The 144,179-nt window shown below is 39.7% G+C and overlaps 2 protein-coding genes, 1 non-coding gene and 1 pseudogene across 7 annotated transcripts in view; 1 reads left to right on the top strand and 3 right to left on the bottom strand.

Moving 5' to 3' along the window:
• Positions 1-36,222, top strand: part of TSHR (thyroid stimulating hormone receptor) — a 172,256-nt gene extending 136,034 nt beyond the window's left edge. Inside the window, exons 8-10 of one of the 3 annotated variants that reach the window (XM_030802754.1) lie at positions 4,706-4,783; positions 29,579-29,767; positions 32,849-36,222. In XM_030802754.1, coding sequence (XP_030658614.1) covers positions 4,706-4,783; positions 29,579-29,767; positions 32,849-34,262 — 1,681 coding nt within the window. In that variant the 3' untranslated portion in view covers positions 34,263-36,222. Of the gene's footprint in view, positions 1-4,705; positions 4,784-4,875; positions 5,275-29,578; positions 29,768-32,848 lie in introns of those variants that run through there. The other 2 variants (XM_003260831.3, XM_030802755.1) reach the window with 2 other exon arrangements.
• Positions 36,223-79,256: 43,034 nt separating this feature from the next.
• On the bottom strand, positions 79,257-125,092 carry GTF2A1 (general transcription factor IIA subunit 1). 2 transcript variants are annotated; one of them, XM_003260835.3, is made up of 9 exons: positions 124,619-125,092; positions 120,383-120,484; positions 107,484-107,688; positions 105,159-105,223; positions 100,975-101,050; positions 99,675-99,808; positions 96,088-96,408; positions 88,993-89,082; positions 79,330-83,494 (listed from the first exon to the last, which is right to left on the bottom strand). In XM_003260835.3, exons 1-9 carry the CDS (start codon positions 124,646-124,648, stop codon positions 83,387-83,389), a joined length of 1,131 nt encoding a protein of 376 aa, XP_003260883.2. In that variant the 5' UTR covers positions 124,649-125,092; the 3' UTR covers positions 79,330-83,386. The 2 variants fall into 2 exon arrangements, with proteins under 2 accessions (XP_030660039.1, XP_003260883.2); XM_030804179.1 differs by lacking the exons at positions 120,383-120,484; positions 124,619-125,092 and adding an exon at positions 113,358-113,505 and having other exon boundaries at positions 79,257-83,494.
• On the bottom strand, positions 106,263-106,406 carry LOC115832687. The gene has a single exon (XR_004028202.1). It is a non-coding gene; the product is annotated as a small nucleolar RNA SNORA79 (small nucleolar RNA).
• Positions 125,093-142,230: 17,138 nt separating the features above from the next.
• Positions 142,231-143,624, bottom strand: LOC115832528 (annotated as a pseudogene). Its single transcript, XR_004028053.1, has one exon. The product of XR_004028053.1 is annotated as a dynein light chain 1, cytoplasmic-like (transcript).
• Positions 143,625-144,179: the final 555 nt, after the last annotated feature.

The raw sequence follows: 144,179 nt of genomic DNA, 5'->3' as shown, positions 1-144,179 counted from the left end.
AACAGATAACTTTTAATATAAATATTTTTTAAATTGCATGGGGAATATTTTTACCAAAAAATTATTCATTGTTTATCTGAAACTCAAATTTAACTGGCATCTTGTATTTTTATTTGCTAAATCTGACAACCTTATCCAAAGAAAAGATCTGAATCTCTGACAGTCCTCAGCATCACTCGCCACCCTCACCATCTTCATTCCATTCCTAATTTAAGCCTAGTCTTCAAAGTTAAATTGGGATATTAATTAATACTAACAAACAAAATTTGGTATTACAGAGGATTGGCATTAAAGAGAATTAAAAAATACAGTTGCCACTGGCCTGAAAAATAGGGAATTAAAGCAATTTTTAAGAAATTTAAGTATGCAAACTAGATCATAAACATGCTCATTTTCAAAAACTTCTGCCGTAATTAATGTGTAAAACTTTATACAGTTGAAACCTAGAATGTTTTAAGTGCTTAAGCCAGAAGAAGATAAAGTATCTTCTAAATTCTTGAAATCAGTCAATACTATGGTCACATTTTATTCTGATATCTGTACTAATTTGGTATGATTTCTTAAAATCACCTAATTCATTATGTACCCAATAGTCATTCAGCAGCAGGTTGTTCAGTTTCCATGTAGTTGAGCGGTTTTGAGTGAGTATTTTAATCCTGAGTTCTAGTTTGATTGCACTGTGGTCTGAGAGACAGTTTGTTATAATTTCTGTTCTTTTACATTTGCTGAGGAGAGCTTTACTTCCAACTATGTGGTCAATTTTGGAATAGGTGTGGTGTGGTGCTGAAAAAAATGTATATTCTGTTGATTTGGGGTGCAGAGTTCTGTAGATGTCTATTAGGTCCACTTTGTTTAGAGCTGAGTTCAATTCCTGGATATCCTTGTTAACTTTCTGTCTCGTTGATCTGTCTAATGTTGACAGTGGGGTGTTAAAATCTCCCATTATTATTGTGTGGGAGTTTAAGTCCCTTTGTAGGTCACTCAGGACTTGCTTTATGAATCTGGGTGCTCCTGTGTTGGCTGCATATATATTTAGGATAGTTAGCTCTTCTTGTTGAATTGATCCCTTTACCATTATGTAATGGCCTTCTTTGTCTCTTTTGATCTTTGTTGGTTTAAAGTCTATTTTATCAGAGACTAGGATTGCAACCCCTGCCTTTTTTTGTTTTCCATTTGCTTGATAGATCTTCCTCCATCCCTTTATTTTGAGTCTATGTGTGTCTCTGCACGTGAGATGGGTTTCCTGAATACAGCACACTGATGGGTCCTGACTCCTTATCCAGTTTGCCAGTCTGTGTCTTTTAATTGGAGCATTTAGCCCATTTACATTTAACGTTAATATTGTTATGTGTGAATCTGATCCTGTCATTATGATGTTAGTTGGTTATTTTGCTCATTAGTTGATGCAGTTTCCTCCTAGCAGAAATAAAGATGTTCTTTGAAACCAACGAGAACAAAGACACAACATACCAGAATCTCTGGGACACATTCAAAGCAGTGTGTAGAGGGAAATTTATAGCACTAAATGCCCACAAGAGAAAGCAGGAAAGATCCAAAATTGACACCCTAACATCACAATTAAAAGAACTGGAAAAGCAAGAGCAAACACATTCAAAAGCTAGAAGAAGGCTAGAAATAACTAAAATCAGAGCAGAAGTGAAGGAAATAGAGACACAAAAAACCCTTCAAAAAATTAATGAATCCAGGAGCTGGTTTTTTGAGAAGATCAACAAAATTGATAGACCGCTAGCAAGACTAATAAAGAAGAAAAGAGAGAACAATCAAATAGATGCAATAAAAAATGAAAAAGGGGATATCACCACTGATCCCACAGAAATACAATCTACCATCAGAGAATACTACAAACACCTCTATGCAAATAAACTAGAAAATCTAGAAGAGATGGATAAATTCCTCGACAAATACAGCCTCCCAAGACTAAATCAGGAAGAAGTCGAATCCCTGAATAGACCAATAACAGGTTCTGAAATTGTGGCAATAATCAATAGCTTACCAACCAAAAAGAGTCCAGGACCTGATGGATTCACAGCTGAATTCTACCAGAGGTACAAGGAGGAACTGGTACCATTCCTTCTGAAACTATTCCAATCGATAGAAAAAGAGGGAATCCTCCCTAACACATTTTATGAAGCCAGCATCGTCCTGATACCAAAGCCAGGCAGAGACACAACCAAAAAAGAGAATTTTAGACCAATATCCTTGATGAACATTGATGCAAAAATCCTCAATAAAATACTGGCAAACCGAATCCAGCAGCACATCAAAAAGCTTATCCACCATGATCAAGTGGGCTTCATCCCTGGGATGCAAGGCTGGTTCAACATACGCAAATCAATAAATGTAATCCAGCATATAAACAGAACCAAAGACAAAAACCACATGATTATCTCAATAGATGCAGAAAAGGCCTTTGATAAAATTCAACAACGCTTCATGCTAAAAACTCTCAATAAATTAGGTATTGATGGGACGTATCTCAAAATAATAAGAGCTATCTACGACAAACCCACAGCCAATATCATACTGAATGGGCAAAAACTGGAAGCATTCCCTCTGAAAACTGGCACAAGACAGGGATGCCCTCTCTCACCGCTCCTATTCAACATAGTGCTGGAAGTTCTGGCCAGAGCAATCAGGCAGGAGAAGGAAATAAAGGGTATTCAATTAGGAAAAGAGGAAGTCAAACTGTCCCTGTTTGCAGATGACATGACTGTATATCTAGAAAATCCCATTGTCTCAGCCCAAAATCTCCTTAAGCTGATTAGCAACTTCAGCAAAGTCTCAGGATACAAAATCAATGTACAAAAATCACAAGCATTCTTGTACACCAATCACAGACAAACAGAGAGCCAAATCGTGAGTGAACTCCCATTCACAATTGCTTCAAAGAGAATAAAATACCTAGGAATCCAACTTACAAGGGATGTGAAGGACCTCTTCAAGGAGAACTACAAACCACTGCTTAATGAAATAAAAGAGGATACAAACAAATGGAAGAACATTCCATGCTCATGGGTTGGAAGAATCAATATTGTGAAAATGGCCATACTGCCCAAAGTAGTTTATAGATTCAATGCCATCCCCATCAAGCTACCAATGACTTTCTTCACAGAATTGGAAGAAACTACTTTAAAGTTCATATGGAACCAAAAAAGAGCCTGCATCGCCAAGTCAATCCTAAGCCAAAAGAACAAAGCTGGAGGCATCACGCTACCTGACTTCAAACTATACTACAAGGCTACAGTAACCAAAACAGCATGGTACTGGTACCACAACAGAGATATAGATCAATGGAACAGAACAGAGCCCTCAGAAATGATGCCGCATATCTACAACTATCTGATCTTTGACAAACCTGACAAAAACAAGAAATGGGGAAAGGATTCCCTATTTAATAAATGGTGCTGGGAAAACTGGCTAGCCATATGTAGAAAGCTGAAACTGGATCCCTTCCTTACACCTTATACAAAAATTAATTCAAAATGGATTAAAGACTTAAATGTTAGACCTAAAACCATTAAAATCCTACAAGAAAACCTAGGCAATACCATTCAGGACATAGGCGTGGGCAAGGACTTCATGTCTAAAACACCAAAAGCAATGGCAACAAAAGCCAAAATTGACAAATGGGATCTAATTAAACTAAAGAGCTTCTGCACAGCAAAAGAAACTACCATCAGAGTGAACAGGCAACCTACAGAATGGGAGAAAATTTTTGCAACCTACTCATCTGACAAAGGGCTAATATCCAGAATCTACAGTGAACTCAAACAAATTTACAAGAAAAAAACAAAAAACCCCATCAAAAAGTGGGCAAAGGACATGAACAGACACTTCTCAAAAGAAGACATTTATGCAGCCAAAAAACACATGAAGAAATGCTCATCATCACCGGCCATCAGAGAAATGCAAATCAAAACCACAGTGAGATACCATCTCACACCAGTTAGAATGGCCATCATTAAAAAAACAGGAAACAACAGGTGCTGGAGAGGATGTGGAGAAATAGGAACACTTTTACACTGTTGGTGGGACTGTAAACTAGTTCAACCATTGTGGAAGTCAGTGTGGCGATTCCTCGGGGATCTAGAGCTAGAAATACCATTTGACCCAGCCATCCCATTACTGGGTATATACCCAAAGGACTATAAATCATGCTGCTATAAAGACACATGCACACGTATGTTTATTGCGGCACTATTCACAATAGCAAAGAGTTGGAACCAACCCAAATGTCCAACAACAATAGACTGGATTAAGAAAATGTGGCACATATACACCATGGAATACTATGCAGCCATAAAAAATGATGAGTTCGTGTCCTTTGTAGGGACATGGATGAAACTGGAAAACATCATTCTCAGTAAACTATCGCAAGGACAAAAAACCAAACACCGCATGTTCTCACTCATAGGTGGGAATTGAACAATGAGAACTCATGGACACAGGAAGGGGAACATCACACTCCGGGGACTGTTGTGGGGTGGGGGGAGGGGGAGGGACAGCATTAGGAGATACACCTAATGCTAAATAACGAGTTAATGGGTGCAGGAAATCAACATGGCACATGGATACATATGTAACAAACCTGCACATTGTGCACATGTACCCTAAAACCTAAAGTATAATAAAAAATAAAAAAAATCACCTAATTCTTTCTCTCTCTCTCTCTCTCTCTCTCTAGTTACCTAAACAAGAATAAATACCTGACAGTTATTGACAAAGATGCATTTGGAGGAGTATACAGTGGACCAAGCTTGCTGTGAGTAAGACATACAAAAAAATATTTTAGTCTTTTTTTTTTAATTTTTTTGGAACAGATGGAGACATTAAGGGGAGAACCTTATATTCAAGGGTAGAAAATGTTGCTGTCTTGGGTAAAGGCTTCTGCAAGTCCCTCTTTTCCTGGCTGTATAGGCTACCTCTTGGAAGACAGTCCTTGTCCTTTGAGACTCAGAAGGCCCCAAGCTCCAGTATGCCATCCTGATGCCTGCTAAGGCAGCCACCTTGGTGTACATGATCACAGAGGCTCTGTTCATGGAGCAGCTGCTGTTTGAAAAATTTTGAAATGCAAGGTCCACAACTAGATGGAAGGCATTCTAGTCTTTGCAGAGAAAATGTACCTGAATGTACATTGCACAATGCCTGGCACAAAGATGGAAGAATATAAATGATAGCTTGACTCATCTCTGGAAGAACTTACAATCATGGGGAAAGATGGAATAAAAACATTTTTTAAACAGCATGAAAACACACCTATTTGTGCATTTCGTTTGATTTACACCCCCACATCCAATCAGTGATCAGGTTCTATTGATTCTGCTTCCCTGAAGCCTCTGTATCATCACCACCTTCCTCATTCCCTTGGTTTTGCCTCAGTTTAGAATCTCATCATTGAACATCCACTCTAGTCCTTGCCAAAGTGGATCACAGGCTGGGCACAGTGGCTCACGCCTGTAATCCCAGCACTTTGGGAGGCCAAGGCGGGCGGATCACGAGGTCAGGAGATCGAGACCATCCTGGCTAACACGGTGAAACTCTGTCCCCACTAAAAATACAAAAAATTCGCTGGGTGTAGTGGCAGCCGCCTGTAGGCCCATCTACTTGGGAGGCTGAGGCCGGAGAATGGCATGAACCCAGGAGGAGGAGCTTGCAGTGAGCCCAGATCGCGCCACTGCACTCCAGCCTGGGCGACAGAGCGAGACTCCGTCTCAAACAATAAATAAATAAATAAATAAAAACAAAACAAAATAAAAAAACAAAGTGGAACACAGCACCCTAGAGATACACAAGATAATCTGTTAGGGGCGAGAGGAAATATTAGAGGTTCTATTTATACTTATTTTTAAATAAGAACAAATTAAGTTTTATTAATCTTTTATTTATAGATAGCCACTGTCCCTCAGGTGTCAGGTAGGGGTGGATCCCCCCTACAGAAGGGTGAGTGATCCACAGTCCTGAGCACTGGATACCTTCACTCTTTCACCTTTGACAATTTTATTTCACTTTCAGATTGAATGCACCCAGTGCATTTAAGGTCCTGTTCTCTTAACACACAGGCTCCATCCATATAAGAGGTCAGAGTGATCTCGAAAATCTGCTGTGCCACGTGGGGGTTCGCTGTTAATTCATGGCAAAGTACTGAAAATTATTATGCATTCTTCTTTTTACAAGAAGACAAGTGGGGAAAAAATGTATTAACCTTTTCTGTGATAAAGTCCCTGTCAGTAATTTTTAACCTGGAAGATATTTTTCAATAACACTTTTATATCTGCTTCTTCGAGATTAAGGTACTGTTTCACCAAGTAATAAGAAAAGTCATTGCTTCTTGAAAGAAATGTATGCTTTAGAGAAAGGCTTTAGAAACAGGTATTTGGGAACATTCACATATGTGATTTTCCTGATTAAAAATTGTCAATGCCGTAAAAATTCTGTTTGGTTCAAATCAGAGATAGAATTTTAACCTGTTTTTAAATCTTTCAAATTAAGTTTGTTATGAACTAAATTGTATCTGTCTTCCTAAATTCAAATGCTGAAGCCTTAACCTCTAGCATCTTAGTATGTGACTGTATTTGAAGATAGGGTCTGTAAAGAGGTAATTAAATTAAAATGAGCCTGTTAGGTGAGCCTTAATCCAATCTGACAGGTGGCCTCATAAGACAAGGAGATTGGGATACACAGAGAGACACCAGGCATGGGTGCTCACAGAGGAAAGGCCACGTGAGGCCACAGCAAGAAGGTGGCCATCTGCAAGCCAGGGAGAGAGGCCTCAGGAGAAGCCAAACTTGCTGACACTTTGATCTTGGACTTGCAGCCTCCAGAACTATAAGAAAATACATTTCTGTTGTTTAAACCAGCCAGTCTGTGTTACTTTGTTACCATAGCTCTAGCAAAGTAATACAGAGTTGTAATAGGTTTAAAATTCATGTGTATAAAATGTGAAAATGAAACACCTCCAGATCACTTTGCAAAAACAACTGATTGACATCAGAAAATATAAAATTTCATTAAAAACATGTATTTAATTACTGAATTAGATTGAAAAATGAGAATCTTAGTTTAATAAACGCAGTTAAGCCTGCTCTATTCTTGGTGAAATACCCGTCTTTGGTAATTTTTTCAACTAGGACGGCCATTTAAACCAAAATCAAAATAAACTGAACCAAAAGCAAACTTTGAACAGCCATAGCCAAAAGGGTTAAAAATAATTTTCAAAACTAATTAAGCATATTTGATAACATTGCTTTTGCTTTTGTGAAACTTTAAAAAATATATATTACTTATCCTCATTGCATTATTTTAAAATGTATGTTTAGTGTGTTATGGTATATATTATATAGTATTATGAAAATACATGTATAGGGTTCATGACTATTCATATGTTAGTGGTACATACTCATATTTTTTACTTATTAATATGTGAGATTGAAAGAATTTGAAGACCAATAGTGTAGACCAGAACCACTCAAAGTGAGTTCATTACAAGGTAAGTTGCTGTCCAGGATGTACAGCAAAGCACAGCTTCTTTTTTGGAGAAAATCTTGTCATGAAAATGAAGTCAACCAAACTCAACCCCGTGTTTAGTTGAAGTAGCTGGCTTACGTACAGCATACGCTTCTTATCCTTGGATTGGTAAGAAGCTATTGGCCAATGGGCACCATACTTTGAGTAGCAGTAGTCTAGATGATTAGCATCTCCAAATCTGGCTCCTGCCTTTATTTGGTCTTGGTTCCTCTCAAATCCACCCTCCCCAAACCTCTTTGGGTTCACATGCAAATAGAATGTTAAACCCAATACTGGCCTCCCATTCCCCTCAGGATAGAGGTCTTGGTGTGGCATGCAAGGCATTGCCAAAATCTTCAGCTTTGTCTTTTACACTACTTTACGTCTCTGATCAGTGGTCCATCCATATCAAACCTCTTAGCTCCCTTAATTCTCCAACCTACTTATACTGTTATGCTAAACTCTTACTCTTCCTACTGTCTGGAAAACCCTGCTATAATCTTATCTTTCTGATGAGCACCTGCTGGCATTTTAATTCTGCCCTAGAGGGCAGAATTGTATTTCTACAATTCTGGTTCATATTATAATGCCTGAAACACAGTATGAGCTTAATAAATATTTGTGAAATTAATATGGTACCCAACAAATAATTAAAGCCCTCTTCTGTAAACACTGTAGCATTTAAACAGCAATCATATTTTAAAGATATTTTAGTCTGTTGTCCTCAAGGGAATGTGTCCATTTCTACTTCTTTGGAAGTGGTCAATTAAACTACCTGCTTGTACTGCCTAGATGTTGTTTTTTATATTTATGGCAAGATTTTCTACAAGACTCTCCCACCAAGTTAAGAGGATTTGTGCAACTGTCTGAAAATGCTTTCCCTGCCTCTTGGTGGCATTCCAGGTTGTAGAAAGTGACAAAGATGAGGAGTTATACCTGGAGTTGACTCCCAGCCCCATCACTTACTAACTGTAAGACCCAACTCTCAGTTTTCTCATCTGTCAAAACAGGGTAAAGTAAGATAATGGAGTTTAAATAAGATAATAAAGGAACTAAATATATCCTCAATAATGTTAGACATTATTATGATTATTTTCACTTCTTCCTGAACTTTGACACTTCATTATTCTGATCGGTTCTAACCTCTCTGATCACTCCTTCCCCATTTCTCTCCTTAGCTCACTGCATCATTTCTCAAAATGGGGTTCCATCCTGAGTCCTGGCTCTTTTTCCTCTATATCTTCTCCTTTGGTTAAATCATCTGCTCACAAGTATCATGAGAATTTGAATGATTTCTAAGTTTAGGGCCTCATACCTTAGCTCTTATTTGGCCATTCACCCAGCTGAAATTCTCTCCTTGCTCCTTCTCATTCCTATCCAATCCCATCAATCTCGTTAAACTCTCCCTAGCTAGCCTTTGAAAATGTACAATAAGCATTTTCTGATGAGGACTTGCTAAGCTTGGGATTCTTCACTGGGAGCTACCAATAGGGGAGGATCACTACATTAAAGAACAGTGAGTGAAAAGCCTCATCAAGAAGGTGGAAATTCAGAAAATATCCGAAAGAAACAAAGGGGCAAGCCTGGGGACAATCTGAAGAAAGAGCATTTTAGACAAGTGCAAAGACCCCCAGGTGAGAATATACCTGGTGCGTTTGAGGAATAGCAAGGAGGCCATTGCTGCTCAAACAGAGTGAAGTAAACGTGGGGGCGGGAGTAAAAGTTGTGATCAAAAAGATGATAGGGTTGAGGAGCAACTTGCAGATGGTCTTAGAGGCCATCATCAGGTCTTTAGATTTGCTCTTTAGATAGAGGGGAAGCCATAGGAGCATTTTGAGCATAGGTGTGTCACAATCTGACTCAAAGTTTCACAGGAACATGCTGGCTGTTGTGTTGAAAATAAACTGCCAAGTATGGAAGCAAGAAGACCACTTAGGAATATGTCAAAATAATATAGGCATGAGATGAAAGTAGTTTGCACTAAGACAGTAGCAGTGGAGATGATGAGAAATAATCTGATCCTGACTATATATTTTAAGGTAAAGCCAACGGGACATGCTGATGGCTCAGATATAGCAGATGAGAGAAAGGAAGGAATCAAGGAGAACTGTAATTATTTTTGACTGAGCAGTTAGGAGAATGAGATCACCATTTCCTGAGATAGGGAAAGTTAGTTTGAGGTCCCATGACGCATGCAAGCAGGCAGTGATATATGTGGGTTCAAAAGTCACAATAGGGGTCAGGGCTAGAGATATATTTGAGACTCTTTGGAATGTAGCTGGTGATGAGGGGATACGGGTATAGAAGAAATCTCAAAAAATGAATAGAATTGAGACTTCTGAACTCTCCCCACCAATGTGATTTCCCTGATTCTTTTTTAAACAACGTTAAAATGACAGTACTTCTGAGAAAATATAAATACATTAAAAAGCATGTATTTTTAATGACAAAGAGTAGGAAAGGTGATCATGTGAGTAAATGATGAGTGTCTTCAAAAACCAGGTGAGAGCTGCACACTAAGTACTTGCATGGGTGAAATCAATAAAATGCAAGCTAATTCAAATCACAAAATCTAGGAAATATTTTATCAATTAAATCTTAAGTGTTCTGCAAATGAGAATATAGGTGACACTGAAGCTGGTCGGTCTCATTCTGCACAGTCAAGCACTACTTCTTATTCATCCCAGAAAAAAAAACTAGAATTTGCTTTCTGTTAAAATGTCATCACCAAGACTCAATGAGAATAAGCACAGTTGGGGTTAGAAGGCAGGTACTGTTCTGAAAACAGGATTATATGAAAATTTACATTCTAAAATGTAAGAACAACAATCCTCTTATCCACTCACTCAACTCATAGAATATTGGCATCAAAATGTATACCCTCTAAGCAAGAGATGAGAGTACTGAGGAAGCTGACAGGCCCAAGGAAAAGAAAAAAAAAAACCTACAAAAAGAATCACTGATAGTCTCCCAAAGTCACCATAGTAATGCCCACCAGCCAATAAGCTTCCACACACAGAGCTTCCCATAGGCCTCCCTTACAAAAAGAACAGACATCCAAGAACCAGCACACCTTTGAGGAAATCCATTGACATGAAAAGCGTCGATGTCTTAGAGTTTCCAGTGTACAGATCTTTCACCTCCTTGGTTTAAATTTATTCCTATTTTTTGTTTTGTTTTGATGCCATTATAAATGGGATTGTTTTTCTTTTTCTGATACCTTATTGTTTGTTTATAGAAACACAACTGATTTTTGTAGGTTGACTTTGTATCCTGTAACTTTACTGAATTCATTTCTTAGTTCTAACAGTTTTTTGGTGGAGGCTTTTGGGTTTTCTGTATAAGATAATGTCATCTGCACTCAGAAACAGTTTCTCCTCTTTTTATTATTATTATTATTATACTTTAAGTTTTAGGGTACATGTGCACAATGTGCATGTTTGTTACCTATGTATCCATGTGCCATGTTGGTGTGCTGCACCCATTAACTCGTCATTTAGCATTAGGTATATCTCCTAATGCTGTCCCTCCCCCCTCCCCCCACCCCACAACAGTCCCCGGAGTGTGATGTTCCCCTTCCTGTGTCCATGTGTTCTCTTCTTTCTTTAGGATTTGGATGCCTTTTATTTGTATTGCCTAATTGTTCTAACTAGGACTTCCAGTACTATGTTGAATAGATGTGGTGACATGAAATACAAGGACTAGAATAAACAGAAAACGGAACTTGGAAGGAACAAAAACAATGCAAGAACCAGAAGAAAACTTTCATGAAACTTATAACAAATATCCTCAGAGAGACAATGTTTTACATGTGCAAAATAATTCCTTATACAGGAATATTCAGAAAACAATAAAAGAGTTTTGAAAATTAAAAACATGAAAGCCAAAACCAAAAAAGTAAGCAGAAGTTGTTAAAGATAAAGGGAAAAACAGCACTCAGTAGAGAGAGCAAAAAAATATGAAATAGAGGGAAGAAAAAACATGAAAATTAGAAATTCAAGCCACGAGGTCCACAACCCAACTAACAAAAGTTTTAGGAAGAGAAAACAAAAACTGAAAAAGAAAATAGTGTAGCAGATTTCCCATTAATAAGGAAAATGAATTTTCAGAATAAAAAGACCCACAGAGAACCCATATGGCAAAAAAAAAGTGGGGAGGCATGAAGGTACATCATAAAACATGAAATCAATGGGATAAAAATAATAAATTAAAGGCATCTAGACAGAGAAATCATGTGGCCTGTGCAGGCGGGAGAATCAGAATGCCATCAGCCTTCTCAATGGCAACATTGAAGAAGACCACAGATAGAATACACCTTTTGAATTCTGAAGGGAAAGTCATTTCCAAACTACCAATCAAGTGTGATTGATAAAATAAAGACATTTTCTCACATGCAAAGTCTCAAAACCTTGATTTCCTGTTCACCTTTTCTTGGAGAATAAACCAGGAAAGAGAAGAATGAGGACTTTGTTAAAACAGTGATCAACACAGGAAAGAAGCAAATAGAATTCCCAGGATGACCACAAAGGGAGGTCCGAGGAGTCTTGAGAACATGACGTCTACATCAGAGCTGAAGAATGAAGACTCCAAGAGGAAGGTCTTCTAGAAATAAAAGAGAGTTGGCTGGGCACAGTGGCTCATGCCTGTAATCCCAGCACTTTGGAAGACAGAGGCAGGCGGACCACTTGAGGTCGGAAGTTTGAGATTAGCCGAGCCAACATGGTGAAACTCCGTCTCTACTAAAAATACAAAAATTAGCCAGGCATCTTGGTGCATAATTGTAGTCCCAGCTACTCGGGAGGCTGAGGTAGGAGAATCGCTTGAACCCAGGAGGTGGAGGCTGCAAGTGAGCCGAGATCGCACCACGCACTCCAGCCTGGGAGACAGAGCAAGACTCTGTCTCAAAAAAATAAAAGGACTGATAGATTATTTGATGGAATCCATTGTGTGAAAAACTGGTTTGAGATGTGTTTTCTTTTCCTTTTTTTTTTTTTTTGAGATGAAGTCTTGCTCTGTCACCCAGGCTGGAGTGCAATGGTGCTATCTCAGCTCACTGCAACCTCCACCTCCCGGGTTCAAGCAATTCTCCTGCCTCAGCCTTCCAAGTAGCTGGGATTACAGGTGCCAACCACCACACCTGGCTAATTTTTGTATTTTTAGTAGAGATGGGGTTTCACCATGTTGGCCAGGCTGGTCTCGAGCTCCTAACCTCAGGCGATCCACCTGCCTAGGCCTCCCAAAGTTCTGGGATTATAGGTGTGAGCCACTGCTCCTGGCCTTGAGAGGTGTTTTAAAGAACATTGGAGCATGTAGAAAACTTAGCAAGAGGTTTGTTCAAACCAAGACACCCAAATAAAAAGAGAGAAACAGATGGACATCTTATGAAAGAAAATAAACAGTTACATGACAAAGGAAATGAAAGTGCAATATGCAAAGTTGCAATAACCAAAGTACTGAATATGGGTTTAACCAAATATGTTACAAAACTATTTCAGGAGAGTAGAGGAGTGTGTCAGGAGAGGAAATGTGTAAGGGTGAGGGATGATAAAAGAAAGCCAAATCCTCATCTTCTATAGTAGAGAGTCAGTGAATAAAATCTAAAAACAATAAATCAAGAAATACTTACACTTATGGAGGGAAATACCAGAAGTTAAAAGGGGTTGCTTCTGGGACATCAGACACCAGACTGCAGGGAAGGGCTGCCTCTTGTATTATCAAGCTTCCAGTATAATTTGCTTTTTAAAAATAGGTCCATGCATTATTTTAATAAAAATTAGGCTGGGCGTGGTGGCTCATGCCTGTAATCCCAGCACTTTGGGAGGCTGAGGGGGGGTGGATCACTTGAAGTCAGGAGTTCAAGACCAGCCTGGCCTACATGGTGAAACCCCGTCTCTACTGAAAAATACAAAAATTAGCTAGGCGCGGTGGCAGGCGCCTGTAATCCCAGCTACTCGGGAGGCTGAGGCACGAGAATCACTTGAACCCGGGAGGCAGAGGTTGCAGTGAGCTGAGATTGCACAGAGCAAGCCTCCGTCTAAGAAAAAAAAAAATTAACACTTAATTTAATAACAAAGCCACAAAGCATAGGAAGAGAAGACAATGGAGATGTCAGCATGTGAGAGGTCAATAGGAGAAAAGTAAGAAATGAACAAAGAAGAGTCCAGTCTCATTCCTGAGCTTCCAAGCATAGTTGTTGTCTGAAAATGAATTTGTTAACTAATCATACATGGACGTGTGACGTCTCTTTAATTCTTGTCTTGATCTTTTGTCAAAATCTCCATTATTTTTTCCCACATATCTTCTTTCCAAGATCCCAGAGGAAATAAGCGGTGTCTTATACTTTTTATAACCTTCCTGCCCCAAAACAGAAGACAGAAAGTGCTCAATAAATATTGGATGAATTGTAACTAAATATCAAATAGCCATGATTTCATTGTCATTTGTTGTCAAAGCCAAACATGGAAAATTGTAAACTCCATCTAAAGAAAAGAGAATCAGATGCCATATATATTTCTGCCTCATAAAGGTTTTTGAGGGAGAATACAGTCATGTCTAATAGTCAACAACAACAAAAAAAACTTACCCACTTAATCAGCATTTTTCAAGGTCACTTCTCAAAAGATAATCTAATTTAAAACAGGTGCAATATCTAGAGTCAGAAGATCTATTATCCAATATTTACTGCTTTTCAAAAAGACTTATAAATTTAGTTTGGAAGTATAATAACTTTTGTATTGATTGATTTTTAATCAAGATATGCAATCTCATTTTCCATTTTTATACTTTCCATTTTTGATTACCTTGTTTTCTTTTTATCTTATTTTGAAAGAGAAGTGCTTGGTGTTTTTAATCTCAGAGAAAAGAACACACTGAAATGCAATGCCTTTCATAATAATCAGAGTTCTCTAAATTCTAGATTATGTAACCAACTTTAACATAGCATTTAGCATATTGTTGAGTAACTACCTCCTAAGAAGAGGAAATCTCTGTAATCATATCCTTGAGTTTGCATTACAGGTATCAGCATAAATAAACTTCAAAAATACACTTTTCTTGTTTTTAGATGATCAAATTAATTCAAGGGTCATGGCACTGTCATATTTCTTCCGTTTTTTTTTTCTTTTTCTTTCTTTTTTTTTTAAAAACTCTTCATGATCTTTACAAGATAATACTATTAGGTGGCTGAAAATTTGTGGCAGAGTCCTTTCCAGCATGCCTGAAGAACACAGGTGAATACACGATTTTCTAGGATGATCCTAAGCAACATATTTTAAATATAATTTGCGTACAATAACATACACAATTTTTTAAGTGTACAGGTTGACGCGATTTGACAAAACTATATTACTCTAGCCTGATTAAGACTTGGAACATTTTCATCATCCAGAAAGTTCCCTCATGCCTCACCCTACCTCCCATAGTCAAGCTATTTTTCTAATATAAAAATTTAGTAGTAAAATTGACAGGTAATAGGATAGATGTATATCTCTATATATATGTCTTTATGTATACTTTATAGGAAATACTGCTACGCTGTTTTCCAAAAGGGTTGTCTCATTTTCTATTCTCACCAGCAAGGTCTGAGCATTTTATACTGGCCAATGCTTTTAATTGTCATTTTTTTTTTATTCTAGCCATTCTAGTGGGTCCCTCATTGCGGTTTTAATTCGTGTTTCCCTGATTATTAATGATGTTAAGCATCTTTTCATGCACTTGTCAGCTATTTGTATATTTTCTTTTACCCAGTTTCTGTTCAAATTTTTTGCCCATTTTTATTGGATTTTTGTGTTTTTATTATTCAATTGTGTTCCAGGATAAAATTTTTGACCTAAATAAAATTTTGGTCCTGGCCACCCGCTCTCTGCCAACCCTAGTGCAAATGGTCCATTTACTCACTTATTCCACAGGCATTTTACTAAGCACCTACTGAGCTCCAGTAGTTATAAAGATAAGACACAGACTCTGCTTTAAAAAGGTTACAATCAAATTTAGGAGAAATGTAAATAAGTAACTGTAACATAAGTTTAATGTAAAAAGCCATAGGAGATATTTAGAGACAGAACATGCCATTTCTAGTTAGGGTGATCAGCAAAAGCTTTATTAAAGGAGACAGTATTTGAGATGGGCTTCATGTGAGGGGCAGAATTGCAACAGACAGTGATAGAGTTATGAGAGAAAACAAAGGCACGTCTATAGGAAAACATGGGATGTGTTCAGAGGAAAAAAATGGCACAATTCAGGCAAAAGGATAGTGTTGGAATGTGTTGAAATCGTATTATGGACAACCTTATCTTACTCAGCAGGTAAGGATGGCCCCTGTGGAAGTAGTAGTAATAGTTGCATAACAGATTAAAGTTTGTGGCCCTCAACTCACCTCAGCCCTGACTATATTATTCCTGGATACCTCTGTCACAGCCACTGAGCTGGGACTGCTAATCTGCACCTCCTGGCAATTTGACAGGGACTGGATCTCCCTCTGAGAGGAGGGAAATTGAGCCCCAAATACGTCATCAGCCTGGAGCTCCTTGACTTTCTTTCTGTGCTTACCAAGTGAAGCTCTTGGTGCAGTTCCCTTGGAGAAGGGAACCTCCTGCAGATGCAAAACCAGGGGAGGCTTGCATGCTAGGCTGCCCTGCTCACCGACTGTGAAATGAGTTGCAAACACAAGACAAACTGACGTCTTGCACACCTAGCTTGGGCACCAAGCCAGACCCATGCCAAAGGAGCCGAGTTGTTGGGGAAGCAACTGAAGTAGGCCATCCCTCCTAAGTCACACGCCCACCTCTCCAGAGGCACAGCAAAGGGACTGTGAGGAAGGTCATGAAAGAATTTGAAGAGAGAGAGAGTAGGCAATGATCTTTCCAGAATGGTGTGCATGCTGACTTCTTGACAAGAACAAGGAATGGCCTGCTTCAGCCCTAGGAATTTTCAGAACAGAAGAGTCCCATTGACAACTCAGGATACTTGGTTTCCCCCAAAATCCTAATTTATTGATCAGTAGCATCTCCTACTACCATAGCCGCTATTATGAGAAAAAAGAATTAATACATTAAATCACAGCAATCTATATTGGCAAGGTTACTTTCATAACTATTGAGAAATTGTTTGCAGAGCAGTCCCCAACTAGTGGGCTGCCTGCTGGTGGGAGAGGGATAAAGCAGTTAGTGCAAAGATTCTCGAAATCATACAAACCTTTGTACTTCTTCAACTGACTAACAGTGCAACTACTATCATCCCCGAAAGACTTTTAGTTTAAATAAAAATTCTCCAAAACACCGGGAGCCACTGTCTAGAGCAATGGCCTCAAATGGTCATGCATTTTATATTAGGGGATTCAGTCTGAGTAAATGTTTCCTATCTATGCCAGGCCAAAAAGTAAACTAGAAGAGCTTTTCTTCTCTAAAAATAATTTGCAAGTTCATAAAATATTTCTTTAGCATGGTTTTGCTAAAGTTACTTATTTAAGTAAGGGCTTTTTACCTTGACAAAAACTGGTAGAACATAAAATAATTTTTGCTGAGAATGAATACTAGGAAAACAACACTGCCAAAATGTTCTAAACCTTATAAATTCTGAACCATTTTATTAACTAATTATCCCTCTTTAGCCAGGAGCTCGTTACAGTAAAGAATCTGAAGTTTGTTCTATGTTGAGCAAGTAGGACGATAATTACTTCTTCACTGTTCCTTCTTTGCAATTTTATGTATAAATAACTCTACCTTTTAGTGAGTGCCTGCTAGGCTCTGTGCTATTTTTACATAAATTTGATTTCAGCCTTCCAACCCCAAAAGATTCTGACTTCTCCACACCACTCTTCTCAATTTTGGGTGATTTTGCCCATTTCAAGTCTCAATTATCTGTATAATGAAAGAAGAGAAACAAGATTGCATAGGACCAAATAGTAAAGGCAAAAGCCATGTATACTATGTTCTGTAGCAGGTTTTACTTGTGATTTTACAATCAATTGGAAGATGCTGGCAACAGGCTAAATAATGAAAGGTATAAATCAATCTTGGATTAAATTTTTGAATAAATAACCTACAAACAGAAACACAAAAAGCAGTTTTTAGCATGTAGAATTAGGCACACAATTCTTCCCAAGTAAATGTGGATGGGTACTAAATGTTTTCACTCTTCTGTGAGTTTACTCCTGGATCAGGTGGGAGGAAATAATCAAGCATTGTCATCTGACACACTATCTCTGCCAGGACATGGAAATCCATTTTGTTAATTACATTCTGCCTCTGAGTCTAAAAGAAATAAACACTTAAAAAAAAGTGGACCTTTTATCTCCCACAAGTAGCACTGAGCCTGACCCTTTTGCCAGTACGATGATGATTATTTTTGTGTGTGTGTAGGAGTTGTGAGGTTGAGAAGGGAGGGGATTCAACATTGAGGAGGAGGCTATGCTTGTGTTTCAGCTTCTGACCATTGGCAGTTGATATGGTTTGGCTGTGTCCCCACCCAAATCTCATCTTGAATTGTTGCTCCCACAATTCCCACATGTTGTGGGAGGGACCCAGTGGGAGATAACTGAATCATGGAGGCGGTTCCCCTATACTGTTCTCGTGGATAAGTCTCACAAAATCTGACAGTTTTATAAGGGGTTCCCCCTTTCACTTGGCTCTCATTCCCTCTCTTGCCTGCTGCCATGTAAGACGTGCCTTTTGCCTTTTGTCGTCCGCCATGATTGTGAGGCGGGAGGCAGCGTGGAACTGTGAGTCCACACTGGGGAACTGTGTTCCCCAGCCACATGGAACTGTGAGTCCATTAAAGTTATTTTTCTTTATAAATTACCCAGTCTCTGGTATATCTTTATCAGCAGTGTGAAAATGGACTAAAAATTGCCCTGGTTTCCTTTTGTCACTGTGTGGTAGAATGCTGACTCACCAACTTACAGGATATGGCAATTTTCCATTGCAGAGTCCATTATGTTGCAATAGTAAACACTGAAAGATTTCATAGATCATGGAAAGTATAGGCTTATAAGAAACGATCATAGTGATATCTGAGTTATAAAGCAATTTTATTTGTACACATAGACTTTAAGAAAAGATTCATAATTTCTGATCAATTTTCTGAATAGTCAGACACGAATTTTCTTATTAATAATAAGTCATTTTTGAGCATTAGCTTTGTGCTGGGTTCTTTACAGATAGTCTATCACTTTGGGCCTAACTATTCAATAGAAAGTATTCTTATTCCTATTTAACAAATAAGGAAACAGGTGCAGAGATACCAAGTAAGTCCCCCGAGGTCACCTGGCCATAAGGGAAATACTAGGATAGAAATTCAGTATTAACTAACTCCAAAGCACAATCTCTTCCTGGTACATCAGGTCAACCCCTTTTATGTAAGATTATTCTTGCACCTGTTGTAATTCTGCAACTTTACTTGATCAATTTTCTTAAATTTCTGCTTAAAAGCCTCCAGTGGTGGTTCATCATCTTCATTTTTAAAGAGACAAAGTCCTCACAAATAGCCTTCAAAGACCTATGCTGTTTGTCTCCCACCCATGCCACGTAGTCTCTCATCCTACCTCCTATTTCTTTCCTCCTCATGGTTCTACCCGAGCCACACTGAATAGGACACATGGCATGTTCCCACCTTAGGGGTTGGGCACTAGTTGTTTTCTCTGCCAGAGAGCCCTCTCCCCAGACATCCATAGCTGGCTCCTTTGTCTGATACAAGTCTTTGCTTAAGGGTAAGTTTCTCATTGAGATCTTCCCTGAATGCCCTATTTAAGTTTGCAAGCTGCCCACCACTCTTCATCCCACTTTCCTGTTTTATTTTTCCCCATGATACTTATTACCATCTGACATTCTAGACATTTGCTTACAGTGGTACCCCCTTTACCCATGGAGGATATGCTCCAAGACCCGCAGGGGATGACTGAAACAGAGGATAGTCCCTAACCCTATATACACCATATTTTCCTCCAACACTGCTCCTGTCCTAACTTTAGTTATTTCAATATCCACATGGATTATTTTTCCTATACCTTGACCTCTGAGCTCCACTCCCCCAATAAGCCTGCCCTCCATTGTACTTCCAGACTTCACTAGACCTGTCATGACCAATGACTACAAAGCCTCCATAACCTGAATCTTAAACATCCTGCTCTCTTTCTATCTCTTTCCTTAGAATACATTAATTCTTCAATGTTTTGGTTCTGCCAGGATCTACAGTCTGTTACTAACATTTCACTGTCTCTCACCTCTCTCATATCCTCACTCTTTCCTTATGCAGCTTAAATGCCATGTTCTGTCATTATAAACACTGACTTGTATACGCAGCCAACTAACTACCTTGCCTCTCTGTCTCACCAGGCTCTTCTGGCCAAGCCCAACCCTGGTTAGGTCTAACCACCCACCTGCTACAGGCCTGGGCTTTTGCAGCTGAATATGGCAAGTGGTTTCGCCTTAAATCATTCACCCCAAGCAGGCTCTACCTGCTGCACAGCAATCACATCCCACTTCCCCATTCCCTCTCCCACTCTGTTGGATGACCATGTCCTACGGCCTCCCCTCTCTTCAGTTCTCTAGTCCTCTTCCTCATTCTCATGTCCACTTGATCACCTTGATTTCCATTTCACTGAGCATAAAATCAATCCAAAAAGAACCCCTCATGTCCCACTACCACATCTACCCATCTTCCTGTGTCTATGCCCATATTCTTTCTCCTCTCTTCTGTATTTTAAGTCACTTTTTAAAGCTGGCCCCTTCACCGGGGCCCTAGATCCCATCCCCTCTCAAAAACTCAAGGGCATCGCTTCAGCAATCCTCTCCCTTCTTCCCTAATCATCTGTATTTCCCTCCCTACTAAATTATCCCCCATCAGTGTGTAAACATGCTGTAGTTTCTTCCATCTTAAAACAATATTTCATGAATATGGATTAAAAGACACCTAAGAGACATCAACTGAATGCCATGTCTGGGTCTATTTGGATCTGACTTAAACAAGGTACGAACTACCTTGCCTTTCTTGGAAAACTGATTGAATATTACATGGCCTTAAAGAGTTACTGTTTTAGATGTTATTGATTTTTAAAAGATTCCTTAATTCTTAGAAAATATTGAAATATTTATAATTTTAAAATATCCCTTCCTTTGTATCTACTTCCACCTACTGCCCTATTTATCTGTGTCTTTTTGCAGCAACTATCCCAATTTCTGTTATGCTCACTCCAATCAGGTTTTCACTTCCCACCATGCCACTAAAACTCCCTTTACAAGGTCAACAGTGACTTCCACAGTTGCTAAATCAAATGGCCAATTAGTACTTCTTTGAGAGGCATTTGACTCAGTTGCTGACTACATCCTCCTTGGAATGTATTCTTCTTTTGGCTTCCAAGGCACTACTCTCTCTTGGTTTTTCTCCATACCTCTGATTGTTCCTTCCTACTCTGTTATTCTAGCTCTTCTTCTTCTTCCTGATCTCTTAATGTTGGAGTGCCCCAGGGATCCATCTTTGATATTCTTTTTATCTGTATCTTCATTCACTTCCTTGGTGATCTTATCCACTTGTATGGCTTTACCTAATGCCTATGATACCCAAATAGAAATCTCCAGTCCAGACAATTCTCCCAAATTCCACGCTCATAAAACACTGCTTGACTGCCGTCACCATCTGGATGTCCAATAGGCATCTCAAACTTCACATGCCCAAAAGTGAACTTCTGATCATTCCCTCCAAACCTGCCTCACCTGCAGCCTTCCCCATCTCAGGAAATGGCAACTTCATTCTCCCAGCTGCACACTAGAAATCTTGGAGTCATTCTCAACCCTTCTCTTTCTCACATACCCCATATCCAATCCATCAGAAAGTCCCAATGGCTCTACTTTTCAAATATCTACAAACTCCAACCATTTTCAGTATCTCCGCTGCTACCACCCTAGTCCAAACACCATCCTCTCTATTTTTGGTCTCCCTGTTTCCACCTCTTACTCACTTTGGTTACTTTCAAAGCAGCAGCCAGCATGATCCTTTTTAAATAAGTCAGATTATACCATTCCTCTGCAGCCTTTTGATCTCACTTCCATGAAAATGCAATATTCTTTCGACAGCCTACAAGGCCACACATGATCTGGCTCCCAATACCTCCGCTGACTTCTCCCACATGTTCTATGCCCTCACTGTCTCAGCACCAGCAACACTGGCCTCCTTGCTTCCTCAAACATACCAGGTGCACTCCTCACAGTCTTTACACTGCTGGTCCCTTGGCCTGCAATGCTTTTGCTCCAGATATCAGCTTGGCTGTCTCCCTCACCTCCTTCAGACATTTCCTCAACTATCTCCTCAATGAGGCCTTCCCTGACACTGTTCCCTCATCTCTCATTGTGACCCACTCCTGGTCTCTGCCTTTTCTCTTCCCTGTTCTCCTTTTCCCCATAGTACTTATCATTATCTCTTACATACTGTATGTCTTCACTTTTTTAAGAAAAAATTACCTTTTTCTCCACTAGAATGTAAGCATGAGGAGAGCAGGAATTTCTGCCTGTTTAGTTTACTACTATAGCCCTAGCTTCTAGAACTATACTTGAGACGTATACAGCAATCAATACAATACATTCTGTACTTGCTAAATAAATGCATATTGCATTTCTAGATTATTTAAACTTATTAATAGACAAGCTCACTGTCTTGAATTTATACCTTTTAAACCTTTAACTTATTTTTCAATTCAATATTAATAAATTAATTACATTGTATTTTAAACAGTAAATTAATCTTTCTGCTCTTAGATGCATTTCATCTACCAATTTACAGATGTAACTTTACATTTATAATGGAGCAGCTTCCACATATTGACCTTTGGGAAAACCTACTTTCATGACAAGCAAACAGAAAAGACACTTGCAATTGCTTTTGGAACATTGGCAAGCCAATTAGTGCTTCTTTAATCTGCAATTGAATTTATCATGTTAATCGTAAATAATAATCAATGACAAAATATCTCTCAAAAAATAAAAATAGTTCCAATGTTTGGGGATACTAGAAGGCATAATTGCTTCTGAGGTGCAATTTGCTCTTCCTATGACATTAAACGTAGTTAGCTCTTTTTTTTCCTGCCATCATTAAAATCTCATGATATTCTTCTCTGTATATAACGCTGCAGGACTCACTCTCTCCAAATTCAGGTCCTGTTACTTTCATTAGACACTTAACTCGAGATTATTCCCACGACCTAGGCAATTAGACTTCAAACCATCTGCCAGACTCAGCTCAGCTGCATTCTAATTTGTGAGAAAATACTTGCTAGAGACAAACTCTCATGGAGTTCAATGCCCATTGCTTGATGAGCTCTTTGAAGAGAGTGCCAGAGTCAACAAAGCAGAGGGAAGCCCTCCAGCTTGTAGCTTTCTATCCATATGGCTACATCCACAAGTGATTTCAGACCCCTTCATCACCCATAACAACTCTTTATATTCTTCTTACTCAGAAAAAAAAAAAATTACCACATGTTGACAGGTTTATTTTAGGAAAGAAGGTACACACTATTTAAAAATCCTGGATTTGAAGTAACCAAATAAAACTTTGGGTGAGTGGGAAAAAATACAGCCTCAAATAATTTAAAATGATTCCTGACTTGTTGAGTTTGAGGATCTCTTCAGACTGAGATTTATTCTCCAACAACTCCAGAATTGGGAGACTATCCATGGTCTGAAGAGCTACAGAATTCAGAATGAAGAAAAATAGAAAAGAAGGAAGGCAAAACTCACAGTACTCAGAGGGAGTGTAGTCACAGACTGCTGTCTTGCTCTGTAAAATCTCTGGGAGGAATGGAACTTAGAGGTGACAGGTATGGCATGTGGTAAGAGTAAGACATGGGACTGAAAACAGAAGGGCTAACTGAAAGTTTATATCTGGAAACATTAATCCTGTACTCTATTTATGCAAAATTCCAATAGCCAAGTACCTCCCCACTAAGCTGAAGAAGTTGAGAAATCCTAAAACAAAAAAGACATTCACATTCTGACACTTTAGGGTCTACCAACATAATGGCCAGCTCCCTACACAATTACCCTAAAGCAAAGTCTGCCAACAGAAAAGCACCCTCTTAAATATGAATGTGTGCAACCAGAGATGTCCAGTCAAAGAATGCTCCTAATATGGAAGATCAAAACCAAGATACACAAATGGGGGGGGGGAAATGAGCCTGGAGAAATCAAAGACATCACAGAAAAGAGAAAGGAACCTTTAACAAAGCAATAATAAAGGACTTGAGATAAATCTGGGAACACATTTCATCCCTATTACTATAACAGTCGTGATAATAATAATAAAAATAATAGCTAATATTTATTGAGAACACACTAAGAGCTACTGTTCAACAAACTCAAGATAAGGGAACTGCAGCACACAAAGTTTAAGTGACTGATAGTAAGTGCAGAAGCCAGGATTTAAGTCCAGATAGTGTGAATTTAAAACCCATGTTCCTAAACAAAGGGGCATGCTTCCTCAAATATGCTGGTTTTATTTTATTTTATTTTTATTCTTTTTTATTTATTTATTTTTAGAAGGAGTTTCGCTCTTGTTGCCCAAGCTGGAGTGCAATGGCACGATCTCGGCTCACCGCGACCTCCACCTCCCAGGTTCAAGCGATTTTCTCCTGTCTCAGCCTCCTGAGTAGCTGGGATTACAGGCATGTGCCACCATGCCTGGCTAATTTTGAATTTTTAGTAGATACCGGTTTCTCCATGTTGGTCAGGCTGGTCTCGAACTCCCAACCTCAGGTGACCCACCTGCCTTGGCCTCCCAAAGTGCTGGGATTACAGATGTGAGCCACCACACCCAACCAAATACGCTGTTTTTAAAAGGAACAGAACACAAGAAAGTGCTCTTAAAAAATCTATTCAGGTATTTGACAAGTATGTGTTTAGAGTCTTCTGTTGGCTAAACACCAGTCTAGGTACCAAAAATATGGCAATAAACAGAACAGGCAGTATTCCAGCTCTCATGAAGCTAAAATAAAAAATTTAATAGAAGAGATGGAAGATGCACTCAAGGAATTTCACCAGGCAATTTAATAAAAGTAATAGGAGAAAATTCTAAGAAAAAATGGAGATATGTCTGAGGGACCAGGAGGTGCCTTTTCCTCTTATTAAGAATTCCAGAGACAAAACAGATAAAATGAGAATAAGTTATTCCAGAAACAATACAAGAAAATTTCCTAGCGGTGAAGAACAAAGGTCTTCAGATTGAAGGGGCCTCTCTTCCCCCAGTGCCCATTATAATAAATGGAAAAAGATTCCTATCAAGGTACACCTTGATGAAATGTCACACCAGGGATAAAGAGAAGGTCTGAGAAGCTTCCAGAAGTAATAACAAGTCAATGACCAAAGAATAAGAATTTAAATGGTGTCATACTTACCAAAAGCATCACAGGGTGCTAGAATAGGATAAAGCATTTAAAATTCTGAAGAAAGGCGATTTGCAATCTTAAATTTTATAGCCAGCTAAAGTACCAATTGAATATAAGGGTAGAAAAAAATAAGGTCATTTTCAGACATGCAAAGACTCAGAAAATATCTCCTTCACACGGCCTAAGAAATTACTTGAAAATGTGCTCTAGGAGAGAAAATCAAGAAAAAAGATGACACAAGATTCAGAAAGAGACTCCCACTGGGGAGAGGGGAAATAGTCTCCTAAGAAGCTTGAACTTCATTCTGTAGATATTAGAGGAGGCATGGATTTCAAGCTGGAAAGAAATATGATAAGATCTGTGTTTTAGAAAGGACATTCTTTCCTAAGTCTTTCCTAATGTCCTTTAGAAAAAACATTCTTTCCTAAGTTCCTAAGATCGGAATAGTGGAAGATTTCTGAGACCAGTCATGCAGTTTTTGCAAAACTCAAGTGAAATGTAGTTCAGACTTAAACTAAGGCGGTAGCAATGAGAACCATGAAATTGTAGATGTGCAACAGCTGGGCTGACATCTGATCAGGGTGGGGGGTTCTTAGCACAATTTCATGTTGTTGTAAATATTCATGGCATGAATGTAGGGCAAGGGCAAGAGGGACTCCACAAGGACATTGAAGCTTCAAGCCCTGGAAAATGGTAGATGGAAAACAAGAAATAAAGAAATTCCAGTAGGCTTCGAGGCAAGAATCATTCTATTTGAGATATTTTGAGTGAAGAGGCAGTGCTAGATCCATAGAGAAGTATAGAGGAGCTCCTACCTTTCTGTCTGATAACAACCAGACTATATGATTAAAACTGCAGGTCATGCAAGGGTGGTTAAATCAAAAAAGAAAAAAGGCAGTTGTTCCCCCTGCTTGACCCTTTAAGTGCAGAGATAGTGTGGGTGGAGTGCACAGGAGCACTTAAGGTGCAGCATGCCTAATGGATACTTACAACGATGACAAGTGAGGATTAAGATGTCTTCAAGTATAATAGATTCTAATTTTGTCTGTAAGTGGCCTTAGAGCTCTGAGATGAGACTACAGAGGTAGTCCAGTGCTAGATCTGCAAGACCTTAAAGGGCATGGTAGGAAGCATCGATGTTATTCATGGTACGTTGAGAAGTCACTGTAGGTAGGCTTTTAGGCAGGAAAGTGACATTACTCAATTCATATGTTATGATTACTCTGGCTACTATGTGAGGAATGGATTGAAAAAGAATAAAAGTGGACAGGAAAGATATTGCAGTAAGAGATAATGTTAGCTTGGACTAGAAAGCTTACACTGGAGATGCAAATACATGGATTTGAGATTCCTTTGGAGTGCAGAATCATAGGTGTTTTGCAAGATTAAATGTGGATGGGACAATGGTCTTGAGGAAATCCAACATGTTGTAGTGATTCCAAAGTTACTAATTTGAGCAATCAAGTGAATGAGAGTGTCATTTACCATGTTGGGGGGAAATAGAGGAGGAGCAGGTTGAGCTAAGGGCAAGGGATGAAAAGCTAAGTTTTGAAAGCCCATATTAAGTTGGAGATGCCTGTGAGGCATCCAGCTGGAGATATCAAATAAGCAGTTGGATATACAAGTTGAAGTCTGGACTGGAGCTGTATTTGCCAACTTCATTGCTTTTGGCTTGAGCTCAGATAAACTTCAAATTGGGACAAAGAAGAAATTAACAATTATTGAGCACCTACCATATGCCAAGCACCCACATTTCCCAACATCTACTTTCTCCTTGCCTGCCCAAGCACCCTCCCAGTTCAGCCCAAGTGGGACCTAACTTGGAGGCCACCTGGGATACATCATTACACATACTTGGACAAACTGAAATCAAATCTCCCCTCCCAGATTCCTAATGAGTCTGTGGAGAGTTACTGCACCTGGATCTGTGTTCAAAGACTCCAAAGACCCGAAAGTGAACGCTAGCTCCTGGGACACTGAAGCTGAGAACTCCAGACCCAAATGATAGTCATGACTCCACCCTTGGTTCACTGTATCACTTTGGACACAACATCCTTTCTTTCTTTGTCTGAATTTTAGTATCTTCCTGCTTCATAAAAATGCTTTGAGAATTGAAACCAGCTTCTGAATCACCTGGAGAGCATCTTAAGTAATGCAGATTCCTAGGCTCCACAAACAGAGATTATAATTCATTTGGTCTGGGATTTGTCTCAATCTCTATTACAGGTGATTCTGATGCTGCTGCAGAGTGATCCCTGGACTAGAAATGTTGATTTGCAGAGTGATAAACTGCCAGTTTTTCCCCAAATTATCTGCCTCAATGCTGTCTCCATCACTTAGAACATTAGGGCAGTTTTAAAAGAAGGCACCGAATTCTTTAACACTCTTCCCATTAAGAGGTGGACTGTATGTCCTCTGCCCTTGAATTTGATAGTTCTCTTAGAATATGGCTGACGTAATGTGGGAAGGTCAAGCCACAGGGAGTAGCCACAGCAACAGTCTCAGCTGAGCTCAGTCTTTGAGTCACCTCAGCCCTGGCACCAGACATGCCAGTGAAGGAAACTGCAGATAATCCCAACCCCCAGGCATTGAGTCATCCCAGACTCCAGATCTTCCCAGCTGACGCCCCAGACATCACAGAACAGAGACAACCTATCCCCACCATTCCCTGTTCAAATTCATGATCCATAAAACCTATGCTCATAATAAAAAAATTGTTGATTTATGCCACTTAGTTTTGGGGTGTTTTGTCACGCAGTAACTGAAATAATTACTAACATGTTTTCTCAAGAAACATGTATTAAAATGCAAGCACATTACTTGGATCAACTCTTTCAGATGAACACACACAATCAGTGTATCTAGCAGACAACAAAGCAGGGAAATGAGCCATGAGATGCTCTCCCGTTTCACTGACGTGAAAGCCTCACTGGGAAGAGCAACTTAAGATGCTTCCAGAAAGCTGGAACTGAAAGATGGCCACACCTTGAAGACAGCATGGCTAAAAGAGAAAGACATGCCTCAAAAAGGACAGATGAGGCAGGAGAGCAAACCCAGATTCATTTTCTTCACAACTGTGCTGAAGTCTGGCTCAAAAGTCCCTCCACTCTCTCACTAACCACAAAGGTGTTTATTTATGCCAGTTTATAAATGTCTAATGTTAAAAATCACCTGGGAATAATACAGGAACAAGTGCCAAGGGTAATTTTTTTTTTTTTTGAGGCAGAGTCTCACTTTGTCACCCAGGCTGGAGTACAATGGCGTGGTCTCAGCTCACTGCAACATCCGCCTCCCGGGTTGAAGTGATTCTTCCGCCTCAGCCTCCTGAGTAGCTAGGACTACAGGCACGTGCCACCGTACCCGGCTAATTTTTGTATTTTTAGTAGAGATGGGGTTTCACTATGTTGGCCATGCTGGTCTTGAACTCCTGACCTCGTGATCCGCCCGCCTCGGCCTCCCAAAGTGCTGGGATTACAGGCGTGAGCTACCACACCCGGCAGTGCCAAGGGTAATTCTTACCACCAGGCAAGTTTGGGAAATGCTAGATTTATATTTTTTTAGTTAAATACAAAACAAAATAGCAACTGCACCAACCCTTTCCTCACAAGAGTCACAGTCCTGTGGTGAGAACGGGGTTAATACATGAGCTTCATGTTCTGACAGCCTTGAACCTTGAGTATGTAAATTCCAGCTAAGTCCAATTACAATGATGTGGGGTAAGAAATTGAAAATAATGGAATTCGCTCACTAATTGGATACTATTAATTATATTAAATATTTTAAATGGAATTATCTTCTATGAGGAATATTTTAATTGACAAAATATAAAATAAGAGGGATATTAGGTTAAATATTCGTGGCCTTATTCAAGCTATTAATGGTGCCAATAAAAATGATGGAGCAAGACATGGAACCTGGACTCTCTGGGATTCAGAAAAGAGCAGAGAATGCCACACTAATGCCATGAATTCATTCTACTTTAGTAACTAACACTGATGTCTACACTGTTCCCAGCCTGACCACCACCCCCCTCACCCCATTGTTCTTGGAAGTGATTTGAATCTGATTTCACATTGTTAATATCAACACTTGAGTTTTCTTTCCAAGAACTGATTTACAGTCTTCTAAAGACACTGGAGTGATGGGGGCGGGGGAAGGGGAATTGTTGTCAGTCATGAATTCCCAATGTAACTGGTTATGACTCCGAGCTCTGCATCATTATCAGATTTTCATGATACTGCTGTTGATTCATATCAGTGAGTTTATCAGTCCCCAAACTCTAGTCCCCACAGCGGCTGATAGCAAGGTAGGCCCCTTTGTCTCTGATCTACTTTAATTCTCTTGCATCATGAGACCCTTTCATAGTCACATGGTGGCATGTTGCAGAGTAAAATTGACATCTCTCTCTGATTCCAAGAGTTTGCGTGTATTGTGATGGATAGAATAAAATGACTGTGGAAATAGCATTTGTACTGCTGGATACTGGAATTCCAAGGAGTTCGCGTAACACAGACTTAGAAGCCTGATATCCATCCCTCCTTAGACCAGGAGCTCAGCTTATGTACTCAGTAGAAGAAAGGAGCATGTCATCTCCCAATTAACCTCAGGCCTGTTTGACTTTCTGGCCAAGGCTGAGAAGGCCCTGGCTGCTCACTGCCTCTCTGCATTTTTCTGTTCTCTGCCTCCCAGGGACGTGTCTCAAACCAGTGTCACTGCCCTTCCATCCAAAGGCCTGGAGCACCTGAAGGAACTCATAGCAAGAAACACCTGGACTCTTAAGAAACTTCCACTTTCCTTGAGTTTCCTTCACCTCACACGGGCTGACCTTTCTTACCCAAGCCACTGCTGTGCTTTTAAGAATCAGAAGAAAATCAGAGGGTAAGTGGCAGGGAGCCGGTATAAGTGACAAAAGACCTTGGTGGAAGTGGAATTCATTTCTTGGTTTTGGGGAAGATGCTTCCCGGTTTGAAAACCAGGTGGAGAGGAAATTGGAAGCATCCATATGAAACAGGAAATCCATGGGACACAGTGACCCTGCGGACCCAAAGTGGGTGCAGCTGAGAAACAAGGCAAATGTTGCTGGATAGCTGTAGAGCAGAGGAGGTGACAGATGGCACAGGAGAGAGAAACACAACCAGATGTCATAGAATCTTGTAGAGGTTATGTAGACATGATGTCCGGTTTCCAGGTACAATTCATAATTAGATACTGCAACACATATTAGACCCCAGACACCACAACCATGAGAACAGACTTATAAACAACACAAACAGTTGGGTTACCTGCTCGGTTTGGGCCTTGCAAATGTCATAGCTCCCTGGTTACATGCCTGCAGGCTTTGGAGTCAGCTGGGTTTATACCGCAGCTCTGCCATTTTTCAAGCTGTGTTATCCCAGCCTACTTACTTAACCACTCTGAGTCTTTGGGAATGGAGATCGTAATGCTATCATTCATAGCAGTTTTGAGAAGATTAAATGAGAAACTGAATGGAAAACACTGGAATGGAATGGCCTGGAATATTATAAGATCTTCATTAATATTAACTATGATATATAGTATGTGCACATCAGGCTGCTTATGAACCTGCGAAGGAGTAATTGCCTTCATTTTCTCTCCAGGCTTTCTCTGATTCTTTTACTTTTTCGCTTTTACTCTGCATTATTTCCCCCGTTGTGTCTTATACAATCTCATGTTCTCCTAATCCACCTTCAATGTCTCTATTCAGTCCTCCTCAGCTTCTATGTATTTACTGATTGACTTACTACACACGTAACTGCAGTCAGGAAAATATCAGATCTAGGTGTGAAGGCAGAAGCTAAAACAGCCACACAAAGAAGGCCAATATGGCGGCCTGGCACGGCGGCTTATGCCTGTAATCCCAGCACTTTGGGAGGCTGAGGCGGCCAGATCACCTTAGATCAGTTCGAGACCAGCATGGCCAACATGGTGAAACCCCGTCTCTACTAAAAATACAAAAAACAAAATTAGCTGGATGTGGTGGTGGGTGCCTGTAATCCCAACTACTGGGGAGGCTGAGGCAGAAGAATTGCTTGAACCCGGTAGGCAGAGGTTGCAGTGAGCCGAGATCGTGCCAGTGCACTCCAGCCTGGACGACAACGCAAGATTCTGAGATTCCGTCACACACACACATGCAGAATGCCAATATGGGCATCATAACTGCAAAAGCCAAGAGTGGGGTAGAGGATGGTGATAGTGGATTCTACACTGATGCCATGCAGTATTGAGGACTGGACAAAGGCTGGGTGGGAGGCTTAAGTGTACCTCAGGGGCAGGGTCTAGATTTCTCCTTAACCTCCAAACAGTTGAGAAGAGCAAGTCCATTGGACATTTTAACCAGAACCCAAGAGCTCAGTCAAAATCTGCTCAGCAGCTGAGTTGAGTTAAAGAATCCCTTTTGTCTGGTGAGCAAGGAAAAAACTAAATCTTATCTCCACAAGCATGCCTGTATGGTAGTGTCCATTCGTTCATTTGTTAAACAGATATCTACTGAGCACCTTCTATGTGCCTGGCTGTTGTGAATAGAACAGACAAGAATTCCCTTTTGTATTTTGCTTACTGTCTAGTGGAGGAAGTCAGAAAATAGGCTGGCCAGGGGCAGTGGCTCACTTCTGTAATCCCAGCACTTTGGGAGGCCAAGGTGGTCAGGAGTTTGAGCCCAACCTGGCCAACATGGTGAAACCCTGTATCTACTAAAAATACAAAAACTTTTTATTTTTAAAATATTCAGTTTGAAACTAAATAATGATGAGTAGAGGCAGCCATGGGTTTTTCAGGCAATGGGAACATAGGGTTTTGGAGCTTTGAATAGGAATAATAATAATAATAATAATAACAATAACCACCATATGGTACTCACAAAGCTACAGGGGCTATTGTAAGAGCCTTAAAAAGATAAATTCATTGAATCCTTTAATAACCCTATATGAAATAGTCACTCCCATTGTCCCATGTAACAAATAAGTTAACCAAACTTCATGGGCCTACCCAAGCTAGTCAATAATAGAGCCAGGTTCCCACCAAGGCGACTGGCTCCAGCATCCACATCTTTTTTTTTTTTTTTTTTTTTTTTTTTTTTTGACAGAGTTCTGCTCTGTCGCCACTCAGGCTGGAATGCAGTGGTGCAATCTTGACTCACTGCAACCTCCACCTCCCAGGTTTAAGCGATTCTCCTGCCTCAGCCTCCCAAGTAGCTGGGATTACAGGCACGTGCCACCACACCCGGCTAATTTTTGTATTTGCAGTAGAGATAGGGTTTGACCATGTTGGCCAGGCTGGTTTTGAGCTCCTGACCTCAATTTGATCTGCCTGTCTCGGCCTCCCAAAGTGCTGGGATTGAGTCACTGTGCCCGGCCAAGTACAGGCGTGAGCCAGCACACCTGGCCATTTTTTTTTTTCTTTAATCACTATTCTTGAAGTGGTTGCAGAAGAGAAATATGACCAATGCCACTGGACCACAGTAGGGGAGGGGAAGTCATAGAAACAATGTCACAGAAACAGGCCTGCCCAGATCCTGTAGAACCTTATAGAATTATGTACATCATAGTAAGTAGTTTGCATATTTTTGTAAATGTGGGAACCATTCTTGGGTTTTAAGCAAGCACCCTTTTTTTTTTTTTTTTTTTTGAGACGGGGTCTCACTCTGTCACCCAGGCTAGAGTATAGTGCCTCCTGATCTCGCCTCACTGCAGCTTTGATCTCCCCAGGCTCAGGTGATTTTCCCACCTCAGCCTCCCGAGTAGCTAGGACCATAGGCACAAACCATCATGCCCAGCCAATGTTTTCATTTATTATAGAGATGGGATTTCACCATGTTGCCCAGGCTGGTCTCAAACTCCTAGACTCAAGCAATCCGCCTGCCTTGGCCTCCCAAAGTGCTGGGATTACAGTCATGAGCCACTGCGCCCAGCCTGGCACTGACTCTTTTCTGTTGCCTTGCAGAATACTTGAGTCCTTGGTGTGTAATGAGAGCAGTATGCAGAGCTTGCGCCAGAGAAAATCTGTGAATGCCTTGAATAGCCCCCTCCACCAGGAATATGAAGAGAATCTGGGTGACAGCATTGTTGGATACAAGGAAAAGTCCAAGTTCCAGGATACTCATAACAACGCTCATTATTACGTCTTCTTTGAAGAACAAGAGGATGAGATCATCGGTTTTGGCCAGGAGCTCAAAAACCCCCAGGAAGAGACTCTACAAGCTTTTGACAGCCATTATGACTACACTGTGTGTGGGGACAATGAAGACATGGTGTGTACCCCCAAGGCCGATGAGTTCAACCCATGTGAAGACATAATGGGCTACAAGTTCCTGAGAATTGTGGTGTGGTTCGTTAGTCTGCTGGCTCTCCTGGGCAATGTCTTTGTCCTGCTTATTCTCCTCACCAGCCACTACAAACTGAACGTCCCCCGCTTTCTCATGTGCAACCTGGCCTTTGCGGATTTCTGCATGGGGATGTACCTGCTCCTCATCGCCTCTGTAGACCTCTACACTCACTCTGAGTACTACAACCATGCCATCGACTGGCAGACAGGCCCTGGGTGCAACACGGCTGGTTTCTTCACTGTCTTTGCGAGTGAGTTGTCGGTGTATACGCTGACAGTCATCACCCTGGAGCGCTGGTATGCCATCACCTTCGCCATGCGCCTGGACAGGAAGATCCGCCTCAGGCACGCATGTGCCATCATGGTTGGGGGCTGGGTTTGCTGCTTCCTTCTCGCCCTGCTCCCTTTGGTGGGAATAAGTAGCTATGCCAAAGTCAGCATCTGCCTGCCCATGGACACCGAGACCCCTCTTGCTCTGGCATATATTGTTTTTGTTCTGACGCTCAACATAGTTGCCTTCGTCATCGTCTGCTGCTGTTATGTGAAGATCTACATCACAGTCCGAAATCCGCAGTACAACCCAGGGGACAAAGATACCAAAATTGCCAAGAGGATGGCTGTGTTGATCTTCACCGACTTCATGTGCATGGCCCCAATCTCGTTCTATGCTCTGTCAGCAATTCTGAACAAGCCTCTCATCACTGTTAGCAACTCCAAAATCTTGCTGGTACTCTTCTATCCACTTAACTCCTGTGCCAATCCATTCCTCTATGCTATTTTCACCAAAGCCTTCCAGAGGGATGTGTTCATCCTACTCAGCAAGTTTGGCATCTGTAAACGCCAGGCTCAGGCATACCGGGGGCAGAGGGTTCCTCCAAAGAACAGCACTGATATTCAGGTTCAAAAGGTTACCCATGACATGAGGCAGGGTCTCCACAACATGCAAGATGTCTATGAACTGCTCGAAAACTCCCATCTAACCCCAAAGAAGCAGGGCCAAATCTCAGAAGAGTATGTGCAAACGGTTTTGTAAGTTAACACTACACTACTCACAATGGTGGGGAACTTACAAAATAATAGTTTCTTGAATATGCATTCTAATCCCATGACACCCCCAACACATAGCTGCCCTCACTCTTGTGCAGGCGATGTTTCGATGTTTCAATGTTTCATGGGGCAAGAGTTTATCTCTGGAGAGTGATTAGTATTAACCTAATCATTGCCCACAAGAAGGAAGTTAGGCTACCAGCATATTTGAATGCCAGGTGAAATCAAAATAATCTATACGGTCTAGGAGACTTTCTTGATGCCAAGTCCCGAGATGACATTGTGTAGGATGTTCAGTAAATATTAACTGAGCCATGTCAATATAGAGCTTCTCAGTTTTGTATAACATTTCATACTAAAGATTCAGCAAATGGAAAATGCTATTAATTTGGTTGGTGACCACAAGATAAAATTAGTCCCATGTTGGCTCAGTTCAACTAGATGTTCCCTGATACAAAGAGAACTTGATTCCCTTAAAATGGAAAAGCCAAACACAGCTAGCTGTCGTACAAGAAACAGCTACTATGAGACATGAAGGAGGGTAAGAATTAGCTTTAAGTTTTGTTTTGCTTTGTTTTGTTTTTTAACTCAACCTATTAATCATCTCTTCACAAGAATCCACCTGATGTGACCAAGCTATTATGTGTTGCCTGGAAAAACTGGCAAGATTTCAGCTTATGTGGCCTAGCAAACTAAGAATTGCTCTTCTTGGCCAGCCTCATAGCATAAAAGATATGAACTCTAGGAAGTCTTTCTGAGTAGCAATAAGTGGGAATTATGGGCAGAGCACACTCAATCTCCTGTTGATTAATAAAACAGGCTGGACACTAATTAACTATGGGACTTAAATCTGTAGAAATGAAGGAGTCCAATAGCTTCTTCCAATTTTAAAACTCTAGTACATCCCTTTCCCTCAAATATATATTTCTAAGAGAAAGAGAAAGAAGAGCACTAAGTAAGTAGATTCTGTTTTTCCTATTTTGTAGGGCTGCTGACTCCCAGTCCTTGAAGCCTAGACATATGACCCAGGAAATTTTTCCTTTGTTTCACTTTTGATTATGATGTCTGAACCAAAAATTCAATTAAGTAAACATATTCGCCTGGATCTGAATCATTCATTTAATTACTAGATCTACCCAGCTATAATTATCAGGCCAAAAACAGATTCGTGTTTATATAAAAGAGTAAACGATGGTTGCAAATTTTGGTTATTTAGAGCTGCTACTTCACTATGAAGAGTCACTTCAAAACACTTCGCTTGTCTTTAGGGATGATTTTTGCCATTTCCAACCCACGGTATGATACTAAAGCTGTCAAGAGAGGTTTCTTCTTTTCTGAAATTGCCAGCTCTTTCCAGCCCTGTTGATCACTGGACATAAAACTTCTTTTCCCCAATAATTCTTCTTTACTTAAAATAGTCAGGATCTTTATCTACAGATGTACTCTCCAGGTTATCTGTGATGATAGCCCCCTAATGTCCTGCTAGAAAAGTCTCCAAGCAGAGATGACATTACTTCTGAATGCTCATAAACCACACCATGAAATAAAAGCTCTTTGTTGTTTTAAGATTGTGGAGTGTGGTTAATAGGTCCCCACAGATGGTCCCTGCTGGACTCACCTGGAATCTCTCCACAGCCATACCCATTCATCACTATCATTGAGACCTGCACATCTTAATAGAAATATTATAAACATCTAAAATCATGACTTACCTAGAAGTTCACTTGTAACTAATGAAATTAAACAAATGTGTTGCCTTTTGTCATGTGTTTCTTTCCTGTCACATTTCAAAATATCACATCTTGATAAATAATGTGTTTCATCTTGAATAGCTGAACTAATGCTTTGGAAACAGAGTCCTAGAAAAGTGACTTCAACAGAATTGTTACTAAAATTTGCACTCACAACATGAAATAAATTTTCTTCCTATGGAATAATTGTGCCAAGTCCTAGAGTGTGGTTCTTTTTTGTTAATCTATGAGTTTCTTTGAGGGTTACTATTATATGTTTTAAAACTGAAGAAAAATAATTGGCACATTTGCTAATGGATCCATATTAATAAATAAATTGTTGACTGTCAATTAATAACTTAAGTATAACATTGTGTCTTGATCATAAGTGGTCTTTATGTGAAAAAACTTACTGCTGGTGAACTGAATTATGATTAATTGACAGGTCACTAAGAGAAAAAACAATAAAACCAAATATATCAAGCAAATGATTGGTATTGACACTAGAAATTTAAATAGTGCGCTAATGAAGACAATAAACCTCTAAGTCCTGTTCAGAGTTCATGTTATCTAGCACCTTTCAATTATCTGAAGATAAACCCAAATCAGTGAGGATAAATGGCCACAAACTAGTCGCAGTGGAGGTCACACAATTCATTCTCTAAAGCTCATGCATGTTTCTTGAAAGACTGTCTCTTAAAACACCCCCAAAGTTTATTGACTCTTGCTTTAAGGATAGTCTACTGCATCAAAGAAGCAGCCAATGAGGAGAGGGTCTTACAGGGCAGCACCATAAGAGTGGCAATAAAGTAAAAGTCAGGGCAAAAAGAAGAAAACTATAACCACAATACTTTTTTTAAAACAATAAAAGTTTGGCCGGGCACGGTGGCTCACGCTTGTAATCCCAGCACTTTGGGAGGCCAAGGCGGGTGGATCACGAAGTCAGGAGATCCAGACCACGGTGAAACCCCGTCTCTACTAAAAATACAAAAAATTAGCCAGGCGTGGTGGCGAGCGCCTGTAGTCCCAGCTACTCGGAGAGGCTGAGGCAGGAGAATGGCGTGAACCCGGGAGGCGGAGCTTGCAGTGAGCCGAGATCGCGCCACTGCACTCCAGCCTGGGTGACAGAGCGAGACTCCGTCTCAAAAAAAAAAAAAAAAAAAAGACAATAAAAGTTTGAGAACAAATGCTCCTACTTTAGGAGAAAACTGTTTCATAACGTAATTGAGTGATTCTCATTCATTCTGAGTACCTTAAGTGTGCCATAGAAACTTGTTGGCATCAATGCATCCTGTTTTAAAAGCTGTAAAAGTTCCAGCTCCAAGTGGTAGACTGACTTTCTTTCAAATCCCACTGACATGACAGGAAAGAAATTTAAAATGAGACCAAGCCAAAACTGCATGGTGAACAGGAGAAAGAGAACCACCAGCAAAGCAAACATGTTGATAGCTTTCTGAAAGATGGACAGTCTACGGCCTTGAGTTTATGGTAACTAACTGTACAGGAGGTTACAGCCTAGAACACACTGACAGGATAAGGCTGCAGCTGCAGAGTCCCAGTGAGCCTCCCAAGCCTGAAGGTTACAGGACTGAGGGTTAATTAGGGCAATTAATTGAAAGTCTGTGTCACTTGGACCCTCCCATCTGCCATCACTCCATTCAGTTAGAATAACTGACATATGCAGTGTTTGCTGCAATTAATATCTCAAAGAAAGTGCATGATTCCTGTAAACAAGGAACTCCTCCCACTGGCCCACTTTCTGCCCTCACACATAAGTGAAGCCTGATCATTGAGGTGTTACCATCAGCATCCCCCACTACCCCCACCTGAAGTCAGGAAGAAACATCTTGGGGAAAATGATCTATACAATCTGCTGACATTAGCTGCTCTCATTCTTCACTCAAAAATATAAATGAGACACAAGAATTGCCAAATATTTGAGAGAAATAAACTGCACATCAATAGCACACAGACATAGACACACACACACACACACACACACACACACAAGGCCAGAATGAACAAAAGAACATTTCTCCAGAGAAAATAGATCATTCATAAACAGAATATTGTTGTTTAATTTCACTTAATAATTTCAGAGAAATTGGAGAGAATATCAGACCCAAAAACAATCAAAATTACTATCAAAATAATAGTAATCAAAAATTAGAAAGAGTTTTGGAAAATTTTAAATGAGATTGCCAAAGCAAGAGCTTTACCAGAAGGAGTGGAAGTTAAAGTGAGGAAATTTCTTGGGATGTTGAACAAGTAAACAAAGGTGTGAAATATAAGACAAAAGTTAAAAGATGCAGAGGATCCGTCTCCAAGCCAAACATCTGTCCAAGAGGAGTCCTAAGGAAAACGTAGAAGGCATAATCTTCAAGGAAACAGAAGGAGAAAATTTTCCAAAGCTGGTAAATATTGAGAGTGTCCACTTAGTGCAAAAGGCGATGAATGGAAAGGCACATGGGCAGAACAGCACTTATAAAATGTCAGAACACCGAAAGTAAAGGGCAAACCTTAAATGCTTGAGGGAGAGTCAAGAAAGAAAAGTAGACATTGGAAAAGATGTTAATAACAGTATAAACTAGAAGGCAACAGAGCAACATCATCAATGCCTCCAGAATAAAAAAAAAGAAAACAACTGGAGTTGAAGATCTGAATATAACCTTTCATCCCCCAGAAACTTAGCCAGTAATAGCCTTCTGATCACTAGAAGCCTTACCAATAACGTAAACAGTTGATTAACACATATTTTGTATATGTATAACATACTATGTTCTTACAATAAAGTGAGTTAGAGAAACGAAAATGTTATTGAGAAAATCATAAGGACAGAAAATATACTTAGTATTAATTAAGTGGAAGTGGATCACCATAAAGGTCTTCATCATCTTCACACTGAGCAGGTTGAGGAGGAGGAGGAAGAGGAGGGGCTGGTCTTGCTGTCTCAGGGGTAGCAGAGGTAGAAAAAAATCTGCCTGTAAGTAGACCCATACAGTTCAAACCCGTATTGTTCAAAGGTCAGTTGTAATTTCCTAATCTTCATTATATGCAGCCAAAAGATATGTCTAAATATTTATCATTCAGAAAACAAGTACATAAGTATATAATAGAATTACAGTGACTAAAATCAGAAAATAGCTCAAAGTGGTTTTCTCTGGAATTTGGACTTGGGGATTGAGTGATATCAGGACTGAGTTATGTCTCCCCTAAATTTATATGCTGAAGCCCTAACTCCCAATGTGATTATATTTAGAGGTAGGGCCTTTAGGGAAGCGATTAAGGTTAAATGGTATCACAAGGGTGGGACTTTAAACCAGTAGAGCTATCGTCCTTAAGAGGATGAATACCGCAATTACTCTGATGTGATTGCTACACATTGCATGCCTGTATGAAAACATCGCATGTACCCCATAAATATATATATATCTGTTATGTACCCATAATAATTGAAAATAAAAATTTTTTTAAAAAGCTGTCCCTCCTCCCCACTCCCATGCACACAGCAAGAAGGCAGATGTCTACAAGTCAAGAAGAGAAGTCTCCCCAGAAATCAACCCTCACAGGACATTGATCTTGAACTTCTAACTTCCAGAACTGTAAGAAAATAAATTTCTGTTGTTTAAGTCACCCAATCTGTGGTATTTTGTTATGGCAGCCCAAGCAGACTAATATAAGTAGAAACTTTTCAACTGGTACTCTTCTGTACTGCTGATTTTTAAATATGTACATACTTTTTAAAAATATTGGATTGGAAATTATCATAATATTATGTTTTAAATAATTAACAATAAAAGATGTGGCATTTAAAGAAATTCGCAGAATGGCTAATTGAGTTATTGTGTATTTACAGCTATATTAGGGGAGTCAGATATCACAGTGATGTGACGTGAACAATAATTTAGCTATTATGAAATTTAGATTTTTTTAGGATGTGATAAATCTAAGCCAGTGAGTTGGGGTTTTTTCCCCATAAGTTATTGGAGTATGGTGGTATCTGGTTACATGAATAAGTTCTTTGGTGGTGATTTGTGAGATTTTGGTGCAGCCACCACCCAAGCAGTATACACTGCACCATATCTGTAGTCTTTTTTCTCTCGCCCCCCTCCTACTCTTCTCCTCCAAGTCCCCAAAGTCCATTGTATCACTCTTATGCCTCTGCGTCGTCACAGCTCGGCTCCCACATATCAGTGAGAACATATGATGTTTGATTTTCCATTCCTGAGTCACATCATTTAGAATAATAGTCTCCAGTTTCATCCAGGTTACTGCAAGTGCTGTTAATTCATTCCTTTTTATGGCTGTGTAGTATTCCATCATATACATGTGCCACAGTTTCTTTATCCACTCGTTGATTGATGGGCTTTTGGTTTGGTTCCACAATTTTGCAATTTTGAATTGTGCTTAAGCCAGTGAGTTTTAAAGTGCTTATCTTGTAGCAACATCTGGTAAGCTGAACACTAAGAAGGTGAAACCCCTGTATAATTTATTCCATTGGGCAGCATACTCATATTTTGTCAGAATATTTGTTTCCCATAAACGCATAGCTATAAGTTGCATAAGGAAAATTAAGCAACTAATTGTTGTTCTTCATATGAATTTAGTAAGTAAAAAGCTTTCAACAGAATAGAGAAACAGTTCTTTGTATAAGCAACTTCAAATCTGTCACCCTCAATCAGTTAGTATAATTTTGAAATTTCTCCTGGGAATTTAGAAATATTTTGGAGTATTCTGTTTCATTTGTTGAAGTATTTTAGATGGAGAGGGCTTAAGAAGGTAATAGCCATCATTATTTAACAACACACAATTAAAAGTCTATATATATATCAGTCCTATGCCTGTTAGTCTTAAAAAACAATAACATGGTTCTTTGTAACCAATTTTGGGGGGATTCAAGTCATGAAACACTGTAGAAACAGCTCCATGGTATGGAAACCATGTAATGATGTATTAGTAATTCACCATAGTGGGATTTTTATTCTCTATTTTATTTATTTATTTTTTGAGACAGACTCTCACTCTGTGGCGCAGGTTGGAGTACAGTGGTGCCATCTCTGCTCACTGCAGCCTCGACTTTCCTGGCTCAAGTGATCCTCTCACCTCAGCCTCCCAAGTATCTGGGAATACAGGTGCACACCACCACTCCTGGCTAATTTTTGTAGAGACAGGGTTTCACCATGTTGCCCTGGGTTCAAGTGATCTGCCTGCCTCAGCCTACCAAAATGCTGGATTACAGGCATGAGCCACCCCGCCCAGCCTGTAATGGGATTTTTAAAATTTTATATTATTTTAACTGGAAAAATCATATTAGATTTACACAGTGCAATGTGATGTTTTGATGTATGTATACATGGGAAGTGGTTAAATCAAGCTAATTAACATATTCATCACTTCACTTGACATTTTTTGTGTTGATACATTTGAAATTTACTCTCTTACTTATTTTGAAATATACAATGCTTTATCATTGACTATAGTTACCCTGCTGTGCAAGAGATAGCAAAACTTATTTCTCCTGCCTAGCTGAAACTTTGTACCCTTTGACTAGTAACTCCCCATTCCCGCTCCCTCCGCCCCTTTCCCCCTAGCCTCTGGTAACCATCATTCTAGTCTCTACCTGTATCAATTCAACTTTTTTCAGATTCCACATATAAGTGAGATCATGTACTATTTGTCTTTCTGTTCCTGGCTTATTTCACTTAGCATAATGTCTTCTAGATTTATCCATGTTGTCTCAAATGACAGAACTTTGCTCTTTTTTAAGCCTGAACAGTATTTCATTGTGTAAAGATTAAAGATAGCAAGTGTTGGCGAGGATACAGAGAAAAAGGAATCCTAGTACACTGTTGGTAGGAATGTAAATCAGTACAATCATTATGGAAAATAGTATGGAGGTTCCTCAAAAAACTAAAAACAAAACTACCATATGATCCAGTAATCCCATTTCTGGAATATATTGGAAGGACTTGATATCAGCATGTCAAAGGGGTATCTGACCTCCTATGTTAATTGCAGCATTATTTACAATAATGAGGTTTAAACACAGAATTCTAGTCATTAGGAAATTTGCTGTCAAGGCTGGGTGCAGTGGCTCATGCCTGTAATCCCAGCACTTTGGGAGGCTGGGGCAGGCAGATCACTTGAGGTCAGGAGTTTGAGACCAGCCTGGCCAACATGGTGAAACCCCCCGTCTCTACTAAAAATACAAAAAATTAGCCGAGCATGGTAGCACATGCCTATAATTCCACCTACACAGGAGGCTGAGGCACAAAAATAGCTTGAACCTGGGAGGCAGAGGTTCCAGTGAGCCGAGATCATGCCACTGCACTCTAGCCTGGGTGACAGAGTGAGACTCCATCTGAATAAAAATAAAAATAATAAAAAATAAAAAGAAATTTGCTGTCAAGAGCAGCACTATCTATCTGCCTTTTGGAAGGGAAATATTTTGACAAAAATCTCTTCATAACTTACTCCTTTCTGTGACTCAATTTTCTCTTTCACCATAGACACTGCAGTTAAAAGATTGACCTCAAGGGCAGCTGCAAAAAGTCCAAGCCTCAATTCTGTAGGAGAATTTTCAAGTTGCTCAGCAAGAGCTATATTAAAGAAATGAGGTAAAAGTTTCAGAAAAACAAGATTAATACCACCTCTGTTTCTTTTTAGCAAATCCCAGGTTTAAATTTTATTACATTCCATTTCAGTTCCCCTGACATCATATGAAAAAGACTTCTGGAATGATAGAGGACAAATAGAGACACTTACAAACTAGATATTGACACATGATTTGTAGATCTGTGGGAATATGGGACTCCTATGATTTGTTATTAATAACAAAGAGAACCATTTCACACTATTTGCTCTCAAATATTTTTCTGATTTCTCAAAGTGTTCTTCAAGCACTCTGACAGGAAAGAAACTAGGGGAAGTATTAATAGCTTCAGCAAATGTTGGAGAAATGAGATTCCCTGAGCAATCAATGCCATGGTCCAGATGAAAGAAGAGATGCCTGACCTCATACCTGTTTTCATCATCTGCAGGCCAACTCTGGTGAAAGGGAAAGAGTGAGCACACACCTTTGGCACTCAGAGGTCTTCCCAGACATCCAAGTTGCTACTTGATTTCATTTTAATTAGTACAGCTGAGCCACTCATGGGAGCAATACTCGTAGAAAGTTAAAGTATTTTCTTCTGCTTTTTTAACTATTTGCCCATCCAGCCTCTTTGGTACCCATAAATTCTCTTCAAACCCACTCACCCTGCAGCCACGCCCTGTGTTACATCTGGAAGACCCTCAACCTACACCAACCCCTCCATCTTATCCTAATCCCAATATACTTTGTCCAACCTATTTCATTCTGTCCCTCTCCAACTCCTAAAAAGTACAGTTTCTATGCCCCCATTGCCACCATCAAAAGGGCGAAAAGGGCCAGTGGCGGTTGATGCTGCATCTAGGATATTTTGAGAAGCTTTTCAAGAATCATCATCACAGCTAGGATATGAAACAGAGAATAGGTGCAGAGTATAGTGGTAGGAAAGTTTGAGTGATTCAGGATTAGAGATGGTAATTACACAGAATGAGAAAGAAGCCTGCAGCTGGTGCTGCTTTTCATCTGTCCCAGTCAGCTGAAAAGGAAACGTAGGGGCTAAGAATTTCATACTTACATAGCTAACTCTTAGAGCAATTGCTTGGTATTATCCACAAGTTCTAGAAAAAGGTTCTATAACTTTTTGGTAAGTTAACAACAACCACAACAAAATCAGTGGTTGAAAGAACTGTCCAGAAACATCTAATTCACTAATTTTCTTAAGTTTTTATTGAACAAACCTTCTCAAATATGCCTAAGGCAATCTTCACCTTTGTCTTATACAAAGTACTTTTACGTACATCTCTTAAGATGTCTTAAATTAAATAACAATTAATTGAAAAACAAAAATCAATTCATTCATTTATTCAAAATGAGCACAGAGAGACACCAGCAGGCTGGAAAATCAGTGATTGTCTAATGTTGGTCTTAATTCCACAGGGATGTTTGGAAACTTCTTTTGAAAAGTCTGCTGAGAACCTGATCACCGTTTCTGTGATTCTGTCTTTTCAATTACAAAGTCCTATGAGAGCTGTCAACAAAAGGTTACACTGAAACTTGTAAGTTGAATGACTTACCAGCCACTGATTTGACTGGGTGTGGTGGCTCCTACCTGTAATCCCAGCACTTTAGAAGGCTGCAGCGGGCAGAATGCTTGAGTCCAGGCGTTCGAGGCCAGCCTAGGCGACATGGCACACCCCCATTTCTACAAAAAATAAAAATAAAAATAAAAAGCCAGGTGTAGTGGCACTCACCTGTAGTCCCAACTACTAAGGAGGCTGAGGCCGAAGGGGAGGCAGAGATTGCAGTGAGCCAAGATGGCGCCACTGCACTCCAGCCTGGGCAACAAAGCAAGACCTTGTCTCTAAAAAAAAAAAAAAACCACCACTGATTTCTTTCCTAGTAACCTATATTTCCTCTGATTGTGCTTGCTCTAAATAAACTAAGAAGGAAAAGGAGGATGAAATGGAGAAACTGGTATTAGCGATACATATAGAAATATTTTTTAAGGGAAGAATCATCGTCAACTTTGTTGCTAATAAAATTATTGATAAATAAGACTAATGATGATAGCTCTATGGTCAGTAAAATGATACTGAATGCCTCTGTTAGGGGGAAGTTTAATGAAAAGGAAAATCAAGTTATCAGGTCAGCTTCTTTAACAGAAATGGGTAATATAATCCATCACCAAAAAGGTCTTGTAAATTCTAAGGTGGCAAGCAAAACTGTAAATTAAACATTAAAAACTTTTTATAGCTAGTCTAACTGGATTGGAGTATTTTTATGTTATGTGTATATAATATACCTGGTGTGATTATTGTAGACATTGATGCCCATTTCCTGGGGTAAATGGAGTATAGATTTTCCTCTTTGAGTTATTATAAAATAATAAAGTTACTGTACTTGGATTCTCCTTTTTTATTGGTACCCCCAATCAGCATACGTTTTTCTCATGTTTAGAAAAAAAAAAATCTTGGCTTGATTTCACTCTTCCCCCATTATTTCTTTGGCACCTTTGCAACAAAACTAGAAAAAAAAATGGAGTTATCTTTATTCACTTTTGCAAAGTACTTCCTTTCTGTTCTCTGTTAAACCCACTCTAACTAGTTTTTCAATCCCATAGCTCATGGAAAGTGATCTTGTTAAGGGCATCTGGGAATCCATATGGCTAAATCTAATGGTCAGTTTTCAGGCCTCATCTTACTTATCAGCAATACTTGATCCAATTGCTCACTCCCTCCTCATTGACATCCTTTCTTCCCTTGGCTTTGAGGACACCACAGTATCCTGGCTTTCTAGTTACCTCACTGACCACTCCTTCTCAATGGCCTTTGCTGCTTTCTTTTCTTTGCATCAACCTCCTAAAATACTCTGGGATTGAGTCCTTGGCTCTCTGTAGCCTTTTCTGTCAACACTTATTCCCTAGGTGATCTCATGCAATCACAAGACTTTGAATGCTATCTACATGCAATGCTTCCCAAATGTCTTATCTCCAGACCAGATCCTTCTCTAAACTCTAGGCTTGTATATCCATCTGCCTCCTCACCTGCTCCACTTTAATGTCTAATAGGAATCTCAAAGTTAACATGTCCAAAACCAAACTCCTAATCTTCTACTCCAAAACCCACTTCATCTACTGCCTTCTCCATCTTGGTCAATGGCAATACATCCTTCAAAGTGCTCGGACCAAAAATCTTGAAGTCTTCCTTGTTTCTTCTCTTTCTCTCACACTCCACATCCAAACCACCAACATATCTTTTTGGCTTAACCTTCAATATATATTTAGAATATGGCCCTTTCTTACACAAGCACTACCATTATCCTGATCTGGATTACCACCATCTCTTTTCTTTGGATTACTAAATAGTCTCCATTGTTCTCCTGTCCCCCTACAATCTATTCAAGGGGTTGACAAACTACTCCCCAGTGGCCAAATTGGGTTCATTGCTTGCTTTTGTACATCCTAAAAGCTAAGAATGATTTTATATTTTTAAACCAGTTGGAAAAAAATCAAAATAAAAAATCTTTTGAGGGACATGACAATTATATAAAATTTCAGTGCTTGTAAATAAAGTTTTAATGGAACAAAACCACACTCGTTAATTTACATATTATGCATGGCTACTTTTGTGCTATAATCATTGAATAGTTCTGACAGAAACTGTATAGCCTACACAGTCTAAATGCTCTGGCCCTTTACAGAACAGTTTGCCAACCTCTAGTGTATTCTCGACAGATCAGTGACAGTGGTTCTCTTAAAACTGAAGTCAGATCAGGTCATTCCTCTGCTCTCCAGTTCTCTCATATCAAAAGTCAAAGTTGGCCGGGCATGGTGGCTCACGCCTGTTATCCCAGCACTTTGGGAGGTCAAGGCAGGCAGATCATTTGAGGTCAGGAGATCGACACCAGCCTGGCCAACATGGCAAAACCCCATCTCTGCTAAAAATACAAAAATTAACTGGGCACGGTGGTGGGCACCTGTAGTCCCAGCTACTCAGGAGGGTGAGGCAGGGGAATCTCTGGAACACGGGAGGTGAAGGTTGCAGTGAGCCAAGATCATGCGACTGCACTCCAGCCTGAGTGACAAAGCGAGACTCTGTCTCAAAAAAAAAAAGCCAAAGTCTTTAAACAAGACCCATATGATCTGGTCCAAGTTGCCTCTCTCTTTTTTTAATCTCCTACACATCTCCTCCCTGCTGACTTCTTCTTGCTACTCTGCCTTCCTGCTCTTCCTTGGTCATCCCTATGAACTCCCCAACCAGACCCATGACATTGGCTCATCACTGTCTGGAATGCTTTTCTCCTGCATAGCTGTATGGATAAATCCCTCACCCCCATCAAGGCTTTATTCAAATGGCACCTTTTAGTGAGGCCTGTCCTAACCACACTAACTTAAATTCGTTACTTGTTCCATGCTGTATTCCTGGTCCTCTCACCCTGCTCTATTTTCCTCTTTTTTTCTACTGTACTTATCACTTCCTAATATACTGGTTTATTTATCGTGTTATAATACACATAATGGGACATAAGCTCCACAAAGTGAGACATTTTTGTCAGTTATATTCACTGGTGCATCCCAAGAGCCTAGAACAATCCCTGGCACATAGTATGTGCTCAATAAATACGTGCTATAGATAGTTGTGCGGTGTACAACCCACACAACTCTGTGCTAAGAGCCTTGATGCTCTGTACTGTCTACTGAACACAGGTCAAACTTGATAGCCTGTCATGTAAGATCCTGGATGATGCAGCTTCAGTCTATCTGAGTCAGTGAAGAAGCTGGCAGAAAACAAATGGTCTCCTCAAAGAGTTTAACTGAGGAGAATTTACAGACTATTTACAAAGAGGTGGGTGGAGCGAGAGGAACCAAACAGGGATGGTGAAACACTTAGGAATTAGCCACAGCAAAGTGGTTACCACTTTTAAGGCTGAAAGGACAGAAAAAACAGGGGATGATACTGAACCCCAGAGGGAACTTGGAGTCACAGAAGACAGGAGCTATAACTATGGAGCTAACACTGCCGTAGCAGTCAAGAAGCAGGGAAGGAAACAAGGATAAATGCCCAAGTATCTCTGCCCTTGTACTCTGATCTCAAGCCAGAGCCCCTGTGGCCAAACTCGTTGGAACACAGAGGACAAAAGGGCATGCACGATGCAGTCTATAGTGGTCAGTCCCTGCAGGGCAGAAAAGTTGGAGAATGCCTGTAATTGGGTCAATTACAGGGAGAGTAACTAGCACATTGCCTTCCCTCCTTCCAGCCCTCTCATCCTGTATGCTGATTCCTTCTCCGAGCAGTACCACAGCCTTCACACCTCTGTCATTTTGTTCATGCTTAGGCCTCTGTATGGAATGCTCTTTCCTGCATCCTCTTATACTTATACATTTGAAATTCTACTCATCTTTAAAATCCCAGCTTAGAGGTGACCTTCTTAAAGATTTCTTTGATCCCTCAAGCGGAGTCCTCTAGGGCAGGGACATCTATGGCTTGCAAAGCCTAAAATATTTACTTTTTTTTTTTTTTGAGATGGAGTCTCACTCTGTCACACAGGCTGGAGTGCAGTGGCACAGGGTCACTGCAACCTCTGCCTCCCGGGTTCAAGCAATTCTCTTGCCTCAGCCTCCCTAGTAGCTGGGACTACAGACACATGCCACCATGCCCAGCTAATTTTGTTTGTATTTTTTAGTAGAGACGGGGTTTCACCATGTTGCCCAGGCTGGTGGCGAACTCCTGAGCTCAGGCAATCCGCCCCCTCTAGGCCTCCCAAAGTGCTGGGATTAGAGGTGTGAACCACCGCGCCAGGCCAAAATATTTACTCTTTAGCCCTTTACAGAAAATATTTGACAGTCCCTGCTCTAAACTTGTGCTATTCACTATGGTAGCCATGAGCTATGTGTGGCTATGGCACATTTGAAATGTGGGTAGTGGTCTGGTCCATTTTAGAGACTATCAAAGCTACTTAGCTCTGAGTTAAACAGATCATATTCTGTCCTATGTTCCAGAGCCACTCTTTGCAGCAACCAGTGCCCATTCACTGCAGGGTCCTCCATGACTTCTGGCTTAGAAGCCAGTTGTAGCTCAAAGTTCTTCAGCCAACATTTTATCATTTTCTAATATTAGTGTGCTGGTTCTGGAAACCAGATAACCAAGTATAAGGAAGACCACACATTTCCTTCAAGATATCAAACCCAAGTCCTTTGTAAAGTAATATCTTATAGCAGTGCTCCCCAAATTTGTTCACATCGTGGCATTCTGAGAATATAATCATATTGCACACACACTAGGTAAATGAACAAGGGTACTCCCAGCCAGAGGTGACCAGTACAGAGGCTCTGGCTTCCCCAGACCTTGGCCAGCTTCCTCAAGGCACACTTGCAACACACTTGAGACTTAGAGTTCAAGGTGTGAAGTTCTGCCTTAGAGCTCCAACTCCCTCTGCACAAGAGTCTCATCCTCGTGGGACTCTCTCATGAACTATCAATGACCTCAGGCAAGCCCTGGTCCCTTTTTAACATTTGACCCAAAGCCGTCATGGTGGCTCATGCCTGTAATCCTAATGCTTTGGAAGGCTGAGATTGGAGGACCACTTGAGGCCAGGAGTTCAAGGACCAGCCTGAACAAAACAGTAACACCCTATCTCTATTAAAAAAAATTAATTAATTTAAGAATTAGCCAGGTGTGGTGGCATGCCCCTGTAGTCCCAGCTATTCAGGAGGCTAAGGCAGGAGGATCACCTAAGCCCAAGGGTTTGAGGCTTCAGTGAGCCATGATTGTGCCGCTACACTCCAGCCTGGGCCACAGAGGGAGACCCCTATGTCTTTAAAAAAATTTAACAACCCTATGACCCCATTACGGGCATATAACTCCTCTCTGATTCTCTGAAGTCACAGGTAGGGTCACAGCTAGCCCATATTGAACCTTTGCACAAATTAGAAGAAGGTACCCTTGCCCTGGATGGACACTGCCAAGCACCAGGGTACAACAGCCACCAGCCATGATTAAGAATATTCAAAAACTCATGGGATTATAGAATAAAGAGGAAGTGACACCACTCAATACTTGGTCTTACAAAATGCCCTTAGTCACGCTTGGGGCATTGGGGCCCACATCAAGGCTGCCTCCTTATCTTGCTGGGAACCTTTCTAGCTCTCCTGTGAGTCACTCTGTCCTCACGACTCTTTAGCTGGGAAAGTGACTGTCCTGTCCTATTGTGATATGTTTCCAACCTCCAATGTTGTACTGGAGACTTAACATCTGTCTTGGTGATACCCAATATCTTATGGAAGTTTGATCAGTTTTGTGATTTCTCTCTTGAAATTTCTACTCTTACTTCTGCATCTGGGCCACCGTCAGCCAGTAGCCATGTTAATCCCATTAATCCAACAGCACAACCCACTAAGCATAATGTATAGTATTGGTGACCTTATCAATGTCAATCCCTTGCCTTCAAAGGCTGGCAATAGAGAAGACTAGAAAGAGAAGACTAGAAGTTCAAGTTTTAAAGTTTAGGCACCCTTCTCTTTATGGAGTGTCTAGCTTCTTGGCCAACCTGAATCTGGGCCTGATTTTATTAGTAAATCAACAGATCATTTTAGTTTTTACTTTGTGTAAAGTAAGCATAAGAGGTTCTCCCATGAGTCAAATACACATGTCTTCACACTAGGATTGAAGCTATTAACATGAATATTGACCAGTTACGTGTTTTATTTACATACATCTATGTTCTCCCCTGTGACCTAGATAAGTCCAGTTGTTGGGCAGCTGAGCTCTGCAGTAACGGCCCAAAATGGACAGAGCAGACTCATCCTCAAAGTCAAAACATGGCAAGGGGACGAACCTTTCTTTCAAACATGAGGAAGGTTAACATGACCTAAAAACAAAGCTCTTCTGTTCTTTGCCAGATAGAAATGACCTTCCTGTGAAGAATTTAAAAAACAAAAAAAAGAATCTTAATGAAATACACCTGCGTCATTAGGTGCTTATTACAGACACTTAGTAAGTCTGTTAGGTCAGTGAGTGAGGCCAAGAACCTGCCAAACTGAAGGGTCATTGTCAACCAATGGAACAAAACAAATGGAGAAGAAGGAGGAGGAAAGATAAGTAGTTTTGATCTGAGACATGTGGCACAGACTCCTTGCTAGAGCTGCTTGAAAACCTATCTTTCCCCCTTTTCCTTTTGCCAGAGACTTAGGGCCCACTCGACATATTCACGGTTGGCTGATGCCACACTCTAAATCCTTACCTGAGGAGCAGTGTCTCCCTCTACAGGCAGCACAGCTGCAAAACAAGGAAGGCCTCTCTCCACAGCAGTGCCTCTGTAACTGACATGTCCCTATACCTCTCAGCCAGCACATTGTGATAATGACTCATTGCTCTGCTGCTGATTCACAGACCACTGCCAGGCAATGCGTGGGCCTGGAACTTGGTCATGCTTCTTTACCTTTTTGCACTGATCTCTAACATAAGTAACATGTCATACCCATCCATGTGAGTATGGCCCCAGCACAACCAGAAAACACCAACTAATGGAATTTTCCACATTTTATGTGACCCAGCAGCACCTTCTTGTTTTAGTTAAAACTCTCCAATATTGCTTGTCCCATTTGATGACCGTTAAATTGGAAAGTGGTAGGCCAAGTGCAGTGGCTCACACCTGTAATCCCAGCACTTTGGGAGGCTAAGGTAGGTGGATCACCTGAGGTCAGGATTTTGAAACCAGCCTGGCCAACATGGTGAAACCTCATCTCTACTAAAAATTTAAAAATTAGCTGGGCATGGTGGCACATGCCTGTAGTCCCAGCTACTCGGAAGGCTGAGGCAGGAGGATCACTTGAACCCAGGAGGCAGAGGTTGCAGTGACCCGAGATTGTGCCACTGAACTCTAGCCTGGGTGAAAGAGTGAGATTCTGTCTCAAAAAGAATTTTTTTATTTTAAAAATTAAAAAAGTAAAAAGTTGGAAAGTGGTAGATTGTACCACCTCCCTGCCCTCACATCATTACAAACTACTCAGAGGATTGAAAACAAGCTTCCCTTTTCAAAAAGGATGGGGCAATCTGATTTCAAGTCACCTGTGAACAGTCAAGGAGCAGAAATAAATGTAAGGAAAGAAACACACCAGATATGCAGCCTATCAACTTACATGTTTCATCAGACTTCCCAGGACAGTCTCTCCCTCAATTTCTCATAAGAATTCCTTAGATGAAGCCAGAACCAATGATTTAGCCTCCCTTTGACACCACCACTCTTGTCCCATATCTGTATACCGACCTCCTTTGCCCAACTGTTGTTAAATCCAAAGCAACGTTATTCTAGGAAGTGCTGTCACCACCTGTGAGAGTAGGCAGACATGAAGAGTTGCTCAACATCTGCTTTGCTGGATAGCTCTCTTCATTTATGAAAGCTCAAAGGCAGAATTCAAAGTTCATAGGTGGAAGAACGTAGTGCTGGCCAGTATCATCGTGCTCTCCCCAGGCCACATGGAGGAGCATGAAGTGTTTGTAAATTGTTAGGTCTCTATTAAAGAATGTTATGTGTTTAAATACAGGGTTGAAGATGATAAAAACTTATAGGTGAATTAAATTTAAAAGACAAAATGTTGACAAACTTCTTCAACTAAAATAATGTAAAATGTATTCTCTTCTCATCACATAAATAAGAAGCAAGCTGCATATTAAAAATACATATCCATCCAGGCACAGTGGGTCACAGAGGCCTGTCATCTTAGTGCTTTGGGAGGCCACGGTGGAAGGATCACTTGAGGCCAGGAGTTCGAGACCAGCCTGGACAACATATGGTGATCCCATCTCTACAAACATAAAAAAAAATGAATTGTTCAAACAAATAAATGCGATCATGTTTACGCAATGGGACTCATGCTGATAGCTATCAAGAAATCACAGAAGTAATTAACTTGGAAAAAACATCGATGATCAATTATAAATGTGATCATGCCTAATTTTATCATTCATGTTATCTTTTTCACACTTTTCATACTTGCAAAACAAAGTCATGATTAGCTCTCTTATAGCAAACACCAGCATATATACTCACCAAACCCATTTTCCCTACATCCTGGGCACACACCTACATATTCATTCCCCAGCTTCCCTTTCAAGGAGTGTCACATCCAGGCCCTTAAGACTTCTCACACAATCCTCTTGTGCTTTCCGTCTTCCATATCTGCCAGACAGATGCAAAGGATCCCAGAGAGAGGGAAAAAGAGTATCTGAAGATAGAAGGAAAAAGAGTATCTGAAGATGCAGGGAAAAATAAATCACTAGATGGAAGAAGCCTGTGTCTCTGAATTACTGCATGGAGAAGAGCCATCCATACCAACCAGCATTGTCCTGTGACATGCAGAAGAAGCAGACCTTTGTTGAGTTAAGCCACTGAAATCTTGAAGTTAAATAAACATTACATAAGTTTACCTTCCTGAAGTTATTCACAGTTTTACACTGTAGTCTTTCCTTTTACTTCAGAAATTGGGCAACTATGGACAAATTATATTTATTTTTTCCATAGTTAGAACATACTTTAGCTCTTTGTCAATGTTACTTGACTTTCTTCTGTGTCAAAACAACTTGACAGCAGACAAATAAGACAGAACTGTGCAATCATCTTTAATACAGTCCTTTAGGTAATCATGCTATCTCGCTGTGCGAAAATGGAATAAAATACATAAAACCCAAATATTAAATCATTGAGAGAAATTTTTTAAATAGTCTTAGATTCCTTCTTTTTAATAATTCCTTGATGGCCGGGTGAAGTGGCACACACCTGTAATCCCAGCATTTTAGGAGTCCAAGGCAGGTGGATCACTTGAGGCCAGGAGTTAGAGATCAGCATGGCCAACTTGCCAAAACCCCGTGTCTACTAAAGATGCAAAAATTAACCGGGCGTGGTCATGTGAGGCTGTAATCCCAGCTATTAGGGAGGGTGAGGTGGGAGAATTGTTTGAACCCAGGAGGCGGAGATTGCAGTGAGTCGAGATTGTGCCACTGCACTCCAGCCTGGATGACAGAGCAAGACTCTGTCTCAAAACAACAACAACAGAGGAGGAGCCAAGATGGCCGAATAGGAACAGCTCAGGTCTACAGCTCCCAGCATGAGCGATGCAGAAGACGGGTGATTTCTGCATTTCCAACTGAGGTACCGGGTTCATCTCACTGGGGAGTGCCAGACAGTAGGTGCAGGACAGTGGGTGCAGCGCACCATGTGCGAGCTGAAGCAGGGCGAGGCATCACCTCACCTGGGAAGCGCAAGGGGTCAGGGAATTCCCTTTCCTAGTCAAAGAAAGTGGTGACAGATGGCACCTGGAAAATCGGGTCACTCCCACCGTAATACTACGCTTTTCCAAAGGGCTTAAAAAAGGGTACACCAGGAGATTATATCCCGCACCTGGCTCGGAGGGTCCTACGCCCATGGACTCTCGCTCATTGCTAGCACAGCAGTCCAAGATCAAACTGCAAGGAGGCAGCGAGGCTGGGGGAGGGGTGCCCACCATTGCCGAGTTAGTTGTTTGATTAGGTAAACAAAGTGGCCGGGAAGCTCAAACTGGGTGGAGCCCACCACAGCTCATGGAGGCCTGCCTGCCTCTGTAGGCTCTGCCTCTGGGGGCAGGGCACAGACAAACAAAAAGACAGCAGTAACCGCTGCAGACTTAAATGTCCCTCTCTGACAGATTTGAAGAAAGTAGTGGTTCTCCCAGCACACAGCTGGAGATCTGAGGTCGGGCAGACTGCCTCCTCAAGTGGGTCCCTGACCCCCGAGTAGCCTAACTGGGAGGCACCCCCTAGTAGGGGCAGATTGACACCTTACATGGCCGGGTACTCCTCTGAGACAAAACTTCCAGAGGAACGATTAGGCAGCAGCATCTGCGGTTCACCAATATCTGCTGTTCTGCAGCCACCGCTGCAGATACCCAGGCAAACAGGGTCTGGAGTGGACCTCTAGCAAACTCCAACAGACCTGCAGCTGAGGGTCCTGTCTGTTAGAAGGAAAACTAACAAACAGAAATGACATCCACACCAAAAACCCACCTATACGTCACTATCGTCAAAGACCAAAGGTAGGTAAAACCACAAAGATGGGGAAAAAACAGAGCAGAAAAACTGGAAACTCTAAAAATCAGAGCGCCTCTCCTCCTCCAAAGGAATGCAGCTCCTTGCCAGCAATGGAACAAAGCTGGACGGAGAATGACTTTGACAAGTTGAGAGAAGAAGGCTTCAGATGATCAAACTACTCCGAGCTACAGGAGGAAATTCGAACCAATGGCAAAGAAGTTAAAAGCTTTGAAAAAAAATTAGACAAATGGATAACTAGAATAACCAATGCAGAGAAGTCCTTAAAGGACCTGATGGAGCTGAAAACCAGGGCACGAGAGCTACGTGACGAATGCAGAAGCCTCAGTAGCCAATGCGATCAACTGGAAGAAAGGGTATCACTGATGGAAGACGAAATGAATAAAATGTAGCAAGAAGAGAAGTTTAGAGAAAAAAGAATAAAAAGAAACAATCAAAGCCTCCAAGAAATATGGGACTATGTGAAAAGACCTAATCTACGTCTGATTGGTGTACCTGAAAGTGACGGGGAGAATGGAACCAAGTTGGAAAACACTCTGCAGGATATTATCGAGGAGAACTTCCCCAATCTAGCAAGGCAGGCCAACATTCAAATTCAGGAAATACAGAGAATGCCACAAAGATACTCCTCGAGAAGAGCAACTCCAAGACACATAATTGTCAGATTCACCAAAGTTGAAATGAAGGAAAAAATGTTAAGAGCAGCCAGAGAGAAAGGTTGGGTTACCCACAAAGGGAAGCCCATCAGACCAACAGCTGATCTCTTGGCAGAAACTCTACAAGCCAGAAGAGAGTGGGGACCAATATTCAACATTCTTAAAGAAAAGAATTTTCAACCCAGAATCTCATATCCAGCCAAACTAAGCTTCATAAGTGAAGGAGAAATAAAATACTTTACAGACAAGCAAATGCTGAGAGATTCTGTCACCACCAGGCCTGCCCTAAAAGAGCTCCTGAAGGAAGCACTAAACATGGAAAGGAACAACCGGTACCAGCCACTGCAAAAACATGCCAAATTGTAAAGACCATCGAGGCTAGGAAGAAACTACAGCAACTAACGAGCAAAATAACCAGTTAACATCATAATGATAGGATCAAATTCACACATAACAATATTAACTTTAAATGTAAATGGGCTAAATGCTCCAATTAAAAGACACAGACTGGCAAATTGGATAAAGAGTCAAGACCCATCAGTGTGCTGTATTCAGGAAACCCATCTCACGTGCAGAGACACACATAGGCTCAAAATAAAGAGATGGAGGAAGATCTACCAAGCAAATGGAAAACAAAAAAAGGCAGGGGTTGCAATCCTAGTCTCTGATAAAACAGACTTTAAACCAACAAAGATCAAAAGAGACAAAGAAGGCCATTACATAATGGTAAAGGGATCAATTCAACAAGAAGAGCTAACTATCCTAAATATATATGCACCCAATACAGGAGCACCCAGATTCATAAAGCAAGTCCTTAGTGACCTACAAAGAGACTTAGACTCCCACACAATAATAATGGGAGACTTTAACACCCCACTGTCAACATTAGACAGATCAATGAGACAGAAAGTTAACAAGGATACCCAGGAATTGAACTCAGCTCTGCACCAAGTGGACCTAATAGATGTCTACAGAACTCTCCACCCCAAATCAACAGAATATGCATTATTTTCAGCACCACACCACACCTACTCCAAAACTGACCACATAGTTGGAAGTAAAGCTCTCCTCAGCAAATGTAAAAGAACAGAAATTATAACAAACTGTTTCTCAGACCACAGTGCAATCAAACTAGAACTCAGGATTAAGAAACTCACTCAAAACCGCTCAACTACATGGAAACTGAACAACCTGCTCCTGAATGACTACTGGGTAAATAATGAAATGATGGCAGAAATAAAGATGTTCTTTGAAACCAACGAGAAAAAAGACACAACATACCAGAATCTCTGGGACACATTCAAAGCAGTGTGTAGAGGGAAATTTATAGCACTAAATGCCCACAAGAGAAAGCAGGAAAGATCTAAAATTGACAACCTAACATCACAACTAAAAGAACCAGAAAAGCAAGAGCAAACACATTCAAAAACTACCAGAATGCAAGAAATAACTAAGATCAGAGCAGAAGTGAAGGAAATAGAGACACAAAAAACCCTTCAAAAAATTACTGAATCCAGGAGCTGGTTTTTGAAAAGATCAACAAAATTGATAGACTGCTAGCAAGACTAATAAAGAAGAAAAGAGAGAAGAATCAAATAGACGCAATAAAAAATGATAAAGGGGATATCACCACCGATTCCACAGAAATACAAACTACCATCAGAGAATACTATGAACAGCTCTACACAAATAAACTAGAAAATCTAGAAGAAATGGATAAATTCCTCAACACATACATCCTCCCAAGACTAAACCAGGAAGAAGTTGAATCTCTGAATAGACCAATAACAGGCTCTGAAATTGAGGCAATAATCAATAGCTTACCAACCAAAAAAAGTCCAGGACCAGATGGATTCACAGCCGAATTCTACCAGAGGTACAAAGAGGAGCTGGTACCATTCCTTATAAAACTATTCCAATCAATAGAAAAGAGGGAATCCTCCCTAACTCATTTTATGAGGCCAGCATCATCTTGATACCAAAGCCTGGCAGAGACACAACCAAAAAAGAGAATTTTAGACCAATATCCTTGATGAACATTGATGCAAAAATCCTCAATAAAATACTGGCAAACTGAATCCAGCAGCACATCAAAAAGCTTATCCACCACGATCAAGTGGGCTTCATCCCTGGGATGCAAGGCTGGTTCAACATGCGCAAATCAATAAATGTAATCCAACATATAAACAGAACCAAAGACAAAAACCACATGACTATCTCAATAGATGCAGAAAAGGCCTTTGAGAAAATTCAACAACCCTTCATGCTAAAAACTCTCAATAAATTAGGTATTGATGGGATGTATCTCAAAATAATAAGAGCTATCTATGACAAACCCACAGCCAATATCATACTGAATGGGCAAAAACTAGAAGCATTCCCTTTGAAAATGGGCACAAGACAGGGATGCCCTCTCTCACCGCTCCTATTCAACAGTGTTGGAAGTTCTGGCCAGGGCAATCAGGCAGGAGAAGGAAATAAAGGGTATTCAATTAGGAAAACAGGAAGTCAAATTGTCTTTGTTTGCAGATGACATGATTGTATATCTAGAAAACCCCATCGTCTCAGCCCAAAATCTCCTCGAACTGATAAGCAACTTGAGCAAAGTCTCAGGATACAAAATCAATGTACAAAAATCACAAGCATTCTTGTACACCAATAACAGACAAACAGAGAGCCAAATCATGAGTGAACTCCCATTCACAATTGCTTCAAAGAGAATAAAATACCTAGGAATCCAACTTACAAGGGATGTGAAGGACCTCTTCAAGGAGAACTACAAACCACTGCTCAATAAAATAAAAGAGGATGCAAACAAATGGAAGAACATTCCATGCTCATGGGTAGGAAGAATCAACATCGTGAAAATGGCCATACTGCCCAAGGTAATTTATAGATTCAATGCCATCCCCATCAAGCTACCAATGACTTTCTTCACAGAATTGGAAAAAACTACTTTAAAGTTCATATGGAACCAAAAAAGAGCCCCCATCGCCAAGTCAATCCTAAGCCAAAAGAACAAAGCTGGAGGCATCACACTACCTGACTTCAAACTATACTACAAGGCTACAGTAACCAAAACAGCATGGTACTGGTACCAAAACAGAGATATAGACCAATGGAACAGAACAGAGCCCTTCAGAAATAATGCCACATATCTACAACTATCTGATCTTTGACAAACCTGACAAAAACAAGCAATGGGGAAAGGACTCCCTATTTAATAAATGCTGCTGGGAAAACTGGCTAGCCATATGTAGAAAGCTGAAACTGGATGCCTTCCTTACACTTTATACAAAAATTAATTCAAGATGGATTAAAGACTTAAATGTTAGACCTAAAACCATAAAAACCCTAGAAGAAAACCTAGGCAATACCATTCAGGACATAGGCATGGGCAAGGACTTCATGTCTAAAACACCAAAAGCAATGGCAACAAAAGCCAAAATTGACAAATGGGATCTAATTAAACTAAAGAGCTTCTGCACAGCAAAAGAAACTACCATCAGAGTGAACAGGCAGGGAGAAAATTTTTGCGACTTACTCATCTGACAAAGGGCTAATATCCAGAATCTACAATGAACTCAAACAAATTTACAAGAAAAAAACAAACAACCCCATCAAAAAGTGGGCAAAGGATATGAACAGACACTTCTCAAAAGAAGACATTTATGCAGCCAAAAAACATGAGAAAATGCTCATCATCACTGGCCATCAGAGAAATGCAAATCAAAACCACAGTGAGATACCATCTCACACCAGTTAGAATGGCCATCATTAAAAAGTCAGGAAACAACAGGTGCTGAAGAGGATGTGGAGAAATAGGAACACTTTTACACTGTTGGTGGGACTGTAAACTAGTTCAACCATTGTGGAAGTCAGTGTGGCAATTCCTCAGGGATCTAGAACTAGAAATACCATTTGACCCAGCCATCTCATTACTGGGTATATACCCAAAGGATTATAAATCATGCTGCTATAAAGACACATGCACATGTATGTTTATAGCAGCATTATTCACAATTGCGAAGACTTGGAACCGACCCAAATGTCCAACAACGATAGACTGGATTAAGAAAATGTGGCACATATACACCATGGAATACTATGCTGCCATAAAAAATGATGATTTCATGTCCTTTGTAGGTACGTGGATGAAACTGGAAACCAGCATTCTCAGCAAACTATCACAAGGACAAAAAACCAAACACCGCATGTTCTCACGCATAGGTGGGAACTGAACAATGAGAACACATGGACACAGGAAGGGGAACATCACACTCCGGGGACTGTTGTGGGGTGGGTAGTGGGGAGGGATAGCATTAGGAGATATACCTAATGCTAAATGATAAGTTAATGGGTGCAGCACACCAACATGGCACATGGATACATATGTAACAAACCTGCACGTTGTGCACATGTACCCTAAAACTTAAAGTATAATAATAATAAAATTAAAAAACAACAACAACAACAAAATAATAATAATTATAATTCTACGATGGCCATTTCATGAAAAAATAGAATTTATCTTCCTGTAATACACATTACTGTCAATAAACATTCCCGAATTACATAGGAAATCACTGTTAATGCCTAACGTATAAGAAAAGAAAATAAAGAAACCTCCAAAACACTTTTTTCTTAAAAGAAATAATTCTGACATTTTCGACACCAGTATTATTTCTAACTAATAAAATTATGAGAATTACCTGGACTAGGCTGGGCACAGTGGCCCATGCCTATAATCCCAGCACTTTGGGAGGCGGAAGCTGGTGGATCACCTGAGATCAGGAGACCAGCCTGGCCAACAGAGTGAAACCCCATCTCTACTAAAAATACAAAAATATAAAATTAGAAGGGTGTGGTGGCACACGCCTGTAGTCCCAGCTACTCAGGAGGCTGAAACAGGAGAATCACCTGGACCTGGGAAGCAGAGGTTGCCGTGAGCCGAGGTTGCCTCACTGCACTCACTCCAGCCTGGGCAAGATAGAGTGAGACTCCGTCTCAAGAAAAAAAAAAAAAAAAAGAATTATCTGGACTAAATCAGTGAATACAAGTGAAAATGGATAAAGAGATAGGAACACAGTCTTTGTCATCTTAGATTTCCACGAGTGCAAGGTAAAAAAACAAAAATGAAATAAGCAAAGTGTGCATTTTCCAAGTAGAATCAACTTGGGTTAGGAGGGTAATAATAGTGGCATCAACATAACGTATTTTTGGCATCATTATTTTATTCTTTGAGTTTTTGCTTTATCTTTATATGTAAGGAAGTTTTATTGGGCCATCCCTCTGAAGAGAGACAACTAAACTGAAATAAAAGCTTAAAGATGTCTTTGTTTCTTTAAAGGATCCTGGTATATTGTTATTATTGTGTGTTTGTGGTTTTACATATAGGTTTCCATCCATGTTCCTGGCTCGTAACTCCAATAGCTCTTAGTACAATGTTGGAGCACTTTAGGGCTCAGAAGCAGGACTGAGAAAACAGAATCTCTCTCTGCTCCCCTCCTGCCCTCCTTGCACCTGCTCCTTTTTCTCCCCAAGTGAGGAATCTTACTTGTTTTTCTATATTGGCGCTGGCCATAAAGGAATTCTCTGACCTACCTTGTCTGATAGCAGGACGTAAGACCCTCATGTCAGAAGCAATCTTGCCCCATGCCCTAAAAGAAGGAGTCCTACACAGAAGGGCCAAAAGGAATCTGAACAGACAGGCCCTAATGGGTTTCCCCTCTCAGTCTATGAGTATTAGACCATAGTCTTTTTGTCCAATCATATTTCTACACAGTTGTCAGTCATGCCTATTCAATGATGTTCCCAAGAAAGGCTCAAGCAAGAGACCAAGGTTCAAAGAGTTTCTGGATAGCTGAACACATGGAGGTTCCTAAAGGGTGGCATATCCAGGTAGGTCATGGAAGCTCCATGCCCCTTCTCTGCTACCTTGCCTTTGCCTCTCTTCATCTGTATCATTTCTAACATCTTTTATAACAAACCAGTAAACATAAGTGTTTCCCTGGGTTATTTGACCCACTCCAGCAAATTAATTGAACCCAAAGAGGGAGTTATGAAAACCCCAACTTGAAGCTGATTGGTCAGAAATTCTGGAGGCCTGGAGTTGCAACTGACATGTGAAGTAGGGGCAGTCTTGTGGGAATGAATCTTCAACAGGTGGGATCTGATGCTATCTCCAGGTAAGCCACAACAGAATTGTAGAATTTGTTGCTTGCTTAGTGGCAGGAAGAACACCTCCACCCCAGTTTGGTCACAGACATCTTCTCTGTTGATTGTTGTTGAGAGAGAGAATAGAAAAAGCACTTTGAGTTTGAGTGTGGTTTTTTTCCACAGAAGTCCTTATTGTCTACAATTCATGAAGTAATTTAATGTTGTTATGCGTTATATTTGTTTCACTTTCTTTTAAAACTTACCATTCTAATTTTTCTCTCACAGTCAATATTTTGACCTATTCATGCTTACCAATTTCTTTGTTTTCCATTTCTTCTTTCGTCCCCTTTTGAATTTCCATAATCTTTTTTCTAAAGTTTATTGTTTACTAGGTTTTTCTGCCTGGCTAGGACTTGTAAATAATAAACACTTTCAGTTCTTATTTTAAAATATCTTTATTTCATCCTGACTGAAATAATATTTTTAGCTGGGTCTAGGTTCCTAGATTGAATTATTTCCCCTTAGTACTCTGAATACACTAATAAGGCCTTTATCCTCAAGGCTATTAACGAGGTTTTTAATGAAGAAACTGCTCTTAGTGAGTAAGTAATCATCTCCGAAGTCAGACTGGGTCCAACTTGACTCCGCCACTCACTTGCTGTGTGACTTTGGGCAAAGTCTACAATCTTTCTGTGACTCAGTTTTCCTATCTGTAAAATGGGGAGAAGTCTAAAGCGTAGTGCCTTCGGTTATTTAAAGATTCATACATGTGTAGTGTCTGAGACATAAAAAGCATTTGGCATTATTCCTATTTATTTGCTCAAGATGAGATGCCTTCTTGCGTTTGAATTTTTGTGTTACATTGCTCCCAGAAACATCTTGATTACATGATTTTTCCCAGAAAAATAACAGATGCAGTCAATAAGTGCTGCTCCCACCGAGACACCAAAATATCCCGTAAACCAACATACTCTGAGCGGATCTTCGCAGTGAAAACACTGAGTCCACAGAGCGGCCACACAGACACGAGGCTGAAGAGGAAGGAAGCTGGGAACCCTGGGCGGGGTGAGTGCCAGGACTAGTTCCTGGCCCAGGACGTTTCCTAGGGAAGGGGTGAGTAAAGTGACAGTGGGGCAGCCCACTCTCCTCACGTATTTCTGGGATCCCAGCTATAAGAGACCCTATGAACCCCACAGACAGTTGAATTGGCAGGGGGATCTGCCCAGGGAGTAGGCAGAGACATAGCTCCAGGTTTCAGGGAGCCCAGGGGGTTTTGTGTGCATGGCAGCTCCAGAGGAAGGTGGCTATAGGCGCCTATCCCCCAAGGCTCCCCATCTGACCTCAACTTACCAGTGGGCCAAGAGAGAGCAGGGCTGTCCTTCCTGCGGGACTGGGGCGCATATATTCTGCGGGACCCCCTGCACGCAGCCCAAAGCCCCTGTCTGGTTGTTCCTGCAGGAGTGTGTGCACCGTGCCGCCTCCGCTGCCCAGCCTGAGTTCTTGCTAGTGACTCCGCCTGAATGCTTTCCAGGCAGCTTGGGAGCACTTCGGATCCCCCAACACAACAGGTGTCTGACCCCGAGGGGCCGAAAGACAGAGCCCAATGCCCCAAGGTTGCAGCACAGAGCTCAGGAGTGCCCTGCTGAGATCTGTGGCTAGTGCGCAAGCGCGGGGGAGGAGCCTCCACTCTCAGAACACTGAGAGGAGAAGCAGTTCGTGGGCCAGCGCGGGTTGAGACTTGCCTCTCTCAGGGCCTTTCAGGGAAGGGTGCGGCCTGTCTGCAAGCCTTAGCCTCTGCCGGAAAGAGCCCCCACAGCTCCGAACACCTAACAAAGGAAACGTAAGTGCAGCTCCAGTGATTGGAGGGGGCTCCTCTAAGGGCCAGGAGAGGACTTGGCAAAAGGATCATCTCTCTCCTCTGAACTATGGAGCATGGCTGCGAATACAAAATACCAAAGAGCCAGCGCGGAGTAAGAGCCTGCCGGCCATTACTCTCAAGCGCCATCTATTGGTTTGCAGCCGAAATTACAATTTCAAAAATATTTTGTCAGTATAGAGCGCCTGTAAAACCCAGATCAAGAATCTAGCCACAAATAAAGATCCCATACAGAGCCTTGGCCCTCTGAAAGTATCCAGAAGTGAAGCCAATTGACTATACTCAACATATACCACAGTTAAGCCCTCAAGGTAAATGAATAATATAAAAACAAGAAGACAAAGGAACATCAGCCCTCTCAAAAGAGTCAGCACAAGAACTCTGGCGATTCAAAACGTCAAATAAGCACACTAACCCCCCAGCAAGCACTGAAATGTCTGGAATGGCAGACATAGAATTCAGAATCTGGATGCCAAAGAAGCTCATCAAGATTCAAGAGAAAGTAGAAACCCAATCCAAGGAATCCAGTAAAAATGACCCAAAAATTGAAAGACAAAATAGCCATTTTAAAAAAGAACCAAACGGAACTGGAGTTAAAAAATTCACTACAAAATTTTCATGATAGTGTTGGAAGCATTAACAGAGAAATGGATCAAGCTGTGGAATCTCAGAGCTCAAAAACTGATTCTTCACATCAACTCAATCAGATAAAAATAAAACAAAAATTTAAATATACAAATCTTCAGAGAAGTATGGCATAATATATGACTCACTGGCATTCCTAAGAGAGAAGGAGAGAGAGTAAGCAGCTTGGAAAACATATTTGAGGACATAGTCCATGGAAAGTTTCTCAATCTCGCTAGAGAGGTTGAGATGCAAATTCAAGAAATACAGAGAACCCCTGTGAGATACAAGATGAACATCCCTAAGGCATGCTATCATATTCACCAAGGTCAGCATTAAAGAAAACATCTTAAAGGCAGCTAGAGAAAAGGGTCAGGTCACTTATAAAGGGAATCCCAACAGGCTAGAAGTGGACCTCTCAGCAGAAACATCAGAAGCCAGATAAAACTGGGGACCTATTTTTATCATCCATAAACAAAAGAAATTCTAACCATGAATTTCATATCCTGCCAAAGTAAGCTTCAGGAGCAAAAGAGAAATAAAATTATTTCCAGATAAGCAAATGCTAAAGGAATGCATTAGCACTAGACCAGCCTTACAAGAAGTCCTAGGGAGTGGTAAACATGGAAATGAAAGAACAACACCTGCTACCACAAAAACACACTTAAGCATATAACCCAAAGACACTATAAAGCCACTACACAATCAAGTCTACAAAACACCCAGCTAAGAACACAATGACAGGATCAAAATCTAACATATCAGTGCCAACCTTGAATGTAAATGCCCCATCCAAAAGGCATAGACTTGCAAGTTGGAAAAAAGACAAGACTCAAATGTCTGTTGTCTTCAAGAGACTCATCTTCCATGTGATGACATTGAGAGGCTCAAAGTAAAGAGATGGAAAAAGATCTATCATGCAAATGGAAAACAAAAAAGGGCAGGAGTTGCTATTTTTATATCAGATAAAACAGACTTTAAAACAACAGCAATCAAGAAGAAGAACAACGAAGAGCATTACATAATTATGAAGGGTTCAATTCAACAAGAAGACTTAACTCTCCTAAGGATATATGCACCCAGCACTGGAGCACACAGATTCATAAAACAAGATCTTCCTGACCTACAAAAAGACTTAGATGCCACACAACGATAGTGGGAGGCTTCAGCACCTCACTGACAGCATTAGACAGATTATTAAGGCAGAAAACTAACAAAGAAATTCTGGACTTAAACTCAACACTTGAACAATTTGACCTAATAGACATCTACAGAATGCTCTACTATACAACTATAGAATATAAATTATTCTCATCTCCACATATAATATATTCTAAGATCAACCATGTGCTCAGCCATTAAGCAAGTCTCAATAAATTTTTAAAAAATTGAAATCATACCAACCATACTCTCTAACCATAGTGCAAGAAAAATAGAAATCAATACCAAGAAGATCTTTCAAAACTACACAAATTACATGAACAACTTTTTCTGAATGACTCTTGGGTGAAGAATAAAATTAAGGCAGAAATCAAAAAATATATATTTGAAACTAATTAAAACTTACCAAAATCTTTAGGCTATGACTAAAGCAGTGTTAAGAGGAAAGTTTATAGCCCCAAATGCCTACATCAATAAGTTAGAAAGATCTCAAATTAACAATCTAACATTGTACCTGAAGAAACTAGAACAAAAAAGAGCAAACCAACCCCAAAGCTAGCAGAAGAAAAAAAATAACTAAATCAGAAAACAACTGAACAAAATTGAGGCACAAGAATGCATACAAAAGATCAATGAAAGCAAAAGTTGGTTTTTCAAAAGAATAAATGAGATCGATAGACTGTAACTAGATTAACAACAGAAAAAGGATCCAAAGAAACACAATCCAAAATGATAAAAATGACATTACAACTAATTCCACAGAAATATAAAAGATCCTCAGACTATTATGAACACCTCTATGCACACAAATTAGAAAATCTAGAGGAAATGTAAAAATTCCTGGAAACACACAACATCCCAAGATTGAACCAGGAAGAAAGCAAAAAACATGGACAGACCAATAACAAGTTCCAAAATTGAATCAGCAATAAAAAAAGTACCTACTAACAAAAACAAACAAACAAAAAGCCCTGGATTAGATGGACTCACAACTGAATTCTACCAGCTGTACAAAGAACTGGTACCAATCCTATTGAAACTATTCCAAAAAATCGAGAAGGGCCTCCTTCTTAACTTACTCTACAAATTCAGCATCATCCTAATGCCAAAATCTGGCACAGATCCAACAACAAAAAAAGTAACCTCAGGCCAATATTCTTGATGAACACAGAAACAAAAATTCTCAACAAAATGCTAGTAAACCATATCCACCAGCACATCAAAAGTTAATTCACCACCACAAAGGAGGCTTTATTTCTGAGATGCAAGGCTGTTTCAACATATGCAAATCAATAAATGTGATTCACCACATAAAACCATATGATCACCTAAATAGATGGAAACAAAGCTTCTGATAAAATTCAATATCCCTTCATGATAAAAAAAAAAAAACCTCCTCAACAAACTTAGCATCAAATGAACATAATCCACAGCCAACATTATACTGAACAGGCAAAAGCTGAAGGAATTCTCCTTGAGAACCAGCATAAGATAAGCATGCCCACTCTCAAACACCTATTCAACATAGTTTTGGAAGTCCTAAGCAGAGCAATCAGGCAAGAGAAAAAAAATACAAGGCATCCAAATAGGAGAAGAAAAAGCGAAACTATTTCTCTTCACTAATGATATGATTCTATACCTAGAAAACCCTAAAGACTCTGCCAAAAGGCCCCTGGAACTGATAAACAACCTCAGTAAAGTTTCAGAACACAAAATCAATGCATAAAAATTAGTAGCATTTATATACCAATAACATTCTAGCTGAGAACCAAATCAAGAACACAATCTCATTTACAATAGCCACACACAAAAAAGAAATGCCTAGGAATAAATCTACCCAAGGAGCTGAAAGATCTCTACAAGGAGAACTACAAAATACTGCTGAAAGAAATCAGAGATGACACAAATAAATAGAAAAACATTCCATGTTCATGGGTTGGAACAATCAATATTATTAAAATGGTCATACTGCCCAAAGCAATTTACAGATTCAATGTTATTTCTATCAAACTACCAATATCATTTTTCACAAAATTAGAAAAAACTATCCTAAGATTTATATGGAACGAAAAAAGAGCCTGAATAGCCAAAGCAATCCTAAGCAAAAAGAACAAAACCAGAGGCATCACGCTGCTTGACTTCAAACTATACTACAAGGATACAGTAACCAAGACAGCATGACATTAGTACAAAAACAGACACATAGACCAATGGAACAGAATAGAGAACCCAGAAATAAAGCCACACACAACCACCAGATCTTCGACAAACTCAAAAAAATAAGCAATGAGGAAAAGACTCTCTTTCAATAAATAGTGGGATACTGGCTATTGTAATATAATATAAATAATACTATATAATATATAATTATATATTATATAATATATATTATATATTATATATATTTATATATTATATAATATATATATTATATAATTATATATATTTATATATTATATAATATATAATAATTATATATTATATAAATATATATAATATATAATATATATATTATATAATATATAATATATAATTATATAATATATAATTATATATTATATAATATTATTTATATTATATTACAATAGCCAGTATCCCACTATTTATTGAAATTAATATATATTATATATTATTAATATAATTAATAATATATAATAATTATTGCATTATTATAATTAATATAATTAATAATTATTTTATATTATATATTCATATATTAATGATATATAATTTATTATTATATTAATAATATATAATATTATTATATTAATAATATATTCTTATATTAATAATATATATTCTTTATTAATAAAATATATTCTTATATAAATAATATATATTATATTCTTATATTAATAATATATATTATATTATTAATATAATATTAATAATATAAATGCTGGGATACTGGCTATCCATATGCAGAAGAATGAAACTGGACTCCTACCTATCACTATATACAAAAATTAAAAAGATTTAAATGTTAGACCTCAAAATCTTATAAAAACATCCTACAAGAAAACCTAGGAAATACCCTTGTTGACATTGGCCTTGGCAAAGAATGTGTGGCTAAGTCCCCAAAAGGAATTGCAACAAAAACAAATGTTGGTGAGACTTAATTAAACTAAAGAACTTCTGCACAACAAGAGGAACTACCAAAAATATAAACAGATAACCTACAAAATGGGAGAAAATATTTGTAAACTATGCATCTGACCAAGGTCAAATATCTGGAATCTATAAGGAATTTAAACAATTGAACAAACAAAAAACAAATAACCTCATTAGAATGTGGGCAAGGACATGAACAGAAACTTCTCAAAAGAAGACTTACAAGCAGCCAAGAAATATATGAAAAAATGATCATCATTAATCATCAGAGAAATGCAAATCAAAACCACAATGAGATACCATCTCACAACAGTCAGAATGGCTTTTGTTAAAAAGTCAAAAAATAACAGATGTTGGCGAAGCTGTTGGGGGCTCCGGGGAAGGGACATTTATACACTGTTGGAGGGAACGTAGATTGGCCCAGCCACTGCGGAGAGCAGTTTAGAGATTTCTCAAAGAACTAAAAGTTGAGCTACCAGTCAACCTAGCAATCCCATTACTTGGTGTATACGCAAAGAAAAACAAATTGTTCTACCAAAAGGATACCTGTGTGTTCACTGCAGCACAACACACAATAGAAAAAACATGGAATCAACCCAGGTGCCCACCAACAGTGGACTGGATAAAGAAAATGTGGTAGGTACACACCATGGAATACAATGCCGTGATCAAAAAGAATGAAATCCGGCCGGGTGTGGTGGCTCACGCCTGTAATCCCAGCACTTTGAGAGGCCAAGGCAGGCAGATAATGAGGTCAGGAGATTGAGACCATCCTGGCTAACCCCGTCTCTACTAAAAATACAAAAAAATTAGCCAGGCGTGGTGGCGGGCACCTGTAGTCCCAGCTACTCGGGAGGCTGAGGCGGCAGAATGGCGTGAACCCAGGAGGCAGAGTTTGCAGTGAGCTGAGATGGCGTCACTGCACTCCAGCCTGGGCAACAGAGCGAGACTCTGTCTCAAAAAAAAAAAAAAAAAAAGAATGAAATCCTGTGAACTAATGCAGAAGCAGAAAACCAAATACCATGTTTTCTCACTTATAAGTGGGAGCTAAACATTGGGTACACACGAACATAAAATGGGAACAACAGACACTGAGGATTACTAGAATGGGGAGAGAAGGACAGGGGCATGGGTTGAAAAACTACCTATTGGATACTCTCCTCATTACCAGGGTGATGGCTTCATTGATACCACAAATCTCAGCATCACACAGCATAATACCTCTGTAACAACCCTGTGCATGAACCTGATGATCCTAAAATAAAAGTTGAAAAAGTAAAAAGAAAAATCATGATTAATATCTCTTCAAATATTGCCTTTCTTTCATCTTTTTCTATGGGAACTCCTAATTAATGTGTGATTGCCTTCTTCACTATAATCACCATGCAGCAACCTCTCCTATTTTTTATATCTTTACTTATTTGTGCTGTATTTCAGGTAATTTCCTTAGGACTACTCTCAGTTCACTAATTCTTTTTTCAGTTATGAGCAATCTGTTGCTTAACCCAGGAGTTTTTTGTTGTTGTTGTTGATTTTAAAGATGTAGGTTTTCAGGTCTTTGCTAGTCAGGGTTCTCAGAGAAACAAAACTAATAGAATATACATATGGAACTTAATTGAACAAGCAAAAAGACAAACAACCCCATTAAAAGGTGGGCAAAGGACATGGACATTTCTCAAAAGATTAACAAGAGGCCAACGCACATGTGAAAAGTGCTCATCATCACTAATCAGCAGAGAAATGCAAATAAAAAACACAATGAGATATCTCCTCACAACACTCAGAATGGGCTTTTGTTAAGAAGTCAAAAAATAACAGACGTTGGCGAAGCTGTGGAGAAAAGGTACACTTATACACTGTTGGGAGAAATGTAAATTGGTCCAGCCACTAGATCAATTATATATATGGACAGAAAGAGGGAGAGAAAGATAATAGGTTTATTGTGAAAATTGGCTCATGCAATTATGGGGACTGAGAAGTCTCACAATATGTTGTCTGCAAGCTGGAGAACCAGGAAAGATAATGGTGGAATTGAGTCTGATCCAGCAGCCTGAAAACTGGATAAACCAATGGTATAACTCCCAGAGTCTGAAGGCTGAAGAACCGGGAGCTTTGATGTTCAAGGGCAGAAGATGGATATTTTAGCTCGAGATGAGAGAGAGAATTTGCCCCTCCTCTGTCTCTTTATTCTATATGAGACCTCCTCCTCATCATTTAAGTTTCAGCTTAAATTTTTTCTCCTCGGAAAAGACTTCCTCAGCCACATTTCCTGGAGTAGCACTCACTCCCCTGGACACTGTATATTTCATTGTCCTTTTCTGGTCTCAATTGCACTTATTGTTTACGTATTTATCTACTTATTTAATTTTAAATTTCTACTTACTAAGCATTTGTCTTTCCCAGCTAGAATGTAAGCTCTGTGAGAGCAGGGGCTTGGCCTGTTATGCTCTCCATCATATCCCTAGCACCTGGAATAGTGTCTGTCACATTGTAGGCTCTTGGTTATTTGGATACACTGAATTAGCAAATGAATCAATGAGTGAATAAAAGAAACTGCAACTACTTTTGCTTTACATGTTCTTTCCCTGATGTGGTCCTTGTCAAGCTGACAATAATGGTGTGTACCCTGCCTTCTTTGGGTAGAGGTAGGCATGTAACCCAACTTGGGACAATTCTTGATATGGTTTGGCTCTATGTCCCCACCCAAATCTCATATGTAATTGTAATCCCCATGTGTCAGGAGAGAGGCCTGGTGGGAGGTGATTAGATCATGGGGGTGGATTTCCCCCTTGCTGTTCTCATGACAGTGAGTGAGTTCTCACAAGATCTGATGGTTTAAAAGTACGGCACAATCAACCCAAATGCCCATCAATGATTGCCTGGATAAAGCAAATGTGGTATATATATACCATAGAATACTATGCAGCCATAAAAAGGAACAAGATCATGTCCTTTGCAGGGACATGGATGAAGCTGGAAGCCATTATCCTCAGCAAACTAATGTGGGAACAGAAAACCAAACACCGCATAGTCTCACTTATAAGGGGGAGCTGAAAAATGAGAACACATAGACATAGGAAAGGGAACAACACATACTGGGGCCTGCCGGGGGAAGGCAGGAGGGTGAGCATTAGGGAAAAGAGCTAATGCATGCTGGGCTTAATACCTAGTCAATGGGTTGATAGGTGCAGCAAACCACCATAGCACACGTTTACCTATGTAATAAACCTGCACATCCTGCACATGTACCCAGGAACTTAAAAATAAATAATAAAATAAAATAAGTGTGGCACTTCCCATTTTGCTCTCGCGCTCTCCTCTGCCATAGTAAGATGCGCCTTGCTCGATTGTAAGTTTCCTGAGGCCTCCCCAGCCATGCAGAACTGTGGGTCAATTAAATCTCCTTTCTTTATAAATTACTCAGTCTCAGGTAGTTCTTTATAGCAGTGTGATAATGGACTAACACAATTATGAACCTACATTCTTTTGAATACAGTGATTAGTCCAAGGATTGTGCACAGGTCCCAACCAGGTCAATTGGTGCACTTCTACAAAAGTTTCAAAATAGAAAATTAAAATAAGAAATTATCTTGGCTCACAAACTTTAAGGATATGTATGTAGGGCCATGGGTAGCCACCATCTTCTTTTGAAACATAAAGGGTCTGTCAAGGGTAGACAAACGTGAGATTAAAACTTAAAGTGAAGCTGGGCTAAGAGATGAAGCTAGAAAGAGCGCTTTGATAACTTCAGTTAAACCTGGTTTCTAGTCTTGCTTGAAGCTGGTATCACAGTTCAGTGGGTCACTACATTTCTATTTTTGCTCGAGCCAGATTGAGTTGGGTTCCTGTACCATGCAACTAAGAGTCCTGACTATGAGTATGTGCTTCACACAGGTAACTCCCAAGTTTTCTCCTTCTCTCTGCCAAATGAAAGACTAAAGTATAGCAACACCAAGCAACAGCCATGGCATCCTGGAGTGCAGTTCAAAAACTGAGCTTGAGAGAGGACAGCTACAAGTCTACTCCCTGTTTCGGAGCAGCTGCATGCTGTTTGAGAGGTCCTGCCATGGTTCCCTTTCTTTCACTCCTCATTAAGCAACAAGGAGCAAGGTTGATGGTCAATGGAGGGTAACTTTTCTTTCTCCCACCCCAGACCCACTCTGAAAAAGATCCTTTGTTCCAGATTAGATCATCAATAGCATTGGCAATGGCTATGACCCTTCCTCCCTTTCCGCCAACCCCACTCCTCCTCCCAATGTCCAGGTCCAGATGAGAGGCAAATTGAAATCTTATGCCAAATCACAGAGCTGTGGCTGGCTTCCTTATTCTACTCCTTTATGAAAAGAGATAGTAATGATATCAGTAGGGTTGGTTGTGCCTGGCTGGTTGCAAAACAAAACCTTTACTGCCAAGGCCAGAGTCAGAACAATTCATAATGAGTACTTTAAAGCTCAAAAGAAAAACTTAGCAAAAGGCAGCAAAATGTTCAGCAAAATTCATACAAGAGAGGTGAAGTCCTTATCTCTCCACTTAGCACTTGACTGGGCCAGCTGACTTCTCACTCTAATTCATCCTTTTCTTGAATATGCTTATAACCTGTCAGGGACCTATTCCTTTCCCTTAAACTTCCTCGCTTAGGGACAGCATCTCCCTCCAGAGTTCTCACCTTCTCGTCATGTGTTCCCTTACGTCCAGGGTTCATCAGAAAAAAAGACCTCCTCATACGCAGTGAAGCCATTCCCGTTGATATACTTTATTTCTGTTGCTAAGACCTAGGGGCAAGAAAATACTGAAATTGAGCAGCTTCTAAAGTCTAACCAGTTCTCAGAACCAAGCAGTGAAGAGAAGACAAAGAGCCAAAATTTATTGTTGTTTTAAGCAACTCAGTTTGTGGTCATTTGTTATGGCAACCATAGGAAACTAATGCACTAGCCCACATCATGCCTGCTCTGTGCTTAAACCTGTGCTATGTGCTCTGCACTCCTTATTCATGACAAAAACATCCTTAAAAGGGAGGTACTGTTATCCTTTTTTAACAGACAAAGGGCTTAATTGCCTTGTCCAAGGTCTGCCGAGGAGAGAGTGGAGCCTGAATTCAAATTCAAGTCTATCCAATTCTGAAGCCCATGCTTTCTCCAGCATGCCACTATTTCTGCAGTTAATAAAATGTTTGTTTTCAAATAATTAAAGAATACGATCTGGCCAGGCACAGTGGCTCACACCTGTAATCCCAGCACTTTGGGAGGCCGAGGTGGGTGGATCACTTGAGGTCAGGAATTCGAGACCAGCCTGGCCAACATGGTGAAAACCCGTCTCTACTGAAAATACAAATGTTAGCCAGGCATGGTGGTGGACACTTGTAATCCCAACTACTAGGGCGGCTGAGCCAGGAGAATCACTTGAACTCAGGAGGTGGAAGTTTCAGGCAAAGGTTTCGGTGAGTCTAGATGGCACCACTGCACTGCAGCCTGGGTAACAGAGCGAGACTCTGTCTGAAAAAAAAAAAAAAAGAAGAATAGGATCTGATTCTGATTCTCTGATTTCCGGTTTTTAGCATATTTGACATCCAGAACATTTCATTTCTTAACACGTTCTTCCTCTCTTATATGACACAATTATTTTCAATAATAATCATAAAATGAAATGAATGTATTTCATGTATGGACTAAAATTTGCATTTACCAAACAAAATGATTGCACTTCACAGTCCGCACGTTTCATTGTTTCATTATTAAGCAGAAATAAAAATTCCCAGTGGTCACATAGAAGGATGTAATTGAAGAACTACATTTTGTTTCTTTCCTTACAGCCGTTGTGCTCTAACTCTTCCTTTTTATTCTACTGCTTAAACACAGAAACAGACACTACCACAGAAGTTGGAGGCATGAGCTGAGCCCTAAGTGAGTAGAAACAATTCTAAACCTACAAGAATCTACTCTAGAAACAAACTAATGCAGCTGTGCCCTCATGTTGGGGTCTGACTATATAACTAGGAGTTGTCTGAATTAACTTCCACACTGAACACAATGTTCACTAAAATATATGTAGGCCAGGCACAGTGGCTCACACCTGTAATCCCAATACCTTTGGAGGCCAAGGTGGAAGGATTGCTTGACCCCAGGAGTTTGAGACTAGCCTGGACAACATAGCAAGACCTAATCTCTACTAAAAAATAATTAGCCCGGTATGGTGGCATGTATTTGTAGTCCCAGCTACTCTGGAGGCTGAGGAAGGAGTATCACTTGAGCCCAGAAGGTTGAGGCTGCAGTGAGCTATCATCATGCCACTGCATTGCAGCCTGGGCAAGAGCAAGATGATGTCTTAAAAAATGATAATAATAATAATAATAAGCTATTCTTTTTTACTACTGTAGTAAAAACAAAACACACACACACAACATAAAATTTACCATCTTAGCCAATTTTAACTGTACAGTTTAGTGGTGTTAAGATCATTCACATAGTTGTACAACAGATCTCTAGAACTTTTTCATCTTGCAAAACTCAATCTCTGTATCCATTGAACAATTTCTCATTTCCTGCTTCCTCCAGTACAGTGTAACCACCATTCTACTTTTTGTTTCTAAGAATGTGATCACTGTAGATAACCTCATTTAAGTGGAATTGTGTAGTATTTATCTTTTTGTGATTGGCTTATTTCATGTATGTGAAATGTAAAAAAACAAGCTAACAAATATTTTATTAAAACTAAACATTAATGTGTTTCATGCCACTGAACTGTACACTTAACAATGGCTAAAATGGTAACGTTTACATATGTTTTATCACGGTAAAAAAAAAAAATGGAAAAACACTCTCAACACTAACTGTAACAATTAGACCAGTTAGAACAAAAAATTATTTCTTATGGGAAGGTGTTCTATCATTGACATAGTTTAGGATTGCTGGCAGATGGTAATATAAAAAGCACACTACACTTAATCAATTTAATAATGATTGTGTTTATATTCTCAGCCAGCAGTTCACCTCCTTATTGCCCGTCCCCCAGGACTGACTGCCGCCCTCCCTGGGCACAACACTACTGCAAAATATGCCAAGAGCAGGATTTGATGGCTTTACCATGAGGCTGTCCAGCAATGTGGGCTCCCATGCTCACATATTTAAAGTGGGGTTTTTCAGTAACTATCTTAGTCTGTTCAGGTTGCCGTAACAAAATACCATGAAATTGGTAGTTTCTAAACAATTGGCATTTATGTCTCAGAGTTCTGGAGACTGAGAAGTCCCAGATCAAGGGGCCAGCAGATTTGGTGTCTGGTGAGAGTCTGTTCCTTGTTGCACTCTCACATGGTGGAAGGGGCTAGCTAGTTCTCTGAGTCTCTTCATTAAGTGCATTATGCCCTCGCTGCCCAAAGACACCCCGTCTAATACCATCACCTTGGGTTAGAATTGCAGCATGTGAATTTGGGGGGGGTAGAAACATTCAGATTATAACAATAACCACAGGACATTTGTCTCCAAGTTTCTATATTCCTGATGCATCCTGCCATTAAAAACCCACGGAAGCCACGCCCACTTTAATTGCATTAGGGAGCTCTCTTAGGAAGAAACTTATTTCACCATCAGATTCACCAGAAGAGAAGTGATATGAGGTGAGGCTAGACAGATCTCCTTCAGGCAAACAAACATACTGATTTTTTTTTTCCGTGAAAATGTTCTTTTCCTTTAACTCATTGAACTAGGAGACAGCAAAAACAGAACTGACTACTTTGCCAATCCCCAAGTCTTCACTGAATGACTCTTTAGAAGGACTTTGCTGTCATGGTCCCAGCCAGTGTTTTCATTTGTCTCTCTGTCTTTTCAGAGTGGTGAGTACAGACAGTGGAGAGTGAACAACTGTCCCCAGAATATCTCCTCTGAACAGAAACAAGAGACCAGGTTGCTGCAAGCCCACTGCCTCTTATTAACAGGTGTAGCTAAGATGGAAACCATTTGTTCCTGGAAACTGAGGTGATGAAAAGAGCCATCCCATCCTAAGCTAGGGATGGAGTATCTTGACCTCACTCTGCCAATCTGCCCTAGCTTCAAACTATGGTCTTGCTGTGTGGCCTTAGGCAAATTACTTGGCCTCCACAAAGCTCCATCAACTCATCTGTAAAATGAAGATAAAAATAACCACCCTCAAGGCTACCGTGTGTATCTGAAAAAAACAGGCAATGCATTTGGCACTCAACAAGTATTTATTCCGAGTCCCCATCCCCCTTTTCTTCATACTTGCTGCATACTTGCATACTTCAAAATTAGTATTTCCAAACACTTCTCTCTGCTCCACAAAAGCTGTGTCTGTAAAATCTTTCAATGTCCTTCTTCTACCTTTAATACCCTCCTTGACAACAGGAACTCTTGGTTGTGGGAGACGAATTCTATGGAAAGGCTCCAGAACACATGGAGCATGTCAAAAAGGAGGCTTTAAGAACATGAAAATAACACTAAGTATATATATCACACACCCTCTTTATAATGTAGAACTTAAAAACTGAGTGCCATCTCAAGATAGGGCACAGGGTCTTTATAAATTTCACACACCAAGAAGGAGAGGAAGTCTTGGAAAGTCGATCAAAGCAGACTTGTGCTAGAACAAGTTCAGGAAGATGTCAAGGACTTTGGAATCTGTGCTCTTTCAACTCCTACAAATGGACCTCCAGTGGCCTCATCCACTGAGGCCCCAATTGGCCCCCAGAGAGAGGCTATGCAAGGGATGAAGAATCTTGAAGGGACTCTGCCAATTCTACCAATCAGTCACTTCATCAAGACTGTAGGGAGTTTGAATATGGGTCTGGTTGTCACGGTACACATAGGAGGTATTCAAGTATTTGCGGAATACATGAATTACACAAAATATAATTGGCTTAAATGCGACAAACTCCTTTATGTTCAAAGATAATCAGCCAACCACAATTGTGATGCTGATATTACAAGTATTGCTATTTTGGTAATTCACTGAAGATTTCTGAATAGGATATTGAATGTCTAATGGGAAGAAGGGGCTAATTGTGAAGGCAAAAGACTCCTACAAGGGAAAGGTGATTGATTCTTAAGACATACTTTGCATGAATAATGCTTTTCTTTCTTGGTTGCAAACAACAGAAACAGACTTATTTTAAGCAGAAAAGGGATTGGAAGAGTACAGTAGTTTGCAGCAAAAGTCTGCTTAAGAGGTTGCCAATAGCACTCTTGCCCCAGTCACTATCACACCACCAGACCTGAAAATATATAGGACCTCTGACTGATCCTGCAAACTTTGTTTCATGCTCTTAAGACTCAAAGTCCTGAGTGTAAGCCTCAGTCTGATCACCTCTCAGATTTTGGTCCCTGTTTCTGGATCCAGTGACAGGTGACTTCTTAACGTGGGCGGATCACGAGGTCAGGAGATCGAGACCATCCTGGCTAACACGATGAAACCCCATCTCTACTAAAGATACAAAAACAAAATTAGGAAGGCGTGGTGGCAGGCACCTGTAGTCCCAGTTAACTTGGGAGGCTGAGGCCGGAGAATAGTGCGAACCCGGGAGGCGGAGCTTGCAATGAGCTGAGATGGCGCCACTGCACTCTGGCCTGGGCGACAGAGCGAGACTCGTCTCAAAAAAAAAAAAAAAACTTTACTCTCTTCATCTCTTGCAACTAACCTGGGTGAACTTTAGTTTTCCTGGCCCTATTTGCCCCACTCAGCAATGTCACCCTAACCTATGCATCATTAGCATGGAGGTTCTGTCAACACAGAGAAGTCAATGTACTCTTTTTCAAAGTGGAGGAGACATTGTGAGAATCAGAGTGATGTATCCGTATCTTCAATGTTTGACAACTCTGTTTTGCTCCTTAAATGAACTGGACAGACTCCATTCATATTTGGAAAAGTCCATTTTTAAAATGATAGTTCTATCATTGTTTTAGCTTTGAGAAAAATTCAACTTATTTAGACATATAATTGAGGATTTTTTTGGCGGGGGGAGAGAGGGAGCTTAAAAGCCCTCCCACTGTTTGATTATCCCTCTCCCATACCCAGCACTCAGTTTTCTTCCCTCTGATACTTTCTGCTGTAGCCAGATGCATTGTTTCACCAACTTACCCTCCCAGGATTGTTTGGTTATAATGAACTCTTTCACTGGCTCTCAATTTGTTCTTGCTATTTTTGACCGTTAATTTTTTCTGGTTCACGAATAATTTTAAATTATGCAAATTATGAAATTAAGCAAATAATTGTGACATCTGAGTGCTGACCGTGTAATAGGCACCAGCCTAAGAGCTTTACATGCATCACACCTCATTTCATCCTCAAAATCTTGTCATTTTACAGATGGAGAAACAAAAGCCAAAAGCTTAAGCTTAATCAAAGTAGGAGCTTGAATTAAACTGCAAAATACAAGATTTGCTGGCAATAAATAAGATGTCTTTATTATGATTATGTTAATAGTTAAAATTTCCATGTTTTCTAGATAGTCTGTTAACAGGATAAAAAAATACAAAAAGGCGAGCTTCTTAATGATTCAGCTGAATTAACTATAAAATTAAAATACCTGCTATTTAGTATCTTCTAAAATAACACAAAATATATTCAATACGCAATACAAACCTCAGTAATCCAATTCTCCTAATATGCAATTATTTATAACCTCTGAACTAAGAGGAAGTGGTTTGGCTAAACAGAGAAATAACCATGTTTTTATCCTAAGTAATCTATACTTTGGAGTAGAAATACTTATTTAATACAGTATGTTAATTATTAATATTTCACAAGGAGTAATCTTTATTTTGAAAAACAATGTTAATTATACCAATTTTTAGTTATAATTTGTTAGTGTGAATTTGCCCAACCTAAATTCCTGTGTGCCTGGAAAATACGACTTTTTAAAAGCTACTATTAATAATTTGTAACACAGTTTACTAACTCAAATTGACATCTCAATCTACTTATCTTTAAGGTACAGAATTTAGCATCTTTTTGTTGTTGTTAAATGGAATTCTCATTAACAATGTAAAGCATTTTCCTTTCTAAATTGTATTTTATTCAATTATCTATAACAATGCCATATACTAGTAAGCAAAGCAAGCAACATTTTTTTTAAATAACATCTTTAATTAAAGTTTTTGCAAAGGTAGAATATTAAACTTAAAATAGGTCTTAGTACATCAAAATACTAAGTTCTCTAATTGTATTCCAAGATGGTCTTTAAAACATAATATCCCATATATCACAGAAGAGCAACCTTGATCTGCAATGAATTTTACAAACATAATAAATATATTTACGCCATTACACATAACAGTATGTACAACAGCAGTTGACAATAGTAGCTCAGAACAGCAAAAAGGATTAGCCCCGCCCCCCAAGTCATAGTCCTGATGCAGACTGGACTAATTAAGGAACCTTGACTGAAAGAGTAGTTACTAACTCAATGTGTAGTAACTTCCCTTAAAAGAGAAGAGAAAAAGTGTTTTTGTTCCTCAAAATAAACAAAAATGTTAGTTTGGTGTGTTCTTCATTAAACCATAGACTGACAAAAGACAGAGTAAGGCAGGCTTAAAAAGGGAAGAATATAAACTTCATATAATTTTCATAGCATAACAGAGGACTAAAATGCAAAGCTATTTAACAAACTCATGAGGAAACAAATAAAGCAACTATTTTTAAACTAAAGAATTCAAAATCTGCTATAGCTGATTCTGACAGGTAGGTGGGAGAAAGACATGACATAAAATGAAAATGTACAAAGATGGATCAATAAACTATTACATTGCACAAAAGCTCAAAAAAAACTTCAAGATGAAATAATCGGAAAAACAGGAATTTTCTCAAGTGGAAGAAAATGCTAGGTCATAAGGAGAACTCCCAAAAGGAAATTACGTCTGTTTTCCTATACAAGGAGTATTTACCCTCTGATAAGAATGGTGACATTATTGCTATGAGAATCAAAAATTATTCTTAGAGGGAGACAACTCTTTTTCATTCCTCCATAAAAGCCAAGAAAAAAAAATCACTATAGCAAAAGAAAATATTCATATAAAAGATGTTATTTCCTAAAACCAGAAATCTATTATGCTCATTAAGCACACATTTTAATTACTACACACTGCTCAAGTCTTGATGTAATCTTAGAACAAGAAAGTGGCTTTGCTTTTAAAAGAGGCAACAGTGTAAATGTGACATTATGATGGCATTTTAATTAACAGAAAATGTGAACATTTAAAAAATAGAAAAGCCCAATATAAAGATCCCCCTCACATAACAGACATTTTACTCTAGAAATTAATTGCACATTAAAGAGTTGTTTTAGCCATATGTGGCACTCCACAGAAATTAAACATGCTCTCAGGCATTCAAATGGTCTGATTACCCAAATGACCGCCAAGCAGGAGTTTGTATACTGAAAGGCACACATTTCCATGTTTTATCTTGTAATTTTGTGTAAATTTTCCTTAGCACTGTTGATTAATGTTAATTTAAGTAAAAGGTGCCATCACCATCTGTGCAAATCTAAACAAATCCTCTCCAGAAACCATTACTTATTTTCATAATACCAAGTCTGAACTATTTTCTGCCTTTAGATAAACATGCTACTTTCATTTTCAAATTCTGAAAGTGGAAATCCCTTGCCTTTTCAAAGGAATGACATTTTAATGGAACCTAATATGAAATGATTTGTTAAATATAATGTTAAAAGCATGATTAAGAATTCAAGTACAATAAAAGATAAGCAAGTGACATTCTTACAGCAAAAGCTACTATAATAAAACTAAAACATGCTATTTGATTAGAAAGGACACGATGCAAATAATATATAAGAGCACAATTTGGTATGCAATGTAGCTTGGACCAGCTTTCAGAATTTTCACAGGTAAAAGAAAAGCATTTGCCAAGTATACCATGATTAATACGCAATACACAGGTGCAAATACAAATGGTTATTTCCTGCTTCAAAAATAACAAAATAACCACTCTGAAAGCAGTGGTTGTTAATATTTGAAAAATAAAGTTATAAAAACAGGCCAGTATACAACGCTACTATGAATATGAATGTCTACATAGAGGGCCCAAGACAAGCTGAATATCATACAGTAATCCAAGTTTCAGTAGCATAAAAACTACTAGATAGCCAAAGGGTTTCACTTAAGCAACACTGCAGCACTGCTGAATTTCTATAGGTAGTTCAGGTCACTGACTTCTTTACTGAGTAAATACAAACCTACTAGCAACTATATTGAAGAACAGTTGAACAACAGGACTTCTGTGATGTTACTCCCTCCTATTTCCTCTTCTCTCAGTCTTATTAACAATAATATATATTTTAAAACCTCTGTGTACTTTGAGAGTCGCAGAATAAACAAACTTCCCCTCAAAAAACTAAATTAATATAGTCAAAATAAAAGCTGTATTACCAGTTATGGCATCTAAATAAAATCTAACTACTAGCATGCTAGACACCACCATTTACACCAAAGTTGAGAACATAAGTTAAAGAGATCAAGGTGGTAAGTTGGGTGGGAAGTAGAAAAAAAAATTTTTGCCTTTTTTTAAAGTTAAAAGATTTGTGTTAAAAAAGAAACACTATATAATAGCTCACAGTTTTCTTCTTTGTAATGTACTTTAAAAAGTTTATGTGTTACTTCTGAAAACACAAAGGCAAAAGGAAGACAAAAACTGAAGATTAAAAAAATATATCAATATACAAGTAACCTAAACACATGTAAATTTTGTCAAGATAAATCATGGAAAGTTGAATTCGTTGTAAGAACACAATGGTGAAGACAAGCATTCCTGCAGTTCTCCCAGGCAGCGAATTCACACTGAACACAGCAGTGCCATATTGTTCTTCAGAGCCCCTTACAGAATACAGACCTATGCATTCTTAATATACATATTACATTTCTATTATTTTTAATATACAAGTCAAATTTCTATGCTTTCTTCCCGATGTGCAAACTGGAGCCAACGTCTTTATTTTCAATGGCCTGGAAGGGCCACCAAACAAAAGAGAGGTAACTTAGTGGCCCACCCACCTCTTCCCCCCAAATTTTCCCCTCAAATTACAAAGTTGATTTTAAAAACTTGTTGAATTAGAATAATAGATTTTTAAAATTCTTTACTAGTAAACACAAGAAACTTTTATAATTACTAAATTGTTTAATAAAAATCCAGGTCCTCACCACCTGTCCTATGCTAATCAATGCACAGACTGTTAACTGAATGTTTAGCTTAAAAACTAAACACATTTATAAGCACACACTTCAGCCCAACAGGAAAAGTCTACATATATTCACGTGTGTACAATTTCAGCTAGATGGTATGCTTGCAAAATAAAACTATATTCCTGAGGAGCTACTTTTGGGCTTCTTTTTAAGGTGTGGCACTAAAAGAAACAAATTAAGTTTTTCTGTAAGGAATTAAAGTTGTGATTTCAATTCCACTGAACTCAGACAAGACCCAAGTCTTTAATTACATTTAGTAAGTATGAAAACCTAATTAAAATAAATATCCATTCCTGGGTCAAATTTTATCTCCAAACTATGAACACTGATAACTTTAAATCTTAAATAGATGTTTCATAAAGCTGGAAAGGAAGAGGTATATATCACTGAGGGAGAATAGCAAGTAAAAATATTTAAGACCTATTATGAGAGTTTTAAACTGTTTTCTTACACAAGTGAATTAAAATTCAACACAATTCTTACCCTTTTGTAAAAAGCTCACACGCAACTTTTACCAAATATAACCACATACAATAAGCAGTTTCAGTTCATTCTATCAAAAGGGAAGTTTCTTCAGTTCATTCCAACAAGTATCTTCTGATTGAACCCAAGTTGGAGGAAGGAATATAGACAAAGCTTTACATGCTAATTACCGGTGGCAGGTACCTGTATTTAAAATCAACAATTATGGTTTTCCTACACAAAACCCCAACCCTCCCACCCAACAACCCCAGGTGCTACAGTTCCATGGCTTGCCAGTAAGTAGTGTCTATGTTGTCAAGGTCTATCTTTGTTCCAGTAGCTTTGCTTCTACTGCACTTTTCTGACATGCAGAAATGAAGTTTTGGTTGGCATATGCCCCAAGTTTCAAACTGTCCACTTTACATTTTTTTTAAGTTTATTTATAAAAGAAAAAAAGCAACTCTTCACCATTCTGCATCTCCAATGGCTTTGGAAAATATATAATCTCTTCCATTAAGATTCATAATGCCATCCTTGAGATGAAATTTCCATTTGTTTTTACTTCTGTGTATCTAAACAAAAACAAAATTTTAAAAATTGAGATACAATCAGAAAACAGAGAAAACAAGTAACAAAAAACCCATACATACACACACACACACACACACACACACACACCCCACAAAACAGTATTTACAGTATTGTATTTGCAAATTGGTTTGTTTTTGTAGAAGCAGGGTCTCCCTATGTTGTGCAGGCCGGGCTCGAGCTCCTGGCCTCATGTGATCCTTCTGTCTCAGCTTCCCAAAGTGTTGAGATTACAAGCATGAGTCACAGCACCTGGCCTAAAAATTGGTTTCTTAATAAAGTTTAATTTCACCAAAAAGAACAAAAAAAATCACACACACACAAAACTCACTCACTAGGTGGGTCTAAAAACAAATTTATCTGTAATTAGTACTATTTTATAGCTTTTAGTACTTGTGTTCATTAAAGTAGTTAAAAAATATTTCTTTACAAAATGTCTTATCTCTCTACCAGGTTTGCATCTATATTTTCAAGGTCTACCTCAAAAAGACTATCCTCCACAAAGCTTTCCCAAATCTTACTGGCTAAAACTATTCTTTTCCACTGTTAAATTCCCAATGGTATTTTCACTGATATTTCTTACATTATTTGTAAGTAATATAATTATGGACTCATTTCTTCTACCAAAATAAAACTCCTTATAGAGTTCTCAAGACCTAACATGGAATCTTATACATAGCAGTATTTTAAAAATACATCTAAAGGATGCTAATCATCCAGTCACTTACAGCAGATTTCAAAAACTATGTACATCCACAGTTAAACAAAAAGAGCTGAAGGACAGGCTCTGGGCACTCCCATCTTTGCCTTCACTTATAGTCCTTAGTTGTTTGTAATTCCATGGATTTGGTGGGGGAGAGGAGTTGTAAAACTTAATGAACTGAAGTGACCTTTCTTCCTTTTCCCAGTAAGTCACACTAATTATTTAATGTTCAAGTTCCATATCTTCTGCAAAGAAAGCCCCATGGTTCTCCCTATTCTATGATCTAAAGGCACCTAAAAAAAAAAAAAAAAAAAAATCAACTAGTTCAGGTTTTCATTTCTAGAAGAAATGACAGCTTGGATAGGATTCAATGGTTTGACCAAAGGTATACTGCTACTAAGTGACAATCATGATTTTCAAGTCTTGGTCCAGTACGCTTTTACTAAATCAGTCTGTTTCATATAATAATGCAGAAATGCTCAACAGGTACAGATATTTTCTTTTTCTTTTTTTTCTTTGAGACAAGAGTCTCACTCTGTTACCCAGGCTAGAGTGCAATGGCACCATCTCGGCTCACTGCAACCTCCCCCTCCCAGGTTCAAGTGATTCTCCTGCCTCAGCCTCCTGAGTAGCTGGGATTACAGGCACTCACCATCACGCCTGGCTAATTTTTGTATTTTTGTAGAGATGGGTTTCACCAGGTTGGCCAGGCTGGTCTTCAACTCCTAACCTCAGGTGATCCGCCCACCTTGGCCTCCCAAAGTGCTGGGATTACGGGCGTGAGCCACTGCACCCGGCCAGGTACGGATATTTTCTGAGATTTCATTCCTAAAATTCCATGGCCTAACTTCCCAGTGCAAACATTCTTTATGACATATTCCTGGCAAACGGTTGTGCAGTGTCTTCTTAAATATGATTAGAAACAGTAAGCAAAGAATTTCAAATTAAGTTATTCCTTTTTGGAACAGCTGTCTTGCAAAATCTTTCAGAGTTTACCCTTAGTGAAATCTGCTTCTCCAACTTCCATTTATTGATCCTAGCTCTGCTTTTTGAGACTTAAAAAAAAAAAAATCACTCGATCAAACAAGCTTCATCTTATTTAGAAACTACTCTCATGTTCTTCTTCTGGATTCAAACTTTTCTTACTTATTAAAGCAAAACAAAGCACAATAAATGTAAAACAGCAGGTAGGGTAGAGACTGTTGGATTAAGAACTAATTGGCTGGGCACAGTGGCGCACGCTTGTGATCCCAACACTTTGGGAGGCTGAGGCGGGTGGATCATGAGGTCAGGACATCCAGACCACGGTGAAACCCCGTCTCTACTAAAAATACAAAAAAAACAGTGGGGCGTGGTGGCGGGCGCCTGTAGTCCCAGCTACTTGGGAGGCTGAGGCAGGAGAATGGCGTGAACCCGGGAGGCAGAGGTTGCAGTGAGCCAAGACCGCGCCACTGCACTCCAGCCTGGGCGACAGAGCGTAAGTCTGTCTAAAAAAAAAAAAAGAACTAATTATACCTCTGGTCTAAATACACTACGTAAATGCTAAAGTAGCATCTTAAGATTGATGACTTGAATGTCTAACAGACATACTAGACTTGGCATGTCCAACCAGCTCCACATGCAGCTTTTCCTCATCTGAACTGATGGTATCACCATCCTTCTTTCAGAATCCTCATCAAAAAAATCTTGAGAGTCATTCTTGATTCCTTTTTCTTTTCTACCACAAATCTCAGAGTCAGGAAATCCTGTTAACACTCTTCCTTCAAAACAAATCCAAGATCCAACTACTACTCACCAACTTTAATACCATCACCATAGGCTGAGTCATGATTATCTCCCATTTGAATTATTATAATATCCCCCTAAATAGTCTCCTTGTTTCAGCAACCACTGCTTCCTCCTCATATTATGCTCTCTACAAAGAAAGCAAAGTAATCCTTTCAAAATTTACATCCGTTCATACCATTTGTCTCACTGAAACCTTCCAGTAACTTTTTGATTCACTTAAGAGTAAGAGCCATGTCCTTACAAAATCCTTACCATCTGCCTTCCCTTACCTCTCTACCTACTACTGTACTCTCCCCTTCCCTCCAGTCTAGCCACACAGGCCTCCTTGCTGTTCCTCACATCCAACAGACTCTGCCACCAGATGACAGGGCTAACTCTTTTCAAGTCTTTGCTAAAATGTCATTTTCTCCAAAGACCTACTATGACTATCCTATTTTAAAACTGAAACCAAACCTGTCCTCTTTCCCTGCTCTTTATTTTTCCATACCGATTATCAGCTTCTTACATATAAATATTTTATTACGTTTTAAATAAATAAATAAATCCTAATTTATTATGTTTTAGCATCTATCTCCCCTAATTGGAGTAAGCTTCCCAATGGCAGGGACTGTTCTGTTTTAATCATTAGGGTATCTCAAGCTCCAAGAATAGTGCCAAGGGACATCATAAACAGTATTTGTTGCATGAAAAGAGCTCTGTCTCCCCTTTTCTTTGATTTCCTATAAAGTATTATTTATTCTACAAACGTGTATACAAATGTATTTCCAGCATGAACCAAGTGACTGCAACCAGAAAGACAGCGGGCTTAGCTAGACAAAAACAAGAAAGTGATGAGTAGCCAGGAAATAGAGATTCTACAGACAAGTAAAGAAACTAACTGCATTCTGTCATAGGACAGGACAATTTGCAAAAAATAAATGTAGGAAAGTTTCATGGGCCAAATAATCCACACAGTCAACACTGAAGTCATGTTGGGTAATAAATGGTAAATATTTTTATATTAATAGAAGTACAAAGTCACAACTGAAAAAGCAATCCATTTACCAGCCCTAAGCCCTTCATGAAGGAATGTTCTTAAAGCCAGGAGAAAGCCCTCTTAAATTTCCTAATTAAAAATGTGTTAAAGCAAGTTTACCTACATCTGATGCTATTTTCGCCAAATGCTGTATCAGCCCTTATCCACCCACAGGTAAGAAAGAACTCTGCCATATTATTAGCATTTAACTAAGATTCTGATTTGATTGGCAATACAAGCTTTGTTAGTCCTTCTATGATCTCTTCTAAAATTGACTCATTGTTGACATTCTAAAGTTTAGGCTTCAAAACTACATTCCTGAAATTCAAGTTGGCTCAAACAATATCCAACCTCATTTTATGCAGTCACAGAACACTGCTGTTCTTTACTATTGGCTAAAGACATCAAGCCATCACTCCCCTCCAATCTTCAGAGCAATTCATTTGATTCTCAAAATTAGACCTCTGCAAATTTTAAAATTATCATTCAGCACACTATTTAGAGCTACTTTCCACTTATTAATTTAAAACAGTAATGTCTCTGGGAGCAAAACAAACCAATTTTAACATTTAAAATATTATGAGTACAGTTTGTGCCAAAGGAGAATACATCCATTGTCTTAAAGTAGGAAGACACTTAGAAGTATATTCTTCAGTCAGGCTAAAACAAAGGTCCTCTCTTGCCTGATAAATCTGACATCTCATCATGAAATTGTGTTCTGGATAATCTGGTTGCAAAGAAATCCTCTGAGACTTCCTAACAATAAAGATTTAATGGTATCTTTTGTTTTAACCTCACAGTCTTGCTCTATGTGTATCTAACAGGAAATCACATTTATTATACTGCGCATGGTATATGGTTTTAAGAACAGTCTCTCAGAAGTCGTTATGCACAAAAATGAATGCTGCGAAACTCTCAATGACCTTACTGTCTTTACTCTATAACTTCACTGGTAAAAAAAAACTAGCCTAACTCCACCTCTTTATTAGTAAATAAGATCCATAGTATTGGCATTCTCCCTATAGGTCTGTTTGAAGTAAGCACGGCTACTTATCACATTCATTTCCATAAAAGCAACAGAATTAAGATTTTCTTCATCTATAAAGGAAACTTTATGCAAGGCACGAATTTTACATGTTCATAACTACATCGCAAGGGCCTAGAATAATGTCTGGTACATTTCCGCACTCTATAAATGTTGAATAAATAAGCTTTTGTTAGAATTTTCAGCATTTGGTAAAGATATCTACTAAACTTACAAATGCAACGTAATATTTGCATGCATTATAAATTTAATGATTGCAATAAAAAAACTGTATTCCAATTTAAATGTCTTGAAAACAAAAATCTCAGAAATAATACAAATAAACGTAACAAAAATACTTGGAAAGAAGCACCCTGTTTAGGAATTAAGAAAACAAGGAATCAATGGCTAGTTTTCACGGTATCTGGTTTAAATATTCCTTAATGTTAGCAAACTACGGCAAAGTTAAATAAATATTTTAAATAATTTTCAGTAAAAACTTATCTGCTTGTTTTTAGCACTGTTCATTGCCTTAGTCTTCTCCTTAATAATAAAAACAGTTACAGAGATTCAACTGAACCCTTCTAGTTTTGAGATAGTTGAGGCTAAATAGAAAAACAGAATTATCTCATTGAGTTAGCTATTACCATAAAGGACAACCTCAAAGTGGCTGTTTCCTCTGCTTACAAGTTGAAAGACTGTCTAAATAGAAAAAGAAGATCGTAGCTCTTTTCATTTCATTCATAACTTATTTTTCAAACATAAAGCTAAGAAATTAATCTTTCATTCTATTAAAATAATCCACAAAACTCTAACAGGGTTTTCATACTATTCATAATGAATTTAAGAGGCATGAATCAGCTGCCCAAATGTTTCAATAAGGCAGAAAGAATGATGTAGGGAAGAAATTACAACACAAATAACGTCAGTAATCTGAAGATGACATCCTTACCTTATCATATTGGCATACAACAACATTTTCTGTGTCAAAGAGTTCCTGTCCTTCCTCATCACTCACATCATCTTCACTATTGAGAGGCTCCTACAAATAAAAGGAGAGTTTATTTATGTATTACTATAAGGTGGCCTTAATATTCACTGAAAAAAAATATAATGACCTTGATGTTCTTTGAGAACCAAATGTCAAATGCATATATGTACGCCATGAATTTAATATTGTCAAATCAGCCGTTAATAGTTTGCCAATATTACTGAAATGTAAGAAATTAAATATAATTAAATTAGTTAAGCTATGTAATTTGTAAGTCTGAAAAGATGTTTATCTTTATTTTCTTTTCTCTTTTTTTGAGACAGAGTCTTGCTCTGCAGCCAGGCTGGAGTGCAGTGGCGCAATCTTGGCTCACTGCAACCTCTGCCTCCCCGGTTCAAGCAATTCTCCTGCCTCAGCCTCCCCAGTAGCTGGGACTACTGGCATGCGCCACCACACCCAGCTAATTTTTGTGTTTTTGGTACAGACGGTGTTTCACGATGTTGGCCAAGATGGTCTTGATCTCTTGACCTCGTGATCCACCCACCTCGGCCTCCCAAAGTGCTGAGATTACAGGCGTGAGCCACCACACCCGGCCTATCTTTATTTTCTTTATTCTTTAAAAACAGTACAAGAAGATAATTCTCCACAATAACTGTTTAAGATGCCTAGAAAAGGACCTGATATGAAGGTTCAAAAGAGCTAATGGCACTATGTACTACAAATAATATAAAACGGAAAACAGTGGAGAAATTAGAGGAGAAAAGAAGAGCGATGCAATAGGCTAGCAGTCTGCCTTGCTGTCTTTACATTAAAGAATTTGGACTCTAAATACAAATCAGCATGTTTAGCATGATGATGGTTATGGTAGATGTATGAAGCAGAATTAAGATTCAGACTTTTTTTTTTTCTTAAAGGCGGAAAGTAGGAAGTCTCAGCATTAAAGAGAGTTAGGGGCCAAGATAAAACCTAACTAGAGCATAAAATAACCAACCATGTTAAATTTCACTTCAATTATGACAGAAGATAAAAGATGTAATTGAGATTTCTAATAAATGCAGAAAGAGAAGACACAACAAAAGTAGAGAGGACAGTAATCAAGACAATATTATGGACAGGCACAGTGGCTCATGCCTGTTAATTCTAGCACTTTGGGAGGCTTAGGCGGGACAATCACTTCAGGCCAGAAGTTTGAGACCAGCCAGGGAAATACAGTGAGATGCCACCTCTACAAAAAATAAAAAAAAATTAGCGAGGTATGGTGGCATATGCCTATAGTCCCGCCTACTCAGGAGGATGAGGTGGGAGGATTACTTGAACCCAGGTGGTTTAAGCTATGAGCCTTGATCACACCATTGCACTCCAGCCTGGACAACAACCTGAGACTCTATATCAACAACAAGAACAACAACAAAAAAATTATTATGTCTAGGCCTATATCTACTTACACAGGTGTGTATGTATAGATATTCTTTAATTTAAAATAGGTATCATCAAAGTAAAATGAAAAAAATTTTCTAGGCCAGGCATGGTGGCTCACACCTGTAATTCCAGCACTTTGGGAGGCTGAGGCAGGCAGATCACGAGGTCAGGAGATCGAGACCATCCTGGCTAACACAGTGAAACCCCGTCTCTACTAAAAATACAAAAAATTTAGCCAGGCGTGGTGGCGGGTGCCTATAGTCCCAGCTACTCAGGAGGCTGAGGCAGGAGAATGGCGGGAACCCAGAAGGCAGAGCCTGAAGTGAGCCAAGATCGCACCACTGCACTCCAGCCTGGGCGGCAGAGCGAGACTCTGTCTCCAAAAAAAAGAAAAAAAAAAAATCTCTGAGGTAAAATTCACGTTAACAAAATTCACTATTTTAGCATTTGTACATGTACAATTCAGGTGCAATGAACATTTACAGTGTATATAACACTCACCACTACCTAGTTCCAGAACATTTCATCACTCTTACCCATTAAGCTGTCACTCCCCCTTCTCCCTGTCCCCTGGCAATCTATAATCTGCTGTCTGTATGGATTTGCCTATTCTGGATATTTCACATAAATGGAATCATATAATATGTGGCGTTGTGTGGCTGATGTCTTTCACATAGCATGTTTTCAAGGTTCATCCATGTTGTAGCATATACGAATACTTCATTCTTTTTATGGCTAAATAATATTCCACTGTTATCAGTGCATTTATCAGCTGATGAGCATTTGGGTTTATACCACTTGGATATCATAAATAGCGCTGCTATGAACAGTCACATACAAGTTTTTGTTGAAAAACATGTTTTCCGTTCTCTTGTGTATATACTTAAGAGTGGAACTGCTGGGTCATATGGATAATTCTATACTTAATTTTTGAGGACTATCAAACTGTTTCCCACAGCAGCTGTACCATTTTACATTTCCACCAACAATGCACAAGGGCTCCAATTTCTCCAAATCCTCACCAGCATTTATTTTCTCTTTCTTTTTTGAGTATAGCTATTCTAGTAGGTGTGAAGTGGGTATCTCACTGTGGTTTTCATTTGCATTTCTCTAATGACTAATGATGCTGAGCATCTTTTCATATGCTTGTTAGCTATTTGTGTATCTTCTTTGCAGAAATGTCTATTCAAGTCCTTTGCCAGTTTTAAAACTGCGTTATCTTTTTGTTGTTACGCTGTTTAAGAGTTCTTTATATATTCTGGATTGTAGATCCTTATCAAATACATGATTTGCAAATATTTTCTCCCACCTACTCAGGAGGCTGAGGCAGGAGGATCACTCCAGCCCGGGAGGTCAAGATGCTGAGGCTGCAGTGAGCCACGATCATACCACTGCACTCCAGTCTGGGCAACAGAGTGAGATTCTGTCTCAAACAAAAACAAAAACAAAAACCACCTTTTTAATCTACAAAGTCCACTTTTTCTTTGATTGCTTGTACTCTGGGTGTCATGTCTAAGAAAACTGTTGCAAGCAGCTGGGCACAGTGGCTCACGCCTGTAATCCCAGTACTTTGGGAGGCCAAGGTGGGCGATCATGAGGTCAGGAGATCGAGACCATCCTGGCTAACATGGTGAAACCCCGTCTCTACTAAAACAAAAATACAAAAAATTAGCCAGGTATGGTGGCGGGCACCTGTAGTCCCAGTTACTCGGGAGGCTGAGGCAGGAGAATGGCGTGAACCCGGGAGGTGGAGCTTGCAGTGAGCTGAGATCGCGCCACTGCACTCCAGCCTGGGCGACAGAGTGAGACTCTGTCTCGAAAAAAAAAAAAAAGAAACTGTTGCCAAAGCTATGGAGATTTACCCCTATGTTTTCTTCTAAGAGTTTTACAATTTCAGCTCTTAGATGTAGGTCCCTAATCCACTTTAATTTTTGTATGTGGTATGCCATAGGGGTCCAACTTAACTCTTTTGCATGTGGATATCTAATTGTCCAAGCATAATTTGTTGAAGACTATTCTGTCCCTACTGAACAGTTTTGGTTGATGTTAAAGTTTTGCAACAAATAGCATAAATATCAATATTCTACTTCAAAAAGATAAACCTAGTTTACAGATCCAAAATGTCTGAAAAGTGAAAGAATGAAAAAAGCTGCACCAGGCAAATTCTAACCACAACAAAGCTGGTACAGCTCTAACAGTATCACACAGACTTCACGGTTAAAAAAAATTACTAGCAATAACTTAAGACATTCTGTGATCATAAATGGTTCAACTCACTGAGAAAAAACAATGAATGTTAAACTTACATACACCTGTTTTGAGGCTCAAAATATAAAAAGGAAAAATGGCAGAAAAACAAGAAGAAACATATCAACTACCATAGCAGGAAACATGAACGTATCTCACTCAGTAGTAAAAAATGGATCAAGTGGCCAGGCGCGGTGGCTCATGCCTGTAATCCCAGCACTTTGGGAGGCCGAGGCAAGTGGATCACAAGGTCAGGAGATAGAGACCATCCTGGCTAACACAGCGAAACCCCGTCTCTACTAAAAATACAAAAAATTAGCCGGGCAAGGTGATGGGTGCCTCTAGTCCCAGCTACTCGGGAGGCTGAGGCAGGAGAATGTCATAAACCCAGGGGGCAGAGCCTGCAGTGAGCCGAGATCGCACCACTGCACTCCAGCCTGGGCGACAGAGCGAGATTCCGTCTCAGAAAAAAAAAAAAAAATAGATCAAGCACACAAAAAATATCAAGGATACATAAAGAGCATCTGAGCAAACCTACTGACAATATAAATCTAACAGACGCAAATACCAAACAAGTGCAGAAAACACATTTTCAAAGCATATACAAAAACTGACCAAATCAAGCAAGTCTCAAGCAATTTCAAAAGATTCACACATCACACAGATCATATTCTTTACAAAAAAAACAGTTAAGTCAGAAAAGAACAGAATGGGAAAAACACACTAGAGAGAATAAAGCTAAGTTTACTCTTTGAAAACATTAATAAAATCAACACACCCCTGGTAAGACTGAACAGGAAAAAAAGAGATGGCACAATAATTATATTAGGAATGAAGATGACAAAGGATTTTGGCATCAAAAAGACAATATCATGATTAACTTTATGTTAATCAACTTGAAAATTTAGATAAATATATAGAGAGTCCTAGAAAAATATAACTTATCAAAACGGTCTCAAACAGAAACAAAATACTTGAAGGGCATGAGATTACTAGACCCAGGTATCTGTAGTGGCATGTTTTAACAAATATCAACAGAAGAATTAAATACAATCTTTGAAAACAAAAAAGAGTTCAAAATAGAGGAAACATGTCCCCAAATTTATTTTATAAAGCTACCATAAACTGAAAACCTTGTAAGAAGAGTATGAGAACAGAACATCACAGACAGTATCTATCACTCATAAATATCTACAAAAAAGTCCTCAACAAAATGAATTCAGTAATTTATAAAAAGAGAAATATAAAATGATCAAGTTGTGCTATCCCAGGAATACAAGATTGGTTTACAAATAGAAAATCAATTAATGAAATCCATTATAAATAACATTACAGTGAGAAATTGTACAAATCATTGCAGAAAAAGTGTTTAATTAAATGCAACATTCGCTTACAGTTTAAAAAACAAAGCAATGCAAAGAAGGGAATTTACTTAACCTGATGAAGATATCCATTAAAAAAAAAAGAGAACCCACAACGAACATTAAACTTAACAGTGAAGCATGGAAAAGATTACTTTTCAGTTTAAGAAGAAGGGAAGGGTGCCTGGTATCACCATTTCTAATCAATATTGTTCCCGAAGGCTTAGCCAATGAGCCACAAAAAACTGCCATTCTTCATATAAGATGTAAATGTCTACACAGAAGATACGAAAGAATCTACAGATACATTATGAGGACTAACAAAAGACATTAGGAAGGTGGCTGGTTCAAGGATGAATATTAAAAGCTCTACATATTTCCATACTACCAATAAACAACTGGAAAAGGTAAAAAAAACATGTTACTTAGAGTAGCATTGAAACTATAAAGAATTTAACGGGGGAAAATGGGCAAGAGACCTCAATAAGCACTTCTACACAAAACACAAATATCAAATAAATACACAAAAAGAGTTACAAAACTCCTAAGTGAGGAAATGCAAGCTAAAACCAAAATGAAATACTATTTTCTACCTACCAGACCAGCAAAAATTAGGAAGCCTGACACTATCAAGTATTGATAAGGGGTATGGACATCTGCACAATTAAGTACTGAATGGCAGAAGTGATTTGGCATTTTTTGTAAAGTTGCAGATGTGCATGCCTTAGGAGCCAGAAGTTCAATGTTTAGGTATAAAATTTAGAGAACCTCTTGCATTTGTATCCCCAGAAGACACACAATACAATATTTTATAATTGTTTGTAACAGTTAACAATGAGAAACAATCCTGATGTCCACTGGATTAGAAAAATTGGTAAATAAAATTACGGTATATACAGCAATGAAAGTAATTATAGCTATATGCAACAACTTGGATAAACCTCAGGAGTATCATTCTGAGGGAAAAAACCAACTTGCAGAAGAATACGTAATTACTTCATTTATGTTATAAACATGCAAAACTAAACAATATGCTATTTAGGAATATAAATATATACAGTAAAATATAAAAGCAATTAATAATCAACACAAATGTACAAGCAAAGGTACTTTGATGGCCTAGGAAAGATGATGGGATTAGGGAGAGGCACGTAAGCCACTTTAAATAATGGAATTTTATTTTAACTAGATGGTGGGCACCAGGATGATTTTTATCTTGAAACATTTCTATTCATTTGTGTCTATTCAATATTTAATAATAAACTGTGTTTTCTTCAGAAAAAAATTACTTAGATAATTTAGAAGAACTTTGTACTAAGAAACAAAAAGACTGCATTTTAGGCTAACGAAGGCAATTAACAATGAAAATTGTGGTGGGACAAATAGTTTTTGGAGCCTAGTAACTAAGCTGGAATAGTGAGGAAAACAAAGGCATATTTATATGCTTCTATAAGAACACAGACATTAAGGGTACATAGGTTTTTAAGGAAGTGGTATAGAATATGGACCAAAAGGTTTTAAATATTTAATACATTTAAATAAGGGTACATAGGTTTTTAAGGAAGTGGTATAGAATATGGACCAAAAGGTTTTAAATATTTAATACATTTGTGACATTTGGTTCTTGAGTTTGCTCTCTCCCCAAATGTTGCCATGCTTTTTAAATTACTGAAGCAAAAGATTAACCACATCTATTTATCTACCAATGTCTTATGTTTAAGCCACGTTATAAATGCGTAAGCCAGAGTTAGAATTACCTGTACTCTTTACTACATATATTAATACAATTTAATGTGTTATACATTTTTTATTACCAGCTATATGAAAGTTATATTTTATGAAGATAAATATAGGCAGAATATAAAAACCTTACTAAAGTTAAAACAATCTAACTTTATCTTTAAAATCTTACGTTGTACAGCACCTAACAGTCTGTGAAAAAACAGGATATAATTTATCAGTTTTGTACCAACTAAAAAAGGAAATAATCAAGTAGATTATCATTTTAAGTATTTTACTAGAAACTTACTTCTTCCACCTGCCCATCTTCAGCTCCATCTTTCTCTTTGTCTTCCTCCTCATCATCATCGTAGTCTTCTTCTTCATCTTCATCTTCTTCAGACGACGTATCCCCAGTTCCATCAACTTGTAAGACCAATGGAGCTTGTGTTTGAGCAGGCTGGGCCTGTGGTTGCTGCTGGCCAGTTGCAGTTATCTGTGCTTGGGCTGGTGTAGGTGCTGCCACTGTCGTAGGTATAACTTGAGTCTTATTTCCTGTAAATAAGATTTGCTGAGGCTGGATGATGACACCTGTCTGTGGTGAAATCCCTCCAGGAAGAGGAGCCAGTACCTAAAGCAAAAGAAAACCATATAACAGTAACTAGTTAAGAGGATCAGGTATGGTACACAGAAATAGGAACAAATGCTTAAGATTATCACCAGAACGGCCATATTTCATACACAGTTAAAAACTACCAAAGTACAAAAGCAATGTTTAACTAGCGTAGTGACCCACTAAATTTCTATTTTATCAAATTTCTGGAAAATAAGGATTTTCTAAAGATAACTGCTTCATTTATTGAGCACATACTATGTATATGCCAGATACCAGGCCAAGAGTTACACACTGCCTTCACATGAAGAACACTGGACTGAGAATCTGAAAACCTGGGTCTACCTTTTTCTTTTTTTTCTAGATGGAGTCTCGTTCTGTCACCCAGACTGGAGTGCAATGGTGTGATCTCAGCTCACTGCAACTCCTGCCTCCTGGGTTCAAGCGATTCTCCTGCCTCAGCCTCCTGAGTAGCTGGGACTACAGGTGCGCGCCACCATGCCCGGCTAATTTTGTATTTTTAGCAGAGACAGGGTTTTACCATGTTGGTCAGGCTGGTCTCGAACTCGTGACCTCGTGATCTGCTCACCTCCCAAAGTGCTGGGATTACAGGAGTGAGCCACCACGCCTGGCCAACCTGGGTCTACTTTTGTCTGAAGTCAGACATAAATACAGCAGAGGCAAGTCATTTAACTCCTCTTGGCCTCTGTCATTTCACTGTCAAACTAGGCTCAATGGTTCTCAACCCTGGCTGCAAACATGAACCACCCGGCAGCTTAAAAAGTACTGATACCTTGGCCATACCCCTAATATTCTGATTCAATATGAGATAAAAGCTAATTATTTTTCTAAAAACCACCAGATCAGATTTCTGAAGTTCCTTTCCAGGTTCTGCATCTAAGATTCTAAAGTAAGGCACAACTTGAAAAAATATATACTAACAAATATTAATTAGATGTATTATAATAAAGGAGGAGGACTGGATGCTTGTTACTTGCCATTAGGTCCAAGGAATGCAAAAATAAGACACAGTATTTCCTTTAAAATGCTTACACATGGTGTAACAACACAAAAGACAAAAAAATGGTACAACAGACAAAGCACTAAAAACTCAAAAGCACAGAAGATATAGTACAAATATGACATAGTGTTATGGGAACACAAGAGAGTGTACCAAATTCAACTTGGGGGACAAACCATGATCAAATATTACTTATATCATTAGTAAGTAATATTTGAGTTTCTGTTTGTGCTTAAAGGCAGTGGTCCCCAACCCCTGTTAGAAACCGGGCTGCACAGCAGGAGGTGAGTGGTGGATGAGCCAGCATTACTACCTGAACTCTGCCTCCTGTCAGATCAGCGGCAGCATGAGATTCTCATAGGAGCAGGAACCCTACTGTGAACTACACATGCAAGGATGGAAGTTGTGCACTCCTTACGCCTGATGACCTGAATTAAGTTTCACCCCGAAACCATCCCCGCTGCCCAGTATGTGGAAAAACTGTCTTCCGCAAAAACCAGTCCCTGGTGTCAAAAAGCTGGGGGACCGCTGCTTTAAGGAGATTAGCCAGGTTTTTCTATGTGTTTGGGCGAAGTGCAGGGAGTTGCCAGACGGCATTCTTAAGAGAAGTGTAACATCAAGTGAAACCCAGAAGTTGACAGCAGTACATAATTTTGGAAAAATGTAAATAAACTGGATTAATAGTACTGCTCTGATCTTGTCTCTGTCATCATACTATTTTATTGACATTTAAAAAAGAGACAGACACATAAACATATAAAGTACATAAGTTCCTCAAGAAAATAACCATTCCTCTTTCATTTTAGTTAGTGCTCACAGCACAAGAATATAACACAAGTAGATCCAAGTGTTTATTTTGATGTAAATGCAGCTAAAGAAAATACCTAGGAGCATGGCAAGAAATAAACCTGGAGAGTTCAAAGACACAAGATCCACAAAAAGATTTTATAAACCATGTTGAGTTGTTTAGGCTTTTCTCAGTAGGCAATGAAAAGCTGTTAAAAGTTTTAGGATTTTTAGAAAGATAGGCCAGGCACAGTGGCTCACGCCTGTAATCCCAGCACTTTGGGAGACAAAAGCAGGCAGATCACCTGAAGTCAGGAGTTCAAGGCCAGCCTAGACACGGCGAAACCCTGTCTCTACTAAAAATACAAAAATTAGCTAGGCACAGTGGTGCATGCCAGTAATCCCAGCTACTCAGGAGGCTGAGGCAGGAGAATCGCTTGAACCCAGGAGGCAGAAGTTGCAGTGAGCTGAGATTGTGCCATTGCACTCCACCCTAGGCAACAGAGCAAGACTCTGTCTCAAAAAAAAAAAAAAAAGAAAGATGACTATACATCAGCCAGGTTAGGAGGGCACAAGATGAGAGGCAGAGAAACCATTAAGGAGACAATACAGTATTTTAGTGACAAATTATGGACAGTATGAACTAAGGAAATGAAAAAAGAGGCTGAGAAAAACACAGTGTCAAACATATTAAGGGACTGCAACAACCATGGCAAAACTGCAGTTAAAGAAAAAAAAAGGCCAGGCGTGGTGGCTCACACCCGTAATCCCCGCACTTTGGGAGGCTGAGGTGGGTGGATCACAAGGTCAGGAGATAGAAACCATCCTAGCTAACATGGTGAAACCCCATCTCTACTAAAAATACACAAGTTAGCCAAGTGTGGTGGCGGGCGCCTGTAGTCCCAGCTACTCGGGAGGCTGAGGCAGGAGAATGGCGTGAACCCAGGAAGCAGAGGTTGCAGTGAGCTGAGATTGCGCCACTGCACTCCAGCCTGGGTGAAAGAGCAAGACTCCGTCTCAAAAAAGAAAAACCATTAACAAGAATTGGTAGGCTTGATACCTTGGATATTAGAGGTAAGGAAAAGGGAGGATTCTACACACCCACTTCCAGTAAGCATCATAAAACTAGAGTCATGTTGGCCTCATTCACTCCTAAATCCCCTGACCCTTGTGAATACCCCGAGACTCAGTAACTGCTTATTGAATAAAGGCCGAATGACCAGCTTAGGAAGCTGGAAGGAGAGTGCTGCCACCTTCGAGGGATGATGAAGGATGGGCAGAGACAACAGTAATTGTTTAATACATGTTTAATACATGCTGAATCTAAGTTAAGCTGTATACAGGAGAAATTTGAAACAACTGGGTCTGTAGCACTGAAGAAGAGTCTTTTGTGCATATAAAGAGAGGGAAACTACCCAGGGAATACACATAGAATAAAACAGAACCCCATACTGATCATAATAGAAGATTATTTTACCTGCTGTATAACAGGAGCTTGTACTCCACCAGGCTGCATTTGTGGTATAACCTGTTGTTGTAGAACCACTGACTGCTGAGGCTGAAAGATATATTGGGCACCATTGGCTGCTCTGACCACCTGAAGAAGCTGGCCTAAAGCAAAAAGCATGCATTCCAAGTTATTATTTTAGCAGTGACCATCTCAAAAGAAATGAATTCATATTTAATTTCATACCACCAAAGGCACAAGAAATTATCAAGAAAACTAACAATTTTATTAAAAGTTGTCATTCATACACAGTATGCATAATCCTCCCCTTCTCTGACTTCTCGCCATGTTCAAATACATTCCTTAAAATGTTTTATTTTTCATATTTACATCCTCATTCAGCTATTTCCAACAGGGTTTTAACAACAGATTATGAGACTTGACTAAAGCTTACATTATCTTTGCTAACCTTAGGAGTGAAGAAAGAGCAGTAAGATCAGACACTTCGGGAGCTGTTCATTTTTAAAGCTTTAAAGGAACAAAAGCTTAATAGCTCATTTAATATCTTGAACCAAACAAGCACCACAGAACTTTGCTTCAAAATTGGTAAAAGCAATAAAGGTTCGCTGAACCAGTTATCATCATTGTCACACAATTCACACAGAATCAAACTCTCCCAATATGTTCCTTTAGATAACCCAGAATCTTGAATTGATTAAAAAGCAAATTACATCTTATTAAAATATGTAGCAAGACAAACCCCTAATTTCACAAATTTACACATTAACAAAAATAACATACACAGAATAGAAAATAAATAATAACTATATAATCAAGATTACAGGGGACACTTAAAATCCATGTAAATAAATTTTTCAAGCACCAATATGCCAAAACACAAGAGCTAGACATTGGTCTTTAGTCAATGAAGAGATACTATGTATAATAATAGCATACAATAAATTTGCTCTTAATATACTCTAGGAATTACTTTGATATCACAAGTTCAAATAAGTTTAATACTCACTTGGCATGTTAAATGTGTTCAGTAAAAAACTAAGTAAGCATTTTTATATAATCATATTTCAATAATAGGGTTATCATGCAAAGATCAAAGGTTCAAGTACAATTTTCATCTTCTTTACTGTATCCTCAACAACGATTACAGTTGTATATGTTACGGCCCTCAAATAAAGTTATTTTAATAACCTAAACCAAATGGTAAAAGAAATATTAATATTTTCCGTCTTTCAAAGAAGACAAAACCTAAGGGGTAGATAGTACAATTTTCTGAATTACATTTTAAAATGGTTCCATCATTCCTAATTACCTGAATTTGTTAATATCTGCTGAACAGGAGTCACACCTGCAGGGAGTGCTAAGGTAGCAGCTGTAGCAGCAGCACTCTGAAAAAAAACAAAGAAAAACTATCAAAACCACATACATATATAATACTATCTGTTTATCTCTAGCATATTTTAATAGTATATGAAACTTTTTGTTTAGAATATACCAAAATTTAAAAAATCTAGTAAGGCTAAATCCCATTTTATAAAATGGTACAAGAAAGACCAACCTAGCCTCAACAACCTACCAAATTATTTTAAGCAGTTAAATACAACAATATAATTGGGTTTTTTCCCCTGGAGAAGGTGCTCTAAGTAAATCTCACAGGTACTGCAGTTTTTTTTTCCTTCTTGTCCCATCAATCTTCTTTAAGGTACCAAGCCTTCCTATACTCAATCTAACCTATACATTTTTAGACAATACCCACATTAACAATGCTGTACAATATATGAAATAGCTATTTCATTATTGCTTCCTTTCCCACTGTTTCCTTATGCCCATTTCCTTGAGATAAAAGTATAATTGTCTACTTTTTAGAATTCTTAACTTTTAAAATTTCTACTAAAATCAACTTATATCTATAAAGAACACTGTATCAGAAGACTTCACTGGGAGTATAGCTGACAATTCTTCTAAGATGCCATATTAGCAAAGAAAAAAGGGACATATTGGCATTATATTCTAGGTGAAACGTATTAATAACAGATTAATACAAAAAATCTGTAAATCTTAAGAAAAGTCACACCAGGCAGACTGGCTCACACCTATAATCCCAGCACTTTAGCAGGCCCAGGTGGGCAGATCACTTGAGCTCAGGAGTTTGAGACCAGCCTGGGCAATAATGGTGAAATCCCATTTCTACAAAAAATACAAAAATTAGCTGAGCATGGTGGTGCACACCTGTAGTCCCAGCTACTTGGGAGGCTGAGGTGGGAGGATGGCTTGAACCTGGAAGGTGGAGGTTGCAGTGAGACGAGATTGTGCCACTGTACTCCAGCCTGGGCGATAGTCACAAACTTTAATTTCAACATTTTGAAATGAAGTTAGTATGTGACACTTAAGTTATAAAGATATAGATGAGATTCTATTATGAATTTCTTTAAATCCAGGACAAATTCTTGACTTGCTGGAGAGTTCTGGAATTTTCTCCTCCTGTCCTCCCGCAAAGAATTATGCCATTCTCTGGTTTTTTATTCTGTACTGTAAGTATTTTCCTGTATCCCACTACAGCTACACATTTTGCTAGATTTTTCCCTCTCTTTTCAATCTTCTTTAGGTACCAACTATTCATACATTCAATCTAACCTACACATTTCTAGAACTACCCATATCTGGAAAAGCTTAAAAAAAAAATGTAACTGCTTTGGAAATGCTAGTATCAGAGAAGTCAACAAACTTGGAAAATTATTAAACTGAGTTAATAATTCAACTACTGTCTAGTCTGGGCTCTAGGTATATAGCTTTCCAAGAAAATACACTTGTTGCCATTTGACAAACCTAAGTAATTTCTACATCTTGGGCCTGAAATTTCCACCGTGTCTCCGGAATTTAACTATAGCCTACCAGGGTGATCCGAATTTAAGTTGGATACTCAATTACCCAATTTAAGATAAATCTTGTCTATATAAGCAAATTAAAGGTTATCTAAGTTTAAGGAAAATATTAACCACCACATACTATTAAGAAATATTTAAAAAGAAAAAAACAAAAATATTTAGAAATATTAAGTGCCTATAATTCATATTTTGAAAGATAACAATTCTTCCTCTACCAGCAAACTGACGTAGTAGTTTCTATATAGAATACATGACCCAATAACTACCTGCACACCCTCCACAAATTCAAGCTGCATAACATATATTTGCTGAGTCATATACCATACACAAACCACCTTATACTTAATAACTATTAAAATTTCTTCTTGTATTCCACAAAACAGCCCAAACACAAATAATGCATTAGACCAATCATTTCATAAAAAAGAACTGAAAACAATGGTTTACCAGAAGTTCCCTGAAATAGCCTTCTACTATATTATCTCACGTTTTTATGATTAGTTCATTTCTAACGCAAACAGAGCCATTAGAAAGAACAAATATATTTTTGCTGAATATTTCTGAATCATAAGTAATAATGCAAACCCACAAAAACCTAAAACACTTTTATTGGTAGAGAGCCTATACTGATTATGTTCAGAAATACATGAAGGAAACACTGACTAAAAACAACAGAGTAAAATGTAAAATATACAGAAATGTTAAATCAATTTTCCTGAATAACCGACCTATGATTTGTTTAAATACATATGCTCTTTAGAATAAAGGAGACTTAACCAGTAAGTAAGAGATGGACCACTAATTTTTATCCCAGAAATAACCTATTAATTCAAAATTCTCTTCCACAACATTTAAAATTCTTTTAGAGGGGCCTACCACAAGAGATTCTGCCAAAATTTGTTTTAAAATAATGCGAGTTATTCCCTAGGATATAGCCTTAACAACATCAACTGCAATATGCAACATATAGTGAGACTTTTTTTTTTAAGGGTGGAGGTTAAAAAAAATTGGGGCCTTAGACTTAAAATGGAGTTTTTTCCAATAAAAAATCTTGTGAGAAATAACAGACATGAAATTTTTTATTTTCATGTAAAAGAAATGATTCTAGAAACTGTAACTACATGTACAAATAGAGATCCTTGATATTTGTGAATTTAAAAATTGCAATTTCTACTATCATGCAGAAACTTTCAATTCTGCCCCAGTATGAATTTGTGAGGCTGGTAATGTGTAGGAGGAAGTCATCTGTCTAGTGGGTAAGCCCTTCTTATCTGGCTTATAAATCACAAATGAGCTTTGTGATTCAGTATCACTCACAAAGTAGAACTGATCTTTTCATATACTGCTTTTTGGTTTAAAAAAAAACTTGAGGCTGGGCGTGGTGGCTCACGCCTGTAATCCTAACACTTTGGGAGGCCAAGGTGGGCAGATTGCTTGAGGTCAGGAATTGGGAGACCAGCCTGGCCAACATGGTAAAATCCCGTCTCTATTAAAAGTACAAAAAAATTAGCCAGGTGTGGTGACATACACCTGTACTCCCAGCTACTCAGGAGGCTGAGGTGGGAGGATCACTTGAACCTAGGAGGCGGAGGTTGCAGTTAGCCAAGATCACGCCACTGCACTCCTGCCTGGGCGACAAGGCAAGACTCCATCTCAAAAAAAAAAAAAAAAAAAAAAATTGAACGGAAAAAAAAAAATCTCATTCCTAGTACTAACTAGTTACATAGGTTAAAAGATCTTTTTACAAATATTGATTCTTTCACCTTTAAATAAAAAGTTTTGGCTGAAGAATGAAATGTAAGAGCTGAGTCACCACTCAATGAAATTAACAGTCTGTATATTTTAAACAGAATAAAGAAAAACCATTTATAAGGAAGTCTTGAACTACTCTGACTGTATTTTAATGTTTTATCCAAAAAAAAAAAAACAACTTCAAGGTATAGGTAAAGATTTTCTGAGGATCTGAAGAGGTTCTTTCAAGTTTACAGTTAAACTATACTACGTTTGTTGAGAAATATTATATGTCTAAATTGTAATTTGAAAATATGAGTGAGGACTTATAAAGTTTAGTGGATAGTCCTCAGAAATACAAAAATTCTAATGTAACTCAACTGGTTAAAATGTATTCTGTGGTAATTTACACACTATAATGACTTATTAGACTATACTATGGTTAAGTCAGAGCAATATTTTTAAATGCTTGATTTTAAAAATAGTTATATTGAACTATAAACAGTTGATCTTCATTTTTTAAAAGTTCACAATTCTTAGCCTTCCCACCCTGTTGCAATTACTAGGTCTCCTGAAACAGAACCATACTTGGCATTATAAGCTTGGTAGGTACCCTAAAACTTTTTCGGAAATAGTAGGGAATGGAATAACTCACAAAGCACTATTCTTTTGGTATTCTTAAACAATTCCATAATTTTATGAACCTTAATGTCTAGGTACCAAGCTAAACTTCAGATCCAATATTCAGGAAGCTAAGACAGCTGTTTTGCTCGAGTCTTCAATAAACTTCAAGTTGTTAATATATGACATATATAGGCATAATCACAATTTGGGTTAGAATTAAGTACAGCCAATCAAACTGCTACATTCTGAGTCTTACCATGTTTGATGCATTCATATGCTGTATCAACTTAGAATCTGGAACAATAACTTGTGGTGCTGTGGCTACAAAAAAACAAGCACACATGCAAAGAAGCAACCATGAGGCTATTTTATAATCACAAGAACACTTTACATACAATGATGAAAACTTTTTTCATGTTTTCCATGTTTTCTGCACTCAAATGCTTTCAATCATTTGATCTCAGGACATTATAAATTTATATGGCAAATGACAGCTGTGATATACCCACCCTATACTAGAAAACATTAAAAAATATTTAAGCCCAGGCGTGGTGGCTCACACCTGTAATCACAGCACTTTGGGAGGCCAAGGCGGGCGGATCACTTGAGGTCAGGAGTTTGAGGCCAGACTGGCCAATATGGTGAAACCCCATCTCTACTAAAAATACAAAAAAATTAGTTGGGTATCAGGCTGAGGCAGGAGAATCACTTGAACTCGGGAACTGGAGGTTGCAGTGAGCTGAGATCGCGCCATTGCACTCTAGCATGGGTGACAAGGTTCCATCTCAAAAAAAAAAAAAATTAAGTGACAATTCCTAAGGATGCAAGGGAATTTAGGAACATGAAGTAGTGAATTATCTTAACACCTAAAGATACACAATTCTATGCATTCTTAAGTAAACTGGACATTTTCAAACATAATTTTGTCTTAACTCAAGGTTAACTGTTTTACTGATACAACGATACCACTGTTGCAATGAGTTACTAATCCAATAAGACTAAGCTCAAAAAGTTGTGACTAGTTTTTGAAATCTACATAGTCCTTTTCTTCCAAATATGACAGCTGACAGACTCATGCTACTTTCATCAGCTGTTTAAAAAATACAAATCAGCCGGGTGCGGGGATCCATGCCTGTAGTCTTAGCAACTCAGGAGGCTGAGGTGGGAGGATCACTTGAGCCCAGGAGTTCTGGGCCGTAGTGTGCTATGCTGATCAGGTGTCCAAATAAGTTCAGCATCAATATGGTGGCCTCCTGAAAGCAGGGGACCACCAGGTTGCCTGAAGAGTGGTAAACCGGCCCAAGTCGGAAAAAATACAAATCAGAAATAATGGCAATGTTACTTAAGTGTAAAAGGAATTAAATGTTTGATTCCGCAAATTTCAGAGAACAGACGGATAACTCCATTATCCTAATATTCTCTGAGTGAAGAAAATCAAATTTTAATTTATGATGACCTAAAATCCTAATGCCAGGTCTGAAGGCAACAGGAAGAACAGTCATCAAAAAAGAATAAAAGGATAAAGTTATTTGATACAAAGTACACATCAAAATTAGGTATGAAAAGTACCACTAGATATCAACAGTAAAATAACCCAAATACACTCTTCTACTGTGTGTCATTACCAATTTTAAGACACATGTATTTACTGTCAAATGAGGCAAATGAGTAACTAAATGATATTAAAATGAACTTTTCATTTACTTCTAGTGTCCTCTCCCATAAAAGCAGATGCACTGAATTAGAATGCTCACGAAGTTTTGTAACTGAATAGATGTTTGTCATGAGAGAAAATACAGATCAAGTTTCTTAGCCTTTTCTGGGCTCAGATTTTCCTCAGCTGTGAAACTGAGCCAAGGGCTATTTTACAAAGCCCTTATAAGATGCCAGTGAAACAGTATCTATAAAATGACTTGCAGAGTACAAAGCACTATGGACACGGTCTATGAATATTTGCTTTTTCTTAGCTTTAATCCAAGTAATATAAATTAAGATATGTTATATATCCACTCTTAACTTAAAATAAATCTAATTCAGTGCATTTAGGCTTACATAAATTACTATGGAACTGAATTTTCAAATTGCCAAAGTATACAAAAAACTCCAGAATTTAAGATATATTTTAAAATCTGATCTGAAACAAGTCTTTGAAAGAACATGTTTTATAGAGAAAGCAAGTAACTATTTTACCATATAAAATAATAAAGCCCTTAGTAAATAAACCTTTTAGATTTAACTTAGGAAATCCATCACTATACAGCCTTTTCAAAACAAAATATTAATATAATTTCTCTGAATATCATCTTAGGCTTTCAATTAGTAAATTACTTGTCTACCATTACTCTACAGATACAATCTACATTTTATACAAATTTATATACATTTACATACACACACACCCCTCAGCCAAGAGTAAGTGGAAAAAAGCCCGAAATCAACAGAGGGGTTTTTGTTTGTTTATTTTTAGGTTCTCCATGCGCCCCTTAAAAGACAAGATCCAAGAAATGCAGAATATTTCTCTTCTTTCATAACAACAAACTGAATTTCCAAGTCGTAAATAGGAAAACAAATCCAGTCTCACCTTGCTGTGATGCGGGAATAAGGACCTGCTGGGTCTGTGCTTGCTGAGGTACCGTCTGCTGAGGCTGAGCTTGCTGATGATGGTGATGGTGGTGATGCTGCTGCTGCTGGGGTTGATGCTGCTGTTGAACTTGCAGTAGAAGCTGCTGCTCTTCTGAATGAAATCCATCTACTGCCCTGGACTGCATTAGTTTGTTTTCCCATAACTAAGGCAAAGAACATTAAAGATTTCTAAGTGAAAAATAACTCTGGACAGATGAACACAACAGTTTTATTAATCTCTTTATAAAGTTATTCCATTTTAAAAACTGATACAGACACAGAAATACAGCAGATCTATAATTCTAACCCAAGTGTTAACAATAACAAAAACAAAATTTTAAAGTCTCAAACCTCATTTTTGCCACATCAGAGTACTGGAGATTTTGTTTCCTTTTATATCTTCCAATAAACTTTCTATAGTAATTCCTGAATCAGCAGCTATTATTTAGCAATGAGTTTCATATAAGCAACTTCTTTAGTAATCAAAGATTATCCTTTATGATATCAAAACCATTACTAAACTATTTTTATATGGAACTTTTTCCTTATAAAAATACAAAATACAAAATGTTCTGCTTCAACATATAAAACATAAATTCTTAAATAACATACAAAACATAAATTCATTTACAACAGTGAGAAACATAGAGGCAATCCCCCAAAGAAGAAAAGCCTAACTTTCCATCTGTCCAATCCTACATAAAGAAAAAGAACCGGCAATGCCCGAAGGTCTTAGTAGTTATCCCAACTTTAGACACTTCTTGAAATGTCCTTCCTTCTTCCATTATGCCAATTGGCAATCCTTTTCTGTTTAGCCATTTCTGTTTTCTCATTTCACCTTAGGTTCTATGATGGGAAAAATCAGAATGGACAAAAAGAAAGAAAAGAAAACATGTGCAATGATTTCAATCTTCTACCTAACACATTTCCTCTCTACCAGGTTTAGTGTTCAATCTCGAGCCTTAACCTTATAAGAAACTGGCCAAAAAGTCACAAACTATTCCCTGAAAATACAGATAAAACTTCATTCGGTCATTCTGTACACAAGGATCTACACATACTTTGTCTTCTCCTCCAGGATTTGCTCTTGGGATATTGCCTAATTGACCTGAAGCTTCTACCAGATCCTTCAAGAACTTCCCTTTGCCATACTCACAGAGAGTTTTTTATTTATTTTATTTTTTTTAATTTAAGAAATAGAGACAAGATCTCACTACGTTGCCCAGGCTAGTCTCGAACTCCTGGGCTCAAGCAATCTGCTCACCTTGGCCTCCCAAAGAGCTGAGATTACAGGCATGAGTTACCATGCCTGGTCATACTCATAGAGATTTTTTATAGTCTTCTGACCCTTCCAATCATTCCAGACATTCTAGATTTGTTGTCTTGATGCTAGTAACAATTCCACTAAATCTCTAAGGGCTTACTGAAAAAGCAAATGTTAAGGTCAATTTCCTAGGGAATCCTACTGGCAGGCCCAGTATTCAGACTTACCTGAAGTCTATTCTTAGAGAGATGGTAATAAGATGTATCTCACTGGTTGTTGAGAGGATTAAATGACATATCTATGTAAAACAATTATCAGTGTTACATAAAGTTGGTGATCAAAATTTATTATTATTGGTGGCAGTGGTGGTGGCACTAACTGTTTAATAGAGCCTTACACCAGAAGTCAGGCACCCAGTTAGTCCTGGTTTGGCCATTTATGTAACCTAATCATTTATCTTTCTTAAGCATCTTCTTCACCCAAAAGGGGAACCAATTGAATTAGATTACTTCTAAACTCACTTCCAGTGAATAAATTTAAGTCTCTGCTAATCCCGGGCGAAAACCAGCTAGCTTCTTCCCGTAGTAACAAGTACTACTTTCTGAGAGCCCATGTTGTGTCTGATTCATCTCTGTAAAGTAGGCATCTAGAATAGCGCACCATCAAAATAGACACTCACATGCTAAATAAAACACATTATGACTAATGTATTATATATAGTAAGGCTTCCAAACACTCTTTTATCACCCAAACCTTCTACATCTTCTCCTCTCTTCCAAAACAAAACAAAGCCTGTTTCTTGTGAGCCAAAAATCAAGGTGAAAAAAGGTCTTATTAATGTTTTGTTTAAAAAGTTTTTTAAATCATAATTTTCTAAATTTTATGCTTCACTTTTACCACTTCCAACTGGTTTACCCACAGCAATCTCAACCCATCACTTCTACGAAGCTCCTATGATAATGGCAAACATTAATGAATACCCATCATGTGTGGCTAAGTACTAGGCACCATGACTCACCTAGACTCCCATGTAAACGACCTAGGAGTCAGAATCCACCCCAACAGCCCACCATTATTGTCTATTCTGATTCACTGTTCCAATGTATCTCTATGACATGGCCCTGGTCCTTTCTGCCCAGCAGTACTGCAAACAGTAGTAATGTAGTGACTCAACTCTTGAGTTTCCTGGATCAAGTCATACAGTCCACAAATAATTATGTCCTATATGCCAAACACTGTTACACGCATTGAAAAGATACAGTGAACAAACCCGAGAAAAATGCTCGACCTTACAGAGCAGACATTCCAGTGGACACTCGCCCTTCCAATCTATCCTCTATAAATGAGTGATCCTCAAAATGTGGTTCTAGACCCAACATCAGCATTACCTGGGTACTTGTTAAAAATACTAAATCAGCAGCTCTGGGGGTTATTCAGGTTATTCTGATGTATGCTAAAGTGAGAACTGCTTTAAAATCTAGACCGATGTTTTTCAAACTGAGGACTGCAACCTACTAGTGATTCACAGTCAATTTAGAATTTTCTTTGTAGCCCTCTCTCCTCTCCCTTTCCTTTCTTTCTCTCCTTCCCTCCCCTTCTCCATCCCTCTCTCCCTTTCCTTTCCCCTTCTCCCTCCCTCTCTCCCCTAAGAATGTTTTTTGTAAACAAAATAGAACTGAAAGAAAAAATTAGATTGTATTGCACTGAGAAAAAACTTTTGCAGATTTTTGTTATACATACATACATTTGTGCATATATTTATTCAAAATGTTAAATACTATTAATTCTTAAGGAGGGTCCTAGTCAAGAAGTTTGAGAAACACTGTTCTACACTGTTATCAGGTGAATTTTTTAAAATTTATAAATATGATATCTTCTGCTTAAAAACTGGAACCACAACAAAGTAATTAATCTATTTATCTATCTACCTACCTACCTACCTGATATGGTTTGGCTGTGTTCCCACCAAAATAACTTGAATTATATCTCCCAGAATTCCCATGTGCTGTGGGAGGGACAGGTAATTGAACCATGGGGGCCGGTCTTTCCCACACTATTCTCAGGAGATCTGATGGGTTTATCAGGTGTTTTTGCTTTTGCTTGTTCCTCATTTTCTCTTGCTGCCAACACGTAAGAAGAGTCTTTCACCTACCGCCATGATTTTGAGGCCTCCCCAGCCATGTGAAACTGGAAGTCCAATTAAAGCTTTTTTTGTTCCCAGTTTTGGGCATGTCTTTATCAGCAGCATGAAAACATACTAATATAGTCAACTGGTACCAGTAGAGTGGGGCATTGCTGAAAAAATACCTGAAAATATGGAACTGACTTTGGAACTGTCTAACAGGCAGAGGTTGGAACGGTTTGGGGAGCTCAGAAGAAAACAGGAAAATGTGGGAAAGTTTGGAACTTCCTAAAGACTTGTTGAATGGCTTTGATGAAAATGCTGATAGTGATAGGAACAATAAGGTCCAGGCTGAGGTGGTCTCAGATGGAGATGAGGAACGTGTTAGGAACTGGAGCAAAGGTGACCCTTGTTATGCGTTAGCGAAGAGATTGGCGGCATTTTGCCCCTGCCCTACAGATTTGTGGAACTTTGAACTTGAGAGATGATTTAGGTTATCTGGCAGAAGAAATTTCTAAGCAGAAAAGCATTCAAAAGGTGACTTGGGTGCTGTTAAAAGCATTCTGTTTTAAAAGGGAAACAAAGCATAGAAGTTCAGAAAATTTGCAGCCTGATAATACTGTGGAAAAGAAAAAGCCATTTTTTGAGGAGAAATTCAAGCTGGCTGGAGAAATCTGCATAAGTAGCAAGGAGCCTAATATTAATCTTCAAGACCATGGGGAAAATGTCTCCATGCCACATCAGAGACCTTCACTGCAGCCCCTTCCATCACAAGCCCAGAGACCCAGGAGGAAAAAGTGGTTTCAGGAGCTAGGCCCAGGGTCCCCATGCTGTGTGCAGCCTAGGGACTTCGTGCCCTGTTGTCCCAGCCACTCCAGCTGAAACGGGCCAACATAGAGCTCAGGCTGTGGCTTCAGAGGGTGGAAGCCCCAAACCTTGGCAGCGTCCATGAGGTGTTGAGCCTGCGGGTGCACAGAAGTCAAAAATTGAGGTTTGGGAACTTCCACCTAGATTTCAGAAGATGTATGGAAATGCCTGGATCCCAAGCAAAAGTCTGCTGCTGCAGAGGCAGAGCCCTCACGGAGAACCTCTGCTAGGGCAGTGCAGAAGAAAAAGGTGGAGTCGGAGCCCCTATACAGAGTCCCATTGGGGCAGTGCCCAGTGGAGCTGTGAGAAGAGGGCCACGGTCCTCTAGATACCAAAAGGGCAGACCCACCAACAGCTTGCACCGTGCTCCTGGAAAAGCCGCACTCAATGCCAGCCCGTGAAAGCAGCTGGAAGCAAGATTGTACCCTGCAAAGCCACGGGGCGGAGCTGCCCAAGACCATGGGAGCCCACCTCTTGCATCAGCATGACCTGGATGTGAGACCTGGAGTCAAAGGAGATCATTTTCGAGTTTTAACATAAGACTACCCCGCTGGATTTCAGACTTGTATTGGCCCTGTAACCCCTTTGTTTTGGCCAATTTCTCCCATTTGCAACAGCTTTCTGTACCCCCGCTGTATCTAGGAAGTAACTAGCTTGCTTTTGATTTTACAGGCTCATAGGCAGAAGGGACTTGCCTTGTCTCAGATGAGACTCTGGAGACTGTGGACATTTGTGTTAATGCTGAAATGAGTTAAGACTTCAGGGGACTGCTGGGAAGCTATGATTGGTTTTGAAATATGAGGACATGAGATTTGGAGGGCCAGAGACAGAATGATATTGTTTGGCTGTGTCCCACCAAAATCTCAACTTGAATTGTATCTCCCAGAATTCCCACATGTTGTGGGAAGGACGCAGGGGGAGGTAACTCAATCATAGGGCCCAGTCTTTCCCATACTATTCTTGTGATAAAGTCTCACGAGATCTGATGGGTTTATCAGGGGTTTCCGCTTTTGCTTCTTCCTCATTTTCTCTTGCCACTGCCAAGTAAGAGCCTTTCACTTCCCACTATGATTCTGAGGCCTCCCCAGCCATGTGGAACTGTAAGTCCAATTAAACCTTTTTTTGTTCCCAGTTTCAGGTATGTCTTTATCAGCAGTGTGTGTATGTCTTTATTAGCAGTGTGAAAATGAACTAATACACCATCTAACAACCTGGAATACTTATTTGCAAAAGATTCCTAGGTCTCATTTTACTACCCCTATCAAGCCAGACTCTCTGGAAAATCCAAAAATCTGCATTTTAACTAGTATCCCAGATAATCCTCACACTAAAGACCAAGCTCCTTAGTATAGCATGTTACCACACAACAATTGCTACTATAACTTGTACTCTATTTTCTCACAGTACCAAATTACTTGGAGGTCCCTGAATATAGCATATGTAACCTTAATAGACTATTCCTTATGATCAGCAGTTTTCTCCCACAATTCCCTATACAAATGTCAAAGTCTCAACAGCCTCAAAGAAAAGCCATCACTCACTGCCTCCATGCATAAAAGACATTTCTATTTTGTACTTACCACACAAAGTCTACCATTTCTACCAAAGTATGAACATCTTCTGGGCAGCAACTGTCTTATTCAGGATCTAATTTCAAAGAAGGGAAAACAAAACTATTGTCTTCTAGAATACTGTTCCTGTATAAGGATGCTACTGACATTTTGGGCAGGACAATTCTTTATCATACAGAATGATCCCACAATATGCAGGAATTGCAATATTCCTGGCTCCTGCCTAATAAATGCCAAAAATCCTCATGAAATGTTGAACATGGCCCCACACATTTCCAACAGCTTTGGGAGAGGCAAGTAATCTATTGAAAATCATTATTTATCAAGTACTACAATACTGGTTCTAGGTAATGTAAGACATACAAAAAGAGTATCATACAAGTACTTTGTATTAAGCTTATAATGCCAATTACCACAAAGTTCAAATTAATTGAATGTTTACAGTTTCTCTACAATTCCATTTTCACACAATCTTAATTTTATTTATCAAAATATTAGATATCAACTGTTTAAACAATGAGGCCGGGCGCAGTGGCTCATGCCTGTAAACCCAGCACTTTGGGAAGCCGAGGTGGGCAGATCACGAGGGCAGGAATTCAAGACCAGCCTGACCAACATGATGAAAATAAATAAAATAAACGATGAAACACTATTTTGGCAATAGTAATCATACTAACATACGTTTTTGTTTTTGTTTTTTTTGGATATGGAGTGTCACTTTGTTGTCCAGGCTGGAGTGCAATGGCACGATCTCGGCTCACTGCAACCTCCGCCTCCTGGGTTCAAGCAATTCTCCTTCCTGTCTCAGCCTCCCCAGTAGCTGGGATTACAAGCACGCGCCACTATGCCCAGCTAATTTTTGTATTTTTAGTAGAGACGGGGTTTCACCATGTTGGCCAGGCTGGTTTCAAACTCCTGACCCCAAGTGATTCGCCCACCTCGGCCTCCCAAAGTGCTGGAATTATGGGCATGAGACACCGCACCCAGCCACTAACATAGTATTGAAAACAATCAGGAATACTAATCTTTGCCAGGTATCTGAAATTACATGGAAAAAATTCATCTTCTGTTCCCAAAATGATTCAGGTGTACATTTGTATATCGTGTTAACTAGACTAATAACTAAAACTTACTAAGTTCTGTGTACTTTATAAATACATGTACAAACTAGTTTTTTCACAAAAGTCCTGTAAGATAGACATTATTATCTCCCTTTTACAGAAAAAGAATCTGACGAGAAAGAAGTTAGGTAGCTTATCCAATATCACTATAATGGCAGACAGAATAGGGATATGACCCAGGTGGTCTGACCTCAATGTCCCAGTCAGGGCTGGAGAGTGAATGTCTCTGCATTCTGTACCCCAGGACCCTCACCTGCCTCCCTTTAATCCCAGTACTAGTCCAAATTCCTAGTCTCTAAACTAGACTGCAGAGCAAGTCGCCGACCCTCAAAACCATCTCAGGTGCCACCCACCAACAACCCAAGATCTAGTCAAAACTCGAGATCCCGCCACCGCACTCCAGCCTGGGTCACAGAGTGAAGCTCCATCTCAAAAAAATAATAATAATAATAAAAAAATTTAAAAAAAAAGACAGAGAGAAATAACCATAAAAATGTGCAACCAGCAGCCATCAGGGCTGCTCTATGGAGTAGACATTCTTTTATTCCTTTACTTTCTTAATAAACTTGCTTTCACTTTGCACTGAGGACTCGCCCTGTATTATTTCATGTGCAAGACCCAAGAACCCTCTCTTGGGGTCTGGATCAGGACCCCTTTCCTGTAACACATTTTTCTGTCTTGTAACATATTTCTGGCGACCACAGAAAGGGCTATAGTGCAGAAACCCCGACTCAATGGCTACCTTTGGGTAAGTATTGGGGTTCTGTAACATATTTCTGGTGACCCACAGAAGGGACGATACTGAGGAGACCCCCGACCCAAAGGAAAATCATCTGCATGCACCAGTTGGCTGACTTTAGGTAAGTGGGGTGCATATACCCGGGTAAAGAATGGGATTGGGGCAGGGCGTGTGTGTTACCTTCCTTTTTACTGCTAAGTACTGTATATGTTACATGGAGGCGAAAGGGCTAGGTTCATGGCTCTACCATTTATTAGCTAAATGACCTTGTCAAAGCACATTCCAAGTCTACTTTCTCATCTATAAAATGTGATGAGACCTACTGATCCCCAAGTTAATCCCCTTACCACTCCCCTACTGTTAATCCCCAAGACCATGGAGAAAATGTCTCCAGGCCACATCAGAGACCTTCACTGCAGCCCCTCACATCACAAGCCCAGAGGTTAGGTGGCTAAACCTGGCAACATGGTGGGCTAGAAATTCTGAAGGATTCTCCTACTTTCACAAAACATCTAGCTCCTGGATAAAATATATTACACTTCTGGGTTCCCAAGAAATAATGCTATAGAAACAGAGCTTTCCCTAAGAGTAAATGAAATGCAATAGTAGATTATTATTCAACTTATGGTCCAAATATTTATACACAGAGTGTATCAAGTACTTTATATATATAACTAGAGTGTATTTAGAATAGTGGTTCTCAGCCAGAGGTGATTTTGCACCCCCAGCGACATCTGGCAATGTCTAGAGACATTTTTGGTTACAACTGAAGAGTGCTACTGGCATCTAGTGGGCAGAGGCCAGCTGTGCTAACATCCTACAATCAATAGGACAGCCCCTGCAACGAAGAATTAACCAGTGCAAAATGTCAATAATGCCAATGTTGAGAAATCTGAACCAGGGGCAGATAAACTGAATTTCAGATATACTTCCAATTGAGGCAACTCTTCTCATTTGTTTTATTAAAAAGAGAGAAAATGTTTTATATCTCCCACAGTACTTGACATTTGGACATAGGTAAGCTGGAAAATCTAGAAATCAGGTTGATTTTATCATTCACTTTGAAGAGAATTTCTACAGTGTCATTCCCACCCATAGACACTCACCAATCCAAAACACATTTATATTCAAATATAGATTTACTGAAAACCAGGGCTGTATTTTATTGTGTTTTTTTCTACCTCTCACAATTTACACATTAAAGTAGGACCACAGTGTTTCAAGAGATAACCTCAAAGATTGGGTTGAAATATTCTTATCATCTCCCTTTCTGCTTACCTCATTAACCCTCAAATTACATGCATTCTCATCATTCATCTTTGTTCTCAATCTAATTCACCACTGCCTCCTTTACAGCCTTATAAAAGCTTTTGATAAGTTTGTAAAATGGACCGAAAAACTAGGGAGAGGGGCTAGAGCTAATGACAGGCTTTCGAAACCATAAAATATGAAATTAAAGTTCGTTTTATTAAGCAAGAATGTCTAAACCTGAGCAGTCCAATATGGCAGCAACTAGCCATATGTAGTGATTTAAGTTTAGATTAATAAAAATTCAGTTCCTCAGTCCCACCAACCACATTTTGAGTGCTCAATAAGCACATGTGGCTAGTGGCTACCATACTGAAGAGCACAGATATAGAACATTTTCATCACTGCAGAAAGTTCTATTGGACAATGCTGGCTATCCAGCTGTTAAATCTAGGGCATATTCTAGAAATTCTAATGAGATCCTGAAGAAATTCAGTGCAGAGAATTAAAATAACAAACTCGTTTTAGTCTAACCGTTTTATTTTTAACTCCAATACAACCCAGATAGAAGAGTATGGCCCATTTAAAAACAACAAGAATATTACACTATTTTGTTCAGTTAGATTCAGGTGCCATATCTATTATCAAACAATTCAATCAAATACTTACTGAATGCCAACCACATATGCCCAGACATCGTGGTAGAAGCTGGAGATTCAAAGTTGAGTAGGTCACATTTTTTGTCATTAAAAACTAACCATTAAACTAAAAATCAGTGTGTTACCTATAAAATATGTACTAAAAAAGTCATATATAACAAAAATGGAGGTGGAAACATTTGGTCTCAAAGATAGCTCATTCTCTTCGAGAGAATGTCTCGATTCTACTGTTAACGACAGGAAAAATTCTCCAGATTTTCACTGTGAAAACAAGAGTAGATAACAATCTAGACTGACCACTAGTTTGACCTAAAGAAAATTACCTAACATCTTTAGAACTGATTTTCTACACCTAAAAATGCTGCATCTTCTATACAAGATCACGAAACTACAAAGACAATCATTATAAAAGTATAACATAAATTGCGAAAAACTCATTCCACGTTACACTAAGGAATCAAAAGAAGCTTGTTTTCTTATTATTCACATCCCTCAGTTACTTCATGCTACTTGAACAATTTATATTGTTCTTCTTCCAACTCATGTCTGGGAATTAGCACTCTTACACTTGTATTTTTAGATACCTACTCTTCACTATTAGTAACCCTTAATTTTTCTCAAGGTAAATAAATATTTGCTCATCTGTTCCACACCTATATATTTTTCCTACCTCACACAGGAATATTCTTGGTTTTGTTTTTTTTTTTGAGACGGAGTCTTGCTCTATCACCCAGGCTGGAGTGTAGTGGCACGATCTCCGCTCACTGCAACCCCCGCCTCCTGGGTTCAAGCCATTCTCCTGCCTCAGCCTCCCCAGTAGCTGGGATTACAGGCAGGCACCACCATGCCCAGCTAATTTTTGTACTAGAGATGGGGTTTCACCATGTTGGCCAGGCTGGTCTCAAACTCCTCACACAGGAATATTCTTATTGAAAATTCTAGAGAAGTTTCCTGTAGGTATCTATTAATAAATACACCAAGACCTACTTCATCACCACAATCAAGGTGAGATTTGCTTTATGTAAAATAAACTGGTTGCCAAATTGCAGCCTCCACACCTATGTTGAATGGATACATGAGACCACAACAAATGTTCCTTAACATTTATTAACTGTGATTATTTATTTGTACATAGATTTAAAGGAGCCTAATAATCAACTTCTAAACCAGCAGTTCTAAAACTCTTTCATCTCAGGACGCTTTATCAAATTACTGAGACCCGGCCGGGCGCGGTGGCTCGCGTCTGTAATCCCAGCACTTTGGGAGGCCGAGGTGGGGGGATCACAAGGTCAGGAGATCGAAACCATCCTCCTGGCTAACATGGTGAAACCCCGTCTCTATTAAAAATGCAAAAAAATTAGCCAGGCGTCATGGCGGGCGCCTGTAGTCCCAGCTACTCAGGAAGCTGAGGCAGGAGAATGGCATGAACCCGGGAGGCGAGGCTTGCAGTGAGCCAAGATAGCGCCAATACACTCCAGCCTGGACGACAGAGCAAAACTCTGTCTCAAAAAAAAAAAAAAAAATCACTGAGACCTTCAAAGAGCTTTTCTGTATGTGAATTACATCCACCTATATTTATACTAATAGAAATTATAACAAATTTTTAATGTTTACTAATTTGTTTAGAAATAATGGATCCATTATGTTAACATAAATGACATTTTTCTGAAAATAGCCATATTTTAGTAAATAAAATTGAGTGAGAATGACAAATGTCTCAAAGGAAAAGAGCTAGATTCTCATATCTGCCCCTGTTTTTGCTTTGTTTTGGTTGAGGTATACAAAGAAAATCTGCCTTCCTACAATTAAGTAGTTGGGAAAAGAAAAGGTACTTTTAAGTGATAGTTTCTTAAAAGTTAGTTACAATGCAGAATATGAAACCATGTAACTATGAACTTTTCATACTTTTAAAGTCCATTAATTTATCTTGCATTTTGAATGAATTTTCCAACATTATGCATTGGATATTCAGAAAATACAAGTTCAGTGAATTATATGATCTTTCAAATGTAAACACACTTCATTACGAAATATCAATCAAATTTCTTAATATCAACATTGAGTCCACATCTTTTTAATATTCAGTTCATCAGAAATGAGAAGTATACATAAAGCATTTCTGCTGCTTATTTACAGTTATCTCAAGGAAAAGCACCTGTGCACTTGAGTTGTGAATTTAACTGGTCACTTTTCTCACAGAATACAACTTTTACTTGAAAGAATGACAGGCAAACTATGATTTTCCAGACTTGAGCATTCAGTCAACCTTGTGGACCCCTTGAAAGAACCCTTGGGGAGAACTCAGGACTCCATGAACTATACTTTGAGAACCACTATTCTAATCAACAGGGCAAAAATATTCCAAATTTCATGAGTCATTGCAATGCAAGGAAAACACAACTGCTAATAAAAATAATCTAAATATTTCCACTTGAATCCAAAATACAGAAAACCAGCTCTCAATGTAAAATATATTTAAAACATTTGGCCTACATAAAGGGTCTACTTCAGGAACCTAAAATTCTTCTATCAAGCACTTAATCCCTACAACTTAAAACACACTTTAGAATACAGGTACATTAAGACCATTAAAAAAAGGTAAGATTAAGGCTGGGCGCTGTGGCTCACGCCCATAATCCTATCACTTTCGGAGGCCGAGGCGGGAGGATCACTTGCAGCCAAGAGTTGGAAAGCAGCCTTGACAACCTGGTGAAAACCATGTCTACCAAAAATACAAAAATTAGCCAGGCATGCTGGCATGTGCCTGTAGTCCCAGAGGTGGGAGGATGGTTTGAGCCTGGGAGGCACAGGTTGCAGTAAGTCCAGATTGTGCCACTGCACTCCAGCCTGGGTGACAGAGCCCGACTCAGTCTCAAAAAAAAAAAAAAAAAAAGAAAGAAAGAAAATTCTTCCAGACATGTCAAGTAATAAGACCATAAAATGTAGAATGTTAACTATCCAATAATAACTGCTAATGCTACTATCAGGCATTGTGCTAAGATTTTATACGGTTATTCCATTTAATCCTCAAAACAAACCTATAAGGTAAGTACTACCAATTTCCAACTTATACATATAAGGAAACTAAAATATAAATGTAGCTTGCCTAAGGTCAGAGGAAGAATGCATGGTAGCACTGGGATTTAAAACCAGCACACTTCACTCAACTACACGTTTATCCTATAGAAAAATTACAGATTCATCTCTGGCTAAAGAAAATGTTTTTGGGGTGAAAAGTAGGAATATTTAAAAAAAAGACAAACTCACAGTTTTTAGTTCCATCAGTACTTGTTCATCCACTCCATCATCCAGAAAGATGTCTCTCACATCATTAATGACATCTTCAATCACAGATCTGTATAATTTAGGCTTTAAAGCAAAAATAAAAGACTTGAAAAAGACTTTTTCACAGGTTATAATGTATAACAGGTTTTCACAAATTCAAAACAAATATAACAGTCATTTTGCCATCTATATATGACTTTAAAGATACGACCACCATCATTTGCCATAAACTGGATTTGATGACTGCATACTTTAATAAAAATTTTAAGATTAATGCAATTCATAAACAGAAGATCCATATGACTACAAGGTCCATACAATTTCCAATTATAATTTCCTATGTTGTAGTCAAAATACCTAATGTAATGCTCAATAACAGCTTTACGGGTTGCTTATGTCTGGCTTCTACTATTCCATGCTTGGTTTGAACTGTTGTATGTCTTACCACCTCACCACTAAATCTTAGACTTTGGGGAATCTTATGTCCGGGAGGCATCTGCCTGGTAATAATCTGCAACCTAATGAACATTCAGGTCTAAAAATCACCTAACTTCTGTTGTGTGACCCAGTCTGTACTTTCAAGCTATACCATTAAACTACTCATACACTCACAATGACAGGTCTCAAGGTCCCAAGGAACAAGGTATACTGATTTCCTTCCCAGGATTTCTCCTCTACTACTGCCCAGGTAATGCTATGAAACATTATAATGAACATGAACACTCTAAATGTTTACTATTATTATTACAATTAGCACCGTTGATATTACTTGGAGGAGCGGGAAGTAAAGCAGCTGGCTTCTAGAAGGTTGAATGGTAAAATGAGCAAAATGAGAATAGATGTGAAAGAACTTTCAAAAAGTATAAAATATTCTTTAAAAACTACAAGGTGGAAGAGAACAATTAGCCCAATCCACATCCTATTTTTTTCCCCCCACATCGTATTTTTAACCTGTTAGACAAAAGGAAGTCGTGTCAGATGACAAAACTAGAGCTGCCTTGACAAAACTAGAGTTGCCTGGTTATAAATCCAACCCATTATCAGAGAGTTATGGTTAACAAGCTTTTTAGACGTTTTCTCATTACTTGTGTTTCATATCTTGCTTAAGGTTAAAGTTAATGGCTACCAAATAAAACCAAGTGTTTGTTCTCATAAGCAAACTTCAAACAGAAGTATGTGTTTCACTACCATCTCTATCAGCAACACTGTGATCACAGGGGAACTGCTAAGAAAATGTGTCCTTGCCTTGTCAAAACTACAAATAACGAGGCCAGGTGCAATGACCTGTAATCCCAGCATTTTGAGAGGATCGCTTGAGCTCAAGAGTTCAAGACCAGCCTGGGTAACATGGTGAAACCCAATCTCTACAAAAAAATTAGCCAGGAGTGGTCGCACGTGCCTGTAGTCCCAGCTACTTGGGAGGCTGAGGTGGGAGGATGGCCTGAGCCCAGGAGGGAGAGGGTGCAGTGAGCCACGATTGCACCAGTGCCCTCTAGCCTGGGTGACAGGCCCAGACCCTGTTTCAGAAAATAAACAAAATACAAATGAGTTTGTCAGTACAATTCTCCTCAACCATTAAAAACTATTTAATCCTTCTCATTACAAGAAAACCAATTCAAGTATCTGGGTTCTTGCTTTACTGTTCCACTCACTAACCTGCTTTATTTTGCCAAATCCGCCTCTTGAAGTTTATTCATCTGTAAAATGCACATTTCTATAGTCCCTACTTTAACATTCTAATTCTACATATAAGGAAAGTATATCTGACTATGGACATCATCTTGCCTAAAGTGACTTAACTGAATTATGAAAGTATCTCTATAAAGTGTTTTTTTTTTTTTTAACCAATAATGACTCCTCGAGGCATTAGGAGGGTTTAAATTGGGAGTATAAATCTCAAATCGACAATGCGCATCCTTTTCAGTAAACTAGATGGTGTTTTGGCGTTTCTGAAGTCAGTTACCTCTAAAAACCTTTTGCTTGGAGATCCAGACATGTATAGGTATAAATCTGCTTTCTTCTAGTACTCTCTACTTAATGAATCATTAAGATTTTATTTTTTTGCCTTAATGAACTCACAACTTGACCACTTAACGGCTTCGTAAGCCCTATAGTTGAAAGAAGGGAAACGTGTATTCTTCACAAAATATATGCCTAAAGAGTAATTTAGCAGAATTGTTCACAATTTGAAAAGCCATGATACTAATTTTTGAAAAGTATGTGGGCACATAGATAGTGTTTGAAATAAGCAATTTCTAAATTATTACTTAAAATTCTACACTAATACCTGAGGCAAAGTTTCTTTCACGAAATACAATTTAGGTTTGTCCTAATTTTTAAAAAACAGGTTATTTCAAACTTAAGAACTGGTAAATCAGAGGGCCACTAGTGGCATTATTAAGTGATTTGTTAGAAGGTTTCCTTCAAAAATGTTAATTCCCTGATGCAATGCTTGAAAATAAATTGGAATAATTTTTATACCGGATACCCATGTCAATATCCAAGGCAATAAACTTATACTTAGATTTTTTTTCATCTAGTTTGCAGTATGTCTCTTCCCTCTACTCACGATTCTCCTACACATAAATGGTCCTATACTGAAGCTTTAGGTACTTATCTATTTCTCTGAAAAGCCTCGTGTCTTTTATATTTACTATAGGAAAACATAATGAAATATTAGGAGCTATATTTCTAACATATTTCCTGAATACTTGAACAAAACACTACCAAAACCAAGTCCTCTGCAGCTAACACTTTCAATGTAGAAAGCAGTTTTTTAAATTCCCAAAAATAATGCACATAAGAAAAATGGCTAGACCATCTGATCTAAAACTCTTTGTTTTAAATAATAAATTTTGAAAATTGTAAACAAAAAGGGACAGCGATTCGGATATATTTCCCCTAGCAAACAAAGAAGACAAATCCTAGCTGCTGCTAGGAACAAAACCAAAACTTGGGGCTCTGAAAGCAGCCCGCGACGGGTGCGAAATTACAGCGTGAAAAAACGACCTAGAAATAAATTGAGCTCTGCACACGCCTGGCTCTCGCCTCGGGAGCACGCACCTCCCAGCCCCGCTCTCAGCAGCTCTCACTATTTAAAGCCGGATCTGGTGTTTAAATGGAGAGGCGGTGACGTAGGCCTGAAAAGCACCTTCCCATCCTGGCAGAGTCTATATTAGAGAGCGGCAATGGCTCTATATAAACAGGGCAGCCAAAGGGAGGAGGACCACAAGGCTCAGGGACTGAAAAGCAGGGTAAGCGGCCGCAGCCATGATGGATAGACCCGAGTCGCCAACGGTACGGTGTCGGGCGGCCGCGGGCTGGTCTGCAGCATTCGGGACCGGGCAAAAACGTGTTTTATTGTCATCATAAAAATAAGAGTTGGGTGGACTAGTGATCACATTGCGTTGGTGACTGAAAAGGTTATTTATGTGACTGCTTTTTGCAAACCTACGTGATCGCAAGTAACCAAAAAGGGACCAACAGGAAGAAGTAGGTAAATTTCAAGGCGAAAGCGGGGACACTTGGACCACTGCAGGCTTTTTTTGTTTGTTTTGGTGCTTCTGCTAGTCGAAGATACGATGGGGGTCTTCCCCTTCGCCATTTTACCCATTCGGAAGGAACTGAGATAAGTGCTTTTCAACCAACCTTCGTCCTTTTTTAAAACATAAAATGGCCCCAGAGAAGGTTCCCAAAGCACAGAAACAACCTAAGTAACCCCCAAAGTAACCATTAATCTTCCACTGCATTAAAGTGGATCACGGTGGGTCTCAGGGGTTCGCCCGATTCCCCAGACACGGTTTTTGTTCTGTAGCCACTCGGGGTGCCCTCGTCAAGCCAGCGCGGACGGGCCCCTCGGGGGGAAGCGGCGGCTCCCCTCCCGCCCTCCCTCCCGGGGGCCGGGTTCTGGAGCCGGGGCTGCGCGCCCGACCGGGCCCAACCGCCTCCGCGGCCCGGCCCGGCCCGCGGCGGCCCCAGGCCCCGCCGGCGCCCCCGCCCTCCCCGCGCCGCGAGCCCTCGGCGCCCCCCCGCGCCCGCCGCCCGGCGCCCGGCGCTCCGGCCCGATCCGCCCGAGGCGGGAAGCGGCGGCGGCGGCGGCGGCCGCGCGGGCGGCTGAAGAGTCGAGGCCGGGAGTCGCCGCCGTCCCCGCCCCCGCCCGGTCCGGCCGTTGCTACCGCCTGAACGAAGCCCCCGCCGGCCACCGAACCACGTCCTTACCACGGTGTTTGTATTTGCCGAGTTCGCCATTTCCACACACAACACAAACAAGAGGGGGCAACCCCAAGAAAACAAGATAAAAACAAAACCAAAAAAAAAAAAAAAACTATAACACCCGGAGGGTGACCCAAATCACCGCAAGATTGGGGAAAAAATTTTAAACAAAATCAATCCTCAAGGAGTAGGGGAGAGCGGAGAGAGGAGGAGGAGGGGGGCACTCCTCCCGCAGCTAAAAACCTCGAGAATCGCCTTTAAAAAAAAAAAAAACAGCCACGACCCTTCAGGGGTCCGGGGGGCGTTGCCCGCTCCCCACCCCGCGCCAAGGAGGGAAACCACCACCGGTCGCCGCTCCCTGCGCCGCCGCTGCCGCCACCGGCTGCAGCTCCAGCCGTCCGGTCCGCCCGCTTCTCTCCTTTATATAGCGAGCCAACAAGCTGCGCGAGCCGCCGCCGCCGCTGCCGCCGCCGAGAGACAGGGTGAAGGGGGAGGGGGGGCGGAAAGGGCGGGGGCACAGGTGGGCGGGGCTGAGCGCGAGACACCGCGAGAGCCGCGTGCGCAGGCGCGCCGGGGCGGAGGCCGCCGGCGAGCCGCGTTGTCACGCGCCGTGGCGGGTGCTGGACTGGCGGAGCCCGAGGAGTGAAGTAGTGAAATCGGACCTACGCCTCTCCAACGCTCGCGTGATCACGTGGTTGGCACCCAGGCGGAAGTCTGCGGCAGTTCTTTGCGGTGAAGTACTTGCAAAGCGTTGCTGGAAAAGCCGGGAGTTCTACTGACCCTCCAGTCCAAAGCTAGGTGGGACCGCCTCCTGTCGCACGTTTCCGCCTGGTCCCGCGCTTTAGGAGGTAGGAAATGTGACAGGCGGTGCCTACTGCCTCGCTAGGAATGGCCGCGGAGGAGGACTGGTCACGTGGCGGGGCTTCCGGCCTCTGGCGCGTTCCTATTCGGGAAGGTTTTAAATGCGGAGTCATCTCTTGATTTGTCAGCGGGGCTTTGACTGTGAGCTTCGCGGCGTTCGCGCCTTACCGCCTCACCGAGGGTGGGTCTTTCGCGCGCAGAATTGTGTAGGATTTCCCAGAGGGAGTAAAAGCCGATCGGGGCCTACTTTTAACATTCCAAAATTAGTAACTGATTCGTTTGTTTCCACACTGGGTACGCTGCGAAGACTAGGCTTAAGTTACCCAGAGGTTAGTCCTCTACTGGCCCACGTACTTTAAATAATTTATCACGCTAGTGGAAATGCGGGGGAGGGGGGAAGAAAGCCCCGCCAGCCTTTGGATTGTAACAGCACAGTAACTTTCCCTGGTTTTTAAAAATGTTGCCAAAATACTGCGACTCCACCTGGGCAACGTATAGTGACTGATCACATTGAAATGCATGCCCTTGACCCACCAACTCGCATGGCCTCTTGCTATAAGAGAGCAAGCCGGCTGTGTTCCATGTGCAATTCAGTAAGTGCAATTCAATAAGCTTTTGACCTATTCTGCCGAAGCTAATCCTGCCTTTATATCGACATTGCAAGCAGAACAGAGAATGCTGTTTGGAAGGCAGAATTCACAGTACGTAATTTTCTTGTCCCTGGGAATTTTGAGGGACTTGAAATGTCGCGTGGATGAGTGAGGGAGTTTGTCTTCCAGAGACAAAGCAAAACGAAATGTCAAAGTTCTGTGCTGGTGAAACCAGATTTGAAGAATATCAAAGGCGTCTTACCAAAGGAAAAAAAATGCGTCCTGCCAAGACTTGAAGAAAGAGATTAGAGAAACCAGAGGCCTCGAATACTCAGAAAATGGGAGATTGTGAATGGGTGTAGAGAATATCTATGAACCTTGACATTTCTTTTCACGCCAAGTCCATTCCCCTCTTAACAGTTGCTTCCCAGTTTCCTGCACAGCTGCATGGTCTGGGACACTTAAAGAAAAAAATCACAGGAAATCAGTGTTCTTGGTATATAAAGTTATGATTCTATCAACATTTGTAATTCATTTAATATTCAGGTGGCAGCCCGAAAAGTTACACTAAACAATACCATTCCTGGTAAGTTTTACTATATATTGAGAGGACTTCTTGTTACCTCTCTATATACATACTCCCAAACGCTTTGCACATGGAATCCCTCACCTTCCACCTAGTTTTCCTCCCTCCTACTTGGTATTCTTCACTAAATGGTTGAGTAGTTTTGCCATCAATTAAAGTTAAAACCACTGCAGACAGGACAGGGAAGAGAAGCTACGAGGTTTGCTCTTCACAGAATTAATCTGTGAAATAATGGATTGTAGTTACTGGATTAAAATGGCAGAAAACCTAGTCTTGGCCTCTTTAAGATCATCAGACTCCCTGGAGGCTCTGAGTTGGCTTCTCTCTTTACACCTAGATTGCAAAAAGACCTAAGCACTTGGTTAATATTTACCCAGGAACTTAGATTGCTTGTGTGTCTGGCATCTAGCCATCATGGATTCCATTCCAATATATTGGTTTTCCAGTCCCTCAATAGCTGTTATATGCCTTCATTGCAACATATGTGTGCCATCCAGTTTAGTTTCGGAAAGAAATATTTTCTGTTCTTGTATCAAAATTGTAGGACTGAATACTTGGAAGCTGCAGCCCTTTAATTCACAAAACTGAAAATTTGTGAGAGAAAACTTCTCCCAAGTAAGATTACATTTAGCATCATATTTAAATTGTTTCTATCTGAACTTGTATTCTTGGTCTCCTACAGCTTGAATGACGTTTCTAACTTTAACAGCTCTTTCTACTATATAAAACATTTATACAGGATTTGCTGTTTGTGATCTCATACTTTGTAGCAGCCATGTACTTAGATAGATACATATTAGTACTCTCCTTGTAATGAATGTTTGTGTGTTTTTTTAACTTCAAAATGATTTATATTGGGAGATAAAATGTTGCGTCATTCTTTTAATATGCAGCCTAAACACTAGATAACTGTAAAACGAGAAGAAAAGGGAAAAAAAAATCAATGTATAAATTTTGCTATACCATCAACAAAATGACAGCAAACCTTCTATGTCCAAACATTTAAATATTTTACTGTCCAAATGACTATTTTAGCAACAATGCCAAGAAAGAGTCTAAAAAGATTGTGGAAATTGGCTTAAACTAAAATCTCGTGACTTCCCATCAAACTCCATTTTCTTAAATAGTGAAGAAAGAAAAAAAACAAAACTAGTTTTGAGGCATATTTAGGCCCTAATGCTCAGTATGTATTGGGCACTTTGTATGTATGTATGTATGGTATGCTCAGTGTATATTGGGCACTTTGTATGTATGTATGCTCAGTATGTATTGGGCACTTTGGGAGGATACAAAATGGAAGAATAAAGATGCCTCGAGCTTACTAATCATTTTTTTCTTTTCTTCTTCTTTTTTTTTTTTTTTTTTTGAGACAGACTCTTGCTCTGTCATCCAGACTGGCATGCAGTAGTGCAATCTCGGCTTACCTCAGCCTCTGCCTCATGGGTTCAAGCTATTCTCCTGCCTCAGCTTTCCGAGTAGCTGGGATTACAGACTCACACCACCACGCCCAGCTAATTTTTGTAGTTTTGGTAGAGACAGGGTTTCACCATTGTTGGCCAGGCTGGTTTCAAACTCCTGACCTCAGATGATCCACCTGATCATAATATATGAATTATATTATAATTATGAATTATAATTCATAATATATGAATTATTTATGGAAATTTCATCAGAAATTTTATAATCTCACATCATAACACGAAGAAGATAGGTGAGTGTATAGTATACTATGATAATTTGAGAACATTAGAGAGAGCAAGTAAGAGACAGCACATAACTTTTATTATGGTATATTGTTATCATTGTTCTATTTTATGTTATTGTGGTTAATCTCTTGCTGTGCCTAATTTATAAATTAAGCTTTATAATATGTATATATAGGAAAAAATAGTGTATATAGGGTTTGGTACTCTGTAGTTTCAGGCAGCCACTGGGGGTCTTGGAAAACCCATAGAAAAGTGGGGACTATATACACTATTGGCTTTTCTGGTTCTCCAGACGTAAAAGGCAGATCATGGGACTTCTTGGCCTCCATCATGTGAGCCAATTCCCAATGTGTGTGTGGGTGCGTGTGTGTGTTTGTGTGTGTAATCTCCAGTGGTTCTCTTTCCCTGGAGAACTCTGACCATTAAAATATTTTGGTACTGAGAGTGGTTCTAGAGGAACAGAAAGTACTGATAGTCCATGGAGTGAACTGTTTCTAGAGATACATAAAATATCTGCATTGAATACTCCTAACTAATGCTTATAAGAAGCAAAGAGCTAAGTAACTCTGTATATGACACTTTTGAACATTTCTGGAAAACGGAAAATAAGGAATATAATGACATTGGTTTGTTGCTTCTAATGTAGGACCAAGTGGTAAAAGAAAAGGAGGGGTTCAGGATTCAAATTTCCAGCTCACGCACTGTATAACTGACTTAAAAACTTGTAGTTGTGCCCTGAAAAATCATTAACTCCTGTAGCCACAGGGCTAAAATTGCTGAAAATCAAACCCAGGATCTCATTGTGCGATTGGCTGAATTACAAAGCAAGTTGAACTCCCAGCCTCACGTGGTATCTACTGTTAAAGTGATGGCATTGGTTGAGAAAAAGTGGGATCCTGTAAGATGGGATGGGGATATGTAGGAAGAGCCTGATGAAGCTACAGACATTGAGACCCTAAATTCTGATGCGTCGTCTTTGCCAGTGGAAGAGGTTTCTCCATCCCCAGCAAAAGTAACCTTCCCAATCCCAGTGAAAGTGGCCTCCGCACCCTGAATAGCATAGGTCTCCCCACCTCTGGTGGTAGCAGCCTTCCCACCCACAGTGGTTTCAGTATTTCTACCTCAGTCTGAGGTAGTTAACCCTGAGGAAGTAGTAATGGCTTCCTCTGAGGCAGTTGCTATGCAAGACAGTGCTGGTTCTCCTCAGGATCTAATCTACCCCTGCCATCCCTGAAGGACCTACTTTGAGTTATAAAGTATGACCCATGAGAAGGTGCACTACACTCCAAAAGAACTACTTGAGTTTTCTGATTTATATAAGGAGAAGTCTGGGGAACATATATGGGAATGAATATTAAGAGTGTGGGAGAATAGTAGAAGAAACAAAGTTGAATCAGGCTGAATGTATAGATATGGGCTCACTAAGTAGAGATTCTGCATTTAATATTACAGAAATATTACATTATTTCTAACTCGGAGAGTTAGAAAGGGCTCTAACAGTTTGGTTGGTTGCTGAAACATGGGTCAAAAAGTGGCCCACCAAGAGTGAGTTGGAGATGACTGATCTCTCTTAATTTAATATAGAGGAATGGATTCAGAGGGTTAGGGAGATTAAAATGTTAGAGTGGATTTGTCATTTAAGACCTATTTAACACACTGGGTGGGTCCAGAAGACATACTTTTCACCAATACTTTGAGAAATAAATTCATAAGGGGAGTCCTAGCATCCTGGAAGAGCTCCATGATTACTCTTCTCTGTAGGATAGACCTTACAGAGGGAACCACAGCCATTCAGTTGGAAAATGTAAATAGAGTGAGAGTAATTGGATCTCAGGATGACAGGGGCCAAGGGTCAGCACTCAGGTAACAAAGGCAAAGTGGATGTAGTTATTGTAATGCCCAGCAGAGTCAAAGCAGCAATCAGCATAGTCTGACACACAGGGACCTATGGTGTTAGCTAGTTAACCATGGTGTTCCTAGACGTGAAATAGATAGGAGGCCTACTAAATTCATACTTGGTCTGTATGAGCAGCAAAGTTCCAGGTGAAGTGGAAAAAAAAGCCTAAATTGAATTATAAAACAGAGAATCATAAACCCCCATTCGATTCCCAGAGTTTAGCCAGTTTATAGACCCAGAGCCCTTTGGACGAAGAGCAGTCAGGTCCCATCAAGAGAAGACCCTGGTGCACTACTGAAAATTGATACTGTTAATCTTTATCCCAGCTTTCTCCAAAGGGACTTACACAATTTTACCAGAGTAACTGTGCATGGGTTTGTGGTGGGGGGGCGGGAGGTGGTGGCAAGGAGTGGGTGGAGGAAATCAGAACTTTAAGGGACTACTGGACACTGGCTCTGAACTGACAGTGACTCCAGGAGACCCCAAGCATCACTGTGGCCCTCCAGTCACAGTAGGAATATATGGAGGTCAAGTGATCAATGGATTTTTAGCTCAGGTCCTAAAGTTTTAGCTTTAGGAGGTTTAGCACAGTACATCCAGTGAGTCCTCAGACCTATCCTGCAGTTTTTTCTTCAGTTTCAGAATGCGCAGTGGAAGTAGACGTACTTAACAACTGGCATAATCCTTACTTTGGTTCCCTGACCTGTGTGTGGAGTGAGGACTACAATGGTGATAAAAGCCAAGTGGACTGCATTAAAACTACTTCTATCTTGGAAAAGTGTAAATCAAACATAATACCACATCCTTGGAAGGGTTGTAGAGATTAGTGCCACCATCAAGGACTTGAAAGATGCAGGGGTGGTGATTCCCATCCCCATTCAACTCTCCTATTTGGCCTATGCAAAAGATGGATGGATTTTAGAGAACAAGTGGATTATAAGCTTAACCAAATGGTGACTTCACTTGGAGCTGCCGTAGATATGGTTTCATGGCTTGAGCAAATTGACACATCTCCTGGTACCTGGCGGGCAGCTATTGATATGGCAAATGCATTTTTCTCCATCCCTATACATAAGGCCCATCAGAAGCAGTCTGATTTCAGTTGGCAAGGTCAGCAATACACCTTCATGTTACCTCAGTGATACATCAAGTCTCTAGCCCTATGTCATAATTTAGTTAGCAGAGATCTTGTCTACTGTTTCCTTCACAAGATATCACACTGGCCCTTTACATTAATGACACTGTTAAAAGGAAAACTTTAGCCAAATTAAATTTAAGAGTTTAATTGAGTAAAGAATGATTCGTGAATTGGGCAGCACCATGAGCCAGAGTAGGCTCAGACCCTAGTGCACCCCTGTAGCAGAAGGTTTATGGACAAAGGAAAGTGGTGCACAGAAAATCAAAGTGAGGTACAGAAACAGCTGAATTGGTTATAGCTCAGTGTTACCCGTATTTGAACACAGTTTGAACAGTTGGCCATATCTGATTGGCCAAAACTTGCTGATTGACCTAAGAGTAGGCTTCGGTCTATATACAACTCCATTTAGGTTATAGTTCATGATGTACACAGACACCTTTAGGCTGAAGTTAAAATATGTAAGGAAGAAGGTTTAGGCTAAACTTGATTTAACAACATTATACTGATTGGACCTAGTGAGTGAGAAGTGGCAACTACTCTAGACTTGTAAAACAGTTGTGTTTAAGAATGGGAGATAAACCTGACTAAAATTCAGAGGCCTTCTATCTCAGTTAAATTTCTAGGGGTTCAGTTGTGTGAGGCATACTGAGATAGCCCTTCCAAAGTGAAGGATAAGTTGTTGCCCTTGGCACCCCCTACAGCCAAGAAAGAATTGTAACCTTTAGTGGGCCTATTTAGATTTTAGGTGCAACCTATTCCTTATTTGGATTTGTTACTCCAGCCCATTTACCAAGTGACCCAAAAAGCTGCTAGTTTTGAGTAGGGCCCAGAACAGGAAAAGGCTCTGCAAGAGATCCATACTGCTGTGCAAGCTGCTCTGCCACTGGGGCCATATGATCCAGCCGATCCAGTATTGCCTGAAGTCTTAGTGGCAGACAGGAATGCTGATGCAGTCTTTGGAAGGCTCCTGTAGGTGAACTGCAGTGCAGGCCTTTAGGATTTTAGATCAAGACCCTGCCATTTTCTGCAGATAACTATTCTTCTTTTGAGAGACAGCTTTTGGCCTGTTACTGGGCCTTAGTAGAACCTGAGTGCTTGACCATGGGTTACCAATTACTGTGTGACCTGAGCTGCCCTTCATGAACTGGGCATTATTTGACCCACCAAGCCATAAAGTTTAGTGTACACAGCAGCACTCCATCATCCTGTTGGTCAGGCTGGTCTCGAACTCCTTTTGCTTTTGAACGTCCTAGTCATTAATATATGGCTCTGAAAAGGGGGAAAAAAAGAAAAATAAATGGAGTAGGGGGTGCTAGCCCTTTTAATCCCCTGGAAGTTGCTTCAGCAGGAGGGGGAGGGGCATACAACAGTTGAGAGAGGTCAACAATGGCTACCTGCCTCTTTGTCTGCACCTTTGTGAATCAGAAACAGCAATTAGTGATTAAAGTCCAGATCCCTGATATTTGGAGGAAAGGGCATGGCTGCTTGCCAAAGGGCTGGGTGGTGGGGGATGGGTAGCTGCTACTGTGCTAAGCTGAAATTGACCAGAATTAACTGCAATTTACCATCCAAGCCTTCCCTGGAAGCTACAAGCCTTCAATAGACACTAGAGTTTCAAAATAGGTAAGACAGATTCCCTCAGTGCAATTGTTGTCAAATTAGGGAGACAGATTTCAGGTGCTGTCTACTCTGCTATCTTCCCAGAGTCCTCTCTTCTAATAATTTTTTGAAGGTGGGATTCATTAGAGACTATTTCCTAACTGGTGGAAGTAATCCAACAGAAAAAACATAATAGTACAAAAGAAACTGCTTATTACAGACATCTGTCCTTGAGAAAGGCTGAAGATAGGCTTTAGAGGTGTTCATCTTTGCTAGGAACATCTTTTGCTTTTGTGTACTGTAAAAGGAGAAAAGAATGTGGGCAAAGAAAGTCAGAATTGAAATGAGAGAAAAGAATGTTAGAATGGGCTAGTAGATTTAGTGGGGAAAGAAAAGTAAGTCCCTGGGATTGCTTTCACTTTTTCTATAGAATACAAGAGAAAGTTACCAGCTGAGAGTGAGGTGTAAAAGATACTAAGGGATTGTGAGAAGTTTGAGAAAAGAGGAGAACACACAAAATAGCCATTTCTTGAGAGCAGAAGATCAAATGTATTAAATACGTGTATAAGTTTGTTATGTAGAATTGATTGCTCACTTGAGATTTGGAGTGAGAATCATCATGGCTGTATACTTTGATCTGTTAGTTACTTGTGGGAAAGCACAGACTAGGTGGGCATTTAGGCTTAACTAATGTGCAGACATCACTAACTGTCCCCCAAATAGTCACATCCTCTTTTCTTTTAATAATAGAATGCCCTGAGTTTTAGCCAGTTGTCTTATTTCATTTGTGCTGCTACAACAAGATATCTGAGACTGGGTGACTTATAAAGAACAGAAACTTACTTTTCACAGTTCTGGGGGCTGGGAGTCCAAGATTAAGGAGCTGATAGGTTCAGTGTCTGGTGAGAACCTGGACTCAGCTTCCAAGATAGCGTCTTCTGGAAGGGAGGAATGCCATGTCTTCACATGATGGAAGGAATGGAAGGGTTGGAAAAGAGTGAACTTTCCCCCTTCAAATCCTTTTATAAAGGCATTTATCCATTTATAAGGGCAGAGCCCTCATTATCTAAATAACTCCCCAAAGACTCCACTTCCCAGCCAATCCAATAGGGTGTGAAATGTGATGTGTGCAACTCCTGAGTCATCTTCATAAAGAGGAGACCAGTTGCCCTGATCTCAGTGAGTGACTATGATGATAGCCCATTGAATCTAAGGGGTTCAATGGGATGTGTGTCTTTGAAAGGACAATAGATAATGAAAAAAAAATAGACTCAGTGAATTGGAAGTTGTAATGAAATAAAATTTTGAATTGAGATATTAGATAAATTGAGAGGTGACAACGTGCTAGCAGCCCTTGCTCGCTCTCCATGCCTCCTCGGCCTGGGCCATGCTCGAGGAGCCCTTCAGCTCACCACTGTGCTGTGGGGGCCCCTCTCTGGGCTAGCCAAGGCTGAAGCCGGCTCCCTCTGCTTGCAGGGAGGTGTGGAGGGAGAGGCACGGGCGGGAACCGGGGCTGCACGCAGTGCTCACGGGCCAGTGCCAGTTCTGGGTGTGCACGGGCTCAGTGGGCTCAACAGTCAAAGCGGCCGGCCGGGGGCGCCAGGCAGTGAGGGGCTTAGCACCTGGGTCAGCTGCTGCGGAGGGTGCGCAAGGTCCCGTAGCACTGCCGGCCAGCCCGCGCTGCGCTTGAATTCTCGCCGGGCCTCAGCCGCCTCCCCACGGGGCAAGGCTCGGGACCTGCAGCCCACCATGCCCAAGCACCACCCCCGTGGGCTCCCGCGTGGCCTGAGCCCCCTGCCGCCCCCTGCTCCACAGTGCCCAGTCCCATTATCCACCCAGGGGCTGAGGAGTATGGGTGCGTGGTTCAGGACTGGCGGGCAGCTCCACCGGCGTCCCAGGCACAGGATCCACTAGGCACGGAATCCACTAGGCACAGGATCCACTAGGTGCGGGATCCACTAGGCGAAGCCAGCTGGGCTCCTGAGTTGGGTGGGAAGTTCCAGAACTTTTATGTCTAGCTGGAGGATTGTACATGCACCAATCAGCACTCTGTATCTAGCTTGGGGTTTGTGGATGCGCCTTGGAGAACCTTTATGTCTAGCTAAAGGATTATAAATACACCAGTCAGCACTCTGTGTCTAGCTCAAGGTTTGTAAACGCACCAATCAGCACTCTGTGTCTAGCTCAAGGTTTGTAAACACACCAGTCAGCACCCTGTGTCTAGCTCAAGGTTTGTAAACGTACCAATCAGTGCTCTGTGTCTAGTTAATCTAGGGGGACTTGGAGAACTTTTACATCTAGCTAGAGGATTGTAAATACACCAATCAGCACTCTGTGTCTAGCTCAGGGATTATAAACGCACAAATCAGCACCCTGTCAAAACAGACCAATCAACTCTCTGTAAAATGGACCAATCAGCGCTCTGTAAAATGGACCAATCAGCTCTTTGTAAAATGGGCCAATCAGCAGGATGTGGGTGGGGTCAAATAAGGGAATGAAAGCAGGCTGCCCCAGCCAGCAGTGGCAACCTGCTTGGGTCCCCTTCCATGCTACGGAAGCTTTGTTTTTTTGCTCTTTGAAATAAATCTTGCTGCTGCTCACTCTTTGGGTCCACACTGCCTTTATGAGCTGTAACACTCAATGGGAAGGTCTGCAGCTTCACTCCTGAGGCCAGCAAGACCGTGAACCCACCAGAAGGAAGAAACTCTGAACGTGTCCAAACATCAGAAGGAACAAACTCCGGCCACACCATCTTTAAGAACTGTAACACTCCCGTGAGGGTCTGCGGCTTCATTCTTGAAGTCAGTGAGACCAAGAACCCACCAATTTCGGACAGAAAAATCACTTGAAAGATAGGGATAGTGATCAGAGAGTGAAGTGCTTGGATCAAAGAGTATAATTATTGGGCAAATTTATGCCTATAGAAGTGGGCAGCTGTGAGATTTTTAAAAAATTAGAGTTGAGGTCAAGGAACTAAGAGGCCTCATTGTTGATTTGATCATACATCAAGATTGGTGATGTGAACCCTGACTGTCTGAGACAGGTATCAGTTAATTTAGAAAGTGTATTTTGCCAACGTTGAGTACGCGTGCCCATGACACAGCCTCAAGAGGTCCTGATGACATGTGGCCAAGTTGGTCAGAGCAGTTTGGTTTTATACATTTTAGGGAGAGAGGAGACATCAATCAAAATAAGATGTAAAGTGAACACTGGTTCATCTGGAAAAGCAGGACAACAGGGAGGGGGTTTCCAGGTGATAGGTAGGTAAGAGACAAATGGTTGCATTATTTTGAGTTTCTGATTAGCCTCTCCAAAGGAGGCAATCAGATAAGCATTTATCTCAGTGAGCAGAGGAGTGACTTTGAACAGAATGGGAGGCAGATTTGCCCTAAGCAGTTCCCAGCTTGGGTTTTCCCTTTAGTTTAGTGATTTGGAGGCCCAAAGATTTATTTTCCTTTCACAGTGACAGGAGTAGGGATGAATAGAAAGAGAGCGAGGTGCTAAAATCCTCAGTGAATAAGGAGAGGCTTAAATGTCAGCAGTATAGCAATATTTGGGGTTGTAGCATCTGATAGCATTAAATCAAAGGATTTAAATTTTTGAAGAGGAAAGAGAACAACTTATAAAGCTGCAGTAGGAATCAAGAAGGATACTGGTCTTATGTCTCATCTTCAAGCCCAGAGGTGCATGGTATAAGAATGGGAAAAAACAAAAACAAAAAAAAACGCATCCCTTGCAGAGGACTGCAGGGCAACCAGTGCCCTTAGGGAACAATTGGCTTTCAGTCAGGGCATGAAATTAAGGGAAAGCTCAGAGAAAATATTATAGATGTTGGTAAGAGATCATGAGTCTCTGAGGGCACAGGAAGTGTTCAGGCAATTAGGAACAAGTGGGAGAAGGGGCCATATTCATGGATCAATTGAGGTAGAATGGTGAGAAGTGTTTGAACCTCTACTGGTGCAAAAGGCAAATGGACATGTGAGACATGTTGATACAGTGATCAGATTAGGATAATTAGCATATTCGCATATTAAACATCCCAAACATGTATTTTTTTTTTTTTTTTTTGGAGACAGGGTCTCGCTCTGTTGCCCAGGCTGGAGTGCAGTGGCACCATCTCAGCTTACTGCCTCCCGGGTTCAAGCGATTCTCCTGCCTCAGGCTCCCGAGTAGCTGGGACTACAGGCGCCCGCCACCACGCCAGGCTAATTTTCTGTGTTTTTAGTAGAGGCGGGGTTTCACCGTGTTAGCCAGGATGGTCTGGATCTCCTGACCTTGTGATCCGCCTGCCTCGGCCTCCCAAAGTGCTGGGATTACAGGCATGGCACCACGCCTGGCCCCAAACACGTATTATTTCTTTGTGTGGGGAATGTGTTTCAATATCCTCCTTCTAGCTATTTCAACCTATATACAATATTATTGTTAACTATAGTCATCCTACAGGGTATAGGACACTAGGACTTGATCCTTTTATCTAGCTGTAAGTTTGTATCCTTGAGCAAATCTCTCCCTTCCTCTTCCTTCCTCCTACCCTTCCCAGCCTCTAGTATCCTCTGTTCTACTTTTTACTTCTATGAGATCCACTTTTTTTAGCTTCCACATATGAGGGAGAACATGTGGTGTTTAACTTTCCCTTCCTGGCTTATTTCATTTAACATAATGTCCTCCAGTTCCATCCACGTTGCTGCACATGACAGGGTTTCATTCTTTTTTTTTTTTTTTAAATCACTGAATAGTATTTTATTGTGTATATATACCACATTTTCTTTATCCATTCACTGAAATTTATTCCTAGGTATTTTATTTTTTGTAGCTATTTTAAATGGTTTTCTTTCTTACTCAGCTAGTTCCTTGTGTATAGAAACACTACTGATTTTTTATATTAATTTTGTATTCTGCAACTTTACTGAATTCATTGATTGATTAATTCTAAGAGTTTTCGTAGAGTCTTTAGTTTCTTCTCCGTATAAGATCATGTCATTTTCAATGTCTCCTTTCTAATTTGGATGCCCTTTATTTCTGTTTCTTGACTAATTGCTCTGGCTAAGACTTCCAGTACCATATTGAGTAAGTCTGGTGAGAGTGGATATCTTACCTTGTTGCAGTTCTTAAAGAAAAGCTTTTAACTTTTCCCTGTTCCATAAAGACCTTAGCTGTAGTTTTGTCATATATGGCCTTTATTGCGTTGAGGTACTTTCCTTCTATACCTAATTTATTAAGATTTTTCTATCATAGAGGGATACTGAATTTTATCAAAAGCTTTTTCTGCATCTATTCAGATGATCATATGGTTTTGTTCTTCATTCTGTTGCTGTGATGTATGACATTTATTAATTTGCATTTGTGAAACCATCCTTCTATTCCTAGAATAAATCCCATTTGATCATGGTGTATTATCTTTTTGATATGTTATTGGATTTGGTTTGCTGGTATTTTGTTGAGGATTTCTGTGTCTATGTTCATTGGGGTATTGGCCTGAAGTATTCTTTTATTGTGTGTTCTTGTCTGGTTTTGGTATCAGGGTAGCTGGCCTTACAGCATTAAGAGAGAGTTATAGAATATATAGAATGAGTTAGGAAGAATTCCCTATGGTCAATTTGTTGAGGTAGTTTGAGAAGAAGTTATATTACTTCTTCTTTAGATGTTCAGTAGAATTCAGAATGTTAACACCATCTGGTCCTGGACTACTTTTTGTTGGAAGACTTTTTATTACTGATTCAATCTTGTTTCTTATTATTGGTCTGCTCAGGTTTTCTTTTCTTTCTTTTTTTTTTTTTTTTTTTGACATGCTTCTATTACAGAGGATGTTCAGGTTTTCTATTTCTTCTTGGTTCAATCTTTTTAGGTTGTTTGTGTCTAGAAATTTATCTGTAACCTCTAGGTTTTTTAATTTATTGGTATACAGTTGTTCATTGTAGTCTGTATGATCCTTTGTATTTCTGTAGTATTCGTTGTGACATCTCCTTTTTCTTTTCTGATTGTATTTATTTAGGTCTTCTCTCTTTTTTCTTAGTTATTCTTGCTAATGCTTTGTTGATTTTGTTTATCTTTAAAAAAACAGCTTTTGGTTTTGTTGAATTTTTAGTCTCCATTTTGTTTATTTCTGCTATTTTTATTATTATTTCATTCTATGAATTTTGGGTTTGGTTCTTGCTATTCTAATTCCTTGAGGTGCATTTTTCAGCTATTTGGAATCTTTCTACTTTTTTCATGTAGGCATTTATTGTTATAAATTTGCCTCTTAATACTGCTTTTCCTGTGACCCATAAGTTTTGGTATGTTGTGTTTCTATTTTTATTTGTTTCAAGGGATTTTAAAATTTCATTCTTAATTCCTTCACCCATTGGTTGTTCAGCAGTATGTTATTTAGTTTCCGTATCTTTTTATAGTTTCAAATGTTCCTCTTGTCATTGATGTCTGGTTTTATTCTATCATGACTAGATAAGATACCTGATATGATTTCATTTTTAAAAATTAAAAAAAATTTTTTGAGACTTGTTTTCTGTCCTAACATATGGTCAGTCCTGGAAAATGTTCCATGTGCAGATGAAAAGAATGTATATATCTATATAGATAGATATAGATATAGACATTTTTTTTAAGATGGAATCTCGCTCTGTTGCCCAGGCTGGAGTGCAGTAGTACAATCTTGGCTCACTGCAGCCTCCACCTCCTGAGTTCAAGCGATTCTCCTGCTTCAGCCTCCAAAGTAGCTGGGACTACAGGTACATGCTGCTGCACATGGCTAATTTTTGTATTTTTTTAGCAGAGTTGGGGTTTTACCATGTTGGTCAGGCTGGTCTTGAACTCCTGACCTCAAGTGATCCACCTGCCTCGGCCTCCCAAAGTGCTGGGATTTCAGGCGTGAGCCACCATGCCCCAAATAATGTATATTCTACAGCTGTTGGTGAAGTATTCTGTAAATGCCTGTTAGGTCCATTTGGCCTATGGTACAGTTTAAATTGGATGTTTCTTTAATAATTTTCTTTCTAGATGATCTGTCTAATGTTGAGAGTGGGGTTTTAAAGTCCCCAGTTATCTATAGTGGAGTCTATCACTCCCTTTAAATCTAATATTTGCTTTATATATCTGTTGGGTGCATATATATTTACAATTGTTATATTCTCTTACAGAATTGGTTCCTTTATTAAGATATAATTAATGTCATTCTTTTTTTCTTTTTACAGCTTTTGACTTGGAGTATGTTTTATCTAATGTAAGTATAGCTACTCCTGCTCACTTTTGATTTCCAGTTACAAGGGGTGTCTTTTTCTGTCCCTTCACTTTCAATTTTTGTGTGTCTTCACTGGTGAGGTGAGTTTTTTTTTAAGTAGCATAAAGTTGGGTCTTGTTATCAATTGTTTTAATCAATTCCTCCAGTCTATATATTTTAAATGGGGAATTTAATCCATTTACATTCAAAGTTATTATTGGTAGGTGAGGACTTACTTCTGTCATTTTATTGATTGTTTTCTGGTTTTTTTGTTTTTTGTTTGTTTGTTTGTTTGTTTTTTGAGATAGTCTCGCTCTGTCACCCAGGCTGGAGTGCAGTGGTGCAATCTTGGCTCACTGAAAGCTCCACCTTCCGGGTTCAGGCCAATCTCCTGCCTCAGTCTCTTGAGTAGCTGGGACTACAGGCGCCCGCTGCTACGCCCAGCTAATTTTGGCTAATTTTTTGTGTTTTTAGTAGAGATGGGGTTTCATCGTTAGCCAGGATGGTCTCGATCTCCTGACCTCGTGATCTGCCCGCCTTGGCCTCCCAAATTGCTGGGATTACAGGTGTGAACCACTGCTCCCGGCCCTGTTTTCTATGTCCTTTGTTCCTTACTTTCTTTCTTATTGTTTATTTTTGCAGTTGGTTTTCTATAGCAATAAGGTTTTCTATAGCAATAAGCTTTGATTCCTTTCTTTCTCCTGCATGTAGGTAAATAATGGTGGTAGTTGTGTTTTCACTTCCAGATATAAGATACCCTTGAGGGCTGGTCTGGTGGTGATAAATTTCCTTAGTTTTTTTCTTGCCTATGAAAGATTTTCTCCTTTATTTTAGAAGGATAGCTATGCTAGGTATAATATTTTTGACTGGCCGTTTCTTTTTCTTTTAGTACTTTGAATATATTATCCTATTCTCTTCTGGCCCATAAGGTTTCTGCTGAGAAATGCTTTGTTAGTTTAATTGAGATTCCCTTATATGTGTCTTGATGTTTTTCCTTTAATGTGCCTTGGAGAGGATCTGTTTGGGGTTCTTTGATCTTCCTGAACCTAGATCTCTGTCTCTCTCCCAAGAATGTTTCTTTTGATTATTTTATCAACTATGTTTTGCTCACCTTTTCTCTTTTTTTCCTTCTGGAATGCCCATGATACCCATAAATTCTGTGTACTTTCTTCATTCGTTTTTATTCTTTATTCTTTATCCCTTTTTTTTAATGGTCTGCGTATGCTATTTCAAAATACCTGTCTTCAGGTTTAGAAATTCCTTTCTCTGGTCTAGTCTGTTGTTGAAGCTCTTAAGCATATTTTGTATTTCATTCATTGAATTCTTCAGCTCTTGGATTTGTTTGCTGCTTTTTATGATATCTTTTTGTTGAATTTCTCATTCAAATAATAAACTGATTTTTGTGATTTCATTGAACAGTCTATCTGTATTCTCTTGCATCTTATTGAGTTTAAGATTATTATTTTGAATTCTTTTTCTGTCATTTCATATTTTTTATTAGAGTCTGTTACTAGAGAAGTATTGTTTTCCTTGAAAGTGACATGTTTCTTTCCCCTTTTCATGGTTGATGTGTTCATACATTGATTGCTACACATCTGGTGGAAAAGTTATGTTTTCCAGTTTTATGAAGAAAGCTTCACAGGGAAACACTTATTTGTACCAATAAACCTTTGGGTGTCAGTTCAGTGAGGTGCATTGACCTTGATTCTAGCTATGTACAGTAGTGTACTCTCCATTTAGTCTCTTCAGCTGTAGTCCATACTAGTGGCATTTGTGTGTTTCTCAGTGGTCTAGGCTGAGAGAGTTTGTGATAATGATGTGGCTTTGCCAGAGTTGGGCTTCCCAGACTGTTTCTCAAGCCTGGTGTGTGTGTGTGTATGCACACAGTGGGTCAGCCAACTTGGGGTTTGGCTCACTGTGGTTTAGGTCACAGGGTTGTTACCCTGGCTGGGAACTTGCACACATGGTTGCTCAGTTGGCCTTGGGGTGTGCCTGCCAGGAATGGTTTGTGGGACTTTTTTTTTTTCCACATCTGCAACATATTTATTTTTTAAAGGAATGGATTTTGAGAGAAAACAATGTGGGGCAGAAGTATGGAATAGAAAATAAATACAAATGTAGGCTATTTTGCTAATTGTTTTATAACCACAACAAGCTAGTACAGAGAATGCCCTGTACAAAACACAACAAAGGTTCAAACATCGAGGAGTTCCCTTAGCAAGGCTGAAAATTTCAGTCTCTGGTATTTGGAATTTAGGCTGCAGTCCTTGTTTTTGGGTGGATCACTGGGTGTGTGGCACAGTCCATGCATTTAACCAGATTTGAACAGAGGAATGGCCACTTGGCCCAGGTAGAAGTAGACGAAGTGTTTGGTTTCACGTGTCACGTAACTGCTTAAGCTCCTCCCCACGATGCAACGTCAGGTGGGATTGTACTTCTTGTCACATTCCTTCTTGATATGAGCCGCAATGTTCTTCTCTATGTTGTATTTCTCCAGCGCCTGAGTAGCGCACTCCACTGAGTTCTGTTGCATCTCTTCTGACATGTCCGCATTTTTTATCATGGCCTTTCGGTCGCACATGGTTACCATGGAGAAAGGGGCTGGCCGACTGCAACGGTCTCCTGGGAGGTGCCAGCACAGCTCAGGCCCGGCTGGAGCTGCCGTTGGTACCAAAGCCGTGGTGCATCTCGGTTTGTGGGACTTTCTTCAGCCCAGGGTGTGGGCACACAGCTGCTTGGCTGACCTGGTGATGTGTCTGCCAGGGGTGACCCACAACATGCTTTCTTTGGTTTAGGATGCAGGCATAAAGCTGCTTGGCTGGTCTAGGGTGTGTCTGCTCTGGGTGATTCACAGAGTTTCTTAGGCCCAGGACACAGCTGCCCAGTTTCTCAGTTGGCCTGGGGCATGTTTGTTGTGGGTGGTCCCTGAGGTTTCTCAGGCTCAAGGCATGATCACATGGCTTCTTGGCTGGTGTGAGTACACATCTGCTGAGGATGGTCCAGGGGGCTGTTCCTCTGGCTCAGAATGCTGGTACACAACTGTTTGATTGGCCTGTGGACATGGCTGCCATTGGCGGCCCATGGGGCTGATTTTCACGCCAAGGATGTAGGCACAAGTCTGCTTGGCTGGCCCAGGGGCACGTCTGCTGGGGGTGGCCCGCAGGTTATTTCTCAGATCCAGGGCATGGGTGTATGACTGCTCTGCTGCCTGGGTTGGGCACAAGGCTATTTCTCAGACCTATGACATATCTGCATTGCTGCTCAAATGGCCTGGGGGCATTTCTGTGGGTGGTGGCCCATGAGATTGTTTCATAGGCCTGGGCAAGGAGCACAGGACTGCTTAGTCAGCTTGTGGTTGTGTCTACTACAGGCAGCCTGCAGGGCTGTTTCTCAATCTAGGACACGGACACACAGCTGGTCAGTTGTCCTGGGGGATGACTGTCAGGGGTAGCCCACAGGGCTGTTTCTCAGGTCTGGGATTCAAGTGCATGGCTGCTCAGCTGGCTCAGGGGCACGCCCACAAGGGGCAGCCTGCGGAGCTGCTTTTTAAGTCCGGGATATGGGCTCTTGGCTGCTTGGCTGCCCTGGAGACGTGCCACCAGTAGTGACCTATAGGACTCTTTCTTAAGCTCTTATCGGAGACACAGGCCCACTGGGCAGGTCAGGAGCATGACTACTGGGGGCAGGGGTGCTGCAGGGCTAGTTCTAGTGTAGCCACTCTGCTGGCCTGGGGCATCTCAGCTCCCATATGTGGGAGGACACACACTGGTTTGGCTAGCTCATGGACAGTTTGCCCTGGGCGAGACTGGCAGACTGTTTCTCTAGCTGGATGTATGGTGGTGGGAATTGGTTTCCCTGCTTTGCAGGACCAGAGTTACAGCTGATCCTGGGCCCAAGCTCTGCACAGCTAGGGCTGTGGCATCCAGCTACCCTTGTGGGCTTGGCGTAATGAAAATGGAGCCCCAGGGCTGGGGTGG

This window comes from Nomascus leucogenys, chromosome 22a, assembly GCF_006542625.1.
Source record: "Nomascus leucogenys isolate Asia chromosome 22a, Asia_NLE_v1, whole genome shotgun sequence".
NCBI classification, from domain to species: domain Eukaryota; kingdom Metazoa; phylum Chordata; class Mammalia; order Primates; family Hylobatidae; genus Nomascus; species Nomascus leucogenys.
Note: the sequence above shows the minus strand (reverse complement) of the source record. Positions and strands in the feature narration are given on the sequence as shown.

Excerpts from the sequence above, each read along its gene's own strand:
- GTF2A1 (XM_003260835.3), bottom strand. The coding sequence starts at position 124,648 with ATGGCGAACTCGGCAAATACAAACACCGTG. Across the intron at positions 120,485-124,618 it reads CGGCAAATACAAACACCGTG|CCTAAATTATACAGATCTGT; the intron begins GTAAGGACGTGG and ends TTTGCTTTAAAG. Across the intron at positions 107,689-120,382 it reads TACTGATGGAACTAAAAACT|TTATGGGAAAACAAACTAAT; the intron begins GTGAGTTTGTCT and ends TCTTTGCCTTAG.